The following is a 144,179-nucleotide window of genomic DNA, read 5'->3' on the forward strand; positions in this document are numbered from 1 at the left end:
TATTTGGAATACCCACCAGAGGGCAGAAGATAGATTTTCTGTGTGCCTAAATCATTGAAACAAACAAACAAACAAACATAAAATTAAAAACATATAAAGCATGTAAAGTTTTGAGAAACAGCTGTTTTGTGTTTAAACAGTTATACCGAGTCTCTTCACTATATGCGTTTAAAGTTGTGAACATGAGCAACTAACTTTATTCACTTAAGTCAATATTGTCACTTTCTGTCTGTTTGTGTTGCAAGTATTGGGAAACTCACTGGAACTGCCTGAGCTGTGACCTTATGAGGCAACTATGAGACAAAGAAAGCCTTTCATGAGCTCTCAGGGCCTCGCACAATGTCATCCACAGAGACTGTATTAAATGACAACCAGCTTTCTTTCTTGTCAAAAGTCCCACTCATAAGACTGCAGTTAATTAAATTTGGTCCAAACTAAATTGTAAAACCTAACTTCTTCAGATTACACAAATAATGTTACTGGTAAATAGATGTCATTTATGTCGTGTGTTTTTTCACTACATCAGAAGATCAAAAGCGCTTTACGCTGGCGGTCATACTCACTCAGTCATGCACACACACACACAAATCAATGGTGATGGCTGGGCAGTGGACAGGGTGAGACGAGGGATCAAACCACCAATCTTGGGTTTCGGAGGATTTGGCCCACAAATTCAGATCTTGATGGGTGGGGCGCACAGAGACTTGAAAAAGACTCACCAAAGCCAGGCGGATGAGGAGAAAGCTAACCATAAGTATAATGTACATGACAGAGCAGTTGCAGAGAGGGAAACTCATGATAGACTCATTACTTCCAAGGGAATCATTAATAACGGTGCTCTAAAGAAAACTGCCAGCTGGAAATTTAAAAATGCACTATTGTACTTACTTTACATTCATGGATGCAACCCTAGAATATAATATGCAGTTGACAGGATATGAGTCTAAAAAAATATTAAGGGGTGAGTCACAATTCAAGAGGGACAGAAGGACTGAATTTAAGGTTTATGATGGCAGTAGAGCACAATAGTCCTTGTGTCACTGAGGTGTTTTACAACTTATGGTCTGTGAGAAAGCGTCTGTTGTGCCTTTTTTAGTGGTGCAACTTGGCTGTGATCTTGTGGTAATTGAGTTGTTTCTCTGGCTGTGATGGGATGTACGGATATCATACTGTACGCAGATGACCAACATGAATGGGTGCATTCAGAGTATCACCTATACAGAGATCTGTCTCTCTGTCCACTCTTGGGTCATTCATAGAGTCAAAAGCAACCTGGTAACATAACACATTCTCCATCATCACGGGTCCGCGGAGCTCGGATAAAAAAACAACAAAAACCTCACACTATTCCCTGTTCTTTGAAAAACTTTAACTCTATGTCAGCTTTCCTAACCTCAAGACCTCAATGACAGAGATTCTTGCCACTCACACAAGAATGTGGCAGGGATGGACTTGAGGTCTTAACACACTCAAGAGCAAGTCAGACCTGATAATGAGATGTAAAGCAAGGGCCTTTCATTTAGTCTTTCTAAGGTATCGTGATAATACCTTGATCAAACACATCTGATCTCGCCTATGTGACAGCTCTACAGTATTCCTTGATTTGGATGGACCTGACCTGGGTATGGAAACCTTGCATTTTCTAATGATGGGCAGTCAGCAGTTTTAAGATAACTATGTAATTTGCTAAGTAAGTAATTTCTGAGCTGAAGACAAGCTTTAATTTCTGTTCATATGCATCAGATTGTGTGTGTTTGAATCTATATGTATGGCATTATCAAATAGTCACCAGTATTACCTGAGATGGGCTTTCAAATGATATGCATGTATTAGATTAAAATGAACATTTATGTTGATATGACAAGCAAATGAAATTAGAATTTCACATGGCCTAAAAGCTTGATGCGCCAAACAACCTTTACGTATGATGTGTTGTTGAAAATCAGTGCATTTTATTGTATATCTACACATGTCAATGACTGTAAATTCAATTATAATAATAAGTAGCTCTGCTGCAAATGGAAGCATCGTCTCAAATTGAGGACAAATAAATATGTGCACATGATTATACTGGTGTTGGATATCAGCTGAGAGAAAAGGAAAACATTCAAATCCGACAGATATTCTTTGTTTGTTGTGTACAGCACAGTTTAAATGTGTAATACTTATACTGTTATAATTTAACAAAAATAAAAATTTATATAATCTAAACACAAAAGTGGGAATATAATTGTTTGGTTACCATTAAAAATGTTAAGAACAAATATTGCGAGTAATAGTGAGTAGAGGACTTGTTTATCAGTATTTCACCAATTAAACTCGACAAGTATGTCATCTTTAAATCAATTAATGGCCTATAACTCTAATATTTTGGTTAAAGTTATACATCTAAAGTTGTTATTACACATGTAAAAGTTTAGGCATATTGCAGCATGTAGAGCAGAGCTACACTGCACTTCCTGTTTCATGGCGACATGGCACAGTTTCCGGGGGGCAGCCATACCTAGGTACCTTTAGCTAGAATTTATAAAAAATTAACCCCATTATGTGATCGATATCAGCGGTCACCTGCAAACCTGATTTACTCTTTACGGCCCTGTTCCTCTCTCTGTAAATACTGGAGAGATACTCTCCCAGTGGTTATAGGGAAGCGAATTAAACTAAACGCACTTTGTGTTTTATTTGGCGTTTCTCCTTCAGCTTCACTTCACAAGCCCCAAAAGGACCTTGTAGCCTTCACAAGTCTTTTGGCTGGACGGCTCACACTGATCACCTGGAAATTGAGTCGTCCTCCCTCTCATACTCACTGGATAAGAGACATCCTATATTTCATGGGACTGGAAAAGATTAGTCTCTAAACTCTTAGCGTATCCAATAAATTCGACATTATTTGTGGTCCTTTCCTTCAATATGTTAAACCTTCAATATGTGTGACCAAGGAGACTTGGTGCTGCAGCTCTTAACCTTCTTTCAGCTTTTCCCTTTTTTTTTTTGTTTAATTAGTTTTTAGTTTTTTATTGTTTTTTTGGAGGGGGGGTATATGTGTGTGTGCTTTGTTTGATTGTTATTCACTTTTGCAGTTTGAATATAATTGAGCGACTGTGTAGTTTTATGTAATATGCCTATGTGACTGAACGTCTATTGGAAAAAGCCAACTCTGGGATAAGTGTGAGAGGAGAAAGGAAAGAGACTCGTTGGACATCCAGGGTTTCCCACATATTAGCTACATCTGCTACAACACCTGAAGGTAAACTTGTCCTGCGCGAGTTGCTGAATAAGGTGGAAAAAAAAAGTTGTCTCATAAAACACATAAACTGTATTTACCCCCCACCCGCACTGCTTTGAGCATGTACACGTGTTAAACACAGTCATACACACACACTTAGCAATTTGAGAGACACTAATGAAATTGAAATGTTTTTTTTTGTTGCTGTTGTTTTTGATTTGTAAAGTTATTATTTTTTATTTATTTATTTATTTTGGGACCTCAACGTTCTTAAACTTCTGGAGCTCTTTGCTCGGCTCTTCTTTTTTGTGGTAGATCCGAGAGTTGTTATGACCGAGAGTCTATTTGGAAGACTCCATCTGAAGGTACTTACATTCGTCGTCTGAGCTTTTCATCGTGACTCTTCACCAACATATTTTACATTCACAACACCACATTTAAGGTTAATACGGTCAAGTAGTTAATAATACATGAAATTGTAATGCCTTGGAGAAACTTTTCTTCATGTGTAACACAAAATGGTGGACTTCCTGTTGGGTTTAGAGTATGGGTGCCTGTAACATTTTCGTGTTGTCCATGCTGCATATGTCTACCACATTTCTTTGATATAGTTGAAATGTGTTCTCTGTAGTAGATACTAATGTGTAAACAGTGTAGGTGGCGCTATGACGCCATTTTACCAAACACATGTGCAATGACCATAAAACATTAAATTCTTTGGCACTTCTAATGTGTTTGGACATTTTTATGGGTATTTGAGCATGTTCAGCTACAGCATGGACAACACGAAAATGTTACAGGTGTTATTGTGTTATTTGTAACTCAGTCATCATTTTATCATTTATTTAATTTTTTTTAGCATTTTGGTTTGATTTTTTCTTTTTTTGTCACTGTGAACCCTTCATTGGTGACCCTGGAGAGTGATCTTGTTTGGTAACTTCCACATTTATTTCCATTTCTTCTGAACCAATAATTGTTAAGTTTAAAGGAGACATATCATGCTTTTAAATCCTTCCTTTTTACATATAAATCATACAGTTGTGGTCTATACAACGCGGAACTGCAATGCTTGGGTCTAAATTCCTCATTATTATAGCTCCACAGGCCCCTTTTCTACCCCTTTTCTGATGTGCTTCTGAGAGCAACTCGTTTTGGGGCGGTCTCTTCAAATGCAAATGAGACACTTCATACCCCGCCTCCTCTCCAGGTTGCAGAGGTGACACTCGGTTCAACGTCACCCTGTTCGGCCATCTTTGTAGTTTGATAGAACAGATACAATTATCTAGCGGCGCAGAAACTTTATATTCACACATTATTTACAAAATGTCAACAACGGAAGATTTGTCCATCCAGCCATACATGTTGGAGCCAGAGTCGGACCCGGCGGAGCGAGATGAAAATGACGATGATGCACCTACAGAACAACGTCTTCATATGGATGTAACGCAATGGTGTGTTACTATATTTACACTAACTTCTCCATCCATGCCCACTACTACAATACTGCCTGTATTACAACGACTATTTAACACAGAAGTTACATTATAATCTAAAACGAGCACACAGCGCTAACATATGAAGACGGTGCAACTGCTAATGCTAACAAAACAATGACAGGGACGTCTTATCATCACACTTTTTAGCGTTATATACAGCTTACCGAAGTGCTCTGTTCGTCGTCTCCATAGATAGAAGGAACTGACCGCTCAATCAGACGAAGTCTTTCGGCAAATCCTTCTTTATACTGGCGGAGGTTGTTGAAGCAGTCGTCCTTAAAGTGATTCGCGCACACAAAAATGACCTTACCCACAGATGTGGGTACATTTCTGTGAAAAATAAAACTCAACCAGGCACTTCGAAAAGGTTCTGATGCTGGGAGACGGTGTAACGAAGCTTGTGGGTTACTACATCCAACAACCGAACATTTCGACTTATCCTCTCGTAACTTCGGTTGGACTACAAAATCGCAGCGAGAAACAAAAATGGCGGATTGCTCGAAATGTCGATGTCCTAATTTGGCAGTTCCGCTGAGAATACTGTGACGTCATTGTTCAAAAAACGTAATAGAGAATAGAAAAATCGAAACTGATCGCAAAATATGACCAAAACAGAATATAAAGATATCAACGGAGCACCTGAAGAGACTACTTTGAACTTTTCTGTACTTCTAAACACTCTAAATATACAACAAAATGCATTTAAGGGCTAAAAAAGTGGATTTAGCATGATATGTCCCCTTTAATAGCAATTTTCAGAATTTTGAATGTGGAGATGCTAAAATGTGGGTGAATTTAGTGTCAAGAGTCTTTTCTTGAGTTTCAGAGTTCTCCCGTTCTTCTGTGAGTAATTTTCCTTTGAACGGTTGAAGTTTTAAAAGAGGTAACTTCATAGAGAGTTGAATAAAGGGAGAGGGAAGTAGCAGGTAGGAGTCGATGACAGCACCTGTTCGCCCGGACTAATATGGCGGCGCATGAGCGTGAACGACCGGGCTCTCGGGGGCTTACACCTGGCGCGAGTGGTCACTCAGCAGTTCATCCCCAATATCCCTCCGCCCCAGGCGCAAATAGTCCCTCCTCCAAAGCAAACGGCAGGCGGCGCAGAGGAGGGGGAGGAGGAGGAGGAGGAGGAGGAGCCAGGTAGCTGTCGACTGACACGTAACAATCTGCGTAAAATTTAAGGAAGAAGCTGCATCTTTTCCACAAGTTGACTGGAGCTACAACTGCCGGACTTCAGGCTTGATGTCCAGCCGAGCTGCACCGGAGCGGAGGCCTGTTCGGACCACGTAGGAGCGAGCGGAGCCGCGGCGGACTGCCTGTAAGCAGAGAGCCGCCGCTGAAAATGAGACTTTCAATGTTTATTTCCTTCCTGCGGTCGTTCGGCCCGGTGGCCATCGGCATTTCTCTCGGCTTCATGCTGAGCCTGTTGAGTGTGACCTGGACGGATGAAGCGTGTTTCACGGACGGTCCCGAGGGCGAGGAGGTGTCTCTGGGTCGGGACGGAATGCTGAAAGGAGCCCGGAAGCCCAACTCCATTTCTTCTGTGAACGATGCGGAGTCCGAGGAGGACTTCGAACCCAGGATCGTCCTGTACGAAAAACCCATGCCGAGCGAGCCAAAGAAACTTTTCAGGTAAAAAAAAAACTTTTCAGGTTCCGCTCACTTGTTCCGGCGGCCACAGCCTGGAAAACAGAGTCTGAATCCAGGTCATCTTATTAGAGTCCGGCAGGCCTCCCGAGTGGCTCATCCCCTCCAGCCACCACTCATTAGACCGGCGATAAACATCATACACTGATGGAACAGGTATATCTGGTTAACGACTGTCCGTATCAACATGTGTTTAGGACTTTGTTTACTCTGGCGGATTAAATCTCTACTGGAAATCTGATCAAATCGGAAGCCTGCTTCCCTGCTGTTTTCTAACTCTGATTAGACTAGAGCTTAAATCTCAGCTTTTTATTTGACCCTGTTTCACCAGGCAAGTTGCTGGAGATCAAATGATCTCTTTTACATGCAAGTCCTGGCCAAAAGGACGGCATTGAAACAAAAGATAGGCGGACGTGCACAGATAAGGAATCATAAATAAACTTAAAGGAAGCCACAGTCCTATTGTCCTGTAAATGTAAAGTTGTGTCACATAGTTTGGACCTCTAACACACACACACACACACACACACACACACACACACACACACACACACACACACACACACACACACACACACACCGAAGAAGGTTTACACTGCACTATTGGCTATTTAAAAAGTCTGTCGCACAAGTTTTAAAATCATGAATGGTGATAATTTCCTGTAATTTTAGTCATTTTGAAAGAGTTTTCCATCCAGACAGAACAGAGTCCATGAAGGCCATCTTCCCAAACTCAGTCCGTGTTCTGGGGATGGAGGCAGATGGGAAGTCCAAAGACCGCAGATTGTATGTTGGATTGAGTGAGGTCAATGGAGAGGTATGATGGGAGCAGCCTAATAATCGCTTTATACATGAAGCTGGACCAGTGGAGAAGCATATGAATCGACAAAGACCACCATGATACCATGGCTTCCAGAGTACAGATTACCTATAGCCAGGAATGAATCTGAATAAGTGAACCATCCCGGAAGCCTGTTTATGTGGAGTTCACATTTCCCTGTGCATCTGTTTTTCCCCCCTCACAGGTCCAAAACATGTGCTTGAAGTTAACTAGTGTCTCGTATGTGTCAATGTATGCTTGTATGGTTATTTGTCTCGGTGTGTACCCTCCGACGGGCTGGAGGACTGCTCACGGTCCACATTGACATTGCTCGTTGTCGGCGGGGAATAGTTGCGGCAATGCAGAATGAGATAAAGTACATGAGATGGATAGACGTAGTTCTGGAATGCAAAGCATGGGAATGGAGGTTGTCATTAGGTGACTGAACATAGCATAGCAATGGGTTTGTTTGACGCGCCCTTTATACTACTCTATACTTAATACTGTCATGCATGACAAAAGCATCAAGTCATTTGTCCTCACGGCGGATCCGACAGTACGTTCACAGCAGCAAATTGTTTCCGGCGAGTTTTGTTCCACGCCGGATCTCTGTTATGGGTGTAATCGATAACACAAAGAGAATAAAAGATATGTTTGGCCGTGATTTTTTTAGTATGATGGAATATTCACTTTACGAGTACAATAGTTTTAATCTGTCAAATTGTTTCTTATGAATTTAATGACCAAGTCTGGAATTTGTTTGACGCAGTCAGTTTCACAGACAAAGACATTGTTGTGCTTGGATGTATTTACACATTTGTTTCACAAAGGCTGCCTATTGCACTTCCACCGTCAATGGAACATTCTTGAAAATAATATTGCTGGAGTCAATTATAAGTCACAACTGAGATTCGCAAACTTAAGTTGCTAATAGTTACAAAACTGTAAACATTTGTATAGACCAGTCAGTAGTGAGGGGAAAAATAAAGATATTTGAAATGGAGATGCTGATTTTAAGCTTTAAAAAACACACACTAGTTATTTAAACCATGTTGTGTGGGGAAAAAAAAGGAAATGTTTGGTAAATTAGCACAATTCATGCTGCTCTCCTTGAGACTCAATACGACATGAAATTCCGAGTTCTAGCGTTCCAGTTGAATGTCAAACAACTGTAAAAGTCCAGTAAAGTTATTCTTGCTCTTTATGAATATGAATATAAACCGTCTTAACTTCATACATACAGGCAACTCCGCCGCAGAGCAATATTCATCATTTCAAACACATTTAATTCCACTGAAAGAGTAAACTGGGTTAATGTGAGCCATTAGCCGTGGAAGCATTGCCTTTGACATGACAACCAAAAGAGGGTGGGTCTTTAAAAGCTTCTGGATGTCTGAGGTTTAAAGAAAGTGGAATGCAGAAACATCGATTCAAGCATCTTTCTTTTGAAGTAATCTCTTTAGAGAGTGGAGTCACTGTTTCATTCTCTGAATGTCAATTTTCATTTATGTTTGATGTCTTCTTTTTTCTTTCAAGGGCCAAATACGTCAGCACGGAGTTGGGGATCCGTGAGCGTCTGTTTGTCGGGGTTTTAACGTCCAAGACGACCATCAACAGCCTGGCCGTAGCCGTCAATCGGACCATCAGCCACCACCTGGACCCCGTGGTCTTCTTCACTGGCTCACAGAACCGCAAAGTCCCCCACGGGATGTTTGTGGTCTCTCACGGGGACGAGCGACTGATATGGAACATGTTTCAAACCATCCGGTACATTTTCGACCACTTCATCAACGATTATGATTGGTTCTACTTCGTCCAGGACGACACCTACACGGAGGCCGACAGGATCAAGGCCCTGGTGGGACACCTGAGTATGGACCGAGAGCTTTACATGGGCCATCCCGAGGAGTTCATCGGCGGGGAGATGCAAGGACAGTACTGCTTCGGAGGCTTCGGGTACCTCCTGTCCCGCACTTTGCTCCTGCGGCTTCAGCCCTTCCTGGAAAACTGCAGGAACGACATCCTGAGCGCTCGGCCCGACGAGTGGCTCGGAAGATGCATCATTGATTACACTCAAACAAACTGTGTCAGTGAATATATGGTAGGTGGAGCATTTTCTTTGTAGGGGCCCTGAACATGTCTTGTTCCAACCATACAAGGATGTGTGGCAGTTCCCGAGCTTCCAAGTGTTGAAACGATGCTGCTCGGAGTTGAAATGAATGTTGAGCCACAAAGAAAAAGTGCTTCAAGGCTGCCATTTAGAGCAGCTGTGTGACATGTTTCTCCTTTTGAGGAGAAAAACATAACTGTCATGGGCAGAAGTCATGCTTGGCATCTGGACAGCACTTAAAAATGACAGGCAACTATATAAAACTATAATTACCACGCTAGCGCAGTGATGGTATTTATATTACAGAGCAGTTTGCTAATGGCCCTCAGCCTTTCTTTCTCCTCCCTGCAGCTCCAGCGGTAACATGCAGAAGGTAAACAGGTGAGGAGAGCGCTGCTGAGAGTTCAGCTTAGGTTTAATGGCGTGAAAATCCCCTGTGGGTCAACATGCTCTGCTCCTATAATGTCATTAGCATTTAAGGTCACTCAACCTCTGTCCCAGTGCCCTTTGAGGTGATTATCTGTCATTCAGAGGGCCTTAAAGATGCTCAAGTTTCTCATTTCTTTGAAAATAGGAAGCAACTGAGAAAAAAAGACAAGCCTCACGAGACTGACTGATTATAAATCTTCCTGTATGGCTTTATCTCCGGAGAAGGAGACCATCTTGTTGTACAGCTAGAAGTCAGCAACATGCCTAACTAGAGTGCCACAACTCAAGAGCGCTTGCACTCAGATAAGGGACAAAATCATGAAGGAGCCTAAAACTCCTTGTATGGGAGCAGAAAACGGCCTGAAAACCGAGCCAGACATATTTCCTTTACGCGAGGAGACGACGCCACTGATAGTAATTAGGCACGGACATGGCTTCACTGAGTGTCGTGCTATGGGCCGTAAGCAGTTGGCAAACATTTGCAGAGTCGCTGCCTCACTGCTTGGTAAAGAAGTGTCTCTATTCTTTGTTCTTTTAATAGCTTGATCAGATTGGATTCACTTTTTAAATCACTCAAGCTCTTTAGATGGATATTCCATTTTCAGCCCGTGATAGGGATTCTGCTCCGACACCTTTTGATTCTTAACTTGTTGCAGAATCGAATTTCCTTCTTCACTAATAACTTGAGTAAAATAATTTCACTATAACAATTTAACTTTGTGGCACAAATCAAATACATCTTGAATTTGATGTCGCTGGAAGGAGCGTGATGTCTACATTTGTCCAAATCTCTGGATCATTGAATTTATAGCAGCGTAACCAGTGTGTGTTTGTAGAAAATAAAACTCCCTGTGCAATTAGAAATGTGCAAGATGCTGCCTGGACCGCATGCAATGTTTGTTTGAAATGAAGTAACGCGGCGTAACAACTGAGCTTGGAATAACATTAGGCATGTGTCCGTCATGCCCTCGGGCCTTATGAAAAGACCTCTGTGCTTCTTTTCAGGGACGTCACTACCAACATTATGAGCTGGGAAAAAACTCTGATCTAAAAAAAGAACAGAGCCAAGAGTTTAAAAACGCTCTGACCGTCCATCCAGTCTCTGACCCTGAGCTGATGTACCGGCTGCACAGACACTTCACTGAGATTGAACTGCAGAAGACTTACGATGAGATCGCTAAGCTGCAGGTAAGCTGATTTTCAAGTGTCACAAATCACCTTGGAATGAGTCGGAAATAAAAACATGTCTCTTTATGTGAGCGGTGGGCAGTCAGAAGCTGAGATTTGAAGGCTTGTTTTGTTTGTGTTTCCACAGGCAGAGATAAAAAACGTGAGCGTGGTCGCATTTGAAGGCAACCGAAGCGCCCACTGGCCGGTGGGGATCAACCCACCGTTTGAGCCCAAAAGTCGGTTCGACGTCCTGGTGTGGGAATACTTCACCGAGGAGGAGGTCTATTCCTGCGTGGATGAGTCTCCAAAGTGTAAGCTGCGTGGCATTGATCACATGGATGTGGCTGACGTCATCGGCACCGCCGTGGACGAGCTGAACAAGAAGTACATGCCAGTCCTACAGCTGAAGAAGCAGCAGCTGATTAATGGCTACCGGCGCTTTGACCCGATCCGCGGCATGGAGTACACCTTAGACCTGCAGCTGGAGGCTGTTAGTCAGAAAGGTCACAGTCGCTCCATCACCAAGAGGGTTCACCTCGTACGACCGCTGAGCTGGATCGAGATCATTCCCATGCCCTACGTGACCGAAGCAACTCGGGTCCACATCATCATCCCCCTCACTCATGATGACCAAAGTTACGTCGACCATTTTTTTGAGGGCTTTGCCTCCAACGCGTTTGAGACCAGTGAGAACGCCATCCTAACTTTCTTGTTCATTTACGATCCAAAGGAGGCACAACAGGTGAATCAGAACGACATATTTGCCAGTGTAAAGGCTCAGATCGCCAAATACGAGCACAAATACCCAACGGTGAAAATCCCGTGGATCAGTGTCAAGACGGAAAGGCCGTCACAGATCAAGTACATGGACATCATCTCAAAGAAGCACCCAGTGGACACGCTGTTCTTCCTGGCTAAAGTCAACACAAACATCAATTCTGAATTCCTCAACCGATGCCGCATGAACGCCATCAGTAACTGGCAGGTGTTTTTCCCCATCCACTTCCAGGATTACAATCCTGACGTGGCCTATCACAACCAGGAGCAACCAGCCACCATCGATCTGGTGAGGGACGCCGGTCACTTTGACCGCAATTCTTTCGAAGAGGCATGCTTTTACAACTCCGACTTCATGACAACGCGCAGTCGAATGGTGGTAGACGCCCAGGACAACGAGGAGATTCTGGAGAGCCTGGACATCTACCAGATGTTTGTCCAATACTCCAGCCTGCATGTGTTCAGGGCGGTCGAGCCGGCATTACACCAGCAATACACCTACCACGTCTGCAACTCCAGACTGAGTGAAGACCTCTATCATCAATGTGTCCGGAGCAACCTGCACGGGATCGGCTCTCGCTCTCAGCTCGCCATGCTGCTATTTGAACAAGAACAAGGAAACAGCACTTGAAAATATCCACTCCAAAAAAAAAATCTGCTCCTGTGCATTTAAAGAGATTTGCTCAGATGAGTGTGTGTTTTTAAAAGGCTCTGGATACAAGTGAGAATTGTGCTGAAGAAGATGCAGCCCATCAATGACACCGTAACACTTTTATCTAAATACATCCAATATTTGATGCTGTACTTAAACATGTGACCGAACTTGATATTTTTCATCTTATTGTACAAATCAAGGCCTATTTGGTCTGAGATCTTAGGTATTTAGGAAGTATGAATGCAGTACATTCCTAAAGAGAAATGTTTTGTGTAATACTTGTCCACCCAGATGAGTTTCTAGAACCAAATATTTTTGCTACTTTGATAAATAACATAATTGCATCGGGCAATTTTTGACCATGAGAGGGCAGAAACGGCAGACGCTATCCTATATCCTGTTAGAAGCAGTTCTTTTTTTAAAGTTTAGTTCAGAAACTCCGCTCTCTGCAGTGTTGCGTATAGTTTTCCTGTCTGAGCGAACGTACTGGCTACAGTTGCTCTTGGGGAGTGTGGGGCGTGTGCAGCAAAGCCAAATGAACATATGCAATGAGTTGCAGGCGACAAAGCTTTAGCGGGCTGTCGCTTTCCAGGGGGACGGGGCACACTCGGTGTGACACTCTGAGAATGTCACAATTTATGATAAACGGTACTTGGAATGGGAGTTTGATAGATTTACGTTGGAGCGCCACAGTTTCTGTGCCCCTTTTACAGGAGGGCATCGACACATTGCACTTTTGATATGTACTGATCAGAGTGCATCTTTCCACACGTGCCTTAACACTGACATTTTGTGTGTTGGCTGTTATTTGTTAGTCGTCTTTTTGTTGGTTCTGCAGTTCACCCCCTTTACGAAGGATGTACTTTATTTTCAAAGATTGTTACAGAAATAAGTAGAAAATGAATGGACGGGAAACGTGGCTACTCACTGCACGCATTCTGTTGCAGCTGGGATATTTAAGTGTGCTCTTGGTGAACTTCACATTAGTTCCACATGCTGCCAGCCATTTGCAGGCTGCACATGTGCCTCTGAGCAGGGGGGGTGTATATATATATATATATATATGACAAATGAAGACACATGCACAAGAAGGTCAGCTCTGTGTCTTTGAGATATTTTCTTTAGTGCAAAAAAGTTGAGATGCAGTGATCATAATTCTGAATCATAATAATAATTCTGCATATCTGGACTGACTGCCCAGGTTTGTTTTTTTTCCTTTTTTGTGATAAGTAAGCAGTACTTTGAAATTGTAGTTTTGAAGAATAGATGACAAACTTTTCAATGCCGCCAAATACAGACAGGTAATGTTCCTTTTAAAAGAAATGTGTAGCTTTTCCAAAGTGTTTAGCTTTGTATTGTACAAGATTTTATGTGTTGGTCAATACTGGCTTGTAGGAGTGGCTGCTTCCTCCAACTGCAGTGCTGCTGAAAAAGCAACAGTGGAGGTTACGCATGTTAGGCTGAGGTCAATGGTGCAGGATAATGTGCAATATTCCAGTTAACATGAGACTTGATCGATGACTGACAGAAGATGGGACTTTTGATTTTGAAGACATTTGCCTCGAGTGCAGCAGGGTGTAACGTTACAATACTGTCTTTGACCCGTTTAAGTAAATACACTGTAACTTTTTTTGACAAGATCTTATGATGTATTCTGCTGACTCCAGACACTTTTTTTTTTTTTCTCTCCATCAAATTCACTTTGTTATCCATAAAATCAAGGCGAGTCTTTATTTAACTGAAATTGGATTTAATATATATCTTGGAAACACTTCATGCATGGTGGCAGTGGGGGAAATTCCTGCCATTCAGGTCTTTTTTAAAAAATATATCTTTTTAAACGCATCTCCTCCACGAGAGCAGCCGTTCACAGTGGCAGCGCACCTGCTGACGTAGTCTGAATGTTCTTCCAGGTGGAAGTAGAACGACAGTGAACTGAATCCGAAGATGAATCTTAACCACTGTGAAACTTGGAGGGTGGAGACCCCCGTATGAAGTTATTGTTGTGGGCACGAGAAGTCTGGAATCAAGGGAGTGGGCGGATTATTCATCCAATGTCGTTAACACTACCACCGTCACTGAGCGAAGCCTCTTATGTATTTTGTCTATAATTTATTTATCTGTCGTATCTCCTGAATTATGCAGATTCTAAATACTTCTGCACTAACAGAGGCTTTCCTTCTATTCTCTGTACATGTATAACTATTTTATAGACTTTATTTTTAAACCTGTTTTAGCTTTTATTTACACAGCAGCTGATATTTCAATCTTTTTTTTGTGACAAAATTAAGCAGGTCACTCTGTCATGTCCGAAAACTGTATTTTATCGTTATTTGCCATCCATGTCAAAGCAGTAAAATGAATCGATGTTTGGGCCCGGTGGTTCACGAACAAAGCAATATGTTTTAATTTTGATGCTCAACACATATATTTGGGTGCTGTAATTCCCAGAAAACTGTGAATTATTGTAAAGTTTAATAAAGAATATTTGAATAAAACATTTGCTCTTTTTTTGTTTTTTTATTGTCTCTCTGAAACTAAAACAAAAGTGCAGTTCTTTAGTGTTGCAGCTACAGAATCCAGTTTGTCCTTTAGGTGTCAGCAGAAGAACGTGTCTGAAAGGTCTGCAGCTCAGGTCCTCGGTGTGCCGGCTGCCGAGCCGCCACTGCTCACAACAACACTCAAACTATTCTCTGCATTAGAAACGCAGTATTAATTCACTCCCGTTCCAATCCACCGGCAATACCGCCGTGGCCATTGCTGCTCAGACTTGAGGTATTCCCGATGTCTGGGTTGGGGAAAAACTGGGAAAACGTTGCAACCTTAATTACAGCTTTAGTTATTTCAAGGGTCTATATGCACTAGCCTGAGGCATGCTGCAAAACCACATAACTACAGAGCAGCTGGGAGTTAATTGTAAGTCATTATTTTGTACTTCGGTTTACATTCAATCCCAGGACTTTCTCCTCCCACGTGGGGACACGGATGTACTGCTACCAAAAAGAACAGTTTTTTTTTTTTGTTCTTTTTTAATTCTCTCCACAAGAACTGGGTTCACCTAAAGAGTATTTTGAGAAGTATTTAGATGATGGTTAGAAGAAAAGCTTGAAAGTTCCAACTTGGAAACATACGTTACTCTGAGTTTCTCCACCTTGTTTTCCTGAAGTCATCCGTTCAGGATGAGGTCAAAGTCTCATAACCTGCAACTTTGTCTCATTCTGGAATTGCTTTCAAATGGTTGTCATCCGCCTCGGAGTCATCCTGCTGCAAAAAAAAAAAAAAAGAACAAAAAACCCAGAAAAGATAAAGTGAACCGGGCTCTGCATTTAAGAGGCACAGTTTTTTTTTTTTTATTATCTAAACTTTAATAGTCATATTTACCATATTTAACATATATAAAATGTGTTCTAACAGAGGAAATAATCACAAGGTCACATTTATGTACAAAATGTAAGTGTTACTGCAGGGATGGTCCATTCCCATTGCTGCCAGTTATGGGATGAAGTTCTCCTTATGAATTCCTGACAACTGCTTGCATCACCACACACTTATGTTTTTCTCTCAGGCCTCCGCTCCAAAATATACAGCTGCAAGAAAAAAAAAGAAAAAAGGCTCATATTCAAAAGTGGACATCTGTAGTGGGTTGGGTTTACATTAATTCTAAAGCAATAAGCACAAAGGGAGTAGATGTCACAGAGCTATCAAAAAAGAGGAAGGAGTAGCGTCCCCGGGCGTCGTTGCAGGAAAAGAGCAGAGAGTAGCAGGTCGAGGAATCCCAGGAATGTGAGCTACATGTTGTACAAGTGGGGAAGTCGTCCCCATCTGCTACGGCGCAGACCTGTGGCACCTCACGCAGACTGTTGTTGTAAAAATCAGCTCGTTGTAATTAAGTTTCCCTTGTTGTTAAATGCCCCTCCATCCTGGATTAACTCGGCTGTGTTTTACAGTGCGGGTAAAGCCTACATCTTGGGGGTATAAAGGTCTTTCCACTGTGACCAGCAGGCTGAAGCAGTCGAAGAAAATGTCTACGGTTACATCGCAGCCCTGTATTCATCTGAACACGCCAGGCCCCCGTGTGACTTCGCCGAAGATAGCTACAATTATTGATGACAGAGGAGAAGATTGTTATGCATAGCCTGTACAGGATGCCATCAGAGACTGTGATTGGGAACCTTTTGAAAATGTCAAAGTGACACATGATTATGAATATTAAACAGCCATGTATGGCCCATGATTACTTGAAAGGAGGAGGGGATTTGACAGATGGGGACTGTGGAATCTCATTGTGAGCCAAAGTGATGTATGGCAATCCTGTCCGAACAGAATGCACCGATCAAATTAACAGAAAAATTTATGTTGTTGTTGTTAACATGAAATCTCGTAATGTGTCAGCACTTTGTACACTTCTCATGCCCGTGTTCAAGGTGCCTTTTGTGCAGTAACTTTAGAATCTATTTCACAAACTTCACACTTGTGTATTGTCTAATTTGACACATGCGAGTCCAAACTGCAGCATCTGCCAGTGTGATGCCAAAGGACTCGGGTAAATATCTATTATATTTGCGCACAGCATCCTAAGTTACATATCAAAGTTACACCAGTTATGCTGCTCTTCCCCGGACACCGTCCAGTGTTTAACAAAAAACATGCTTTTAGCTTAGGTTGAAGAAAGAAAACAATTTAAAGTAGTGTTTAATTGACCTTAGGAACCAACAGCTAGGCTTAATAAAAGCTTGTGTAAGACTTCTTGGTATGTTGAGAAAATAAATTGCTGACTTGCAATGTAATGGGGGGCTCTGCCCCATTTCATAATGACTATGAGCAATGTTGGGAGGCAGAAGAGAAAATATATTATCTCGCACAATCGCCATGAATGTCACCAACCACCTTAGTCGGTTCAGTTGGGCGTCACTACCCAATATACATGATGCTGTGACTTACTAGGACCTCCTCACAGAGATAGACGAAGAAGAGAAGTCAGCGGTATGAGATTTGCTCATGGTGTCAAAAACTGACAGAACCTTTGTGGATTTACCAAAACGCTCAATCATGACTGACCAAGCTGATTTGTTGTATCCCAGCAGAGGTGAAGGTGACTACTGGAAAATGTTAACGTCCGAGCTGTAATCTGGCAATCAAAGGTAGAACAATTAGAAATGTGGGACCAAATGCATTTACATAAGACCAAACACTGCGGGGAGCTAATGAATTAGACCAAATAATGAACTATGAAATGATTGAATTTGCAGGATCACTTTACATTTCGTGCTGGTCCCACTAGTTCCATAAAGCTAAAACAAATTTTTTTTTAAAAATCCAAGAGCTCCTCTTTAATAAAAACAGTGTAGTTTTGAGTTGTACGGCCTGGTGCAGTGGGTAGCATGGTTAAGTCCAAATGTCTTGTTGTGGAAACACATAAAAAGAAGTAAATCCTCAGAGTTCCTCTCCTGCAGGAACTTACTGACACCTACATTTAAAGTTTAAAGTCCTAACGGAGTGTTAGCTGACCTTGTACGATCATACAAATGTGATTATGAGCGAATCTGAGTGCGAGTCATTGTTTTTTTATTCTGTACTCCCACTTTGCTCGCTTGTGCTCTTAAATACAGATGGCACCATTGTCCCGCGCTGTTTAGTTTAAGTAAACCGACGAGAATTTATCAGCCGCCGGAACAATGTGTGTTTACATTGCAGCCTTCTCTGCATCTCCAGAGCTGGATTTGTGAGATAAAAACTTCACTGCTGCAATATAAAGATTCTCTAAGCCTTCTTGCGAACTGTTCTGATAAGAATCCTCCCCTTCCTTTCATGGATCAGCTCAACCGAGCTGCGCCGGTCTCATGTGCTCAGTCATGTGTGCAAAATGTAAGTGCACGTGCAAAGATGTGAGCGCGCGCACACGCCGATGCCAGGTTTACACTGTAAATAGCTGCTGCACTTTTACAGTAGTCCCGGCCCACAACTGAAGATGATGAGTTGGCAAAAAAAAAAAAAAAAAAAAGAGTCAGTAAATAAATAAATAAATAGAATTCCGTCTGTTATTGCTTATGTCAGCGTAAAGTTATGATGCCAAACAAACTAAAGAGTCGATGGTGGGCAGAAATGAGTTGAATGGGAGGAATAATTCAAGTACAACCATGTCATGACTACAAATAGATTCTATATGCTAAGGATTTGTGTGTTGCCCTGCAAAAGAAAAAGCACGTGAGAGGAAACGCCGATCGTCACAATCCACACAGTCCATTCCTGTCTCGGTGGTTGGCAGTACATCACATCTGCAAATCGGAAAGTGTACAGCAACTGCTACAATCGTGATCGCTATTTTCATATAAAAACCTCCTCTAAAATTTATAAATAACTAAACGAAATCTTGGATAAAGTTATATATTAACTAAATATAAACAACAACCATTGAAACAGAACTTTTAGAACTTTCTCATTTTTAAGTTGATCTTTATGTACAAGTACAATGCTACTTTCTAACACCTTAACCACAAACCAGACAGAGTGTATCATGTGGAAAGATGCTGCTAGATCCTCTAAGCCAAGGTCATACGGATCAAGGTAAATAATTCCCCTTGTACTTTGGATGGTGTAACACAAGTTAAGGTTGGCTTACCAAAGTATCCTGTATACAATATAGAACATATAGATATTAGTATCTCTTTAAATAATTACATAATTTATCTGGAGTGATGTATTTAAATGGTACAGTGTTTTGTTGTTTTATGAAGCAGGTAGAATAGTGTGAGGAAGGATGAAGACAGGAGAAAAATCTGAGATGCGAGCTGAACAATAAAAAAAAAGAAAAAAGAAGATTTTTCCTTATACTGGAGTTGGAAGGGATCAAGGTGACATGCAGTCCTCTTCTTGTTCCATTGGAGTGATCACGAACCCAAAGTTGGTCCTGAAATCACAGAGTGCCTGGAGTCACAGGGTGAAGCAGGGCTGAGTTGAGCAATGTCCCATCCGAGAGAGAGAGAGAGAGAGAGAGAGAGAGAGAGAGAGAGAGAGAGAGAGAGAGAGAATGGAGAAAAGAAAAGAGGAAGCTGTGTCCGAGTTGTGCCTACAGACTGTACGTACATGTGGTTTTTGTAGCAGCACAAGTTTGGTGTTTTGACTTTGGCTGTAGCTTTTCACTGGTGACAGCAAAGGAATGACGGAAATGCCGGGGGCCTGTTATTGATCTCAGCACAGACAGCTCTTATCTTTTGTTGTCACCAGGACTGGAAACAATGTTTCGGAGCTTTTAGCAAGCGAAGTCCTCAAACACGCCGTGGTGTCCGGCGCGATGGTGGTGAGGCGGGTGGGGGTGAGGGTGGGGGTGGGGAATGTGGTGGTTGGGGAGGATCGTGTTGGCGTACGCCCCCTCGGGGTGACTCCGTGGCATGTCGTTGGGCTCCTGCGGGAAGCGCAGAAAACAAGGCTCATGTATGATGTCACACATTATGCATGGCATAGCTTGAAAATATTAGCCTGTAAAAACAACAGAATTTGAAAACGCGAGTAATTGCATTGTTAAATAAAAGTATTCGATGTGACAGGTGTGAGTGGGAACACAATTTACCAAATGTGCTCAGTCATTGAAAAGAAAAAGTTATTCACAAAACAATAAGGTTTGTTCAGCGACTTTCAAATGTCCAAACAAATTGAGATGAACAGAAATAAAAGACATCAGTTTCCTCCCATTTCAGATGGTTATCTATCACCGTCCGAGCATCTTCACTTGCGTGAAAAAGTATTGGCAGCGAGGGTGGACTTTTAAAAACAGTCCGTGTTGAGCTGAGAGTAATTCTGATTTCATGACATCTGTCTGCTAATTCTTCAGGTTATTTTAAATCAAGTTTCAATATATTTACTATCACATTAAATAGTCTGCCTGTGGCCAGAGGGTCATTTTATTGTCACGCTTTAGACGTATTACACTGAAGGCTTCCATTCATGAGGCGGCGACTCCAGTCCTGTATGACGTTCTCAAAAAGATGTAGAGTTTTTAAAAGTAAATCCATGCCATGTATTTGTTTATTGTGGTGAATGAACCTTCCTGGAGAAGTGTCTATTTAGCTGCTCTCTTTTTACCGAGGTCACCACAGCAAGTCTGTAGACCTGGAGAGTTTTTAAGCACCTGATGCCCTTCCTGCTGCAACCGGGATTCAAATGTGGGATCCACACACTGAAAAGACTTACTCTGTGGGGGGGGGGACACGACTCTGTGTCAGTTTTCATTTATTCAACGTTCCTTTTTTTTTTGCTGATCAACCTTTTTCTTCACCAGCATTTGATGTGCATTTGCGATGGCCACATCGATGCATTACCGTCAAATTGACTGTTACTGTAAAATCTACAAAATGAAGCTTATCTGTCTTCATACCATCAATGATGACTTCCTACGTTCATGTGCTGAGTGGAAGTTGGCGGTATATATTCATAGCACAATGCTAAAAGACTGACACAAACCAACAGCATCCACTGAGGCTGATAAAATTAAAAATACATTTTCAATGAAGACAGAAGACGTTTAATACTGAAGTTTGTGCCTGAGATGAAGTGACCTTAACAGCGAAACCTGATCAAATCACCTGTCACAGTTTTATCACGCCGCAGAGAATATGGACACAGATATGCTCTTATGAAAGATAAGACGTTTATTATTTAAAACTTTAAAATGAAGTCTGGTAATAACATAACTCAGCTCAAGGGGTGCGTGTGTTTTGCACTGGGGTTAAGACTAATTAGAAACATTATACTCTTCATCATTTTAGAAGCAGGAAATATTAACGCGCTCCTCATACTTTTCCCTTTGTTGTTTTCTAACGCGGTTACAGTGCTCCAGGGTGGGTTTTACACTCGGCATGAAAACAGAGTAAGTATCATTTGTTACGGTGCGGTTTGTGCTCTACCTTTGCTTTCATTTCCTCGAGACCCACGGTTGCAACTGTGCTGGTCTGCTGCTTGCTCTTCTTTTCCTCTTTCTGCGGCCTCAGCAGCCGCTGTAGCCGGTGCTTGATCATCTGGTTTCAGCAGCAGGGGCGAGCGAACGAAAGAGCGAAGATGAGGGAGGGAGACAAGAGATGTGGCAGTGTGAAAAGTTCATTCAACACCACGTCTGCATTGTGCAGTCCCTCCCTCTGATTTTTGCTTTATTCATGCATGCTTGGCAGTCGGCAGGCAGCCGGCTGCAAAGCCGAGAGGGGATACAAATGAGGCGGGAGTTCATTACATGACGGACGTTAGTCTCGTGTCCTCAACACAGACCTGAGCGGATATTAGTTTCTCCTGCCAGGGAATCAAATAAAATGCTTCACATGCATAATAAGTGATAACATTTGTGCTGCCAGTCCTGTAGAAGATTCTATCTGGTAAGAACAGCGAGGCGCGCCGACATGCTCAGCGGTGAAAAAGCTAACAAAGAAGCACACTTTTGTGATTTCTAAAATAGGGATTTTTAATTTTTTTTTGTCACACTTGACTCAACAGAGGGGTAGGATGAGGTCTGATCGTTCGTATACCAAAATATCTTATGTATAACATAAAACATTAAAGCTGTGGAGATCCATAGGTAATAAAAGTTAACATTGAAATTAACAGTTTTGCTCTTCTCATTTCATTTAAGACATCTCCATCACCCCCCCCCCCCCCCCCCCCCCCCCCCCAGAGCTCTCTGACAGACTCCAGGAGAGGCCTGAAATACACAGACAACCTCTGCACTACAAAAGTACTTGTCAAAATATTTTCACTGCCAGTGTGACTCGCTGAGGTGTGTGTGGGCTTGCACGGACACAGTACCTCATAGATATAATCCAGTATTTCTAAGACTGTCAGGATACTGGCACCAATGAAAAGGCCCATCTGTCCACCAATGTCACCTGAAAAGAAAACACTTCAGAAAAGGCACAATGGAAACACAAGCTGTGTGTATTTACTGCTAATAGTCACCCAACACTGAGTATCACGGCGGTAAAAACACATTTCACAGTGCTTCAAAACTCAGAACATATGAAAAACCAAGGGGGGAACTCTTACCTAATAAACCTGCAACATCATAGGCTTTCTTCTGCTCGATTGTTTCATAGTTCAAAGCTTCAAAGAAGATATCCAACACCAAGAAGTTGTCTCTGAAAGGAGAAAAAAAAAAAAATAGATCCAAAAACTTTAATACACTGCACTATAGACATAATGCCATTTGAAAAAGAAAAGAAAGTCTTAGTTATGCTTAGTGTGTTAACACATGATAGGATGTCCAGGCCTACTTCTCTTTCGATAGATCTAACCAGCGAATGTGTGATAATGAGATGTCTTTTAGGGCTGAACTGAGATGAGCATAACGTGGATTGACTGTACGCTTAGTCACTGCCACATCTCCAACCTTTCTGCCTTTTATAAGGTCTGCTCTGCTGATATTAGATAATGAGGCATCGTGTGCTCTCTGGTTGATATATGTTTACCCTCCACCACATGCCTGATGATCGCGGACAGAGAGCAAACATTGTTCGATGCACATGGATTTATCGGGCAGATATTAGTAAGTATTCGGTGGAATGCCCTACTGGGCAGTGAGATTAGTATTAAAAGCTTCACAACCTGCAATTTCACAAGCGAGTAATAATAGTAGCAGTAATTTGTTGTCAAAATGTGCAATGTTGCGCTTCATTTCACCTCAGAAAAATTAACAGACGTCACGAAGAGAGGATCTCAATGAAAGCAAAGTTATAAAACAAAAGTGTCTGACATTGTAGGATGAAGTTCTAAATTAATCACCGACAGTATAGCCAGGTAGGAGGAAGCTGCTTGTGTCAGGAGTCAGGCTACTGTTTGTGTGTAAATATAAGCTGAAGCTTGCATGAAATTGATTTTTGTTTATATTTACGGCGGTACGCCTGTAGGTGATCACAGACTGAAGGTCATAGTTTATGGCCCTTTTACTGAGCACCACAGCACCACTCATAAGCGGCGTCTGTCTCGCTGAAGGCTCCCTGTCGTACCTGATGTAGTCCTCCGTCTTGTCGTATTTCCTGGAGAGATAGCGAGCCGAACCCTTGCTGGGGATTTTGACCATGGAGAGCTCTTTACCGTAGCGGGTGAGATTACAGGGCGTCTCGCATGGACACGCATCCCCGCTGTTCTTCTGTAACTGCGCTGCAACACAGAGACGGCACGGTGGGCTTTAATAGATGGGGTCACTTTAATCATGATATGGCGGCACCGCAGCCAGGTCATACTCATCATTGTGAATTTCACATCACTTTGATGTTCCGCTAATGAGAAGCGAAATATTGACGCAGGCGGTTGAATGCATGTTGAATAGGCTACTCCACGACAGAGGAAGTGAGGTACTGACAACATAACCTCCAGAGCTTTTTACAACAGTGACACAAAAGCCATTTATCGATTGGGCAATCAATGGCAACATTGATTGCCATTCTTAAATCAATGGCAACATTATTGGTTATTTATTCATACATTATTGTGTATTGTGACTGATTTGGCTTTGAAACTCTGTAGTAGGATTATTTTTAAGGGGTAACATTCCCAGTTCCCAGTTTCTAGAATGCACCTTCTAACCATATTCACACACTCATTGGCTGAATGTTTAATAGAATGTCTTCTTGTGTGTGGTTCATCCAGTATAGTTTCTGATTGACATATTAAAAGTTTGATGTAACAAACTCATGTCAGTATTTAAAAACTACACCTGGAAATACCAGAGTATAAATTATGTTTTTAATTTTTTAATTAAAATCATCACATTTTAGGAACTTCTCTCTTTATGCCACATGAAGAAAAAATGTGACATGAACAGACAAATATCGCTGTGACCATCTCATCAAGACAACAATTTAAATATTGTAATCGTGCTTAAAGTGATTCTGGGACAATATTTGCTCCGAGAATAAATGATAAAGTACAGGAAGGGCGACTGAGGACTTTTCACATTTCACATTACACCCAATTAACATGCAGACCTGAAATGTTTACACTTTACCGAATACATATTTATAATCCTCCAACTCTAAAACAACAAAACACACACCAGAGAGTAAATAGCTTTTCCCAGTCTCTCTTTTCAAATTCTAAATGCATTCAGTCCAGACAAAAACAGGCTGGAGGAGCACTGAAAGCAGTAATTATAATTTGATGATTGATGTATTTTATAACTCTAACAATTAGGTTATTTGTATGCAGGAGCACGATGGCACATATTCCTTGTCTGATGTGAGGGCAGAAACACCTCAACGATATAAGTATAAAAATTATTTTTTAATGGATTATCTTTCACGAAGGGTGACTCTATTCACATGGCTGGAGTCGGGAATATGACCCACATGAATGTGTCCTATTCTGATATATCAGAGATTTCATTCAACCATATTCAAACATGGTCTGAATTCAGTGAGGAGAGACATAATTAAATTTCTGGCTTATTTGGGTGAGGAATGATAATTGGAATTATACATTCACCATGACAATGAAAAAAAGAAAAAGAAAAATTCTTTATTTTTTTTTTTTAAACAAAAAAAAAAGACATCTTAGAAACCAGGGGTTCGTTGACGATATCTGCTGGGAAAGGAGCAGGAGGTCAGGGGATGAGGGTGGGGGGGGGGGGGGGGGGGGGGGGGGGGGGCAGATATGCAGAAATGAAGCGTAGGTTTAATATTAGCAGTTCAATAATGGAGGCAGCGCAGCTATCACACTATAAAGTGACTAAATCACAATGAGGAAAAGTCATTTCAAAATATCCAGTCTACCTCCAGGTATTTGTATAACAGGAAAATAAAAAAATCCTTATCATATTTACTGATTGTGTTTCCATTTCCCCTTTGGGGGAGCCTATTGTAATGAGAAAAGAAATGAAGGGAGATTGTTTCTTACCAAGTGCTTTGTCAACACAGTTGATTTTACTGGGAGGGCAGATAGCTTCAGTTCCTGAAAAGGAGAACAGAAAATGAGTCTGATCAATCAGAAACAAAATGATCAGTGACCCGTGTCTGCTGCAATGAGGAGCCGTGGCTGTGAACAACACTCCACAGCTTATCACTCATCTGCAAATGAAGGCAGGCACGCAGAGGATGGCTGCCATCCGCAGAGCCGCGGCCCTTCTCGGATGCCCGTCCCTGATTGCACGGAGAAATGGAGCATGCTGGCTCCGCCCGCGGGGCATATTTAGGAGGTCTTTAAAAACCAATCAATGAGTCGGTTCTTTGTGGACAAACATACTGCCTGGGCCATTAATGACAGGTATTCATCAGCAGCAGTATTAATTGGGCGAGAGTTGTGTTTGTCTGTGTGTGAAATGTTCATCATGTTAATGTTTTTGTGCAAGCCCATGAGAAAAAAACATTCATTAATACACAGCGAAGTAATGTCTGATGATCTGAGGAACCGTGTCTAACTTCTGTCAAGGAGCAGAACTGGCTGTGATTTGGGAGAAGTGGCCACTAAACATGATTCATTATTTAACATTATTCTCCAAAATACCCTGTCTCTTTTATTTTTAGATATTTTGAGTGTGGAGGCAAGAGCTGTCCGGTGTCTCTTTGTGTGCTGTCCACACATCAAGAACAAGAACAACTTAATAGCTTTTCTGGGTGGTCATCCAAATATAGAAATAGACTGAAACACTTAAATATTTATTCCGGACCAAGCAAATCCCGAACCAAACACAATTTTTTACTTCTGTGCCTGATAGTTCAGACATTACAGGCTTTATAAATCAACACATGGAGTCCAGCTCCAAAACCAGACACTTTTTCCAACTGAAATACCTTCGTGCAATAATCTAAAACTACTTTGGGGGATAACTTAAGATCCACAACAACATGAACACTGACATAAATCTGTGAACGATCTGAGTAAAGCTCACCAACTTGTATAATTGTCTTGGAGACAAAAGTACAATGAATAAGTCCCAACAACACACATTGTTTCCAACAAACTGCTTTAAGGGAGTGCTTGAGAAAAAACACTAGATCCTGTAATAATGAGCACAGGACTCCTACTTGGTATTGGTACAGTGCTGTTGGAGTCACATATTCCCTTTTGGTTTGTTTTTCAGCCGATACCTTTCTGTAAACGTATGGTAGAATTTCACTTGATTCTCAGCAATGCATCTTAGTTACGATTGATATGTGCAGCGGTCTAATGTGATGCGAATGCTACCTGAACAAAGCTTCCTTCTGGCTGCCACATTTATTACAGCAGACTCAATAACTATCATATCTGAAGTGATGCATCATAACAGAAAAGTAATCTGACTGTTGTAGCGGCTCAGCTCTGTCCTTCCTGTCTATTCATCTAAATCTTCTGCATTATGCCAACAGTTTTTTTTTTTTCTATCTTTGGAGGAAAAAATAACTTTCAGTGATAGTTTCCTTCAAAGTGGAGAACATTGTATCGACCACAATCAACTAAACTACATACAAAAAGAAAGGACACGCCTCTTAGGTAGGGGAAATTATTTCTTTGTTGTGACAACACTTCTTGGAAATAAATGTTATACTAGTGAAAACGTCCTTTTGAATGGTTAGTATAAGGTACATTTCTGCAAAACAGCTTTTTGTTACTTTTGGCTGTTGATTGGTGTTAATAAGTAAGACACACTAGCAATTTAAGAATTTAGCCAATTACAAACTTAGACTCAAGTTTGTGTGTGTATGTGTGTGTGTGTGTGTGTGTGTGTGTGTGTGTGTGTGTGTGTGTGTGTGTGTGTGTGTGTGTGTGTGTGTGTGTGTGTGTGTGTGTGTGTGTGTGTGTGTGTGTACGAACCATATACAACCATAACAGCCTGGCACCTTGTTATGAAGGTCACCAACTGGACCCTCGGACACAGCGCTGCTGCTCATCCTACAAATGTATATTCCTTACACATGCAGCATGATTTAAATGTGAAAATGTTTAACTAAGAAACATAATCGCCAAGCCCAAGTTTATACAGGAATAGTCACTTCAGCAAACTTCAAAAAGTTTGATCTGAAAAAGTGATTTTCCAGGTGTAAAGTATGCAGTTATGCAAATATAAAAACACAGCACAGGTCTGATTCTCGTGGATAGTATTGCAGGAAGTGACACAGTTGAGACTGAAAATATTACAATGAACTTACAATTTACCAAAGAGCACATTGGTCAAGACAAACATCTTTAGTTGGAATATTGTGGTCCCGACAGGTGAGCGCAAGTAAGAGCTATTTGACCACAGTTGTCTGTACAGGCATGGCGGCAGAAATGTTCTGGTTTGAGGTTCCTTCACCGCCTCAGGGACTGAACAGCTGGCAGTCACTCACTGGAAATGGCATCATATCAAAGTGAGCTCAAAGATAATGTGAGGGCATCTGTCTGAAAGATGAAGATGAACTTGAAGTGGCCCTCTCAAAAAGCTAATGATCCTAAGCATCAAGCGAATCCACCAAGGAGTGGCTCGAAAAGGAGAAGTGCAGGGTTATGGAATGGCCAAGTCAGGGGGGAAGAAAAGACGAGATTTGAATCCGAGGTTGTTGGAGGATTTGATATGGAAAGTACATGAAAGAAAACCTTAAGACATATTGCAGCTGAAGGAATTTTGTATGGAAGACAGAATAAGGTGTGAGAGAGTGGTGGATAATCGTGCCTACGGAAACTTATTTCTGTGGAACGCTGCCAAACTAGCTGCTCAGGTCAAAGGTGCAAGTACTTTCCCCGCAAATGCTCATTAAAGCTAATGGTAATTGTTTTTAGAATACATTCTTGAAGAAAGTCATTTTACACGTGTTGTTAGATTACCTTTGCAAAACAGAACACATTCAAGTTCAAGCATGACATGGAAGCTGTACATTTGTCCGGACGAGGTTTTCAGGTCAATAATGCAGGGCACAATAGGTTTTTATGCAATTTACTATCAATCTCAAAGGGGGGATATTATGGAAAATCTTTTTTTGACTGATTCAACATGTATAATATAGTATTTGCCTTGCTGCCTGGCTCCTTCACTCTCCAGATAGCACAATCATAGATTTTTTTCAGCTGCTTAAGAAGAAATTCCTGTCGTCTTTTTTACGCCGTTCTGAAAACTGCCTGACTGTTACATTATAGTTGGGGCAATTTGTAATACACACATCCCTCTCCTGATTATCTTCACACAAGTCTGAAACTGAAATCCAAAAGTGACACTCGAGAACTGCGCATATTCATTTATTAGTATGATACCGGGATCCCTTTCATCAACTGTAATACATGGCTCTAGTTCAACAGTATGTGGTTAAATTAATGTTGGACGTTTTCTTCTTCATGTATACCATACCGGTTCAAATATATGCCTATAATTGGAAATGAAAAACATGCGAGGTTCTTGCTCTAAGTTTAAATCTGTCCTCTCTCGACATGCCCTCTTGTAGGAGACATCACTCAAAACGCGTGCATTCAGTGAGTCAGCTCCTTGATTTCCTGCACTCCTGCCATGATGACGCACGCAGCAGATCCAGACAGCTCACTTCCTATTTGTCCAACACACCACTGCAACACACTGCATCTCCACTGTAGGTTAGAAGATCCGTACTGCAGTAATCGAGCTTTCAACAGTGTGTCCAGAGATTTTAAATCAACAGAGAGAAATTCAAGACTCAAAGGACTTCTGATAATTCAGTGCAAACAGTTGCTGTGTTCACGAATGTAAGCATCAGTCTTATAAGGTCTTATGATTAGAATATCAGTATTTGGAGTTAGACAAAGCATGCTCCTATGAAAGTCAAGAGAGCTGGGGTGTCACACTATGGTTTAAGCTCTGTGAAGGGGGGCTCATCCTCTCACACTTTAGGAGTTACAATTATAGTTTGGAGATGATATACTGTGTTACTTTGTTAGGGGTGCCTTAAAACAATTACAATTATATATCTAAATATATATATATATATATTTTTTTTCTTTCTTTCGAGAAGGTTACCTCAAATACTCATATAACCAGTAATACAATAATAATAATAATAATAATAATAATAATAGTTCTTTTGGTACAAAAAGATTAATTCCTGAATGGTTTTCTTTTCTTCCCAGTCTGACTCGAAACAAACCTCCACATAATAATATTGACAAATCTCCATCGGTTTGGTTAAAGTTGAGGCTGGGTTTAAATGAGATATTGTGTTCGAGGCAATATGTCATTATATAAGTAAATTCCAAAATAATCCAATAGCGTCGCCTGCAAGCCATTGAGCAATGAAAACCACATGCACAAGTTCCAGAGAGCAGTGATATCAAATCACGGTAATTAATGAAGGCCACTGAAGGACAGCAGAGCAGTTCCCATACAGATGGAGATAAATGAGCAGAAAAGATCCCAGACTCATTGAGGTTTTATTCTGATGTGTCACTGGCCAGAGAGCTGGCAGCGATGCCGACGAGCATCAAGGTCAGGCATGTGGAAGGCTCGCAAGTGGGCCGGAAACTATTATTGTTATTGTTTTGTACATGGGGTCATAAACTAACAAATACTGAGCCGATGAGCATTACTCCCCCCCCCAAATTTTAAAAGGCTAATTAGTTCTGAAAAGTCAGGGAAACGCTAGAAAACTTACTGCTTTGTAAAATTCACAATGAAAATGTTGCTGTAATAATGAGAAGGGATGTCGCTCAACTATATACTGTGTTTACTTTCATAGTGATTAAAGCATCTTCACTAACATGCCAAGAAAATAAGTCACACGATGTAAATGCAGCATAGTAACTCAATTTCATGTATTCATTGTAAAAGTTATCTCATTAACTATTACATTTACATATTTTGTCATTACGTTCACTAATTTCTGGCCATAATCATTATAAAAGACTTATATTGACCACTAGCTATTGATTACAAGTAAAAGTACTGCTTTAAAAAAAAGGACTTAAGTATAGGTATCAAAAACTATTTAAATAACTAGTTACATTTTAACCTTTGTACTGCATACAGTTTAATTTGCCAGGAGAACATATGTACATTCAAAGATATAAAATAAATGACACAGAAATGGCACGACAGCACTTGTAGTTACATTACTATATTGTTTTGTGACCTACTATGGATATAATGCAGGGATTAAAAAAAATACTTTGACAATAATTGAAGTTGTACTCAGCAGAATCCATTATTTCAAAAGTGACGAATGACCTGGCATAGTGTGAATTGTTTTTAACCTTTGAAAGGAAACTCTCTCAAATACTTGGAAACTCACTTACGTGCGTTTTGAACGATACATCTGAGAATACAGTGTACTAAAGTGATTACATGTAATTTATTTATAATATAATTCATGGGGGGAAATCACAGTCACATGACCACAGTCATGCACATTTCATGATCTACGGCCTTGTTTTAAATATGATCTATTTCTCACAGAATGATCAATATGGTCATATTGACGATGTCAGTATCTGGAATTCATTACTGTATTCTCACTCCCTAGTCATTGTAGTTTATTTATATATAGAAAGATATGTGGGCTTATGTAAATCGAAACATGTACAGATGTATTTGTTTTTTCAAATGCTCTAAATACTACTAATAAAATATGATCTGCATTTATAATTCTGCTGGGGGGCAGGGATTATTACTTAATTTCATGACTTTCACATGTAACACTACTCTTAAGAAGACCTCCCTAATTATCTGTTCAGCTCCATTTCTCACACACGAGCTTTCCTCCTGACATCTGCTGAGCTCTGTAAATCTAATGCAGCTGTTCTTCTTACCAGGCATGTGCACCATTCTGCACTTGCACACTCGCAGGACCTCGTTGGTCTCACAGAGCAGTCGACAGGCGCTGATGCTGTATGTGTCATATCCCGGGAACTTCTCTCTGCTGGTGGAGCGGCAGTTCCCCCAGGGCTGGGGCAGGTAGGTCAGCTGAGTACATAGAGATTTATTAGACCCCGGCCTGAGCCACCAGAAGAGGGAGGATGCAGGGAGAACAGTGACCTGCTGGTGAGGTTCAGGTCGGAGGAGGGGGTGGGGGAGGGGGTGGGTTGCGGTGATGAAGAAGACCTACCCTCTGCTCCTGACATGAAACAAAGGTCTGGAAACCCGGAGAGACGCCGAAGCCCAGCTGGTGGATGTAGGGAGGCTCGTCCTGACTGTGGATCTGAACACGAATACCGGCCTCCAGAGATGTCTCATCTTCTCATCAAGATGAAACGGAGCAGGAACACGGAACGATTGCAAAGGGAGAGTACAAGGGAATTTCAGATGACTGCCTCTTCTGACAGCTCGAACTCTGTTTGACACTAACTGCAAACCATATTTCTGTCATGTTTGAAAAATAGGCCAACGGAGATTAATAATATGTGACAACTATAATGCAAGGACAAATCTCTGGCTGTGCATGTTGCATTAGGAATTTCCTTGCACAAATTACATTTTTTCAGGTGCAGCACAGCAATCAGAAAATACATTATTTACAGTACATGATCCAGAGAAATGCACATTGACCGGTTTTGATTCACACAGCAGCAGGGGAAAGTCACACTGGAGCAAGGGACAGGAATACAATGGGCAAATAGTTTCCAGGCTTACTTGTCTCTCTCCAGATGGGCAGATACTCATCCTGCTGAATATCCAACATAATCTCCAGCCCATTTCCCATTCCGCCTTGCTTGGATTTCCTGGATGTTGTCTTGTTGCCATTAAATGTGTAGCATTTCCCATATCTGGTGTAAACCTGCACAAGAGAATAGATTCATATCATGAACATCACCATAAACATGACAAAGCCCACATGCTGGATGTGACAAACTCCCAGTAGTACGGCATTGGAACGGAGACAGACATATGGAGCAAATAAATAAATAAATAAACCACCAGAGTATCTGCCCGGACCAGTAACTGAATATTACCCACAAACCTCTGGGTGTCGTTTGCTGCCTCAGTCCCTCATGGTCTTTGATAAACTGCATTTGAATCAATTTCCAACACCCACCACGCAAACCCTGCACAATACTGCTCAATAGCGCGACCATCCCACTGAAATATCAAATGGCAGAAGAGATTCTTTAATCATTCTTCAAAAGAAAACAAAAGACAATAAAAGAGGAGCCGCTTTAAATAAGCTATCGCGCCAACACCTATCAGAGGAGCTGTCTCCGAGGGGGACATATCATCTCTTTGTTTTTCCCTCTCATCTAAACCAATGCACTGTGAAGTGAAAAAAAAAAAAAGAAAAATCCACCGTACAAGTCATTTAACCGTTATCTCCTCTGAGTTTAAAAAGGCACAATCCGTGATCCACATGTAAACAAAGGGGAACTGTGGCTCCAACGCCACAATCCAGAATATAAAAAGGGGACAATGCACAACCAATTTCAAGTCTTTTCATGCACTCCAAAACAGCCAAATCTAAGTTATTAAGATTCTATGATCCTTATTAAGATTTAATTAAATCCCTCCACCACACAGCCATTGCACACAATCGTAGCTCTGCAGCCATAACCTGGTGTGGCAGATGCCCAGCTTAGGATTTCTCTGCACGTCGAAGCCGTGTGCTTCAGGCTTCAACAAAGCAACGGTCTGTATTTAAAAAGAGAGGTAAGATAGGGGGATTTTCAGTGCAGTCTTTTCAAAGATAAAAACTTTTGCTATAGCAGGAATTAAATTAGTTTACTTGTGCTATTTGTCTGCTACAGGCGTTACATGGCTGAGCGTTATGACTACCAAACAAAGTCAAATCTTTCCCATTTGTTGCGTGTCCTTGTACACGAGGTTGTGAGGATGTCAACATTTTGCCTGGAAACTTTAGGTCGAATCTCTTTCCCCACAGTAAATATATCGGAGTTATCAAACTCACTTTCAATGGCATAACTCAAACTGAAGAGCTGATTGGGTCGCTGGGCCCACCTCCACCTTCTTGTACTTGCTGTTGGACGGTGGACTGATTCGTCACTCTCATGGCAATTAGTATGAAATGTAAATCTGTTATTAAAAGTTTTCTGAGGACAATGCACCAAAACAACTTCTTTGAATTTACAAAAGCCTCATACGTTACATTTTTTTTGCGTATGCGTCTATTTTGTTTTGCGACAGCTATTTTACATTTTTGGAAACTTGAAAAAAACGTTTGGTTTCAGAGGTTTCAAACAACCTTGAACCCATTTTCCTCACAAACTTGCCTTTTGACCCACAATTTAGCCTTCTTAGCATTCATAGTCATTTCTGCCACGCGGGAGCTTGATCATTGTGAGAGACGCACACGTTTCATCTTCAGTGCTCGGTTGTGACTCAAAACATTTACCACAAGGACTTATGGGAATTATGCAGCTAATTGAAACGTAGGACGAAGTGTATACCTCTACTTGCATGCATTTGATATTTTGGAGTCATTTCAGCAGAAATCTTTTTCAAATGTGCTTAAAATGACTTTACTCAATGAGTAAAACAACGATTTCTTCATTTGTTTGAAAGCTGGCTCCTTACAGTCTGAGAAGAGTGTGCATGTGGACCCCAGTTTTCTCCAACTGATCTAAACATTTTATACTGTTCATAATTCAGAATAAGAGTTTAGCTGTTTTCTCTAAATCTGGGTTTTCTCTGTACCTTCCTGTACCTACCTTCCTCTCACTGTGGAACTGGATGTTTCTAATCTGTGCCTCTCATGCTGATCAAGTAAATGAATTGGCTCGCTGTCTAATGTCAACTTATTAGTTTTTAAAGTGCCATAAGATGGTTATCTTGTAATTGCAGTTATAAAAATAAAACCAAATTGAATTGAAACATTAAAGTCACACTTTTGCAATTGACTTCATGAAGATAATTATATCTGATAACAGAAAGTTAACAGCTGAGAAGCACCAACCTAATGAAGGGCGTCTGCTGGTGTGAACTTGAGGGATGAATTCAAACAGCGGCTCACGTCTCCAACAAAGACTCTGGCAGTACAGTTTTCCCCTCTCAATGACACACATTCATAATGCATTATTGTCATGGAGAACAGTAATGTACTGGATTCATTTTGTCAAAACATCAAATAAAAGAGAACAGGGAAGGAAGTATTAAGGCTGAGGAAATCACAAGGCAGGGGAGGTCAGCAGAGGAGGCGCTGGGAGATGACAGCGAAATAACAATTGAGCTGAATAGACGGCAGACATACCATTAAAGGGACGATGTGATGGTCCCTGCATTCTGGGAAACATCGACGGCTGTGTTCCGACTTTGATATCAGCTTAATCCACCTAATGAGTGCTGTGATGTCTAAATAAGGGATGCTGGCGGAACAACACAAGCTCTCATTTACAGACCACAGGGTGTATCCACATGTGAGATGGCTGAACAACAAATCAAAGCCTCGGCTGTGGGGTTCAGTGAAGTAATTCCCTGCAACCGAGAGTGATTCTGCAATGTCCACAACGGTGATTAAAGCAAGAAATGAGTAGCATTTACAAAAGCTGCTGTTTAGGAGGACAGTTGTATTTTATGCAGTAATAGACCTCTGGGGCCTTTGATCTGGGAGTTTTGTACAGTTTGCACAGAGCGAGTGTTTTTGACAATAACACAGATGAAATACCTTCAAAGTGAGTCTTGGTCGCGGATTCAAAGACAAGGCTGACAATTACAGATCTGAGCTCAGGCTCTGATGTGGCACGCAGGGTTTTCCAGTTAGTGTCTAGTCGCCGTGTCTTCATGTAGATTGCAGCATTTTCTCAGCCGGTGTGATTACAAGATGGGAGGGGGCAACGTGTGGGCGAAGGCCTGGGGAGAGAGGGCTCAAGTATTCAAGTGTGACTTTTGACTGACATGTTATTAGGCTGAAATGGTTTAATCTCTATTTGGCTGGTGCGAGGCAGTAGAGGAGGTAAGCTGCACTTATCATTGATTCCCCACCCCCACCCGGGTTCATTGACACACTTAAGCCTCGACTGGCAGTCTTTATCTGATGGAGCAAGCAACAGAAGCAAAGGAGGATTTCACCTCAGAGAGACTCAAAACACCACGACCAAGTGCCTGGGTTTCGCTCCAAAACTTTCTGCTCTGGAGGATGCCAGTGTGTTCACAAATGATATCCCCAGAGAGCACGGGGAAACTTTTCCCATCATCTCACCCAGGAAATGGTTGTTGGCAGAGCTCTCCCTGCTTTATTTCTCATCCTCTGAACCCCCTCCCTCCAACTCCACTTTCTGCATCTCCGGCGTGATTGATGGAGCATTTTTCTCTTGTTACATCTTGCACCAAATTTAGCAAAGGTAACAGGACTGACTTGGGCAAATCCCAAGTTGGGTCTTGGCACCGCTGTTGACAAGCTGAAGCAGAGCGCAAGCATGGTAGTGACAGAGCAAATGAAAAGAAGTATTGTAATCCTCCGAGTAACTGTAGAGCTAATTATTGCATTGCATTGTTCACATTGTTGTCATTGAGCCCAAAGCAATATTGTTCTGCGTAACAATTAGTTTTTCACAGATGTGATGCACATAAAATGAATGTGGTGAGTACACAGTACCAATCTAATTCTATATCAAATTCTATATCTGTTTTCAATTTCAGACCTATGTTCTACATGTGCCTCAGAAGGAGTTCTTCATCCCACAATAACAAAGACATGGTTGTTAAGACTAATTTGTGACTAATTAGGCCATACATATATGATTACATGTCTGTTATTGTGTCCGTCTCTGTGGCTGTACTCATCTCTACCGAGCCTGGTCTGGATGAAGCAGGTATGAACAGATGTATGCAAGGATTTTCATTCAGATCAATCCACAATGTATGCTCCATTTAGAATGTGCTCTATATGACCAATCTATATTCACATCTAATTGACAAATCAGATAATTTCACCATTAAAAAGACCCATGGAATGTGTCCAACCCCCAAAAAACTGTTCTGATTTGGTAAGATTTAAGAACCAATACAACTTCAAGTTGCATATTATCCCTAAAATTAACCGTCACTTTTCTATCTAAACTGAAACACCGCTTTGTATTTGATCTATTAAATCATCTCAGTCTTCCTGTTGCTGACTATCTCGATATAATAACAATTCAGACCACCTCTGCACGTCAAAATATACAGTATATAATCTGAGGTCCTATCTACTGCTAGCAAATACAGAAATAAAGACAAGCTGTAGACATACAGTCTACTGTGTCAATAGACAATCTTCTTTTTTGATTCAGAGCCTACAGACTGCACAAGATATTTGATGTGAGGTGTAAAATGGCTTTCACAGATAAAATTTGTCAATTTTTTTTATTGGTGATCATTTGGGAAAGCCGAGATTTCCCAAATTGTGTTAAATCGGTTTATTACCTTTTATTTAATCACATGAGCAAATTTCACAATAAACCTGGTGATAGCGAGCTTTCCCAAGCAGTGGGACTGCCTGGTTTCTGGATATCTGTGTGAAGCATAATAAAGCTGCCATGTACAGTCTGCTCAGTGTACTGTACATGACAGACAGAATACATAGAGTACATGGTGAAGGGCCCTATGTCCATGCTTTACCCTGGAGATCTACCCTTTCTGCTTCTGTCAACATCTATTGAATGTTTGTCCATCCTGGAGGAAGGAAGCTTCTTGTTCAAAAGGTTTCTCCCTTTTCTCTGTAGAAGGAGATTTCTTGTATCTTATTCACACTGATAGGTTTGTTTCAAAGCCTTCACAGTGTGAACATGAGACACACTCCATCTTCAGACTATCTGAGGGTCTGGGCTACATAAATGAACCTGACTCAACTGGCCAGACTGGAACTTAAAAGATTAGCGCAAACCGATGGAGCCTCCAGCTGTGGTGCAGCACAGAGTGGAGGCGTTGCCTGACTTATTCGTTTTGCATATACTGTATCTCACTGATTATATTGTAATTGCCTGAAATTTCAATTCCGTGTGTGACTTTCACCAGTGTTTTTCCTCCTCGATTGCCTTGTTTCATTCTCTGTCTCTCCGTGCTAAATGCATTAAGAAACCAACCTCTTACCATGTAATTCATAAGCCCTGGTGGGCTAAACCCTTAAACACCCTCTTTATGACCATGATCCCACAGTCCCAACTTTTCCCTTTTAAATAAACCTGCAGGAGTCACTTCAGTGCTTCTCCAGAGGACATCCATTTCCAGGCAGGCTGCGTGTCATCGGGTGGCTCTTGGAGTACAAGGAAGGAGGATTTGAATTCATTTACACAGGGTGGTAGAATCTGCCAGAGCACTGATTGGCAGCTGAAAACCATTAAGGCCGGCTCATGAAGGTTTAACGTTGAGACAGAGCGTTCCTTGATTTAATGGCTTCATTACAAACCCCACAGTGGAAAGACTTCAATCACAATGTGACATAAACTGAATATTTACATGATAATTTAAAGTGTTTTCTCAAGACCAACACTATACAGGGCTGCCAGTCAAAGTACTGCAAAGCAAAAATCTCTCTCTGACCCGAATACTTAAGAGATTAGCAAACGTCAACGATTAGTCCAAGACAAGGAATATTATCCACTTGTCAATCATTCTAGGAGGAAACTCGATATAATAATAATATTAATTTCCGGACGAGGTGATGGATTCACTTTAGGTTTGATACCATACTGTACTGCATATATTGAGCCATATTTTATCTGTATATTTCTTTATGATCGACCTGGTTTTCAATAGGTGGGTTGGGCCTCTGCTGGGGGGGTGGACAGATGTCAGGAGGGGTTGTAGGACCAGAAAAAGATGTTTTCCTGCAAAACCACAAGTGAAGCAGTTCTAAAAAGTTGCAGACTATGTTTAATGATTTCTCAATTATTTTGAATTAAAAGTATCAATGTGGCACAAGAAAGGTTCTGGCTGTATCCCAGGAGCCATTAACTTTATAATGAATCTTGTAATGTCAAAACCACTGAGAGATTATTACTTAGAATGAGAAAAAAAGCATGTGAGAGGAGAGGAGGGCACTTTGAAAAGCCCCGGTCTTCGGTGTGGTTTAAGAAAAAAGATAATAAGTGATGAGTTAAAACAGGATGGGTGTCATAAATGGCCAAAGAATTCCTTTTTTTTCTTTCACTAACACAAACCCCAAAAGTGTGTGGGAGCTTTGTGATTTGAAAAACAGTTTGCTTTTCATCCCCTTCACACAATCCCTTTGATGTTTTTATAATGGTCAAAGGGTAAAGCCACATATCTGACTTGAAAAGCCCCCAGGGGGACTACTCTGTTCTCTCAAGACAGTTCTTGTAAACAGGCATCAGAAGGAAAGCTGAAAATGTGACGTCTTACTCTCAGAGTTCCCTCTGAACGCAGGAGAGCAAAAATATAAAAACAAAAAAAAAAAAGGGAGGAATAAGTTATCAAATAATAAAACACAGCTCAGGGAGCGTATCAAGCCTTATAGTGCAGGGCACAAAGCAAGCTGAAACATTTCTGCTGCATTCCATTATTTCCTTTTTCGCTTTGCTTTTGAAACTTACTCCAGTGGTCCTGCACAAAACTTTGCTCTATGAAGTGAATCAGTGCCGACAGAATCCTCACATTGCAAACGCCTCATGTAAAACAGTAATATTGTGATCCACTATGAAGATCGCTTTGTCGCTTGTATTCAAGCGTCTCTGTAAGACAAGACAAGAGGGCCACGATCCACAGGTCAGCAACAGCAGAAGAATCACCTTGTTTACTTTGCGTGTTGGGGTCTAGGTTAATTTATTTTGCAGTCAATACGCTGAATACTTAGTCTCTTGCTTGCCACCATTTTTCCTGACTTAATTTCAGGGAACTGCTGACTGTTCTCTTGTTTTATTTTATTTATTTATTTTCACACAGAGCAGGAGAGGCACACCCATTTGTTTTTTCTTCTTTAAAGGGAGTAGACCTGTACTAGTAAACAGTCTAGTAAATCAACGTAGTAGTCCCAAAAATACCTTTCATTACAGTGCAGCCAGCTACAAAACCATTACTCATATTACCACAGCGCTAAATACACACTTGACACTGCGCTGACACAAACTGATTTATATACATTCTCCATTCAGACCAAGGCTGATCAAGCGAGGAAGGACACACACAAATAATATTAAACCTTATATCCAAACAAAACACTTCTTTTCAGGTCTGCCAAAAGCTCACGTGATGAGACGAAGGTGTCATAGCTTCAAAGCTTTAAAATAACTTGAGAAGTGCCGAGCGAGGCTAATAGCAAGATTGCTGAGATTTTCAACATTTTTCAGCTCGAGATCAGGACAGAAAAAAAAACGAGAGCGATTTATTAACTCAGCAAACATGTTAGAAATGCCAACATGAAGAGATAAGAACTCATTGCTCAGCCTCTCTTCTCCTCAAATGATATGGTTAAGCCCTGTAATTCATAAATAATCCTCAAACAAATGTCAGATCACTTTCATCATGGGTCAAAGCGTGGAGATCTTTACATATATACAGATGAGGGAGTAAATATGAATCCTGGCGCTGCTGTAAGCCTGGCTTTCAGAGCGAATGGTGTACATATATGAGGGAACACTGAAAAGCGAAGACGAGCAGTGGTATGTGAGGCACACAAGGTTTGCGCCATTAACCTTCATCTCAATGCCGGTTTCCAAACATGGTATCCAGGACAGGGCTTGAGATTGCGGTTCAAAATGTTACACGTATTGTGTATCAATTCCAGCCTTCATTACACTACTGAGTGCTGAGAGCTCAATGGAAGTTTGATACGCTCATTGGAGTGAGGTAAATACTGTGCAATCAATGGACGCTCAGTGGTCAGGTACAATAATGAGTGTTACGTGATAATATGCACAAAGAAATGTGAAAGAAGGCTTTTTATGAGCATGGATTGGAACTTAAATTAGAAAGAATAGACAAAAGAGGCTTTACACTGACCCGCTGAGATTATGATCAACACTGGAGCAGATTTACTTGATGTGCCAAGACTACTTGATCTTTTCAAGTTGCATCGCTGAGTGTTTTGCTGTCCTGTCTGCCTAACCACCACACGTTGAAATGATGAACTCGGATACAGACCTGCAGGGTTTGTTTCAGTTATTAGTGTAGGAGTTCTGACTAATCTCCGCTCTCTCTTCGCTACCCTTTTTTTTCTGGCTCCCTCTGACAGAGCATCAAAAATAAGTTGAGCACCTAAGCCAGAACAGTGCATTCAGTGCCCCCCCCCCATTCCACCCACCCCCCGACTCACCCCTCCGCTCACCCTTCTCTACCCTTTTATACTATTCCCTACATGTCCAAGCACACTCAGCTAATGGAGCGGTGAGGGATGCTCTTGAAAAAGGACAGGCTCTCCAGCACAATACAGCAAACTCCCAAACAGAATAGTCCACTACATTCAGCACTCTCAGAGACGTGAAAGCTTCCTGTGAGCATTACCATCACAGCCACAGGTCCATAAAGGCGCCGTTTCAAAAATGTGATTAGAAATCACTGTCATAATGGGGATAATTTATTTGAATCACCGCAGTGAGGCAGGTCCCTAATCAGTCTTTATGTGTAATTGAGATGAATCATTTCCTGCAGCGAGAGGTTGTGCCTGGGTCCAACCAAAACAGGTAAGTGATTCTTGACCTTAAAAGTCGAACAGCACCTATTAATTACGCTCCCAAGTGAACAATAGTTGCCATTACCAATTTATCTAGATTAAAATGAGTCCACCTACATGGTGATGTTGAAGTCAAAGCACCTTTAGGCCTTGAAATAAATCAAACAACTCTAAAGAAAAGAGCATGTTTAATTTGAGACTTTTTTGTGGAGTCCAGTCACATTCTAGGTCATCTGAGTCAGCCGGCATCCTCCATGTCAAACCAGAACAACATCTGTGGCTAAGCTTTGTTTATTTTTTCACCTTTTGGGTGATTTAGGAATTTCAGGCTATTTATTCCAGTGCAGTGCTCGAGGTCATGGCTCAGAAGAGAGGAGTGCAGTGCAGTTGTGTCAATTGTGAGGGGTAATGCTGCTGTCAAGATAGCAAAGGAGCACATTGCTGGCTATACGTGAGCCAAGTGTGCTTTAGTTTTCCTCTTTGCCTTGTCTTGGCCACAGTTCTGATCAGTCATTCCATACGTTATTCTCTGATATGGCCGAGGAGGAATCTGCCCTGGGCGCTGCACCAGCAAACAGTCCAGCCTTAGGCATTTGTCTTACTGTCGACTTTGTTTTTCTGCAGTCATTTAGATATTCAGGTTTAATTAAGGTACCCCTGTCATTAACACAGGATTTCATTTTCTAAGCTCTCAATCTCGCACCACTCCCTTCCTATTTTAGACTCTGGCGTCGCCTCCAAATACACAAACACTCCCACCCAACCGCCACTGAAGAAACACCACCTCTATTCCACGGCCAACCTTTTATTTAGTATTCATCATAACCAAGACACCTGCTTGGTTGTTTTTCTTTTCCAGAAACTCGGAGGAAATGATTGGATTGGAGCCCCACGTTGTGGTTGATGAAAGTTGTGGAAAGTAAAAGCAGGATCTGCTATATGTCTCGACATGAATCATCAATCTGAAATATGGTCACCCTTCAGGGATATGAAGGTGATGCAGATGCAAATAAATATCAGCTGGTATCTCCTGTCATTTTGTGACAAGGTATTCATAACCAGGCACATGTATCAGCACAAGGAAATATTCTGGATTGCAAGTGTTTCATAAAATGTGACTTGTGCAAGAGATGCTTTGGCTCCCTCCTGTGCAACACTGACTATTGTCCCAGGACTCCTAATGACATGCAACACTTGCTTTATTCACAAGATGGTGCAATACGTGCAGTTACTTACTTACCTACTTACTGACTCACTTATCCAAACCTTTCTGTTTTGTGAGCGCAACAGTGGAACAATATTTGCCTCTCAACCGTGTAACCTTTCTTAGCACAGGGATTCGGGTTTTTCACGCTACATAAATCATTCAAGTAAACAAGTCTGATTAGTGTTTTTGCTCAGGTGAAATAGGCTGTTTCGAGTCAAAAGCAGATCTCACAGTCCATTAGACTAAGCTGGATCTGAAGTCAGAGCCTGAGGAACTCTGGCAGACACAGAGGCTCAAACTGCACACCCAAACACACCCGGTTTAATTTGGCCTCTCAAATGGCTCAGTTAAGGGAGCAGATAATGCAGCGATGGAACAAAGGACAGGCATGATCAAACGGGAAGTGGAAACCTTGGACCACTGATCCTGTCCTTGACTGCATCTGATCAAAAGAACAGAGGGAAGAAAAAAAAAATTATAGGACAAAAGGAGCACATTTCTGCACAGTGGACCTGCAGGGGACTGATAGAGTTGATGATTAATTTCACTGAATAATGATTACAATTGAGGTGGTGACATTTGTGGCATTATAAACTCACTTTCTGGTGCTTATTCTATTCTGGACTAAGAACTCCACAAGCCCATTTAACCGCCCACCCACACAGCCAGACAGGGCAGCATTGTTGTACAAATGAGCGACCGACATCACTTTTCAGCCCTGAATACTGAACACTCTCAGGAAAAAAAATCACTTATATTACTCAACACTATAATTATTCCAGTTTGTATCACTCCTGCCATACACATTTTTCTTCGAGCTCACATGGTTTGGCTTCTCTTCTCCTTTATGTCCTATGTGACAAAGCTGATCCATCGATGTTGCAACGTTTACTTTTAACCAATGGAGCTCTATTTAGATCCTACAGCAGAAAATCTGCGCCCTTCATATGGGGTTATTGAGAGCGAGGGCAACTGTAATCCCTGTCTGCACATCAAAGACATGCGAGGTATCTGGCCCACTATTAGCTGGTGGCGGGATGCCACCTGCCCAGATGTTTGGCTTGTGGACACCAGCTCTGCCAAATAGGGATCATGAGACCACAGGAAGCTTTCCAGGAAGCATCTGAAAATCCCAAAAGTCAAGGACAAGCCTGCTGTTAAATTTTCCAAAAGATTTCCCAAAAAACTGCAGGCTTCATACGATGTGTCAGTTATTTAATATTTCTCATAAACGGCATGCTCGCTGCTTGATGAGCCTCGCTCGGATTGATAAAACATTTTTCAAAGCATCAGCGTCGCACCTTGCAAACAGGGTGATTGAGAGAGTGCCAGGCGCCTTTAAAGGTTGATGACACAGCTGCCTCACTTCTATATTTTAATTTTCTGGGAACATTACAGGAACTTTTGATACCGTGCATCAGAGGCCACAAAGCTCAGCGTGGATTAGAAGGAGTTGATGTTGGGCACTGTATATCCCCACAGTCGTGAGGCTCTCAGGCCTGCAGCATGGGCTCTGACTGTCAGTTAAGGAACTTGCTTGTGATAGGGCCTCAGAATATTGGAAGGCTTCCTGTGGTTACAGCCCTGACTGTCAATGTGCATTTGATCTAGCTGCAGTTTATTCACAGTGAAGTTGTTTGTTGTTATTTACAGCCAAAGCCCCAGAGTAGGTCTGTGCCACTGTACTCTTGGCTAAGCTATGCTGGAGGTGGAGGGGATTGTTACAGCTACTGTATTTGGTGCACAACTAGAGATGATTACTTACAGTCTCATTTAACATTCAATTTCTATTCTAATTCAAACACAAAATGTGCAGAGGTTACAAAGGTTGATTGCTATTAAAAGTTCCAAAACAACCAAAGTTTGTATGTATTGTAACTATCAGTGGTTATAGATATAAAAATAGTGCCATGAGAAAGACGAATGATGCAGGAGACAATAAAGAATGGCAGTGTTCGTGTAGAGAGGAAATAATTTTTCCTGAAGCACAAGAAAACACCAAACTTTTTAAATAAAGTCATAACTATAGGTTAGGTTAATTGGTGACTCTACATTGCTTCGAGGTGTGAACGTCACTAACATTAGTTTACAAGTGTTTGGCTTATATGGGTGATGACAATGTTATTTGCCTTTTAATTTGCAGATTTCCTTGGACTGAGTTTGTTGGCCATTTATTGTTGTTGTGCGAATGCTCCCAACTGGGAGTCTTTCCCACTGGTAACTTGACAAGTTCCCACCAGCACAGATGCACCATTAGTATCCATTGTTTTAATCTCACACAATTTAGTGCTTTGGCGTATCGATTTTCCTCAAGTGCCATCGTGAAGCAACTATTCAGGGTTTCAGATAAAAATGTTTCATGGGATATTGAATGAACAATGTTGAATGTCGTCCATACAATAGTGCTGCTTGAAGAATAAATCAAAATGACTCTAGAGATACCTTACCCAATGGTGACATTTGCGCCATCTTTAATGTGTGCTGATTAGCGATTCTTCACATGCTATGAGGTCACCAAAAAAAAAAGAAGGAACAATTCCTTCTTCAAATCAACCAACTGACACAAAATCTCCCCCTTTTATGTTTTATCACCTGCTTTCATACATTGTCTTTGACATATTTATCACGGCCACCGGAGGACACCATAAATCTTACCTTCACATCTAAATGTCTCCCTACCTAGACACATGGATTTTTTTTCCCAAGGAGTGCTGGTGAGAGCCACATTTTTAGCTTTTGTTTCATAAATGAGTCATAATGTGCTGATGATGAACAATAGAAACACCAGCAAAAAACATTACAGGTCTGATATCTACAGTTTGGCACAGTTATTGACTTCATTATTAAACATTTTCAATCGGCACGCTGCTGTCATTACATTAACGAGCAGAAGAGCAATGCAGCGAGCCATCACTGTCTTTCATTAATTCAAAAGACAACAGATAAACTGTTATTCGCCAGTATATGCACACAGACCATTTGTGATGCAAATAGAGGTATGTTTGTCATATTTTTATCTCCGCGGCTGGAGCAAGATGTATTTTCCCTCTGTGTCACAGGTGAGTATGGCTTCGACATTTATAATATAAAATATCAAGAGGCATGCATTTTTTAACACACATTTGCTCCATGCGAATGAATCTGTGTCAAATCAATTTCAAAGGTGGTGGGCTCGACTCTGACCTCGTCCCGGGCTGCTCAAATTGTGACTCACTTCCATTAATACAACTCGGAGCAATTTCATTGCATTTAACGGACACAAAGCCCACGCGGATGCTCCCAGTGACGAGCTCTTACGCCGACACAACCAAGATGATGGGGTATGATTGCTTTACATAGCAATCACATCTAGGACTCCGTGCATCTTTAATAATTAGAAAACTATTTGAATGCGATGTGCGGGAAGGTTCACAATTAATTTATCTTTCATGGAGAGGGGTTTGAGCGAGGTCAACAAGTACGCAGGGATGTTTCCGTAGCTTCAAGGTCATTTGTGCCCTTTGATCGTGCATGTACGCACACAATCAGCTTCCTCACCTGAAGGGAGGGAAGCAGCTGTGTGTGTGTTTTCCTCTCGTATTTTGCCTCTGGAGCACGTGCTATCAGTCAGATTCTAGTCGGGCGCTAAAAACGTCTGACTTTTCATAAACAACAAAGCCGTACACCAAGAATAAGAATTGTGACTTTTGCAACTCCTCCCGAGATCTATAATTCAACCTGACACATGTCAGGAAGAGAGCATGTTTATTTTAGCTGCTCTGTGACAACAAGCCGCAGAATATACCTCTGAAAGCATCAAACGACGCAACATCCCACAGTGTGTGAATCCTGCGGTTTCATCATTAGTGAGCAATGACATTGAGATGAGTACATAATGTCTACAAATTCCCACAAATCAGAGCCTATTTGCAGTGACGAGGGAGGGGAAGGCTCAACCCGACCCGACTCCGCACAGTGTTTGTTCTGCCTTTGAGTCGTTGCCCTTCAGAGAGTTTATGGATGTTTTAAACACGAGCAGCTAATTTCAAGTGAATGACACTAAGTGCAACACAGAGGAGCAGGCATTTCTGCTTGTGCTGAGCTGCCCTCAACATAATCACATTGGTTGTCATCATAGCTTCAAGAGTGAGTCTTCGTTTCTGAACTGAATGTGGCAACATTTCACCGACAAACAAAACTGTGAAAGAGTAGTGCTTCACAATGAAAACAAAGACAGTGCTGCCGTGAAATGAAATAAATCCAACCTCTGATGAAATTCTTTTTCCTTTCTTCCAGCTGGCAAACACAAAGTCTCTAACTGATCAACACGGCAGTCGATACATCAGCATGTGCATTGGGATGAAGAAATCAATGTCAGCCCACTCCCCCGGCGCCTCCATCTCTGCCAGAGAGTCTCATACACGGATGGAAGGCCATCAGCTGAACCTACCCAGAGGGGATAGCACGCAGCTGATATTGATGTTTGAGGGGTTGCCTTGGTGCCAAGAAAGGCCCTTGTAAAAGCCATGGTAAAGGATTACCCAAGCAAGCATGTCCTCCTTCAGTGCAGCCGAGAACACTAGTTTCCACCCTTCGTATCGTTTTGAAGGGTCATTTTTAAACACAGCGAGGGATGAAACAAACAACAAGGGAAGCGAGGAGGGACCATCCATCACTCCTACTTGGCTCTGCCCTGCTGTTTCTTGAGCGGGAGATAAAGTTGGCCTTATCTTCAATTAAGCTTGATCAAACACTGTTACGGCCCAATCTGAAATGCTAAACAAAGCAAACACAAAGCTTGCCCTGGGAAACAGGACTTCTCTTATTGTGCAATTGATTCATAGAAAATTGCCACTTTTATTATGCTACAACGATGGCTACAGGAGCAATCGCACAAAATAGCAGCGCCGCACCATTAACACCGACCGTAAGTGTGGCTAGAATTATCACAGCTGTTGCACTGTACTCACAGCGTCAGTGTTATTGACACAGTGTTATTTCTATAGCAAGCTCAAAACTGTACATCTAGCATTCTCTTTCATCTAAATTTGTCTTCCACTGATAAGCAATCTAAATCTAAAAAAAGAATGCTCTGATATGAATTCTGATCAGGATCTACTTTGTTTCTCACATTTGTTGCAACACTGGAAGCTCGGATCTTCAACAGTTTCAGACACGAGTGAGACAAGAGTTGAAACACTAAAGTCATTCACTTTGAAATGACAAGACAACAACAAGAAAGCAGACTATGTGTTGTACTTCTGTGGGCCCTGTGGCAGCTGAGAGGGTTTTGTTGAGGTTTGGGATTGCTGCTCACAGCTGAGCAGATAAGATTGATGTGCCGCTGCTCTGCCAAACAGACAATGTAATTAAAGTCACGCAACCATGGGCTGAACCATAACTAAGGCACATGTAGCCACATCCTTCTTCTTCTTCTTGTCTGGTTGTTTCTTTGAGTGCACTGACAAATATTCTGAAGTTTTTCTGTTCTCACCAGAAGACACAGTCCAGAAAGGATTTTTTTTATATCGGTTAAGAAACTTTTAAATCATCCGAACTGCCACAACCATAGATTTTTCTTTTCAACAAGGAAATGATAAGAACAAACGTTTAAAGATTTTCCTTAGTTCAACTCAACTAATTTCAAACTTTATTATCAGGAGTTTACTAAGTCAAAGTAAAGACTTCTGTCAACATCACCACATTGGTTGATTTGTAATTTCCAGGAGCGACCCATGTCATTGGATTTTAGGACCTGGATTGGCCACAAGGTTTATAACAGCAGAAATAGGAAACCATGTGAGGCGTATCATGAACCGCCATGTTTGGAAGAGCACTGGGCGAACAGATGGTTTATATGCAGCAGTTTCAGCCAAGAGGCTCAGAAATCGAGCTCAACAAAGTGATATAAGTCATCATTCATTTACAAGAAAGGCACACGTCACCGTCATTGTAATTATTCGTTTAGGAATTTCTCGTCCCGCTGCTGCTGTTTTTCATCACCTCGTTTGTATTTTGAGTGTCACGACATGTTGGTCCTACAGAATAGCATTGTTTCAAATATGATGTCATGTTGAAGTTTTGAAAAACACAAAAGAAACCCTGCAAACCCTGCAAACCCTGCAAGACTCAATAAAAATTGAAGTTGCTCTAACTGTCAGAATGTTGTACCGTATAATTCATCCCAGACTCGGACCCCTCCATTAATTGATGATGCAAAATCACACTGTCACACTGAATGATCACAGATGTAATGAACTCCGTCTGACTTTTTGTCTCTTGTCCTGAGTGTCCATTTAGACCAACAGATATGTTCCAGTTATTACATTTGTCCAAATATATATTGAATTAGTTTCAGCCTGCATCTGGTTTTAATGAATTAGTTTTAATATTGACAGTGGGACCCAAACACACTGGGCTTGACGATGCAATTTTGTAGAACTTCTCAGATGTTTCCTCATTACATACAGTATTTTTTTACAGACTCCTTTGTCCTCAACCTATTCTCTGCAGAGATCTCCTGCTTGCTGATTTCTACTTATTGTTGCCGTCATGTTCTGGCTCCACCTGCTCCTCCCATAGTGCATCATGCTCACTAATATCCAAAGCTTCTCAGCTGCAGCTTTTTAAAGCTTTTGAACTCCTTGTTACCAACAGCCTTTAGCACCTGAGTCTGACGTCTCCTTCTCAGTATGAATCACCACATCCTGGCCCCCCCGATGATTGACTGACTCAGTCAGATAACTACCGACTACATCCAACACTCGAATTTACTTCTGCTGTTGCCATGTGGAACCCAATTTATATTCAAACCCATACTGTAACAGTTGAAATATAAAAATCCTTGAAACAAAGGTTGAGCTACAAACATGCTAATGGTTTTTAAAAAAAAAAAAAAGAGGGAAAAAAAGGCACAATGTTAACAAGGTTAGCGTGCTACTGTCGATTCGAACATCCAGCTGCTAAAGAGCGTCAGCAATTATTTGGTATTGTGTTTCTTGCCACCTGGTAAAATCTTTTTTACTTTGCTTTCCACCATCTTGTCAAATAAATTATAACTTCCCTTTAGCTTTTTTCCTTCTCATTATAGATTATGTTTTGTTATTTGGTGATTATTAGGCTGTTTTTTTTAATTTTATTTATATAACCCGCTCAGACCTCGGGCAGGTTTTTGTCGCTTTATGATTGTTTGCGGTGTTTGTTCGCCTCTCCATTTGGAGCCGGAGGCTACTAGTTTTCACTTTTCTCCCTCCCATGTGTATTTCTGAAGATTACCTTGCATTTAATTGGCCACAGATTTCTAAAATTATGATGCACATTGCGCCTGGCTATAAATGCGAGTTTTGAGGTTGAGCGACTCCAGGTTGAAACGGGTGGGGGAAAAAAAAAGAAGAAGGAAGAGAAGTTGCTCCTGTTGCTGAAAATAAGGTAGATCAGAGCACAGAGAATCAAGTTGTGGAGAATCAAAGTAAAACACTCCCCCGGAGCTGAGGCGGCAGTCAACAGTTGAAAATAGTCTTTTTGTCACCACAAATGTCACATTTCGCTCGACAGAAATGTATTTGTTCTATTGTTAATGTGAAAGTACTGATTAGAGCAGATTTAAAAATGTCACAGAATGGAAATCAGGGTTTTGCAGAAATGTCCACTATCGATGCTCTCCGTGGCATTATGGCTGCAAATAAACGCAGGGAGAAATGAAAGAGTAAGCGATGTACACTGTTAACTGTGGGAAAGGTCAGTGAAACGCCACATGTGCTATGATTCATCCCCTGAAGACTAATGATTTTCTCAGCCCCGGGCTTTAGTTTCAGGAGTCGAAAGAAATTTGGATCCGAGCGCGGAGAATTGCCAAAGTTATTCAGTGCTATTCTGTGTGTACATGAATGACCAGACCAATCTTTATCTGATTGCCTTCACTTCATCAAAGCTCAGCTTCAACAATATGGCCGAAACTGCCCCGTTGTGTTTTCCACCACCCACTTAAAAACTGACGCTTGCAGCTATGTGTATCAGTGCTTTTGATGGATGCACAAAAAAAACGTAGCATCCAACGTTGGTTCTGCATTGCCTGCCAACCGAGCTGGAATTCTGTCAGTCAGGTCAAGGCTGCAAACAACATCAGCCCCGGGTTTAGCATGAGAATAGAAAACGAGTCACCACAGCGTGCTGCGTTATTACAGTAAATTATTGGTGCTTTTAGTCTTGGGGAAACTGCAGGTAGTTGGGGAGAGAGATCTTTAGCACAGCAGAAATAATGGCAGATTCGCTCTGACGCTTCTTGCAGGTCTTGTTAAAACCACTTTTGCTGCACACCCTCGAGAAAGGTTAATCTGACAAATGAGGTGATGACATTAAAACCACATAATTACAGAGCAGAGAACACTTTGAAAAAGCTCTTTGACAAAATTTCAAATAAAGAAGGGAAAAATATAACAGAAAAGCAAACTTTGTCAGGTTCGTCTGGCCAGTTCAGAACATAGTTTTTTTTAATTTTATGTTTTTTTTTTTAATCACCTGGTGGTTTTGCTTTATTGTAAGAGATAAATCATCCCAGTATCATACGAGAGGACATTCACATGTTTGTTTTACCCATGTGTGGTGACCTCAATACACCAAACAGTCTTCACAGAGCACCAAAGCATTGGTATAAACAGATAAATATAAGAAGTTGACCCTACTGAAATCCCCAGTTTAATTAATGCCTGGTCCCCTCTCTGTAATTTGAAGTCTCCTTTATTAGAAATTTTAAAAGTACTCTCCCAAGGGATGCTCAGAGTCACAGGGAAATTGTGGCACAATATGCTTTTAATTTCCCAGGAGGTCCTTGCACAGCAACTATTTAACGATGGTGCGGGTCGGCCGAATGAAACTAAAAGGTATGCTTTTTCGCTTTTGTCATTATGACAGCCCCTTACGTGAGACATTCTGCCCATTTGCATGGTCCTCACTTGGTCTTCTTCAAAGCAGCGCGCTATTTCGTTTTGCTGGCCTTTCACAAGGATGTGCAGCAAAGCGCTGCTCGGTGGAGACACAAATACACCTTTTTCTCTCCTCTTTCATTCCGGTAGCAGTTCAGTATTTATGATCTTTTAATTATACCATAAGTTTTTCTCTTTCAACAACACAGCCGAGAAGCCTCCATCTCGCTGCTCATGGTTGAAAGACTTGTCCTTCATATGAGTAGTATAAGTGGTTCCTCTGAGTAATTGGACTTAGATTCTGTCCTACGTCAATTCAATTCTTTCTGAGGAGGATTTAATGCTATATTAATAGTTTTTTGAATACATCTTTAGGTTTTGGTATAAAACTGTATGTTGGGTTTGTTTGTTTGCTTGTTGTGTCGATGCGGTTTTGGTCCTCATGTTAGAGGCTTTTGATATGTGATGATGTGGCTCATAAAAATAAAGAAAATGGGTGACATGTTGTCCTGTGGTTGTAATTATGTATGGTTGATACAATAAAAAATTTAATATGAAAACAGCCAACAATCAACACATTTTGTTCACTCTTTGTTTACATGTCCGGAAACGCAGAACTGCCATAATAAAGAAATAGGTTTCTGAGCTGTTTCTTGTTATTACGAGATAGATTCCTCGTTATTATGAGATAGGTTGCTCGTTATTACAACACTGTTTTCTTAACGTTGGGAAGCAATCACTTCCTCTGCTCCTCGAGGAAACACACTGCGGCTGTGATTGTGAAGATGGAGAGCCACAGGGAGGCTCTGCACACATTCCTAAGGAGCCCAAATCTTCTGGAGGAATGCATTTCTAAGCTAAGACGTGACAAAGGAAGTAATACTTTATCATAAATCAATACAGTCTCTTTACCTGTTAAAGTTGGCCTGGCACTAGCAGAAGTGCACAACAGCCTGCATGTCACTTTGTGTAAGCAACCAGTTACAGTGTCGTGACTTATTAAACCAAACAAATTACTCCTTTATCAAATCAAAACTTAAGCTCTGCACCTAAGTGTCGCGCCTTTTGAAAGTTTCTTTAACACCTGCTGTTACTACCAGCCACGAAAGACGCTAAAGTTGGTCACCAGTCAACTATGGAGCACTAATTGTGAAAAGATTAACTAAATACACCATTCAATAATTACTTAAATGTGTCACTGATTAATTAAAATTTTAATTAAATACATAAATGTGTCATTAAATGTGTCAATCATTCATTAATACCAGTTCATTTGATGTAAAGCACTTTACCATTAAAAAGATCATTTCACTATTTAATTGATTGTTTCATGGTCTTTCATCAACAGTGTCAAGTAAGAGACAATGCAGTTCACTGTGAGTACCTGGATGGCGTGCACAGAAATGTGTAAAATGTTGGACGCTGCTGTGAACAACGCAAAACTGAACACAGAAATATAAAAACTAAACGAAGCTGAGGACGACCTGTTGGTACAGATAAAGATGTCTTTTAAAAACTGAACAACACAACAATTTTGAGTCAAATTAAGTCAATGCGTCTTATGAAAGCTGGTGGATATTAATTATGGTCATGATTGTGATTACTAATGAGTGCTCAAAGGCTGCCCTTGATTTTAGATAACAGCAATTACTATACGAGCAGGTTCAATCATTTTCAGTGAAACACAATTGGGCTCACTAATAAAACAACAACAAAAAAAACTGTTAAAGTGAGAAGTTGTTACCCTGCCAATTCATGTCTGTAATTTATATTCATTTTTTTTGTAATCTCTACACATGAGGTGGTGTTATTTATTTATTAAATTTTTTAAAATTTATATTCATTTTTAAGTAACCAATTAATCCCTATTCAACTTACTCTAAAAATTTAATGATGAGCAGTTTCCAGATCTTAACGCAATTTGAAACTTGGAAAGTTACCAGCTGGGAATGTTCCATTTGTCAGTTTACCCAAATAAAGCAATACATTGTACTTGTCTATATTGTATATTCAAATAACCATTTCATGGAATCACTGCTGTTCTGTTCCAGTTATCCACTATCTATTCTACTTTTACCTGCAATACAGTTTGTTTGATATTGTGCATTACACGTGTAATTTCACAAGTGGTGTCCTGTGGACAATTTGCTCTTCTAAACGCGCTACAATTTCCCACATCCTCAGCAGGAAGCTCCCATTTTGACCTTGAGATTTCTTCCCACTTCCTACCAACACATAAACACACCGTTACACACAAGCAGATGAAATACAAAGAATCGACAGAAATGGTGTTAAGCAGCCAGAAACTAAATACATTTCCATGTTTCCGATAAATCATTTTTGGGTCTTTGCTTTTTTATGTAGTGTTTCTATAGACAAAATTCTCAGATTTAACAAAGTGAACTAAACAGAGAATACATCAAAAGCACATTTTGATGACGCACATTTACAATTTGGCAATACTTCAGTAAATGTAGTCTGCTGCAGTGAGTTGCAGATTATTGTTATGAATATTATGTTCACAGTGCAAGTTTACAATCATAACTTTTCAAACTGTTCAAACTAGTATTTGCCAACTCCGGCTCTTGGGTTCACACCCATCACTAACTTTGACCAGCATGTTCTGTGTAATCGGAGTGTACTTCCCAGACCTTCAAACCAGGAACAGACAGAGTACTCAGTTTGACTCCAAGCTGCAAAATTCTACTGAAATATTTTCTACCCAAAAGCTTAAAAAAAAAAGAAAAAAAAGATGTTGAGTATTCTGTAATATCTGTTCAAGCTAAATTAAGTGGCTCTAAGAGATTTAAGGTGAGTAAGATCAGTGATTTCCAGTCAATCTGGGACTTTTTCATGAGCAGCAAGTGTAATTTTGGCAAAAAAATGTCTCAAGAATTTCCACCCAAAACTTGTTATATGTTACAAAAGTCTGATGACAAATATCAAATGAAAGTAGATATAGTGGTTAGTTCGATCATTTTAATTGGTTATTGTTGTTGATATTACTGAAGCATGACATTCACATTCACGAGCTCCGGTTTGTTCTTCGGCTTGTTTTTTTAAAGGCTTTAACAGGACTGTGATGAGAGCGATGTAATGTGATCAGGCTCTGACTTGGTTGCCTCGACTTGATTTGGGTTACAGCCGGGAAAGTCATTCAAACATGAAGTTAGATCCGCGGGATAAGGGTTCATTAAGGTCTGGACTCTGTGACAGTTTCTTGTCTGTGAGTTTCATCTCCAGCCTGCAGTCAGTGGAGGCATCCATCATCTGCTCCTGCGGTCCGATGGGAAGCCTGCTGCTGCTTCTGCTCCGGCTCAGTCCTACTAAAAGGGATTCTCACCCCGTCCGGTTTAACAGATGTCCCATCAGCTTGGCTCAAACGTGACTTCCACTCATGCATTTGCACCACAGAAAGTCCGTCTTTCTGGACCCACTGACGTCTACCAATAAAGAAAAGCTAACATTTCCAGCATCACATCTCCTCCTCTACATCTGACCTTGTTAATAAAACGATTAACCTCAAAGGATTTCTTTACCTTTTTATCGATGTACTTGGTTTCCTCAGTTTAGTGATAGCATCAGCTCCTGTCATGCAGCCATAATGTGGGCGGTGATCTCCATGAGGACAACATGGTTCCTGTGTTGCTTTAAAAGAGCAAATATGTGAGGGTGAAATCCATGTGATGAAGAGAGAAGCTGATGAGTCGCACTGATCAAAAGACTTGCAATCACTCACGGCCTTGGACCAGATTTCACCGCATTGTTCACTTGTTCACAAGAGAAACCCAATGACTAATAACAGTGTTCTCTCTGCATCTTCTGAATATCCCCCCAGAAGGTCATGTACTATTCTCATCATCAGGGCTGCTCAGCCTGCTGAGTTTGTGTGCTTTTTCTAATCCAAGGACCGCGGTCTGTGGAAAACAGCTTTTTTTTTTTAAATGCGAAAACATGCTCGCTCATAATTGTACTTTCAACATTATAAAAAAACAAAAAAGTGAATAACACACAATGCATCATGTCATTGTGTTGTCCTGTCGCGTGTCATGTCTGTTTAGAGCCACTGGTGTTATACAACATACAACAAAGCTGCTAACTCTCTGTGGTACATGAGCTGTGTGTTAGAGTCTGTTACAGAAAACAAGCCCAGGATTAATGCCCGACATTGCAGTTATGTGTGTGTGTGTTTGCGCTGTGGTGCTGCTCATTAAAGAGGGTTTTCTAGCTGTGGACACTGCTGGGTAAAGGACAGAAACGATTTAACTTTGCTGGACATGGACGATACTCCGCTCCGCTATATTTGCTTCACTTCAGCATCCACGCTGGTGTGACACGCTGGACAGTGTCGACACACTGCAGCGTCAACACACTGTAAGACCTTGCAGTTTTTTTTTTTTACCTGTTTTGCTCCCCAGTGGGAGACTTTAAGCAGACAAAGCACCAAGGACTGCTCAGGTAGAGCAGTGGGCCAGTTTCTTCCTCCTGTGTGCTGGTTTAAAGTTACAACATACTTTGTGATCTAGAGCTTTATGAGGTTTCTCCCCGAGTGCAGAAGTCCCCTGCCCTTGCCAGTAGATGAGATGTTTTTTTTGTTTTTTTTTCTTCTGTCTTTGGGGCTTTGATGTTGGACTTCTAATGAGAATATATAACTGCATACCTGTTGGGAAGAAACACACTCAGCAAATCAGTAAGCTGGCAAGCGGCTGTTTGAAGTGCCCTGCCGCCTCCATTCGCCTCACATTTTAATGTGGAGAGATACTGTCTTCTAATGTGCTTGTAATATACTGCGTGTTCCCTATGATGACACAAATCAATAGATATACTAATCCCGCTGTATCCAGTGGGGCATTCTCTTATCCTGCTGGATTTTCACACACTAACTTAAAAATCCGTTGAGTGGTCTTTAGGGCAAGTTTCTTATTCCTGTCAGAAGCAGAAGGGATTATGTACGATACTTGAAGCTTCACCCACTTAGAGTTTAACTTTTTCCACACGAGTCAAAAAGAGAAACTAAGGAAAAGAAATAAGAAGACTAGTTTCCTTTTTTTCCGACATTGTGGGACATGATAAAAAAAAAAAAAAAAGGTTATGTAACAATTGACCAGTCACAAGCAGATACAATGGCTGTCAGTATTTTCCAGCAGTGAAAGTAGAAGACGTTTCTGAACTGATTTCACAACAGCTCAATCGTGACAAAGAACAGAAAAACCAAGTGGGGCAATGTGGGGTGAGACCGGGCCAGAATGAACACAGCGGTTGAGGCTGTACTCAAACTATCCAACCCCACAGTGAGACATTATTCACTGTAGGACCTGATTTAATCAACATCTGCAGCTCTGACAGCAGCGGACCACTGTGTGCTGCAGTCAGAATCATATTTCAGCGGTTTATTAGTGAGCAGTCTTGGCACACCTGGGCAGCGGCACACTGCAGACCGTCACTGTGCCCAAATTGGTTTAGAAGTCTGTCTCTATTAGCCGTTTGATTACTGTGTGAAAAGTATAATGTGTCAACTAATATGTGGGTGAGTTCAAATTACAACTTTGACACGCCACTATTTGTGTCACTGTGAGCAATGAGTGTTAATTTCCCTGTCCACATGGCAAAAGTGTGATGTACAGTTACCCACACTACTATTCCTGTGTTCAGAGTGAGCAGTGATTATACTTACAACAGAATATATTTGACTTTAATCCACTCCTGTGTTTGCTTCAGTGAGCCTCTTAGCAGAACTTATTCCACATTAAGGGTGTTTAGAGTTGACGTATTCCTGCCTGTTACCTCCTTCCACCAATCTGCAACTCCTACGTTGCTATTTGTAGCTATTTTAAGAGAATTCAAAGAGGATAGAATGACTACCTGACTGGTGGTAAATCACCCCCCCCCCCCCTCCAAAATCCCTGCACCGAGCGTCAAAGCCTCAGATTTATGACTCAACTCACATCTAAGAGCGCTTGAGATCTGACATTGTCACGGAGTAAAGAGTTGGCGTGTAATTGAATTGAAAAGCACAAAGCCAGTGGTAGATCGCGCTGGAAATTCCCAAAGCCTGCAGATTTGAAACCAAGTCACGACCCCGGTAGCCATAAGTGCCATCCAAGTCAAATCCCACTTGCTTGCATGTGTCTCTGTCTGTCACACGGAATCCAAATTCCCCCATCAGTGGCGGCGGTGGGCGACACGATCCCTGACAACTTTTCACATCAGTCTGGGGATTAGAGGCATGAGGTTTACGCTGGCCCTGCCAGAATCCAGGATAACATTTTTGATTCAGCAATTTAAACTAATTTCAAGGCTGGCTCTGCAGCAATTTTCTGGATCAATGGAATGTCATAGCTCACTTGGTCAGTAGCCCTCTTATCGCAGGTACCTAACACAGGGGGGATGCTATGCTAATTGCCTGGTTTGGAGAGCTGCGGATCTACATTTCCCTCCATCTAAGCCTGAGCCCGTACATAAGATTTGAGCGGGCTGAAAACAGGTCTCTACAAAAGCTTCTAAAGGCAAACTGCTAACATAACGTATTGTGATAATTACATGTATTTATATTTTCTATGAATAGTTGTAGATTATTTCTGCTTTGCCTCCAAAACTACTCAGAGAAAATTACTCAGAGGCTAACCTGGGAAAATGGATACAATACATAAATGTGTGGGGCCTCTACAAATCTAGGGCAAGAATAGCAAAACAATTGTAGTTCAATGTATTTTTTTGTACAATTGCATCATAAGCCTTGGGCAAAGATAGTTGAAATGCATTAACTTCTGAGTGGATACCAAGCCAAGCAATGACAGTGTGCCATAGAACTTATGTAAATATGAGCCATTCTATTTCAGGGGCCTGGTTAAACATATACACTTTTTGATTGCTATCCAATAACCATGAAACCTGAGAACTGGACATGTATTGTTGCAAGTGTGACCGGAGCCATGAACATCGAAGCATGGAATAAATATCTGGAATCACTTCTGTAGTGTGGCTGCAGGGGGGCACAGCTCAGGACATTATCAGTCGGACTCTTTATTGGTGCTTCCGGGTTCCCGTATTCCTTTGAACATGAATAACTGGAATGTCGCAACTGAAGCTTCAAGTTATTAAACCTGGTGCAAAGAAAAGATGTAGAGCAGCCGTGAAAATGGCCAAAATTGCTGTAATCTGTGGCATTTTCAGCACGGTTTCCCTTTTCCTCAAGATTTTTACAGACATACTATTTCAAGTCTGGCTTGGCATGAGCGAGGAACGCCTTTCAAGGTGAAACTGTTATATTTTTCTTTTTCACATTTTTTTTGTCGGGGGAACCTGGCAGGGCCTGTTCTATTTTCTTGTGTTTCAATTGCCAAGCACAGAGCAAAGCCGCATAGGGTTAAAAAGCAATTTCCCACATCATGACAACTGTACAAATGTATGGTGGCAAATGTTGGAGGAGAAAAGGAGGAGGTGGGGTTAGATAAGAGGGGTGAAAGACACCGTGGTGGCAGTGGTGGAGTAGAGAGGTTAATCCTGCTGTTTAATCTGTGGAGGTATGGGGGGCCTTATCTCTGCAGCCTGCTGCCGTTGCGCTCTCCTGCAGCATCCAGCATCCCTGACTGTCTGACATCACTCAGGGCTGGGTGGTGGTGGTGGCAGCAGCGCTGGGGGGATTTGCTGGGGTGAACTCAGGGGAGGGGGGAAAGACAAGCTGGCTGCAGCTACATTAAGTGCCAGTGCTACCCCAGGCGTGCACAGCTCTTCACTGTGTGGCTTTGTGACGACCGTGAAGAGTCAGACGCAGCCGATTCTGCTCAGTACCCTATGGGAATGAGCCCTGACAACCTCTGTTTCCATGTTTGTTTTGGTACGACCGTGATGAGGGAAGAGACCAGCAACCCCCCCCCCCCCCCCCCCCCCAAAAAAAAACAAACAACAACAACAAAAAAGCCCACCACAACTTATTGGCCTGCTATCTGACAGCAATACTGGCAAACCAAACAGCTGTCAACAACCCTCGGGTAGCAGAGAAACCGGAAAAATCCCTCACGGTCATAAATTTTAGCAAACAAGCACATTTGGAAAAACTGATCCATGAATATTCTAATTAGCTAAAAAGCCACACCACGATTGAGCTGGTGGGTAGATGACAGTGTAATATGCAAAGGGGTGGCTAGTGGGCTCCAGTGAGTCTGCCACAAGCTCATTTCAACATTTCAACAGCAACACACCAAACGCACACAACCACTGACCTGCTTCAGGAATGAGCGGAAAAGAAACAAAGACGTGTGGTATTTCTGGAGGGCTGGAAGTGATATCAGAGAACTTATCAGTCAAAATAAAAAGGGTTTCTAATATTAAACATTCTAGAGGGGCTTTTCATCATGAAAACCTCATTGGACAGAACCTACTTATCCTGGTTCAGTTTGCAGGGATCATGATTTGCTCTGGGTGATACGCAGAGACCAACAGGGCATCACACAAAGACATAAACAACCGCCCACAGACATTCAGGTCTCATTTACATGGCAATGTTTCAAGTGAAAACACATACTTTTTGTGTTTCGTTTCAGAAAATTATTGCGTTTACACAGTTTTGATTAAACAGTTGTGTGGGTAAAGAGTAAATGTTTTGAAAACAATGTCCATTTGCACGGAAAACTGCAGAAATGCTTTTGGTGGTTGATTGATTGATTGAATCGGAACCTTGGCCAGTCAATGCTAGTACAACTCGTCATGTTTAGGTTCAGCACGTGTAAAAACTAAAATGGTATAGGGAAACGGGTTTCCATGCAATCTGTGAGTAGAGTCAACTAATTCGGGTTAAGACTATAGGATCTTCTTGCTGTGAGCTAAGAAGGCTCACCAATGTTTCGCCATGTCACCTTACATGTTCTGCTTCCTACTAAGAAGATTTGATTTAAAGCCAAAGCTCCACTGTGCAGTTCTGGGAATAGGGGTCTTCCTGTGTAGAGTTGGGATGTTCTCTCTGTCCGTACCGTATTTGAACTGTGATGGAGTGGCGACCGGTCCACCAGTCAGACTGACTCCTGGGCTGTTACCATTGATTCAATTAAAGTGGTATAGAAGATGTATGGCTTTTATATCATTTAAGACACAGAAGCTTATGTTACATTTAAAAACTATCCTGTTGTTTCTTTTTTTTGTTCATTGGTGATTGAGTTTGAAAATGTCAAATGCAGAGACTAAAACCTTAACACTGCTAGAAGCACCCCCAGTTGCATACATATCTTCCTTTTTAGCATATTTGCATTTTTTATCTATTTTTTTAGGTCTTTGTAAATTAAAGGTATATAACTCAGTATCACAGAGTTTGGTTTCAAAGTGAGCTAACTAAATTAGCAGATGGGCTTTTGACTCTTCCTTTAACTTTTCCACTCTTCCAAATAAATGCAAACAAGATGGCCTGTTTTTGGACATTTGAACCTAATTTAAATAACAATCACCCCATTCATGGTAGAAATGGTCAACCTTAAGCTATGATACTGACAGAAATAAACAGGCCAACAAAAGAAGTCCACATACCAAGCCCGGGGCTACAAAAACAATTACCAGAAAATCCATTAACACAGATGGCTTCCTATTCTTTTAATGACTCTATTAATGATAACATTGCATTGACTGGCCAAGGTCCCAACACAATTCTCCATTTGGTTGATTTTTTTCTCTCTCTCTTTTTGTTAAATTTTTAGCTAAATGAAAGACCACATTGTTTTGACAGAAATTATCAGTTTTGTTGCCGTTGCATGAAAAAAAAGAACGTTAATCAGAGGTTCTAAAAGGCTCATGTCAGTGCTTGTTTTTGTTTGTATAGATGACTTGTCAGTGTAATCTCCACGCTTCAGTTGAAAGTTATCCGCACTTATTAAACAAATATTCGGGAGATAATTCACTTTCAATGTTTCGGATGATTCTGCTGTAATAGAGTGACTCTGGCTTTTGATTAAGAAATAATAATACATAAACAAGGCTGATTTGAAGATATGAAAATGTCCACAGTTTTAACCCCCGTGCCTGCTCCTCTCTAACATTAACCGTCCACAAATCACCAATTTCAACCAAGGAGTTTCTCTAGTAAACACATTTTTCTCCTTTTTTGTGCAAATGAGTCTCCTGTCAGATTAAAAAGCAACGGGAACGGACAGTTTGAGGAGCAATTTTTTTGAATGTGACGTGACAACAACAAATACAGAGTCATCAAGATGCTCTCTGGACAGGAGAATTGCCAAGCTGCAGGGAAAGATTAGAAAAATCAACAAACCCAGACGGTGGAAAACTTCAGAGTGGCGGCCATTCAAGCATTTCATTATAACAAAAGAGGGAGAGATCATGAACAGTCAATGCATATTTGGGACAGTGGGAGGGACCCGGGTCATCCAATAAACCTATACACGCAGAGGGAGAACATGCAGACTCCACACAAAAAGCCCAATCAGGATTCAAACATGAGACGCTTTTTGCCAGGCAAGAGGACCAACCACTACACTACTCTGCAGCCAGTGAGAATACAAATAGTAATTACAAAGGGAACAAAAGAAGGACTGAAGACATGTAATATTAAACGTCCAGAAAGTCTGTTCACAAAAGAGCTGGTGATTGGATAAATGGAATGACCACCATTCGAGGGCAGATTAGAAGCCAAATCCAGTCACAGTGTGAACACTGAGTTTAGTATTGTTGTTACCATGACAACCAAGGTCAGATACCTCCCCCTCTAAAGGGCAAATTTATAAATGTGGGAGGGAGGCACGTTCAAATGTATCATAAAGATATTATAGCAGGGTAGTTTACGTGAATATGTTCAATGGGCCAAACAACAAAACATTACTCTATCAAAATCAAGAAAAGGATTTGAAAGAGTTAAAAATCTCTGGGAAACATCAAAACTAAATTAAGCAAGAGTTGAAAGGGTCACCGCAATAGAAAACTTGTTTTGGTTTTCTGGATAGACCAGGAAGAAAGTTAATATGATCACACTTTTTTTTCAAATGTTGCGACAATCTGTTTCTCATTGGGACACTGACAGTTTATAATACAAAGAAATGATGATGAAAAGTTCCATTTGATGAAACTTCAAAGTCATTTTGGAATAGCTTATTATAAAAACACACTCAACACTAATAGGGCAAGTCATGTCAGTAACCCCGCCCCATAAAAAGTTTCTGAATACGTGTGTAAGACATTTTTTCTAACATTTGATGTATTTGCTGTGTGGAGGCAGTGAAGGATGACTTGATGCGAGGAAGAAGGATCCAGGAGGCAACAAGAAAAATCTTTTAAAAGTGACGTCAGTTTCCAAATGTTAAGATAGAACAGAAAAGATTGCATGTCTTTCACGTGTTGAATTTCATTGTCACTGATGGAGGAGGCCCTTCATGCACAAATTGAATTTATTTTTCCGAGAGCACTTAACATACCACAATAATAACCAGACAAACTGACGAATTGTAGGACAGGTTTTTTTTTTTTTGGGGGGGGGGGCTTTTTAATTGAGGCAAGACTATTTTTTTTCCACTGCAGTGAGACCTGGGTAGCAGTGTTAATACACAGCTGATGGCTAATGACAGGTGTATTAAGTGATCATGGGATTTTAATGGCCACTTATCCCTGGCTGTCAAAGACAGCGTCTACAGAAGGCTGCTGGGAGCTGCTGCTGCAGCTGTCAGTATGCCAAATGGGCAGCTTTCTCCTCCGACTTTCCTTTTGACTTTGTTCCCTTCATCCCATAAAACAACGTTCTCATTTGACTACAAAGAGTATCTAAAGAACACGACGCCCCTCTGTAATTTCTCTGTCAAAGCGTTTTTCAACTAGCCCGACGTCCATTCTTTCATGAACTGTCAATGAGAGCGCAATAGGGGATTGATGTTGACACATTTATAACACGCAGTCAAGCACAATGGACTTTAGCGTAATGAAATCTATGCATCCCTTCTTTTAGTTGTTATCAACCGTTATCTGATTCATGGTCTGGAATTTTCCGATAAGAGCAGTTTTTTTATTGTTTTTTTTTACTTCTAAGATTATGAGTGATTGCAAATAAACTGGACTGCTCTCGTATTTACATTTAAATAACTGACGGGGCATGCGAGCAAATGTGGAACAAAAGCGGTTTCATGAAACCGTCTCACCACTTTCATTTTATTTTTCTTGTATTTCTAACTGAGAGTTCAAACAGAAACTGATGCAAGCATGCCTTTAGGAAATGTACATTTGAAAAATAAATGTCTGGAAATGTGCAAGAAAGTCTGCAGTGGGTCTCAGTTGGTGTGGCGTCATGTATTTGCAGAGAAAGAGCAATCAAGTGTTTTGTGCTGCATGTGAGGATATCAGTGGTTTTTATTCTCTGCAGCCATAAAGGAAGCAAAGCAGTAAGATGTTTTGTTTTTTTTGGTGTTTTTCACATGGCGAGAATGCTGTTTGTTCTAAAATAATGAGAAGGTGAGATGAGGGGGCTAGCGGTTCACCTTTGAACTGTGCATACTCGAGGCAGGAATACGTTTTCTCGCTCTCTTTCCTTCGGCAAAGAACATTTCTTACCGCGATTCTCCCGGGGAAACCTTCTAAAACACCTCCAACACCCACATAACTACGATTTAAGATCTGTACCTCAGCTCGTAATATCACAGGCAAACATTTCACAGTATCCTGCCCTGATGTTTTGCCTTTTGTTCCTGGCGGTGTTATTTACCTGCAATTGCCCCTGGGGCATCAAGCCTCTGCAAGCTGTAATTCTTTCCAGTGGATATCTAACACTGGATCTGTACATATTGGTGATTGGACAGCTACAGGTCAGTCTGCCTTGGTCACTCGGAGAGAAACGTCACAGGATACCTGCGAGCGACATCTCATCAAGGTATTCACAGGATCAATGTATCTCTTTTCTCTCAGTTATTTCACACATCTCATCATGCCGCATTTGAAATGTCACTGGTTTCATTGATTTCCATTAGCTCAGTTCATGTCCCATGGGTGAGGCCACAGCCGTGCTGGTGAGGATATTTGAATGTTACACACACACACACACACACACACACACACACACACACACACACACACACACACACACACACACACACACACACACACACACACACACACACACACACACACACACACACCACTGCTTCAGAAAATGACTATGACCACATTGTGCGTTTGTGGTGCACTTCAGTGCTCCTTTCTTCAAGGAATTGTGATATACATATATATATACACACACACACACGCTTTATCCGATATGGAGGGGGGGGGAATCCATGACATGTGATTGTTCCCCTCTGTGACATTCATTCGCACCTCTCTACCTGACACCCCAAGGTGCTGCTCTATAGTGGTGTCTTGCTGCTTCAGTGCAAAAACCGAAGGTCCATTTGGAAAACAAGAGCTGATCGGTTGACTCCGGGTAGTATAAAGGAGGGAATCACAGTGCTGGGGCCACTCCTGAAGGCACACAGCACTAAGAGCCATTCGGTGGTCCAGGGGACACACTCGAATGTCATGTTGGATCACATCACACAGACTGGGAGTGAGGTCAGCACTGAGAAGTGTGGAGGACCTGAATGGCTGCAAGGACAAAACCAAATCCAGATAAGACAACAACAGCTCCAAGGAAAGATACTTAAAAAGGAAATCTTTCTGTTCTCCTGGGTGTGTACTCATTAGAGTACGTACAAGAAAAAAAAGGGGGGTAAACACACGAACAAAATTACCAACACCAAAAATCTGTACAAGCACAAAGCTGTTAAATCTGCAGTCAAATGTGTCTCTTCTCCGTGATTATCTGGATGGAGAACAGCAAACAGGCCTCCCTTATCAATTCTGCTTTGGGTTTAAAACTGGATCAATACAATCGCTGGATAGCGTGGTGTTTATTTTAAGCCAAGAGATAAAACTCTACAGTGAAGTAAGCAAGAAAATATCTACAAGGATTAAAAATGAAAAATAAGGATTTTTTTATTTTTTACGTTTGGTTTAGGCAACATCTCATTTTGTGGATTGACGCTTCTTGGCTCATAAACAGCAACATATTTGTAATTGGTGCGATTGCAACAATAATAGCAACCACTAACAATGTACCATCCCTTAAATCAAATTTATTATCTCAGTTAAAGGACTTTTGAAAAATAATTAATCAAAGCAGAACTTTATTGAGTAACTTATCATATCATAGAGTGAGTATTTTATTGGCAAAATAAATAAGACAGAATGCACACAAAAATAAATTAACTTAGCTATACCATAATTAACACAATACAGGTGATATTAGGAGACTGCGGACAAGAGTCTTCTGAGTAAAGCCAGAAAATGTGTATAACTGGAGGAATGACGCACTAACCCTGGTACATTTCCGTTAATTTATGCAATCTAACACACATGCATACCATTAATTCCTCTATACGACAGCAGTGACGTTAAAATTCAAGGTGACCACACTAAAACGGAATGCAACGATATTAATTACATGCATTAAAAACGGTGATTACCGCGCGGTTTGCAATGTCATGTCTTTAACCACGGAGCGCACCCATTAAAGTAAATCAGAAATTTGCTTAAACCAACAAAAAACTTCTGCGTCACCTGGTTCGTTCTGACTTGCCCGTGTGATGTTCATGCCTCTGAGGCGTCAGGATCAAACAAAGAGCTATACGTGCCTCACCTAGCAAGAGCATTGCTGGGAATGCTTTTGTCAGCAACACCGCGCGCCTTCACTAAATGTCAGTTAACAAGGCTAAAGGAAAAAGAAGTGTGTGCACACACAAGCTCATTAAGACGTACTGTGATCTCCCCGGCCTCCAGCTGTATCACTAGGTAGTTGTAAAGAAAATTTAGCAGGGGAGAAAGTCAATGAAGTGATGATGAAAATGAGCCCCCCTGATGCCGCTGATTGATTTTTCCGGTGAAAAATGGCAGGTGCGTGGGGAGCACTTGTCGGCACTACACAAATCGCAGAAGGTATGGGGAATCGTTTTCGCCGGGTATTCTCATGATACCTGAATCTATCACGGGGAACGTGGAGAAGCTGTGACCCTTGGAGATTTAGTGGAGATGCGCTTTGACCTTGTGTGAAAAATTCAAACGAATGTGAAGGACTAATAATAATGATTAAAAATGCAGAAGTCACAAAAAATGTTGGAAGACCTCTTTGGTGAGCTATAAAACATGCTCAAAGTGAAAAGTGCTGCAGTTTACAGTTTCGGAGATGAGAAGACGAGTGCATATCGATAGTCCAGCCCACGTAGGGGTTGAGAGATGACTGAGTAAAGTCCACACACAAAGCTGCACCGAGATGAGCTCATCAAGGACTACTTTATTTTGAGAAATCACAACCTCAACATTCATTGGTATCAAGAGAAAAGTGGTGTTTCCGGCACTGTGTGGATGAATACAGCATTTGTGGCATCAAGGACACAAAACTTCAGACGAGAGAGAGAAATAAAAAAAATAAAAAGACGACACCACATTTATTGATTTTGCATTGGGCTTGTTTTGGCTCCACTATATTCAAAATGCAAAGACCCATGGGGGAAATACTACTTTTAAAGTATTTCTGGCAGGTTGAGCTTTCACCGAGTTTCAGGAGCCATAAGTGTTGGATGCATTGCATATTGTTGCTTCATTTCACATTTGAATGCCACACATCAAACACGTCGTAGGAGAAATAAGAAAAATGCTATAATCTGTTCGGTATTACTCTGCCATGAAGTCAACAAGAAACAGGTTTCAGAAAAGACGACAAAGGCAGAGAATCAAAAACCCTTAAAGAAAACCCATGAACTCCAAAAATACAATTCCCCTTTCTCTGTCGTCTGTCTGTAGAATAACAGTTATGTATTTATCTCATGCTATGTGTCAAACAATTATCAAAAAACCTAGTAGGACAGTTTTTATATCAAAGTCCTCCCTTTTCCTGACATGCAGAAAATTGTCAAATGTTTAATGACTCATCCTGCAGTCGAGCACATTATCCTAATTCTGCATCCAGAAGACATTGTAGAGTCAATTTCGGTGCCCTTTCTCTTCTATGTTGCATGTGCAAGTTCATGTAGTGTCTCCTCCGCCTGCAGATCTGAGCTCGAACTGACGGGAGTGTGCAGCGCACATACTGCGATAGGGGTAACTGAAAATGTCAATCACGTCTGGAACACACCCTTCTACTTTGAAGCATTTTAATAGAACTACGCGAATATCAAACATCTTCTCACTCGATCTCGACATTTCCTCCAGGTAGTGATTTTTTTTTTGGACGAGACAACTTTTATGTTCCCACACCTCTATTTTAGAGAGCTTGTCTATTAAAACCTTCACTTCCAAGCTGAGATTTGCCATGATAACATGAGTATTACATCATTCAAGCTACTTCATGAACTTAGCAAAGTGTTTTTTGAAAAGCATGTGCAGTAAGAATGTGCTAATCCTTTCATGATGGTCTCATGTTACAGTTTTGTCTTTCTTGTCTGGTCAAATATCGAATGTTGATGTTCCCCACTGAAACTATTGCAGATCCAGCTTAGGAAGGCCTTCTGTAACAAAGACATTTCGCTCCTAAGCTCAGTTGATTCAAATCACCTATTTGCTTCTTCGTGAATTGACTCAACTTTTTGGACTTGACATGAGAAAGGCGTTAAGTGTTTCAGAAACCTGTTCAAGGACGGCTGCTTGGACTCTTTTAATAAACTATCTGACGAGTTCTTCCAGAATCTATAACATTTTTTAAAGAAAACCCAGGATCCTGAGCCTGTTGTGGTCCTGCTTGGTGTTCCCGCTGGAGGCGGCCTGGAGAAGTTAGGTGCTTCATTCATGGCTCTTCAGACAACTTTTATAGAATTTTGGGAGCCTTTCCTTTCCTACTTTCACAACACTCAAAATGCGTCCTGATTTGACCCTTGACCTATAATACAGCATTGGGCGATGTGCCCCACTGCTTACTAAATCATAAATATGGTGCCTCAGTTTAGTTCTGAAAAGTCGGGGCGGGAGGAGGGGAGGGCAAGTGCACCTTTACCAACCAGGCCACCATAGTTTGTTTGTTAATGCTCACTGTACATATTGCAATTTTCCTCTGTCACTAGGTGCATTGACATGTACCTGCCTGACCCTGCTATTTAATTTATTTTATTCTTTGTTTATTATGTGTGTGATGTTTATAAAACCAATAAAAACATTTGAAATATAAATATTGACTGTTGTTTATTCAACCACCAAGGAGCTGAGATTCAGCTCTACCTGTTGCTTGATTCCACCTTTTCCTCTCTTGCTATAGCTTCTCTGTCGACTCTGATGCTGCATGACTTTGTTCCTCTGACTGGCCAGATAATAAACCCTTACGAGCACCTGGTGTTGGATCTTAGTTAAAAGAAAAAAAGAATAGAACACAAGAGAAGCTCCCGCCAACAGAAGTGCAGATGTCATGCTTCTGTTTTCATAGGTTAACTGCTGCTTCCTGTGATGAGTGAACTGAACATCTTTTAGGGTTTTCCAGTCTGGGAGACTGTGTGTTTCATTCCCATACGGAACAGAAGTAACATATCCACTCACGTACAAGGATAACCCACCCTCAATAAGACCAGAATATCTTTTAACCCACTGGTTGCCAGGAGATTCGTCTAAATAGTTTCACACATATCCGAGAAAAGCACAATGAGACATGTTGTAGATTCCACAGCAGATCTGGGAAACCACCTTTTGTCAGACTGTTTTAGCAACTCAGAGACCATGAAGGGACCACTGTCCATTGTCTGTGAAAAAAATGTGCCCTAACCTAACCCACACAATGGTTCAGTGGTCGCCAATCCTAGGCCTTGATGGAGGCTGTCTGCCATCTTTTAGACGTCTCCTTCTTCCTACAAACCGAAATCTAATGAATGTGACATTGTCAAACCTGTAGAGAGCCAGATTATTTACTCAATTATTGTAATCATGAATGTTGGAGCAGAGAAACGTCCAAAACACTATGGCCTCCCAGGACAAGGGTTCAACCTAATTGCTACAGATGGCATGACTCTCAGAAGGTGACGGCAACAGATCTTTTTTTTTTTTTTTCTTTTCCCTTGTCCTGTTCGGCAGCTTGGGCCAACAATATGATGTGATTGAGAGCCTTCGGAGTCAGAACAGTTTTTGGTCTTGCAACAGGGAGAGACCTGGAGTCTCCTCCTGTTGCCTTCTCCGTCAGAAGTTGGCATGGCTGCCGTACACGACCGGGGGGGAACGCACAAAGAGAGAGAGAAGAGAAGAGAGAGAAGAAAGTTTGAGGGGGGGGGAGGGGGAGGGGGATAACATACAAAATCCTTGTTGTGCTACATATATTATTTGCAGTTATCACACTGATCCAAATACTTTCCAACTGTTTTTTGATTAACAACAGATCTTTAGTGTAACACAAATAAACACATTTTTAGTTTTTTCAAGTACAGGCACCAAAATCAGTCAATTGACTGAAGGTGAAATGGTTCAGTTTGTTATTATTTACCAGACGTTTCTGATCATCTGAGCATCATAAAATTGATTATTTTTTAATAATTTAATACAGTTCAACATGAAACAATAGTGCAAAAATGTCTCTTAAAACTGAGCGTTTTGCATTAATGTAAAAAACTATTCGACTGGATCACATTTTATTGTATAATTGTGTATCCCATTAAATGAATTGTGATTGGTTATGTAAATGTGCCTCCACAAAGTACACAAGCTTAATTCTTCATGGACAAAAGTCATATTGGATACCCATTCAGCCAAAGTTGGGCTCCACTCAATGTGTCTCTTTTGCTCTTAATGGCCGACTAGAAAAATTGCTATCGACACTAAGAGTCACAGTGCATGCAGGACAGGCTAGTTTCTATGCCGTGAAACACTTGCTAAGAACATCTTAATGATTACTTTCCAGACAATAACATTTACATTAAATGCCCTGTCCTAATTATGTAGTGGCCATTAACTTTTCGTATTCACCATCACTATGGCAAAAGCATCACAACCACCAGCAGATAATTCCCTTCTACTGCACTTACATAAAATCGCCTGCTCCCGCCGAGTCTATTAGTGCCTTTTATGAGTCAATAGTTTGATGGAAAACCATAACTATGACATGAAACAATTAAATGCAGGCAGAACAAATGTCTAATAGCAGCAAATATGTGCATCTCTCCAGCTGGTTTTCCTTTTTTCTTTTGAGTGGGAGACTGAAAGGAGGCAGGTGGTGTGTGTGTGTGTGTGTGTGTGTGGGGGGGGGGGGGGGGGGTTGGATGATGAACTGATGGCCTTTTGCTGTGTTTTACAAAATGACGGCCGAGCCAGGATTGTTCTCTGCTTCCCAGAAGACAGCAGTCAGCTTCTGGAGGCTAATGTTAATTAGAGCCTGTCAGACGAGCAGCCCTTTTGGTAAAAAAAAAAAAAAAAAAAAAAAGGGTCAGAGAAAAGGTCAGTGTGCTATATTATAATTATTTTACATGTTTAAACTAGAGCCTCCTTTTCTTTCCTCTGCAATCTGACACCAGTATGATCCGTTATAAATGAGGCGTCACTGTTGTTAATACTATATGATTCAGTATATAAAACACTGTGCAACTGTGCAGTTGTTGGGCACAAAGACTATGATGGATGGCTTTTAAAATACTGAATTATCAGATGTTACAAATAAGAGGATCGAACAGCCACTGTTTTTCAGATGAAAACTGTTGTTGACAACATTGTACTTTAAGAAAACAACAACAATGCTGATCATTTGCTTGAAGGCTGAATATGATAAAGCACATTTACGTTAACCCGTCAATGACCTTCAGCCGCCATAACAGACCTCTTCAGTTCACAGTAAGGACATATTTAAAGGGGCGCAAATCATTGTCAAGTTTAAGGCAAAATGCTAAATCCTGAAGAGGGTCATCGCTGTTCAAAGAAACTAAAATACTGAAAGTGTGGGAGTGTGAGGAAAAAATAAAAACAAGAAAATAAAAACCTAATATTACCAGAAATGTCTGAGCTTATACAAGTCTTTTAGAGAAAACCAGATACATTATGGTTTGGAGTTATAAATGTTGAGACAACGTTGGAAAATGACAACTGCTGGTGGAACTCAAACAGCAGCCCTCTGAATCCAAGTTACACATTATACTGACGTAATGTTTCGTATTTCCAGGAATTATGTTCATATAGGATCATTCCAGCCAGCACCACTGTTCTGTGCCAACAGGCATTAGTGAGCCTTATGTTCTGAAGCATAACAGAGAGGGAGGCTTTCTTGCAGGAACTCAGAGTTTCTGCTTTTTCACTGATATGCAATAACTCTGCTTCTTTATGTAACTTTAAACTTGATGTTTTTGTGCCTATAGGACTAAACAAAACCTTCAACTATAGATAAAAAAAAGACTGATGTGTTGGTTTAAGGGTAGAAAACGAAAAACTGTATTGTGTGGTTTCTTTTGAAGGGGTTTTTGGGTTCACCAATCACATTATGTCACAATAACTGTAACGGTTTCCTTATTGTCATCATTTTGGAGTACATCTAATTTGGATTTAAGAACGATTCAGTTCTGAAAGATCAGAAGCGCTTACAGACAAGGGAGGAATTGAGCTTTGTTTCAGAGACGTCTCTGTTGTGGGCGAAGCCGGTAGCAACATCATTCCAAAGCTGTTAACCCACAATGCATCAGCTGACACCTGCCTGTCCTGTGCCGACCTTCCTATTTTGTCCCCGACCCGCTCCTGTCTCTCCTCCCCGACGGTGTCAGGCAGAAATCTCCCAGGGCCAAAGCGTGCCATGTCCACTCGCTGCTTCCACCCTGTCAACCAGCAAACATCTTCACATTGGATTGCCTGACCCAACCCCCACCCCCTCCCGGCTAAATAGATTTTTCCCTCCCCCTCCACTCTCCCCGGTCTCTGCAGACGGGTGGAGACAGGTAGAAATGTGTGTCTGTCTCAGCTGGACATTCATCACACCTGCTTCCGCCCTCTTGTATCCACTAAACAACGTAGCAGAGATAATACAGCATTAGAGTCCTCACCTTCATCATGCTGACATTTGTTCCGCCTCGGCAGAGCCGCTGTTTGATCCAGCACATGTTTCAACATCACATCTTTAATCTGTGTAAACAAGTCAAAGGCCAGCGCGGCTTAGGCGGCCGAGGATGGGGAAACATTATTCAGACTGAAGCACGTAGTGCGCCGGGTGAACCCTAACGGAGATTAGAGTGTATAGTCGTGTCACCAGGAGTCAAGGCGGTCACGTCCAGCGTGTGCGCACGCAAATGAATGTGGCTCCAGCAGGTGTTTTCTCTGTGACATTCAAGGAAGATTCTCCGTTCGAATTCCTGCGTGCGTTCCCAAGCCCGGGCTGTATATCAACGAGCAGAGGGTCACGTTTGAAATTGACATTTTTAATCTGCAGTGCTTCTCCCTGCGAAGTGATCTACTACACAGACGACAAGGACTGAGAGGCGGGGCACACATTAATCTCAGCAGCACACTTATTTTAAAGAAAACATCATAAATGTTTCTTTATATTGTTGGTGTGGGGGCTTTGGGTGGGGCAAAGGGTATTTATCTGACAAAAAAAAGTTTGAGTGTCGCAGATCAAAAACAATACATTTCTCTAAGTCTAGAAGACAAGTCATATCACAGTTTTCCTGAGGAAGTCGTCGTGGAAATTAAAGTATAAATGGTTTAATTGAGTGAAGAAATTGTAACAAATCACCAGGAGGTTTGATTTGCATGAGAAATATGGGCAATACATTTGTCATCACACTGCTGTCTTCCATCTCTCTAATGTCTATTGCCAGGAGAAGTGAGCATTTGTCTGTGATGACTAATGTCCACAATGCTGATAACAACCATCATAACAATCCATGATGCATGAGGACTATTTAGCTCTATTATTACATTTGTTCTCTGGGCAATTTAATGTTTTGCAAGGCATTTTTCAAAAAAATTCCTTTAAATGATGATGCAAGGCTCATGGTGTTTCTCAAAATCTGAAGTCGATGCTGAGATTAACCACAAAGCTTTTCTATTAGTAGATCTTTTGCAAACAATACATTATTCATCCTGTTTGTTCATCATTGGGCTTCTTTTGAGACACAATATACCTCCTGGCACTTAATGTTTCAAGCCCAATGAATGTGGACAACGTGGCTGCTTCTCCCTAGTAAAGGAAACAGTTCAGCGGGAATGAAAATAAAATACATAAAACCTCGTAGCTCCAGCAGATCACTCTGAGCCCTGCTGAGATTTGACAGTGCATACAAGTTGGCATATCTGCGCGAAAGCACTTCACAATTTTTCACTGACCAGAGATAGAGTGTGTATCTTTCACTGAGTGGCATGGCGAGATGAGAACATCAGTCAGAGGGGTTTCTATTTGAGGTTGTCAATTTGGACAAAGTAAATAACAGGCTCACGCTGCCTGTTCCTGCATTTAATGTTCTGTGGTTCCAGCGCGAGCTGGCTCTTTGTGTCTGCACTGGACATGTTTTCAATGAACGTTAAGGTACACAAAAGAAATAAAATTAAAGATACACATGGAAAACACAGGTGAGATGCTGAAATCCAGAAAACTACTATGCTATTGTAAAAGTAAATAAATATTTTTTTCCTCCTAAATTCAGTTATAGCTGAAATTCAATGGATTTTCTGGGAAAATGTCAGATCTTGGTGTGGTCTATAAATCTTCCTCAGTTTCTGCTGAAATGCAATTCAAAACAGTGATTACATCACAGTAAAGATGATAGCTGTAGCTTTATATGCGTTTTCTGTACCACTTTATTTAGCTTAGAGTCGTGGCTCTGATTCCAGAAGGCTGAGGGACAAAGCAGGATGGAGGGACAGACAACCACACACACAATCATAGAAACCTGCAGGAAATTAATTGTGGGAGGAAACCAGAGCACTGCTACAACCCACACATGTGCAGGGAGAACATGCAAACCTTCACACAGCAACGAGCCTGGACTACACCAGGTATATATTGCCGCTGTATAGCACAAAGATAGCACAAAAAAATTCCTGTCATTTTTTTTTTTCATAAGGAAGACAATCGCTGTAAGTTTGAATTTCTCTTGTATCCATGATTGACACGGGATAGAAAAGATGGGTCTGTTGCATTAAAAGTCCAATAAATCCATTTGAAAATGTCAACTTTTTTCCTCTCTTTCCATATAATCAACATATTAACTTTTAACATAAAACAAGCAAAAAATAAAAAATAAAAAATAGATCTTTGGGAAGGTTGTGCTCATTAAGAAAGAGACAGAAGCAAAATCTATCTGAAAACTATCACTTGATCTGAAGGCTTTTTACAATACAGCCCTGAGCAGATGAACATCAAACCAGCACAGGACGTTTTTATGCTTTGTTAGTAAAGGTCAAGCTGGCACATTGATGATGTGCCTATTATCTGTCTCAGCGGCAATCTGTTTAAAATTACCTCATTATGTTGATGACCAAATCAAGTGCACCCCTGGGCCCCATGCACTCTTCCTTAGATACTGCTTATGCCAAGTCACGGGCTGCGGCTGCCGCCATGTCGGGCTTGATTGCAGGCTGCAGGGCATTTAATACTACATGTATGCCAGCTAAGCCATGACATGTTATTAATTAAGTTAAAGCCCTTCTTGTCAGCCTGCCTGATCTCCTTATTAGGAACGTAAACAGGTGAGGCTTCTGGCCCCCTCACCCCATCTGAACGTGACGAGTGCGCTGAGAAATGAGTGCAACATGTTGAGCTTGGTGAAAACGATAGCGACGGGAAAAGGATCCATTAAATAAATTGTAAAAATGCTAAAGTAAATAACTGAATTTTTGGCTTTGTTTTCTGTGTTGCCATGATTAAACCTGCATCCGGATTTGTGTTTGCATATTTGAGGCATGTAATTATTGTTTTTATTGCGTTTAAAAACCAGGTCAACACTTAGAGCTGCGCACCGCTGACAAAACTGACAAAAAAGTATACGCAATATGACTGGTGTAAACAAACATGAAGGGTAATGGCATTCCCATTGAAATTCAATTTCACGCCGCACCTGATAGCATCCAAGTGCTGCCTGTGACTTTAGACTCACAGTTTAAAAGATGAATCCCTCCTTGATGACAAAACTCAACGGCAAATGTGTTTCCTATGAGTTAATGCAAAATGCAGTCTTTCCTAAATGTTTAATGAGGTTTTTTTGGGACAATAATTACATACAGTGTGTTAAAGTGAACCGGGCTGCAAACATTTTCAGTCAGAAAATCCCATTTGTGACTTTATGAAACTGCTTTCTGGAGAACTATTTGGACCTGTCTGCATTGTAGCCTATAATAATTAGTGCATGTCTTTTTAAGCCAGCACCGTCCCAGCATATTAAAATGCCGAACAGAGGGAGGAATGAAAACTTCACCATTATCATCAGCTTTATGTCTTGTGCTAATTTGACCAACATGCAGAAATGTCTCCCCCACAAGTCTGATCCTGAGAACAAAAGACAAACAGCTGCTTTATCAGACAACTGCATGTGAGATCTGCTTCAATTATACATAGTAATCTTACACAGGGAGCGCTTTATGTCCCTTTATACCACCCAGTAGTACTTGATGGGGTATGATGCAGTATGGGGTATAAGCTTAAAGGAAAAAGTCACAACACAATCACATCAAAGGGCTTTCAAGATGAATTGAATCAGTATTTGTATTATTTTCACCTATAGCACAGCAACTGAGTGCTTGGAAAAAATTTCGCTCAATTTCCTTACTGCTTTGTTTTCAAGAAACTGCAGTGGAGCGAACGCTTTCATGCAGAATATGTAAGTGGCCACCCAAGTCCTTATTGATCAGGTCGCGCACACTGAAAGATCAGACGCCTGCAATCTTTTGACAAAAATCAAAAGTGGTCAAACCCTGACACACACCCACTGGGATCTGTGCTGTTAAACAGCGCTGTGTGATGGGCTTTTTGTTAATAACATTTGACAAACACACAAAAATAAAAGTCAAATAACAGAACCGTTTGGCAGTAGGACCAAACACACACATGATTTTTCCAACAAAGAAAAGGTTACAGTTAGTCCCACAACCACAGACATAAAAAACAAACAAAAAAAAAAAACATCATTGGGGGAAAAAAAAGTGAGTCCACATGCTATAATGACCCAGCAGCTGTATTAAGAGCTGCTTTTTGCCAACACTCTGCTGAGAACCACCCAGGTAATTCTGACAATCATTAACCTCTGGCTGACCCTAATTCAGCTTCACAATCCCCGGGATTCAGAGGATTAATGCTACATTTAAATAATTAAGGTCAGCAATGGACAAACAGCACATATATAAAACCTGAGCTGACATGACCGCTATTGAATTTAATAAGACTGTGCCACCACAATGAGCTGTCATCCTATATGGGAGCGGCAGATAGAAGTATGCCAGGAAATGACACGCTGATTAGCCTCTTTTATGTAGGAAGCATCAATCCGCACAAATGAATGCAGAAATGACCCCAGTCTAAAAAGAATGCGGTTGGTTATTCTAAAGCCATAATTCTTGTTTATCAGACAATTATGTTGCCGCAAAACTATAATGAAAAAAATAAATAAACGAAGAAAAAAACGATTTAAATATTTTATCACGTTTGCTTTGTGAAACCTGCCGTTGATCAGCTGACATTCAAGAAACACTAGAATATATGAATAAACCGCATAAGAAATAGCCCACTGTTCACATTTGAATGGCTTAAAAATGTACCTCATATAACAAGTCATTCTTAAGCTTTCAACTTCTACACTGACTTTAAAACATTTCACCACCAATGCAATAACTGTTTAATTAGCAAAAAACAAGCCCACAAAATAAAGCAACATCAATATTGCAATAATTTCATGTTAAAAATGTATCATTATAAAGCAATAACTCCAGAAAGCCTCTGTTATTTCAACTTCTATTTTCTTTTCTGTAAGGATTACTGGCGGCATAAGTTAGTAATTAAACACGGATAGTGAATGTAAAATGTGCTTTGTTAAAATATTATCTACATGCTTTATTGAATGTGTTATATTTTATTTCTATATCATGGAACATGAATACTTCTATGTTCATGTTATACATGCACAATAGATAAGAAGTGACAGGAGTGGATCAAACCAAACCAAATTACCTTTGGTTTGGTTTGATCCACTCCTGTCACTACTAGGGGTGTTTTCACACTTGCCATTGTAGAGTTGTACCAGTTGAGTATTAGTGTGGCAGGTAGGTGTGAACATAACATTTAAACAAATTGCATTGAAGCAGCTTGGCCTATGTGCTGATCCAGTTGCACTTAGGTGCATCGCAAGCGTGGTGTAAAAGCAACTGCATCGGGTATTTGCACATTTTAGAAAATTGGTTGTCTGTTACAGCATAACACATCAGATCAGGACAATAAAAAAGAAAGGGACTTGTTCAGCAATGGTTCTACAAGCTTGACAAAGTGTTATACAGAACACCACCAACTGTTGCCTCGTGAACATGACGTGGTGCCCAGTAGTCATGGAAACAATGACGCTCCATCCAGAAAACACCCACATTTCATGATGTTATACGTGGTAGAAAAGGCGATCCTGCACTGTTTTAATCTTTCAGCTTCTTGTTTGCTTGTGTAACTCGAGGCATGCTTTCACACTGTCCCTTGGCTCCAATGGGCGGGGAATGCAAACCAAACCGCTGCAGCACAGCAGTTAGAACAGGTGCTGATTTGGGGTGTTCTTATCCAAAATAATCTTATTTTTCTTGTCCAAAATAAAACTGACTAGGAATTAAAGAAGGACAAGGAAGAAGAGCACCAAAAACAGAAATCCAGTTTGTTCCGTTTGCTTTCACGTCCCCAAAAACCTAAGGTCCAATAAACAATGGCGCAAATTAAAAACATCAGTTACTGAGCTTGGCACATGGACCTGTGATATATATTCATCTGATCAAGTATCAATAAGTGAACACACCTTGTCATGTGTGTGTTTTCCTCAGCCTCTTCAGAAAGGCTGTTTTATGCTTGACGCATGCAGGAGCTCTGCACGGCTCCGTGTGGCCGAATTACGTCATTGTAGCTGCCTTGCCCCTCCGTGCGGCCATTTTCAAGAGGAATATCACCGCTTCGTGCGCCTCAGAATTTTTCTGACTGCAAGGACGGAGACGTGCGGAAACAAAGGCGGAGCTGAAGGGGAGGAGGACTGAAAATGGTTTCAAAGACAGTGAAAAGCACAAGAATTTACTGATTTATATTTTTGGATGATGTGCTTCAATGTCAGACTTCGATGAAGGGAAAATTTTATTTGAGGCGAAAGTTTCATGGAAAAGATCAGTGATTTCATGTCAAAAATTACTGCTGATACATCATGCAGTGACTGTAGTCTGGTGGTTTAATTTGCAGCTGGCATGTCAGTAGGTCCCAGTTTGATTCTGGATGAAGGTGATTTTTTAAAAATTCATTCAAATGTTATTTTATTTAATTGGCTATCTCCCATTGGATTGTCAACCTTTTCAGTGGGTGCACCAGCGTGATTTGACTGTTGTTGCTGGAAAATATCCAGACCAACCAAAGGGAGAAGTTGCTTTATGAGGCTGTTTGGCCAGATGTATTGGAGTTGATGTTTCATTTATAAACGAAACACAGATACAAGGTATTTTTCTATTGTTTTCTTGATATTTGATTTTCTTTGTCACAGTCTCTGACAAACAAAAAAAAACGGTCACTTGTTCAAGAATGTTACCTGTATTAAAAACAGTGTTGAATTGCAAATTTAATAAAGCCCTGCATTTTCATCAGCCCTCTTCAGCAGACCTTTTCTTAGCACATTCTCCCGCCAGAGGAAAAGTCCCCATGGTGTCTGAAATTGCAGCCCGAGTGACGTCCAACGTCCAACAAGTTGTGTTCTGCTCCGCTCTGCTCTCCACTCATGGGATCACCCGTCAGTGTCGAGGAGAAGAAGTCAATTTTTTCTACACAAATTTAGGACTGCCATTGAAGTGTGTTTGTGATGCACTGACCCCTACAGTTTAGGAGCAGGAGCCGCGTGTAGTAGTTGTCTTATTCTGATTGGGCACGTCTAATTTCCGCACGTAACGCCCGTGCGGGAAGCATAACTCAGCTTTTAGGCTTTTAGCTTTGTTTTTTCAATTCAAGATGCACCATGCACTCTATGCCACCATCTTTCACCTGATGTTTTTGTCTTTCCCATTGTTAATGAACTGCACCAGAGTTCACTGGGACTCACATTATCAAGTGGCCCAGATTTCGCCGGTTGGGTTCATACCAGAGTGTATATGGGTGTTCCCACTAGCACAAATGAAGATAACTCATTTGAAATCAATCTAATAGTGTTGTTACATGGTAGCTGATCTTGTCTATTCACAGCCAGATCTCCCTTTCTTTCATTTTTTCCCCCCCATGCAACAAGAACAATCTTAAAGAAGGACTGTAAAATAAGTCAAACAGTCAAACAGCACACAGAAGTTGGGATTAAAAACGGAGGAGCCATTGTGGAGCAAAAAGGAGCACGGATACTGCTTGTTCCACCTCAGTGTATGATGCAGTCGTTGAGTTCGTGGCCGTCACAAAGATCGTAACGCAGGAGTTCAGCAGAAACATTTGTGAACATGCATGTTCTCTGACTATTTGCTTTACTCTGTGTTTTAATATTCTACAGGCTTGCAAATTGATTCCAGTTCACTATAATTACTGATGAGTCAGTTCCTATTTCAGTGTAAATAAAAAAGCTGTCCAGTGGTGGTTCAGATAAACCTTTCACCATACTTGTGCAAATTCTGAGAAACGTTACAACCTCCATCATTGCATGCATTTATAACGTATCTCGATAAATGCAAAAGGAAGAAATGATGGTTACAATGTTGTTTATACTGTTTCGGTGATTGAGCAGTGAATTTATGAACTCTGGTTTGGCAGATTGGGTCTTATTATTAATAAAGATTATATATATGTAAAATGCACATGCAGATGGTCCCTCAATGGTTTACGGAAGCAAAAAAGCAGACATATTTCACATTCATTTTGGTTATGTTGAAGGAAGTCATTACACTGCTGTGTTTGCTGCCTGCAAGCCGTGCACAGTCATTATTATTTGGAAAGTAAATTACGTTATCTGTGCAAATACAAATTCAAAGGCATGGGGAGCAGTTAACACCTGCAGACAGACAGCTGATCCAGCTGAGCTGCCGTTATCAGAAACACAGCAGCTCATTTTGAGGAGGTGAGCTGGGTCATCAGCAGCCAGAGGTATGCTGGCTTTGAAGAAGTATACGAGCTTTCCATGCGGCTGTGAGCCGGGAAAGGAACTTCTGCCGGGATTTCACCAATAATCACACTGAGATTTTATTGGTTGAATGAGTAATATGTCAATAAAACCTCTGATTACGATAACAGATACATGTGAATTTTTCTTTCATAATGCTCCTACAGACTGTTATTTTAGCATTCTTACTGTATATGTATATTAAATGATACACAGTGCCAAATACATATTATATATAAATATAAATATATATTTTTGAACCCGGTTACAACATGCGACTTGCACCCTGCTTTAGTCTATAGTCAACTGGGATCAGATCCAACAGCCTGAATTGGATACAGATGGATGTTGAAAGCAGAGAATTTGACTGCAAGACGCCAACCTCAACAGAATTGGACAACCGCAACTGTGTGCATTATTGCAACGTACATAACATCATCACATATGTCAAACAAATACATAGCCAGAGGTAGCTGACGCTAACTGAGAATCACAACCATAGCTCTTGAATAAGAATTTATTTGTAAAGAAAAAGGTCATGATGAAAGTACGTACATCATGGGTGAAAGTGGTTTGATTATGATTTGTTTTCATGGTGTGCACTGTACATTTTAGATACAATAGTCTTGAAACACTTAATTGTAGATTTGCTGTCATGATTGGCCTTGGTCTGGGGTCTATATTTTCACAGTTTGAAATGTGCATGTGTGCTTTGCTTTCTTATTCACCTCTGGAGGAGTTCTCAATTAGTCCTTCTGTTGGATGTTGAATACTTTCTTTCTTTATTTGTAATTGTACCTGTCAAACTTGAATTTCCCTGTGGGCACAATAAAGGGTATTGTATTATAAGTAAACAGAGGACGTGGGTCTGGTTCAGTGTTGTGCCCTCCAAAAGAAAACTATGGCCTGGCTGTAGTGCCAGTGTAGAGTTGATTGTTGTTACTTTCTGCTGCAGATGTACAGTAAATGATGGAAGAGGCAGTCACATTGTGAGGCGAAGCAGGACAGCGATGGAGATCTGGGTTATAATGCCGTTGGCAGCATAAAAACAATTTGGTCTAAAAACTCTCCAAATCTACAGTGCAAGTTGCAATGGCTTGTAGTTAAATAATAGAATAGACAAGAAATACTATAATAATTATAGAGGGAAATTCTTGTAGAATAGCTTCACAGCGAAGAACACAGAATAAATATTGTTTTATGATGTGTTTTTCAGTTAAGCAGAGATCACATAATCACTGAGCGCACAGCAACGAGCTTGTTTGAATTTCTCCTTTCAATTTATATCACATGCATAATGTACTGTCTGCTTTTAGGAAATACCAGAATGCTAAAGGCACAGACTATCTGACAATAATTAATATAAAATAAGCTCCTGCACAACACAATTCCCGTCACTCCTCAGCCCGCCATCATTCCTCACACTGAATATCATTTACCAGCTGTGACGGGATTTGGATTGGCCTGGTGTACAGAATTAAAAGCCATTTTAAATGCATCTAATCAACATTACACAATGTGAGGTGTGTGCTCCAGGGCTAAGCCACACATTCCTGCTCCTCAAGTAACTGTAAATTACTTTTTAGAAGACGCCGATTCACAGGGTGAGAAAAGCTGCAATATGTGAGTGAGATGCCACTTGAAATAGTGAATCGATCCACTCATTGAAGAAAAACAAATAAAATAAAAAGCAGAAAATCTGACAAGCACTTTGGGGTGTTTTAGAAGTGCTAATTAGAAATATTGATCCTGTATAATAATGCCTGAAAAAAAAACCCACAAAAAAAAACCCAGAAGGCCAGGATCTTACCATGTAATTTACCGTGAAAGTGTGCCAGCTCACCACTTTTGTGGAGGACATCTCTCCCCGAGAGGCCTGATGATCTAATGCCTGCTTTGTTTGTGTGTGCGCGTGTTCGGGGGGATGATCAGGGAGAGTGGAGAGGGTCTGTAAACATTTCTCTTCTTCTTTCCTCCTCCTCTGACCACTGCTAATGTCTTTCCAACTATTTGAGGTTAAAAACGGTGTTGCCTCCGGCACTAATAGCCCGGTGAGTGACAGGTCAGTGACAGGAAACAAATGTGAGCCTTCATCACACCAGGCATCCACATAAACACTCGGCAACCTCCAGGGTCACGCTCTGAATTGCTAATTCGTTTGTGATGAGGCCAACAAGGAATGCGTTCTGAAAGGAAGGGGGATGCACAGGTGTCGTACCAAGTCTACCCCAGCCCCCATTTACACAGCCATCAATTCTGTGTGTTTTTCTCTTCATACGCTGCTCCGAGACAGAATGGACAGCGTTCTGTTTTCACCAACATTGATCAGCCTCTGAGCTGCAGGGACTGGGGATATTAGAGGGAAAATGATCAGCTAGGCTTGGAGAAATAGCGCACTGCTGTGAGGCTTTGATTGACTTCCCTGGGGGAAGACAGTGCCTTAGAACTACTGCAAGGTCTATGCTGATGCACTAGTCCAAAAGCAGCCTGTGTGTGCTCAAGTGTGTGAAATGTTGGAGAACTGGAGAAAGAAAATGCCAACAGAGGAGAAGGTGGAGCGTCTGGCCCACTCTGTGTGGGATGTAAACGAGTATGTTTTCTATTCTGGGTGGAGTGGAAAGCTGCTTTGTGATGTATGTTTGAGCTGGGGTCAAGAGAATACAAAATAAAAAAATAAAAAAACCCATCAAAATGCTAAATCCAGAGTGATTTGACACCTTCAAATCAAGTGAGCAAATTCACAAAAGAAATCCACAGTGGTATTTACTCAAATGACTGCAGCTTAGTTGTGGTGTTTCAATAAAGGAACTGCTCGCCTCCATCTCACTGGGCTACAACAACTGGTTATTAGTTAAAGACACAACAATGTGAAGGGAAAAAAACACTGCATTACAGACAGTTTCACAATGAGTTTGTACTTTGCTTATGACAAATGAACAATATCCTAAATAGTGAATATTTTCTGAATGTTGAGCAAGTGTCCACAAGGACTTTGGATCTTGCCTGGACTGGCATCTATCAGGTAATAACTTGTAGCTACAGCCAGTTGTGTGAGATTTTTCGACCATATTTCCAGGGTCTCTTCTCAGTCCGGCAGTCATTTTATTAAACAAGGAAGACAAATGGAGCTCATGAATGAAGTGCACATTCTGCTGGATCAGGACAACAACCTGGGTGAGTTGGAGGCTTGTCTTTCACTCGACACTTCTAATTTGTGTAAAACTGAGAAAAGTTCAAGGCAATTTTGGGACATATGCAACAACTATGAGACTATTTTGCGACAGACATCGGGGTTTAAAGGACTAGAGGAGATTTGAATAAAGGATAGTGAATGAGGTGAGAAAGGGGGACAAAAAAAAAAAGAGCTTTCCTGTGAGCTGAAAACACTGGGGAGTTGGTCATTGTAGTTTGCCCTGTTGATTTAGCCTGCTTATCAGCACAGTCAGCACTTAGAGCTGCATCAGTGGCAGTGACACACAGCTCTTGGCTTGTGTAAACCCGAGGCGTTCGACTCCCAACACACTCAGACAAGATGCTCGCTGCTTAAAATTCAGCCCAACTGACTCAGGGTATCGTTTATCTCACACGTCCGTTGCATATAAAACTTCAGAAATCACAACATAAAGATGGATTTTAAAGTTTCCTTAGCATCCAAGTAATTCCGCATTCAGTGCTGTAAATCACTTTACTCACATCCACCAATTACGCGTGCGGTGAGAAGCAGACTTTGAAGCCACTCGCTCTGAGGCAAAGAGTGCCATTGTGCTTTCTGTATGAAGAAGTATTAGTGGCTCTTGATTTAAGCACCAGACCAGAACTCAGCTCAATTAAAGAGAGAAATTACTCCATGTATTTTTCTGCTACCAGTTCTGAAAAATGACTGCCTATTTCAGCTCCTTTCTATAATTAACAGTCCTCTGACTCACAATAAGGCAACTCACGTATCATGTCCAGGCTAACCTCTGTTACAACTGCTTTAATAACTCTCAGCAGTCTCCCGTTCAACACTTATGTAGGTACTTCCCATACAGCCCGTGCTTACAGTCACACGCTGCAGTACAGTTCTATCAAGCAGCAATTGCGTTTATTGAAAATTAACTCCCTGTGATCTCGGTGAATTATGTTGGAGGATGATTTTACTCAGTGCCACTGAAGACTTGGTTTTTTAAAGATTAACTACTCTGTGAGATTGACTGTTTTCTCCCTCATTAGTACATGTGATAATTTTTTTTTTAACAATTATCATGCTTCTTATTAATATGTATAAGCATGTTGTAGCGGTGGGACTCATTTAAAATGTTTTATTTTTGTTCATTTTGTTTAAATGTCAAAAGCAATGTATTTATATGCAACAGTGGGTATAACCGTGCTCATGTTTAGTATTGAGGTGATCCCAAAGACGTGAATTGATTCAGTAAAATGTAAATTCTGTTTCAATTTTATCTTATCCAAACTTCCATTCCACAGTTTCCCAAAAATAAACCTTTCTTTCAGAAAGTGAAGTAACGCCTGCCATCAGTTTCATGCAACACATCTGTTATTTTGCAACTGTTAGTTGTGTTTCACTGCCTTCCACATGGGGGTTTGTTGCCTGATGGCTCCAGTGCATCAGTATGATAAGTGTGTCTGGAACTGACAGGAACGTTCTCAGTGTAAAAATAAAGTACAATCTTTTTTCTGTATAACTGATTAATTGAAATGAATAGTTTCTCAACACATGTATACTTTATTGAGTAACTACTGCACTTATTCTATACAGTGTAACTAATATTTCTTGGTTATGTTTTTGGTTTCCACCGCTTCTTAAAGTACACACCAACCAACTAAACAATACATTATTTAGCTCTTTCTTTAAAATGTGGCCAGTCGTTGTTTTTTTTTGCAGTTTTATATTGTTAATATGGCAATAAACCCCTCAGCAGTTTAACAAATAAACTGTTGGTTGAATGTCCCGTCAAACATTTAATTTGATATTAAAATAGGCCGTAATGAATAGATAATTGTAGAGAATTATTTAGGCTGCCAGACTTCACGCAGTGGAAACAAATTTCCTCCCATTTGAAAGATTTGGACCTCTTGCTTGTTATGGCGTTTAACATACTGAATAACCGCCATTTAAGATAGACGGCTGAATCGAATCAAAAAACTCCCCCTAAATTTCTAATGAATAAACATAGAAATGTTGACCTATTTGGTAGCGTGTTTCTTAGGAAGCAGAAAGAGCTTTAAAATCTAAACTTGGTAGTCCAGTCAGGAGTGGCAATGAAAGTAAAAGCAGCTTAATGTGTGTCGACAGAATCACAAGAGGTTAATAATGGTACGGCTGTAACTGAACCCAGTGCCATTTGTGGAACACTGAGCAAAATAAATTAAGCAGTAAAAGCACAGGTGTATTTCCAAACTTTTTTTTTTTTTCTGTATCCATAAAATATGCCAATCCTCTCCTGTAAAGGCATTTATTTATGTAGAATCTGAACATCGATGGGCTTATGGGTTTTCTTAAAGGTCACAAGAAATACAAATATTGAATTAATGATATTAGATTGTTTTGGGGAAACTAATCCTGCATTACTATGTAACCAAGACGCTTTGTTCCAAATCTGTATTTTTGCTTCCGTTTCAAATGTCAACCATGAATGAGTTTTGTTTTTGCTTTTTAACTTGCTGTAACCAAAAACTGCAGCTTGCTCTCTGCATCCACAGAAATGCCTGCATCTGAACCTAACATGTGTCCAAACCAAACCGAAGTGACAGATGAACTCTGGGAGGAGCACATCTGAAGTGTCACGACACCAAGAGCACTTAACTCCAGAGTTAATTCATTATAAATGACCCGAGTCATGATGCTTATGTTTATGGCATAGAAAAAAAAAATTATTAGGACAGGTGAGGGAAATTAATTGCTTGATCTATCAAGGCCACTGCACGGGTATCTGGGTTAGTTTATGTTCCTGTCCAACCTCAGATCGCCTGAAATGACACTGCTGGACGCGGGAGCGAGTCGAGACACAGAGAGGCAATCAGTGTCTTTGGTCTGCCAGGGCTCGGCGAGTACTTCACTTGCAACGTGGCACGACCTAACAAAGCAAAAATAGATTTTGCAGGCTTTTTCAGACGTAAACCTTTTTTCAGGATAATTTTGATTTAAGATTGTTGAAAGTGTGCTGTTTGTGCTTGGCCTTAAAAATGCTGTCTTGGAGTGATTTCAAGCAGCAGTTCAAGCCACCAAACTACCTCGGATAACCCATAAACTAGTTAGAGCTGAAAGCAAAGAGACAGCAACGCAATAAGATGTGAACTTGTGTGTCCTTTGCACCAAGTATGTAATGTGACTTAAATCAGTGTTACGACCAATGGTCACATTTACATCAGGAATGAATTATTAATTATTGTTCCTACATATAAAGCACAGCATTACATTTTAAATCACTGATTGATGCCCACAATTTTTTAATAGCAGCTTTTTGTTGGTGTGTTCGTGCATGTGTTTAGAATCGTTTATGACGGGGGTACAAACAAACCAGGAGAACACAAGAAGTGTGTGTCGTTATCACTTCATTAGTCCCTAAATGTATCACAAATCTTTCCCAGAAGAGAGGATACTGACGCATCGCGCCAGAAATAAGTTAAAAATAGGCATGTAATTGTTTATCTAAATTGTTACCCTTATTTGTACTAATAACACGATATAAGTCAGCGGTGCATTTATTCCCAGCACCAGTCCTGACAATCACATCACCCTCACAGGAGAACGTGCAGCTGACAACAAACAATTCTTCTGATGTCTGATTAACTACAATCAACACAACAGTTACTTCACCAAGTAACTAGTTACCACAACAAGCTAACGAATGATGCAGAAAAGAGGATTGCTCTTATTATTGTGGACACTGCTGCACCTTATTTATTGTTGGTGTTGTTTATTTATATTGTTTATATTGCAGTACCTTTAGAACACTACGATACATGACACACTACTTTTCAAAAATATTTATAGAAGTTTGCACAAATTAAAAATTAACAATGCAGAAAATCATAATTAATCCTGATTAAAAATTGTGATCGTTGCTAAGCACTGTTCTTATGTTGGTAAAGCAGATCTGAATTATCTGTGCGGAAAAGTATGGCTGTTTACATTCAGTCAGCTATTATTTTATCCATCAGACACTTAGTTTGGATGTCACCTGATCTGAATGAACAGAAACACTATAGAAGGCCTGTTTGCAAAGGTTATCAAAGTCAAGGCCGGTCTCGTGTAAATCAGGGACACACCACTGACATTGTTGTTCAGATGCTCTGTTGGTTGGTTTTCTAAGTGGATGTGAACCATAGGTGCACCGGGGTTCGATTTCTGCGGAAATGAATCAGAACCTTTTGTCTGCCACGTGCTGGTTGTTGTCAAACAAGGTTGCTAGATGTTTTATCGGTTACAGGATTGTCTGTAAATAGTGCGGTTTTGTTAGATCCACACCACTGTTTGTCTGTCAAACAGTATTAAGCGTCTGCTTACTTTCTTGACGCTCGGTCAAAAGTAAACACCGGATGCACCGGTTTTGTTGTCGAACATTTGCATACACCTCGAGAGCATCATATATCTGACAAATCTCGAGGCACTAGATAGTAAAAAATGCAGCCCTAAATCAAAGTGAACTCATTCCAAGTGAGGTTTGGAGGGCTGTGGCCAGAATTCGTATCAGCTCACGAATTGCAGGTAATACCACATTCAAGTGTTTCCAAAAAGGTATTTTCAGTATCCTCATGCAGCCGCTGACATGTTGCGGGGAGCCAAACAGAATGCAAAAATAATCAAGCATCCTCTCCCTCTCGCTCTAATCTCCATGACTTTCTGCACTATGGCTGATAAAGTCCATTAGAGTGAAGTTAATATATCGAGACTTGACACGTTTGGCCTCTGAAGTTAAGGCACTGCGTTTCACCCCACACATCATCTGCGGGCTGACGGCAAGAATAATGCGCAGCACATATGGGAGCGGTCCAGTACACGACACAGTAAACAGGCTCAGCGCTGCCTGATTGTGAACGAGACAGTCTGTGAGGGGTATAGTGCAGTCTGAGTGGCGTGTGAATAACTGAGATGTGTTGTAGTGTTACTAGCTCAGACGCGACACAATGACAGGGTGCACAGGAATACTCTGCTCCGCAACGCAGACTAGCGGGAGGTTTACGTTAATTTACCATGAAAACTCAAGTCAGAGAAGCCCGGATCCTGTCGAATTCAAAAGAAGCTTCCTCCCTCTAGACTGCACCTCACATCAAGTAAAAACCCTGGTTAACATTCAAATCATGAGCCTCTTGGCTAGTTTAGAAAAAAAATGAAAAGAAATGTCAGGTCATTATAGATCGCAATTTTTGCCCGGGTAAAACGAATACATGAAACCTTTATTACCCAACAGGCAGAGCAGCAACAGAGAAAAGACACCTTCAGAATAATTCCTTTCTTCTCCTGGTTTACTGGTCAGATCAGACGCGCTGCCCCCCCACCCCCCTACCCCCCACCCTCCTTCACATGCTCCTTTCACAAGTTCCTGAGCCAGTCATGTCAGGGTCACTGCCTAATCACATTAGGGCTTGATCAAAGTTGCAAGAGCAGAAAAGAGCGAGCGAGAGAAACCTATTTCTGCCATTGTGGGGATTAAACCTCAAGCAGCATCTGGGCATGGTCGGCGTCAGGCCGCGTCCCACAGGCCCCACAGAAGGCTTTGGCTGCTTCAACCAGGTCCTACTCTCGAAGACAGAATACGGATGGCAAACCCAGGCTGAGCCAAGACAGATGACAGGCTGGATAAAATAAAAAATGAAATACAGGGAGTAAATCACTGCCGCGGATGTCTCTGAGGTGGGTGATCAAATGATCTTAACTTTCCAGCATGTGCGGCTGTTGGGGGAGCAGCTCCCAGACACACCTATCAATATTTCAGAGTGGAAGCAAGCGGCTTTGAGATTGTTTGAACCACATCGTACATTGATCGCTCCAAACCCGATACTCACATCTACCTGCATCTCCTTATATGCATTTCACCTGATTACTTTATGGAACAGGGAGTTCAGCCGTGTAATGCTGTTGATTGAAAATGTTTTAAGATTGAATTCAAGGTGCAAGCTCTGAATTGACAGGGAATACAAACACATTATACTGAAGAGCAGTAATTCATTAGAGATACAGATGTTTGAATTAAAAAAAAATATATTTAGAAAAGAACAAGTAATACAACTATTGCCTGTCAGGATCCTCCAAACTGCTGGATCTATTACTGAGACCAGCATCTGAATGACTCTGTCCCGCCACTTTGTCCCTGTTTGCCTCTAAACACTGTCTCCGAGTTACATCAAAGCAAAACAGGGACTCTGAGTAGCTTTCCATTATTCAGACTGCACAAAGATGTAACATTTAAACTCCTGGTTTTTTATTTTTTTGCCTGGTGGCTGGTGGCAACTGGAGCCTTTTGGTTTCAGTTCTGTTCTGTTTCATTATGTCCTCTCTCTGCCTGTGAATCTAAAAAAGAAATTACATGACCGGCCTCCAGAGAGGGTGACAGTGCCTCCCACCATATTTCCATCATACGATCATGCACTGTCTCTCTCCTTTTCACATTACTACCAATCATACGTTTCCCACTTCACATGATCTTTACCGAACAAGCAAGCACACAACTCCACCATCGTCTCCATTTGTTGGGTGATAAAATACACGCTTTAGCAGCATAGTCAGAAGTAAAAGGCTGGATTCATGCCTGTATCCTATCTGTGATGACCGATATGTTTAGATTATGATGTAATTTTGCCATTTTGATGCTTTTAGAGCGATCTTCAAGAAGCACGATTTCCATGCCGCCATTATCCCACCATTATGAATGAAGTGCACCTTTGCATGATTGCTTTAAACGAATCACTGAAAACATTTGAGTTGCAAGGAAAATGGGATGTATACTTAAAGCACAATTCACTTTTTAGTTGGGCATTCATCACTTCATCAGCCCTGACAAGCAGCCAGAACACCAGAGAAATCATACTGATGATGACAAGTCAACAATGAGGAGAATCATTAAGAGAAATGGCAAAGCGACTAAATTAGACTTCCTGTTAAATGATTAAGTGGTACACAGTATATTTCTATGTAGATATTTACCTATTTTTGGAAACTGACCTGAAGTTTGTATTTTTCAAATGTGGAAAAGAAAATTAAACCTGAGGCTGCAGATCACTTTGCATTCACACAGTTTGTTCTGATCTATAAATGTGTAATGAAAGGAAATTTATCTTTAAACCTTTCAAGGCAGCCTATAGGAGGTTTTTTAAAATCGGTCCCCTCACAAATGAATATCACAAATCTGTGTGTTTTCCCATTGATTTTGAAACTACTACTACTAAAGCTCGTTGAGTGTCAGGAAGTAACATTTTTTTTTTTTATAAACTGTTGGAGGGAAGCTGAATTCATTCTTATTCCAGACACGTTACATCCAGTTTTGACAGCCATTAGTAATGCCGATGACCCAAAATTTCTTTTGTGAGCTCCACGGTGACCACAGCAGAAGATGAATAAAGCCACGGAGCGCAGACTTGCTGTCAGTCACTGAAGCAAAGTGCGTTTTGATCTTCTCCCACATGTCCGTGTACATGTCCATGTGCAGCGCAAACAGGGCCACAAGTCACCAAAACTGTCAAACAGTTACCTGTCACTTCATGTGACTTCATGTTTAACTCATTTAGTGGACCTATGACTCCAAAACGGACCTGAACTGTACAGAATATATTGTTTAGCTCTTCTTTTTCTTCCAGCGTACAGGAGGCGGGTCAAAGTCACACAAGACATCTGCAGCGCTGGCGGTGGCCTGACGTCTTTCGATATGGATGTCCCATAAAACCAATGCAAGACGCAGTGGTGATTATGTCCTGTACTTTTCTATATTCCAATCGGAGTTTTGTCGGTTTGTTTTGATTGTAAAGCACTCTATAACCTTGGATAAAAGTTAGTAATCTACATTTGTGATGCCATGTGACTTATTCGAAAATGATTGTTGAAATCACACCTTGCTATTGAATGAATGCCCATCTACCCCATTTTCCTCTTTATACTTTATACATTTTTGCAGTTTGATTAATGGTTTACCCTTCGCTATCAGCTTCAAAAATATTCAACGGACTGTTCTTTATGTGGCTGAACTGAACCCCTCGCCAACCTGTCTGCAGACGCGACTCAGTGAAATCAACATGTGAGGCACTTTTAGTGAAGCAAAACAGCTGAAGGCCAACTGTTCAGTGAACCGTCACGCACACATGTCACTTTATTAAATCAATGTCTTAACTTAACACAGTTGCACTGTGGTTGCTATACGGTACAAACGGGCTCTGACAGGCTGAATGTTGAATTTAAAATAAGTATGAAAAACGAATGATGAACTGTGTGCAAAAACCGTGTTGGATCAAATAATGCTAAGAACTTGCCGGGTGGTGTGCTGGAATAAAAAAAAAAATAGTTGGCTGATAAGAGGTGGTATTCTTGGCAGGTAATTTTTTAGTTTACAGCCTTTGGCAGCGAGCTAAAAAGTTAATTTCAGTCTGCCTACATGATGACAAGGGAAGGCAGTTTAACTTCAGTAAAATTCACAGTGCCATTTCTTACACTGCTCACAGTGACATGAAGATTTTATGATAGTGGCACACACTAACGAGGAACAGAGTTGGAAAGAGATTACAGTCCTATCAACAGCCAAAGGTGCCACACATGTCTGCCATTTCAATCAGAGGAAATGCGGCAACCTCCATTGACGGCATACACAGCTGAGCTCTGGGGATCGGATATCACCTCAGGTACGGAAATATATGTTTCACAATCCAAAGGGGAATAAAAACTCTCAAGTTTAAGCTGCAACACGGCACACCTGGGAGTTACATTACCGTACCGACATTAACCTTCTTCTTAAACTTTGTCAGAGAGTCTGCAACATTAAGGCAGCCGTCTAATGCTGCTCAGAGATGTTTGCCCGGCTAAATTGAGGGCGGTGGTGAGGTTTGTCCGAGCCTCCAGGCTATTTGATTCATATCAGTCAGGTGAAGCGTCTAAAAAAATCCATAGTGATAAAAAGCAGTTTTACCTTTACATTTCAATGTTAGAGAAAAAACAACTAACAAGACAAATCTCATCTGTAAAAAATTAATCCACCAACACCAACAACAACAAAAAAGGACAGGGTTTATAGCAGGCCGATTATGTGTGCATATCTAACAGCTTCTGAATCCCTGAATAAGGGTTTGAATTTGGCTCTTTGGGCAGATTACTACAACTGTCTTTTGGGTGCATGTCTTTTGTAGTTTACTGCTCAGCTCAATGTGTTTACGTATCCATGGGGAGCACAATCAAGGGGAAATTGCATGTTCACGGCACAGATAACACAGACCGGCCACCAGCGGGAGACACTTTTAGCGAGCCCAATTTATTTCCCAAGCAAACTGTCACCAAGTTTTTCAGTGCGAGTCTCACCGGCCACACAGATTTTACGGGCAATCTTGCAATTTTAGAGAATGACAAAAGGGAGTTTTGATTCTGTTTGAAACGGTTTGAGCTCAAACCAACATCTCTGCGGCAGTATTTTGTTGTGATACAGCCCGTGTATTGAAACAGGTGATCAGGTGCCTAACAAGCAAACTTTTTTCTCCCCTTGAACATACAGGCACGGAACCTCAAACAGCTTCTCTCTCTCACTCCTTTGTCCACACACACCGCAAGTGCAAGTACTTCCTAATGAGATGCTAATCCTGACATCTTACACTGGTGTTTGGAGGGGTGAGGGTTTTATTTATTCAGTGCCATCTACTCGGTACACAGGCGATGTCTGGTAAGATCAGACCGTGTTTCTGCAGAAACTGCATGAGAAAGAGGCACGGTTAAAGGTGACCTCTTCCGAGTATCATCATAAGCTCGGGAAAGAGCCGCTCCAATTCATTTTTTACACCGGAGCTGATATCCAGGAGAAGTCTGCTCAATTATTGAGATGCATATGGATGAAAACAGGCTCTGCTGTGGTGTTATAGAAAAATGCATTTAAAGTTCATGACTTTCTGCTTGTGTTGCTGCGCTGTTAAAAATGTAATCTAAATTACTTGAAACAAATTGCTCTGATAAATCCTTCCTCTCAGTCGCCATTAGACTTCCAGGCTACAGATTGATCTAAGCAGCAAGATGTCATGCTAAAGGGGCGAGTAGCTGACTTATTTGTACGCTGAGTCAGACAGCAAGGAAATGAAGCAAAGAATGGCTTGATTCGGAACACTTGAGCGGCATACGGCAGGTGGAAACAAGGGGGGAGGCTCTAATTCTGCTCTCAGGCCAGCTGGTCCTGAAGCAGGGCTGCAGCCAAGCTCGCTGACCGCTCCGTTTCCCACAGAGCTTTTTCACCCGGAGGAGCTGTGCCAAGAGGTGTGGTACCTCTCTTCAAATCACCTTCCTCTCTCTCCCGCCTGCTCTCCAGTGTATAATCGTAACATAATCATGCCCACTACATCTATTGATCTGTTCACAGTACACTTCCACTAGAGCAGCCAAATAGTATCCTTAGGCGAAGCTCTTGCCAAGAGAGATATGATGACACCAATTAGATTACACTGATATTCAAATGGACAATAGATTTATGTGGCGTGGACTCATTTGCCAGGCTTATTTAGTCTGGGTTACAACTTGGTAATTTATCCAGTTGTCGTACTGTCCCAGAAGTCCCTCAATGTCATGCTAATTAATTATTTATCATTACCTAAATGCACTAATTAATTGTCAGTTTAAGGGCATGCTATTATGCGAGACATATTGAGTCTGTCTCTGGGGATCTCTTTCATCATAGTATACATACCGATTACTTATTAATATCCTGTTAATTCTCTTTAGAGTATACATTGTGAAGGTCAGGGAGGAAGGGAGGAAGCATAGTGATTTCTCTGTGAGGCCCACTGACATTTATCCCTTCCAGTGGACTTTAAAGATGTTTTTAGAAGGATGCCGTTGCCCCCTTTCCCTCCCTCGACTCAAAGAGAATGTCAAGGACATGCATAAACAGAGTTGCCATAGCTCATTATCGGTCATATTCATTCTTAGGAGATGCCCTTATCACGGTGTTTATGACTAAATGGATGAGACCACAGTTTAAAAGAAGGAGAAGGAGAAGAAAGAAAACAAAGATCTGTCATTTCCTTTCTTCCAGCTCCTGCGGTTGGCTAATGGACGAGCTATTAGTCACTTTCAGCTAGAATGCATGTTACATACGTTTCATCGCGTTGTAAGATCAGACAATCACATTTCGAGTGGGTGTAATTACAGCGTCCTCCCTTGAGTTGGCATTAAACTGCGGCAGCACCCAGGCATCTGGTATTCAAATAATTGGCACACTTAGAAAGGGTCCCTGGCATTTTACAGATGTTCGCTCACAGTGTATAAATGTGTCGAGACACCCATTAGCTGCGTCTGAGATCATTCTCAAACACGAAGAAACTGTGAGCAGAAGATTCAAGCCTTCCCATGTTCAAATGCTCAGTCTGGTGTTAAGGGCACCTTAAATGCCAAATCTTCAAATATCTTGAAACACGGCCGAGAAAGGAGGGGATTGGAGTCGGCTTTCAACAACAGTGTTTGAAAATACTAATTATTAAGCTTCTGAAAGACAAAGATTGAAAAAAACAATACAAAAGAAAGCCTCAAAAAGTTCTTGTAATTTCTATTTCTACAAAAAAAAAATACACTTGAGATATATTCTTAAAATTTGCAATCTTGAAATAAATTATAAGCTGTTGTTCCACAGGGAGCAGGGGGTCTTCTTTATCCCCTGGCATTTTGCGAACTTACAGATGGTATGAACAGATTTCACACTCATGGTTTCTCATCTCTCAACACTGTGAGTGTACTCAAAATTTGTGCCACCTTGGCGATTGGATCTTTTTAGGCACAAGGATACATGGACTTCAATCATAAAGCGCATTACTTGATCACTTCAGCATTACCAAAGGGCTTCACACAACCAATAATTGTTTTAACAATTCGTCTTTGTTTCGCAGTCCAGTAGACAGAGCTGCTCGGCACCGTTGGGAGCAATTTGGGGTTTGATGTCTTGTCCAAGCACCTTTGGCACGCGGACAGGCGGAGGTGGGGATTGTACCGCCAACCTTGGGTTTGGACAAGTCCTCCGCTTCGCCACCTGAGCCCTTCAGCCCGAATCCTTTACTGAACAGGAAGAGCACTGGTGATAAAGGAGTGAATTAGCAAACACCTGCTGTAACTGCGCTATACTGCTCCCAGGGCTCAGCTGGACGGCCAGGCCACCTGACACTGACCCATCAACAGCAGAGGTCCACACTTTGTCCTCGCCTGTGTGAACGCATCGCCATTAGGCTCACAGGCTCAGGTTTCCACGGCAACACACCTAAACTATCACCGTCAATTTTGCTAATGAACCGAGCATTTCATCTGCAATATCTGACCAAAGATGGTAAGAAAGGACAATTGGTTGTTTTTAAATGGATAGTTTTAGACTTTGAAACGATGAAATGTAAAATTCCTATACACACAGATGGATTTTCAGAAGATTTGTTTTGAAAACAGTTGTCAACTTACATAAACAAACAAATAAACCAAAAAAAACTAATTCACTTCTATGTCAAAAAAAGTTGCATCTGAATTTTTTAAAGAAGCAAAATTAAAGGGAAAAGGGAAGAGGAAGAAGACGATAGCATCAAGGCAAAACTACACTAAAACGTCAACAGAAAGTAGAAAACAAAACAAATGTTAATGTAACACGTCCCAGGACACTTTATGGTAAAGTACCATTAATTCATAAATTAGAGAGGCTAACTTTAAAAAAATATGTCATTAAAAGTGATTCTGTGCCCAATCTAATCTTCTGAGTAAAGGTATTTTCAGAGATAAAAAGGACTTAATCTCTTGTAATTCTTGTAGGGGTTATTTATTTATTTATTTGCCAAGACGTGCAAAAATAAAAACAAGCAAACAAGAGAAACAAACAGAATGAATAAAAACAAAAAAGAGACACTCATCCTAATGAGTAATCGAGAGATCTCTTGACTCACACTCCAATTTGACAATCCGTGCTTTACATGATAGAAACGGGGGTAAGACGAAGTATAACATTTTTACGTTATTTATTACCTGTTTAAAACAATTTAAATTCCTGACTTTATTTAAAAAAAAGATTTGGTCAGTAAAACCTTTTCGAACTATGAACCACATTAAATGAGGAGGTCGACTTTTAATCAGCATCTTCTTGTATTCAGACCAATACGGTAATCTTAAAATTTATTTTGAAAATTCAGTAGAAATCCAGAGAAAACTGCTTAAACACGAGTAATATATTCCTTGTTTCGTAGTTCGTGTCTGTAATTTATGTATACCTTAGTGATCTGTTCTGTACATGTAAATAGTGGATTGCAGTAGTCCACACTGTGCATGAAAAATGGAGGAACCCCACTGTGATAAGTCTATGAAGGCATAAAGAACAGGTTTTGACTACTAAGTTAACATACCATGGGATTTGGTGCAGGAACCCGTTCATGGTTTGCGTTAAATTAGGAATGTAATATTAATACACCCATATAGTGCAGGTTTTACTGCTTCACTTGTCTCAACGCTATTCACTTGCTCAGTCACGTGCAAGCACACACGAACACACCAAAGGCAATGCAGCTCCAGGGCAAGATACTCTCCCACCACTGGGAGCGACTCGAGGTACAGTGTCATGCCCAAAGACCCTTTGGCACATGGATAAGCAGAGAGGGGGATTGCACCTGACCTTGGGATCCACCACAGGGGGCCTCCCACATCTACATAATGAACAATCCAAACATCTAAACGACTTCTTAGCATGGACGTTTCTACATTAAAATCATCCTATGATGTATAAAACATCTTGACACTTAATGTTGGTATAACATCCATCCTACATAATATTAGTTTATCCTACATAATATTACAGTATACTCAGGTTCTTCAAAGAAATCAGTAATAGTTGAATTCTGCCTGAAAAAGTTTTTTTTACTTTTTTCAACTAATGCTTAAATCAAACAGTTTTCACACAAGTTACCTTTATATTCATTATGTGAACACGAATATCAGTTTCTTTTATTGCAATCACATACATTTTTGTCCATGTATGTGTAACCCTGTGGGCAGCACATTGAGGTCATCTCCCAACTATGAGAACAGACTTCTCAGCATCTTCAAATGTCTCCCAGTGCAACAGTGGCTGCTTTAATAACACCAAGGTTGAGATTTATATATGTACTGCAGAATAATCTTTAAGATATTGCACAAACAGCAAATAAGTTATGCTAGCAGATAAGAAAAAAAGTCAGGGTATTACCTGAAAATGAAACAGGCTGTGATCAACAACACAGCTCCCAGGGAGGGGAGCTCCATGTCCACGATGCTTTGCCAGTATGTGTCTCATAAATAAAAGCATTTTATATGGTCTAAGTAAAATCTAGGACAGTGGGCTATTAATGGCCAAGGGACTCCTCTCCTGGGGCAACAGTGTTAATCGGAGCAATAGGTCTCCTTCCTGCTGGATCAATGTCAGCACAAATTTCAGATTGCTTTCCTGATGCGCGCCAAGTTATCTGTGATTCAGCTTTAATAGGATATTGAACGGAGCCAGCATTTAGGGAGCAGAGCCGTATTTCACGTTATTGACAATCAAATGCACACAACTTTCTCATTAGCATGCATTAGGAAAACACTGAATTAATCTTGACAACACCGTTGGAGAACATGACTACAGTTACATGCTTGTTCAAGCAAACATGCCTGACAGTGACTTAGCAATCGAGTGAGGAGGGGCCATGAAAACCTGGAAGTGAATATAGCTCCACAGACATTTCCCCACACAAAAGCCTACTCTGAAGGCGGAGCATACGGCTATGTTGTAAACTCAAATCTATGGATGTATGCATGACATCCTAAATGGCTTTTAAAGTGAATTGAGGGCTTTTAATTTTAAATGCTTACAGGAAAGCATGCCATATGGTCGGCCAATGGCGCAACTTCATTTGTGTTCCACGGATTGGACAAGGTAGTCAAACCAATAAGGAAGGAGCACAGACAATTGTGTGTTTTCTAAAAGCGAAGGAAACATTTCATTATTCTTGTATGATGATAGAGTAATCCACCATATTGTCTTTAATGTTTCACGACTTCAGTGCACCATGGCTTCACTTTCTGTCATTCTGGATTAAATCACAGTTTTCAGCATGAATGCCACTTGAAAGATTTGTAGTGTATAAATGTGGGTGTTTCTGTCATGCAGGGCAAAGGAGGTCATGATGTTTCACATCTATGTGACTTCCGAATGATCAAAGCCCTGAAACGCCATGTAATAAACATCCATCACTTTTCATCTCCTTCATAATTACACTGGAGCAGACACACATAAATATACAGCTATGCAAATGATGGATCGGAATTATATTAGAAAGCTCCATGTGTGTGATTGTCCTCTTTCAAAACAAGCTCTCTACTGTCATTTTACTGTCACTGTAATGCATTTGCTTTGACTTCTGCAAACCAAAAATGTAATGCATGGATGACAAAATGAGGGGTGGCAATTCAAACTGGGCGTGCTGAATCAGATGACATTTCGCTCCACCTGAAGGTCAAGTATTTTGTCAACAAGGACAGAGCCAGACGATGACGCTGCTAACAACAGGTGAACGATTTAATGGCCCTGCAGTACCCGAACAGGACATGAACATATTGTGTCTAAGAGCGAGGGGAGTCCTGTGAGATAGGCGGTCGCAGTATAATACACGGAAAAGCTTGTTTTTATTACAGAGAAAGACTGTCTTGGGAATGTAATAAAATGCACTTCTCCATACTTTGTTTCATATATAATGTTCCTAAAGGAGATGCTCCTATTTTTTTTGACAAAAGACAAGCTTTATTTATTTATTTATTTATTTGCAATGTCATTACTATGTAAACACTGTGCATGTTGTCTGTGTATCTTAGATTACGCCTTATTTATATTACTTTTCCACCCCCATTTTACCTTTTACTTTTATTTTATTCATTTACATTTTTTACCAATTGTGATCTGGAACTTCAAACTATTGTGAATGTGCTTTGATGGCACACAATAGGTGGGTTGTTTTTGGTGAAAATGATGTAGAGTCCATCCATCTTCTCCACCACTTTATTCAGTTTAGTTTGGCGGGGCACCGCAGCTGATCCCAGCTGACTAATGGTGGAGGCGGGTTACACCCTGGACAGTTTTTAACAGGACGACACACAAACAAACGAAAAACACACACAGTCACATTCTCATTTGGCAGGCTTCAGGACCCGTTCTATGCAAAGTTTCCATGTTCTTTCTGTACATGCTGTCACGTTCTTAGGGTTCTCCACAAACTGAGAAAAACTGGTGACTTTAGATGCGAACGTGTGTGTGTGTGTGTGTGTGTGTGTGTGTGTGTGTGTGTGTGTATGTGTTTATATTCGCGTGAGAATGAACAGGTGTGGAAGAACAGTGAAGATGGATGAATGAAAATAATATGTAGGACGAAATAGATTGTTAAACACCGTGGCTCTCTTCTGAAGAGGACTTTACTGATTTGACCTTAAAACAGATTATGACATTTACCTTGATAACCTTCCTTTGATTTAACATGTTAATACCTTTAAGAGTCCATACATTTTGTGAAATTTAACCTCAGTTTGCTTAAAAAATGAAATCATCACAGATCATAGCTGAGTGCAATAATATGAACATTTTGCTAAAGATGAACCTAATCTTAACAAACCCAGGGTTGTGTGTTTTTGCTGCTTCGCAGACCTCTCCAATACAGAAACGATGATATTGACATTGATTTGAGTGAAGATCCACGACTTCCAGCTGTCAAGTGTAAGTGACAGCAGGGAGTTGTTGGAATCTCCCACTTCAACTTTTTAAGAGCATCACTTTGCTGTTTCATCACAACAGAAGTTTTCAATCGGGACTTCCAGGAGCTGTGAAATAGCTTCTCCTGTCAGCGCAGCGCTAACGTTAGCTCAGGCAGCGACAGAGAAGAGCTGTCAACAATGTGTCGTCAGCCCAAAATCAAAACATTGTCAGACGTGACTTTACAGCGGTTTGTCATATGGTCGCCAGTCCAAAAAGTTTCTGTGAGTGACTTAAGAGAAACTTCTATGAATCCCAAAATTACACCGGGCATGTTTGAGCAAATTCTGTTCATGCAACAAATTTTGATTTAACTCAAATGTATACTACAAATAGAGATCAGCTCAGAACATACTGTATTGCAGTTGTACTGTATTATACATACGCTACATAGCTCTGGCTAAAATGTCCACGTACTTCCCATACTATAAAGACTGAAGATACCTGAACAACCAAAATGATCAGCATAAACATTTTTTATTTATTTGTCTCGTGAACAAAGTAGCTAACAGCGCCGAATCTTTTAAATAGTAATGAGTTCACGCAGTGGTCATATTAACTCCTGTAGGAACTACTGACATGATGAAAGCATTAGCCTGAATTATTCAACATCCCCATCACAGCGTATAGTTCCATAAGCATGGTGTACAATATTAAATAACACAATATAAGGTAAGAACATTGCACAGCAGGGAAAAAAAAAAAAAAAAGATTGGGGAGGGAAAAAGCATTTAGTGCTTTTGCTGGTGAGCCAGCCCTGAAGCTATTTGACAAATCATTGCATGTAGGTCCCAAGAGGAAGCTACAAGGCACGCCAAACATCATCATAGATGAAGGCCTGCTCAGGTGCTTTACACCACAAAGTCGTGTCGATTCAGACAAAATATCACACCTGTCATGGCAACTCAGTGTTTATGTACAAGACTTCCAACCTGGTTTGCATTAACTGTAGCCCACAGTGGAGAGAGGACAAAGCACAACGTACAGGAAGAGGATGTTGAAAACCAAGTTCGCGCTGACAACGTTGTGTACGTGATAATAAACTACCAAACAGCAGCGCAGGGCACAGCCAAGTGTGTGACATTAGACATAATTCAGAATAAGGGCCAAGTGTCCAGCCAAGCGGACAGACGAGGCCCTCATGTTCAGACTGTGCCAGGGGTAAATATTCACCATGACATTTGTGCTGTATGCGATTTCCATCGGCCGAATTGTAGCTGACTGACATTTTCATGCAAGTCACAATGGTTTTAATTTCTTTTCAAATCTATTTGGGGTATCAGCAACACAGGATCTGCAAACACTGAGCGAACCCACAGAACAATGCATCGCCCCGTGTTTGTCATGTTCCTGCACCGCAAACACAGCCTCAGAAATGCCTCCACAAAGGTAATCTAACCGACAGTCTCACCCTAGCAGTTGTGCTTTTTTTGCAGTTTCAACCACATCGATCTTGCATCTTTGTTTTCCTGTTTTATATAGAAATGTGTTTGACCTCAGTTTTACCTCAAACTGAAGGAAGCACTATACCGGCGCAGCACTGGGCATCATAAATTTTTGGGTTGAGCTTTGCTCAGAAATCCTCTTGAAGGCCAGCATTTTACATAATCTGCCAGACAGCTTTGATTTACCATAAAGCCGCCACAGGTAATGCTCCATTATACACAGTGCACTCTGCTCTGACCAGAGCAGCCTTTCTGAAGCACAGGGATCCACCTTTATCTCCCATGTGCTATAGATCTGACATTGCTTGGATGTCAGGATTCAGTATTTTTTCACTAACTTGTACTTACCACGTAGGTTGTGAGTTGTTTACAGATTTTTTTCCCCAAGTTTTCTTTCTATTCAAATCCATAAAGAACTTCCAAATCAAATTAAGCTTTTAACTTTGATAGTTTTTTTGGTCTGAGTTCAAAATTTTCCTTCACACTTCTCTCCTATTTGAAGCTGCTAATTTTGTTGAGTAAGTCCGTGATTGCAAACTCCTTCAGTGAGTGACATTTACATGTGTGAATGGATTAGCACATTTTGCCAGTTGCTTAAAGGAAAGACAACTACAGAGAAAAAAAAGTCATGGCTGCCCAGTTTGAAAACAAAAAAAAACCCCAAATAAAAACAAAACAGAAACACATGCACTGAAAATGTAGTTTAGTTTTCAACTGTGAAAAAAACACTGTTGTATGGACTACTCTGTAAGGTGTCTCTATTTTTTTGTCCACCCACTTGTGCTATCTCTCACAAAGTAATTAAACCTTACGAGTGAGGGGAATGAAGAAGCACGAACCCATTATGTGGCAGCCTAAAAGCAAGTCTGGTTAATTTTTCAGAGGAATTTGCACTAATGTATTCAGAGCCCGGGAAAGATGACAAAATAAAAAGCTCACATTGGCAGCTAAGAAGACAAGTGTATATTTAAAGTGTGCGCGGCCACAGACTTTCATAATCACAGTGATCTGCACAGTGAGTGCTGTTCATCATCACAGTGAAGTGTTAAGGAAAATGTTTTATTGCGACAGAAGTCCAAGAACACTTCAGAAATTGAAATTGAATTTGAGTGAACTATATGTTTAAGAAGAAAATGTATTTGTTCACTAATAAAATCTTTCTCTAAATATGCTGGGTAATGAGTCCTTTTTTAATAAAATCCTGGGGAATAATAGTAATACTGTGGCTTGAGTTGAGATGTATTTGTTTGACGGGGTCCCTGAAGAAGAATAGCAGCAAATGAAGTCTTTCAGACTGCTAATATGGAGATACTGCACTTGAAATTGCAACGGTTAGTACAAAGCATGGTTAATATGGAGAACATCTGTGATGGGGAAGTGAGCAGATAGAAATAAGAAAAAAAAGCTACTTAAACGTGCCATTACACACCCGACATGTCACACACATGGCTTCATTTGCAGGAACTAATAGAAGTTTTACTCGATCCGAAGATTTCTATTTAATTTGATCAAGCCTGAAGATACAATTTCACCAAGTCTCCTTTTCATTAGGTGGTACCTTTCTTTTTTCAGAGGGCATGCAAAAAAGAAAAAAGAAAAATGCATTTGACTTCCCATTTTGTAACTAAACCATGTCTGCGCAATACAGACGGTGAGTCATTTAATATTGCCCGATAATTTCAGTACCCTTCAGGGAAAAGGTAGACACTGTACATTGATTGGCTGGGAGCGAGATCTACACTAAAACAAATAGATATCTTGTGCTAAAGATCAAATTCTTCACCAGCTATGCCAGCATTAAACAAATGCAACTGAGACTGAAACCCAAAACACAGACACAAGATAATTAGTCACACCAGGCTTGGAGTAGGAAGGGCAGGGAAGCAATCTGACTGAAGGATGTATTGATCCTTCAGAGAAGGGAGGGGCCCCCAGTCAGGAGTCATGATCAATCTCACCAGCCAACTCTCTCAATCGGTGATGAGACCTGTGTGTGTTTGTGTGGGGAAGCATTCTATCTACACGACACGCGGTCTAAATGTGTGTGTGTGTGTGTGTGTGTGTGTGTGTGTGTGTGTGTGTGTGTGTGTGTGTGCCTGTGTGCGCAGCCACATTAACACTACCAACAGCTTGGTGTATGACTTGTCAGAAAGAGACAAATGTCCGTGTGAGGAAAAGACTCTCAGGGGTTGGAGAAAGGGTTAGGGGTGGGGTGGGGGGCTTCGCGGCACCACAACATCGGAAGCCTTTATCGTGGAGTTAAAAGCCATCCCCGAGCCGCAGATTCTCCTCATCAAACTGAGCGCACGCTGAAAGGTTTTAAAACTGGCTCAGCGAGTGATGGAGAAGGTAAATCTTCCCAAATATAAACTGTTTGCATATTGGTGTGATCCAGTGGCTGGTCACAGGTGGGTTTCATCTGATTAGACAGTGGTGATGCATATCAGGGGGAGTAGTCGACCAATTGCACTGTAATTCATCTTCCTCGGATGCCCTGGATGACGAGGAGGAGGAAGCGGAGGGGAGGCTGGGGAGAGAGTGCAGTGCAACTGATGTGGGCTGCAAAAGAAGCAGTCATCCCCTTTAGCCTCACAAGACATGGGATTGCTACTATTTCTCTCTCTCTTTTTTTTTTTTTGGCATTTAGCAAGCGGGGTAGAATAAAGAAAGAGACAAGAAAAGCTTACTTGTTTTTGTTTGTTTATGTGTTGCGGGGCAGTGTAATACCACTCAGCACTGGCCTCCAGGGTGGAATGTGTGGATCTGATATCAGACAGCATGTTAAGCTGCAGGGACTCCCACAGCAGTGGAACTGTAGATGGCTAATTGACAGGCTGTTGGAGATGAAGCCAGTCCAGATAGCCAGTCACTTTCACGCTCCCACACTCCTTACTCTCCACCAGGGGGAATGCGGGTGGCACGAAGGAGGGGAGGGAGCCGTCGCGTGTGTTGTTAAGGGGCGCACAGACTTTGGGCCCACAAGGGAAGTGAATGTCACTCTCACAGTCATCTGCACATGTAGACATGTTCTCACACACACACACACACACACACACACACACACACACACACACACACACACACACACACACACACACACACACACACACACACACACACACACACACACACACACACACACACACACACACACACACACACAGAGCTGAAAATGAAATCCTGCTTTATTTCATTCGCACGGACAGACAATGTTGAATATAGGGGATGGATTTCTTGCGGCACACAGTCGGTCACGTTCATATATCTTTCTGAAGATACATTGGCTCAAAAAGCTGTACGTCACACAGTGCATTGAGCCTGAGAAAGATTGGCAAGCAGTCTAAGAGTGACCTATTGTTTGAAAGGAAAAACAAAAAAAGAAAACTAAAATAAGCCTCCAGATACTTACCACTACTTTTACCACACAGGACCAGTTTCACCAGCACCAGCTATCCAGTGATTGGTGACTCATCTGTGTGTGATCGCACCTCTGAGGTTTGAGCTGTACATTACTGGTGTGAACTCTGGGTTTTGCTGATTCCGTGGCTCATTACATCAAGACTTTCTATTTGCTTTTCCCCATTAGCACAGTAATTATAGCTTTCTTTTCCTCATCCTTTTGATTGTGTATTTACCAAAATCACCTTACAATAATGTCTCCTATTGTGCGACCTCTCCATGGTATTGATTGATTTACATTCATGTGGTTCAAGATTTCATCCTGCTATGAAGGACAGGGTGGGGTGATGGGGAGGGGGTGTCATCATCTGTGGCTTACACCATTAAACATTCAATTATCTATAAAACACACAATAGAGGCTTCAGTCAGTGAAATGACAAATTACAGCCGGAGAGCTCTTCAGTGTTGTCCCCGTTAACCCAGGTTTTTATAGATCACCTCGCATGCCACCCTATAGCTGTTTAGTTATCTCCATGAATATATGCATAAGAGATCTGTCCTTGCTGAGAGCAAAATCTGATAATGCAGCAGCAAACACAGCTGAGAGTCAGAGCAAACCAATTCAGAGCTCTGTTTAAAAAAAGCCAAAGGGCTCGCTGCTCATCTCTGCGACAGCACCACACAATAGAAGAACAATTCTTCGGAGTTAGACTGGAAGAAAAATATTAATCTACTTATTCACGGCCTGTTGAATCAGCTTTATCCTGTGTGATTAATCCAAGTCAACAATGTAATCTTTAATTATAAAGAATGTCCTTATTACCTATGTCAAATAATCACGCCGGTCCATGACGCTGAAGAAAAGAAAACAAATTTCTCCTCAACACGATTGTGTGTTGTTGTTTTTTGTTTTGTTTTATTTATCTGAAATAAATTAGAGCAGCCAGACAATTTTGTGCTGGCCTTGAGTCTTATATTTATTTGACTGTTTTTAACAGTAAACACAAAGGCCAAATCATGCTTTCCAGAATTTAACTAACTTATAAAATAAAGGAAAAATAAATATTTGTATTTCACTACATACAATTGAGACACTAAATGTACCATTCAAATGTAATAATTAAATAAGGCCACTAATTGAAAAGCTCAAATAAAAACTTTGAATGGAATAAGAGAGAAAAAGCAGCGGAGGTCTATCAAACAGAGCGTGGTCTGTTTAAAGAAAAGCTAAAATGTCAGGAAAAAACAAAAATCACAATTATATTTCATCATGCAATTTTCCCAGGAGCCACGGCATCCATGAGGCTATTACCAAAATAAAACATCTGCAGCTCCGCGAATGATCAATCGAAAGAAAATATATTACGTGAGGCCGTTCCTGAAGGAGGGCCCCGTGAGAGGAAGAATAATGACCATTTCTTGTAGGACTCCTTTGTATGTGCACATATGTGGGTCGTTACACGCTTGCATGTGATTAATTGTACATCACCTTTAATGATGGATTTCCCGCTGTAACAAACGATATGCGATTTGTAGTTACAAAAATCCACGTGTACGCAGAGGCGCGAGTGTGACTGAGCATCTGGTGCTTGTCGCATTCTGTTCTCAGGCCGGTTCCCACAACTCCCAGTCGTTCCTCCCCAAGCACTTCCAGTGGCGTTCCCCACCAGGACTCAGTAAGTGATTTGTCATGCAAGGAAGGGAGGAGGGAGCAAGTAGCCTGTAACAAATCTAACTGACAGCCCCCCACCACCCCCCGAAAATGCAGATCACATAGCTGACAGAGAGGAAACAGCAGCTTAGGGAACTTTCAACAGGATCTTAATCTGTGATGAAGTCAGCCGGCGTCCAAAGAGCTACAGGACGCTGCATCTACTGACACGGGACAGACATTTCCTGGATGTCAGAATTGTCTGCTAATTAATGTACTCGGGGAGGAGTGAGTGTCAAAATGTCAGGTGGTGTTGTCATCAAGCACGCTGGAAGCACGTTCTAAACTTTCAGAATAGTGTTGCTGCTTCAAACTGAATTTAGTCAAAGTTTTCAGCTCCCCCGAGGATCATGACATTTTCCTCTCGCTTGACTGAACAACTGAGAAAATTTTCTTGGAGGGGGATCCCTCTTCATGTCACAGGTAATTTTACATCTACGTGTGGAAGCCTGCCCTGCCAACAGAAAAACAAACACCTCGGTCGGCCGCTGAGAGCAAATCAAACAGGAAGCAGTGGAAAGAGTCATTATTTCTTTCGTGTAATCTGACAGATCAAACGTAACAGTGCTTTTTGTGATCAGACAGAAGCTTTGGGTCTCAGGAAGGTGAACATATCAATGTTCAACATGCCCTATTAAGACTTGACACCCACACTTTATCATCACTAAAGCAATTGCATATTCCTATTCCTGCAGGAGAGATGGGGAAATCCATCTCCTGCAAGGACAGTGGCTTTAATAAATAGTGCACAGAACGCAGGCACAAACTCTCCCTCTTTCACCTGATCCCTTCTCTCTTCTCTCCACACACACACTCACGCACTTTCCCTCTCATGGAAATTGTTTCATTCCTTTTAGTCAATCTGGCTAATGCAAAAATCATGTATGTCTGTCTTTAAATATTTAATCCTAACAGCAGCAGGATTGAAATACAACGTTGAAGAAGCATTACTCCTTCCCTCCTGAAAGGTACAAGAGCTCAGAGAGAGAGAGAGAGAGAGAGAGAGAGAGAGAGAGAGAGAGAGAGAGAGAGAGAGAGGGAGAGAGAGAGAGGGGCAGCTGCTCTGCAATGTCAGTACAAGAGAGTGGGAGCGACAGGGAGCGATAGAAAAGAGAGGAAGACGAGACCGGGCTATTTTCGATGACAATTTTGTTGCCATGCACTCTCGGCTTCTGGGGCTGGAGGCAGCATTAAAGCACAGTTTGCCTTGGAAAAGTACACAACCACATACGACAGCTCTCTGTTTTTCTTCTCTTGGAGCAGTCTTTGTTCTTTGACATAATAGATTCTGGTACAGGCACGGCTGAAGAGAAACACTGTTGCTGCTTAGAACTTTGTGAGGAGAGACGCAGTTCAATGACTGAGCAAAGAGCATGAATCTTGCATGCAGAAGTGCATCGTGGGAACCGCACGGACCTTGGAGATGACTACCAACACAAAGAGAATTTCAATTCACGCTCGCCTTTAAGTGCTCGTTTTGGTTCACACTTGTCAGTAGTTTTGTATGAACAAGCGGGACTTTGTGAAGTTAAGATTTCCTAGATTCTTGGTAAAGTGAAGAAATGAAATTATTCAACCAAATTATGTCTTATGAATTTAAAATAGTTTTAATGAACCCGGTGAATCATAGCTGAGAAGTGTAAGCTTAAAAGTGACATGCAAAGCAAAACTTTGGGAAACTTTTACACACTCACCACAGAGAAGTCCTCGGCCGAGCAGTTCTGCCCACTGAAATTGCAGCTCATAAGCATCTCTTCTAACTGATGTCCTGTCCTGTTGAAGATGTCCTGCATGTCGGGGGCAGGATACATTAAATCAGTGGGTTTGTGCCCGTCCCTGTTTTTGGGGGGTAGCCCTGTCAAGTTAGCCAGGTGGTAGATGTCAGCGTCGGTGAGAGCGGAGAAGCGAAAGCGATTGATGTTGCAGATGGTCACAGCGGGGAAAACCATCTCGGGGGTCGCCTCTTCATTGAGAGCTGTGACATGAGGGTGCTCCAGGTAAGAGATGGCACATTTAGCCGCGTGGTACAGAAACAGTGCCAGTGAAGTCAAAAAGGCGAGAGCCCAAAGAGTCTGCCGGATGCCCAGGCGGCCAGAGACAAAGATGTGGTTAATTCCATGGAGAGAGCAGGAGTTAGCGAACCCGGCCAAGTCCTTGGCCGGAGGTGTGCAGCTCTCCTCGATCAGGCTCTCCTTGTCCCCATCCTGCTTGCTTTTCTGCTTCTCATCCTCCTCTGCAAATTTGATTTTGCAAACAAATTCGATAGGCATGGGGGCAGCCAGGTCTGCGATTAGGTTTTGTTTTTGATGGCAGCTATCAGCCTCTGATCACTTCCCTCCTACTTCCTTGGCGTTTGTAATCTGAGCGGGAAGGAACTCCGGAAAGAAGAGAAAAAGACAGGAGAGAGTTTGTTGCTGCTGCTGCTCTCGCTGCTGCCTGCGCTGTGACTGATAGTGCTGCTGCTGCTTCTGCCGCCACAGCTCCTAGTGACTACAGCGCTGCTGCTGCTGTGCTGCTACTGCTCTGAATGCTTGTCTCACTACTTGATCAGCTCACACAGTCTCGCTTATCAGCAGTAATACAGCTGTCAAAAAAAAAGGGGGGGGAGAGAAAAGAAAAATCCTTGCACACAGCCTCAGAACCAACCACAGATGAAATGCAGCATTTTTAGTCGGGGCTAAAATAGAAACACGGCACTTAATAATTCATGAGAAGGTAACATTGTGATTATTTCCTCCTCACTGGCGCGAGTCGCAACTTCCCCCGGTCATCCCCACGCTTCCCGCAGACAGACCTCCTCCTGCTTAATCCACTTGTTTTGGATGGAGCTTTCGCTCCTTGACCTGAATAAAGTTGGTGTCAGAGGTTGTCCTGCCAAACATCTGCTGTTTGATGTAAATCGCAGGAGGTCATCGCATTTTAAAACCATCCCAAAAAGAAGTCCCTGGAGGATGCCTAATTGAAACAATAATGAGGAGCGCGAGAGAAGCGCAATTGAGGATAAGGCAGTTCCGGGCAATCAATCTTGTCTTAGGAACAAAAAAGTAAAAGACTATCGATCGCATGAATGTGTCTGTCAGAGATTAAGAGGGGCAGTACAACGATGTTTCCTTATCGGGAACTAATGGTAGTATCACAGGACTCCTGGACGAATTTGAATTGGTGAATATATCCTGATCTGGATCCCAATAAGATGTTGAAATCAGGTATTGATCCGCCTCTGTCCCTACCCTTTACAGTGCGTGTCTCAGTGCTGTTAATAGCCCTTTTCCAAGTTGCCAAACAAAATTATGCAAATGGAAGGCAGAAAAGTGAGAGCCCTAATGCATGTTATTCCCCTTTAAATGGAATTAGTCATGCGGGTCACATCACAAGAGGCTGGGACCTCTGGAGAAAAAGGCATATTTAAAAGTGAATTCAACCGCTTTAAACACACGTGCCAAGTCAAGTCTGCGAGAGGATCAGAAATTTTTAATTACTGCAAACTGGGTAAAAAAAAAAAAAAAGTCAACAAAGGAAACCTATTTTTTTAAAATGTCCAAACACTTCTACTGATGCAGATGACCACTGAAACTTATTTGCATTGTATATCTAGACCTATTACTGAGAAAACTAAAGATATGAATCACTGCCTCACTGATATGTTTGGCTGGTTAAACAAACACATTCAGTGACAAAACAAGGTAAAGACTAACACCCTTTGCCCTTCTTTCTTTTATGTAATTTTTATACTGCAGTCCCTGAGACATTTACTCTATGGGTTATATATTTATTTTTTGGGAAGCCGGATTGTCTTTTGATGGTGTGTTCTTCGGCTAGATAAACACAGATATGTAGGATATTGCTTTTACTTGATAGAAGTGAAGCGTCCGTGGTTTAGCTATGCCTCTGGCAGGCACTGAGGTCTCCTAACCGCAGAGTGTTTTATGTAGTCACTCCCAGAGGATGCTGGGCTTATTTACAGTCTCACTGAGGGAATGAAAGCTCACAGTCCAGTGCCATGACTAAATACCAAATGTGAATAAAAAACATGCAGACACATCTGGCACATGAAAACCATTCAAGGAGTTGACGGCATTATATTTGTTTGTCAGAGCCAATCACGCTCCAAAGCCCAGGCCTGCTTTGTGTTTGATGTCCTAAAAATGAGATACAGTGGATTAAATGTCACTGACCTTCAAGTTGTTTTTGACTCTCTGAATAATGTCTCATTTTGCTAAACCATTAGAAGGGGCTTTTTGCGTTGCATATGTGAGGAAAATAATGAATGAGTACTTTTCTTCTTTTTTTTTCCAAGTGCTGACGTCACAATGGAACTTAGAATAATTTGTGTGTGACTGGAGTGCATTGGGGACCTCGAGATTAAAATGTTTACTGACATTTAAGAGCTGGGAAGTTCTCGCTGTGACTTTGTTTTTTGTCAAGTCCTCTTTGCCAGGGACGTGTAGACGTTACTGTAGCATGACCATTTCTGGAAAACAGTTGAGGAACATAAGTGTTCTGTTAAGAGGGGTCTGACATATTAATTACCAAAAATACAAAGCTCGTTCTGGCTCTGGGCCGACACCAGAGTCGTTCGTTTTGGATTTCCACGGAGGACTGCAGTGGCTGTTACTTTTAGGTTGGTTGGTAATCCTGGTCCCTCTGAGCAGGCAAGTATTGGCGCCACTCGTGAACCAGTTCTCATTGTTGCTGGGAACCAGAGACATGGTTCAAGGTTAGCTCAGAAATGTGCAAAAAAGATAGGATAAGCTTTATTTGTTATGGTATCCAATAATTTCCTTATGGTTTTATGGTAAATAAGAGACATTCATGGCTGTACTGGACTAAACACAAGTATGGTTTGTAATTATACTCCAGGTACTTATACGATCTGGACATCATTTTCTACCTCATGGTCATGTCTCACACAAACAAAGGTGAGTATTCATCTCCCTCTCAAACACAAGGCTCAGTGGACAAATCTGTACTTGTTCTGCTGGTTCAGAATTAAATTTAAATTGTTTTGAGAAGTGGAAGATATGAAGAGAAGATGTCGTCCCTGAGTAAAAAAATTTTTTTTTAAAAAGCCTGACAGTTTTAGCACCTCATCTATTGGATGTCTCTGTGGTAAATTTGAAATGGGATGAACTGGCTGATCAAAATCTAAGTCAGATCGTATAAAGTTGCCATCCCAATCAAAAAAGCTTTGATTGTTTTTGTTGAAGAAATATGCACATGAAAACTGAAAATGTTTGAAACTGAGTTTTAGGTCATTTCATTACAGAGGAAAAACGCCATGGGGTGGACAATAGCTTTTTAAGTCTGAATTTAAAAACCTATTGGGGGGGGGGGGGGAAACAGAGAGCTTAAGAAATAAAACATTTATTTGGTTTTACTAAAGTTGTTTTTGGCTTTTTGGTAAATTTACATGAATATTTGCAGGTACCAAATCAAGAGCAAGATCAGGAACCAGGAGTCCAGCAGGATGTGTGGTTCCCTGCGTGTACTGCAACAGTCAGTAATAGATTAAAAAGTGATGGCATTATGCAACATGCGATTTTCATAGTCAACTAAATGACTTTAGAGAGTTTTGTCTGTAATCATTCAGTACATCTCCTATTTGTTCTCTTTTTCTATCTTTCCTCAGTTTGCTCCAGACCGAAATGTAAAATATTATATAAAATATAAAATGTCAACCTCACTCCTACATCAATCTTCGAGCCACTGTGTGTGTGTGTGTGTGTGTGTGTGTGTGTGTGTGTGTGTGTATGTGTGTGTGTGTGTGTGTGTGTGTGTGTGTGTGTGTGTGTGTGTGTGTGTGTGTGTGTGTGTGTGCAAAGGGAGGAGATTTCAGAAAATAAACTAAACTAAGCAGAAAGGTTGGTTTTATGGCAAAAGGCTACATCTTTATGAGTTAAACCAATCAACATGCACTGCAGCTGAATTGTGGTCTAAACACAGACTTTACGTTTTATCTGATAGATGCACTCAACTGACAGAACTACAGGCTTTGGACAAACCTGCAATTTCCCGAAGAGAAATTTAGCAAACGCTATACACCCAAGTGAGCGGATAGACTTGTGTTTTCAAAAAAAGAAAACTAAACAAAAAAAAAAAAACAGAGGACTTACTGACTGAATTTCTTATAATGCTTCTTTGATCTTTTGAGGGAGACAATGTAGACATAATATGTATAAAGTGAATGAAACAGTATATGATTCATGGAAGAGTGATTCTGAAGCACGTTTATGAATGTGGAAGGTGGAAGTCTGAAATCACTGGTATTCCAGTAAATGCAGCTTCTCACTTCATGAATAATCTCACTAATTCATCATCACTAACTCATTTTTCAAGCCCTAAACTTGCCTCACCAACCTCCCCTGAAGCTTACAATGTTCATTAAACCCATAAAGAGGTCTTTAAATTCAAATGTATTTATCCTCTTGAGAGCATGAATGTTTCATGGCTTTAATGAAAATGTACAGTAATGTACTTAATGCTTGGTTGGGTTTTCTGTGAAAATCAGCCGGCGTTTTTATGGAAGCCCAGGTTGCTGTCTCTGCACACTTCAGGTCATTTGTATTGTCCATCTATCATCTTTGATTTTCCTTTACACAACAGCCTGTAGGTTTTCCTCTAGGATTAAGGTCAGGTCAGTGAATATACCGAATCTGAGGAGGTTTTAGCACTGCGGAAAGGTGAAGGTCCTGCAGGAAAACAGAAATCACCATCTCCATAAAATGTGCTGCTAGAAGCTGCACTGACCTTTGACTTGATAAGAAAACAAAGTAAAACATGGAAACCAAAACGAACCAACTGACTTTTGACACTTGTGATCAGTGTTGCAGCTGCTTGGAGTTGAAGCATTTCCATTGAAGGGAGGACTTCAAACAACGCAGCAATGGTCCAATTGCTCTTCTTCTGACATCAGGTAAAACACTGTTGATGCTGCATGTGGTTAACACGTGGTTTCACACTGTGAATCAAACACTTCAAGTCCACTTCCTGGACATGCATATAAGTGCTTCTTGCTAAAACTGGAGCCTCAGTCCACTCCTTGTGCCGTTCTCCAAAGTTAAACAGGGTTTGCTTGACAATCTTCTGCAAGCAGCTGATGGGCCAGTAGTTTGGACATGTTTTGCAACCATGTTTAATCCCAATTTTCCATCAAGATGTTTTTATCCAGCACTTCTTTTTTTTTTAAACAATCTACTTTTGTGGTTTCAAATCCTTGTTGAGGCTGTCTGAGTTTCTTCTGGACAAACTGGTTCAGCAGTCTCCTCCATGATTGAATCTGACTTTAAAGAACCTGCCCCACTAAAAAAAAAAAAAAAAAAAAAAAAACAGCTAAAGAATTTTTATTTTCTAAGATGCGTTTCTTAAATGTACATGAAAGAATAATGTATACTATAATGATATAATCAATTGCAGCTGGTTGGTGTTTAGGGTGAAACAATAAAGAAAAATATTGCATGTTGTTATCCACCCCAAATTAAATCACTGAAAATCATTAGGACCAGTTAAAGAATTTAGTAAAATGTATCTTGGATCACGTGAATATATAACAAAAAATGAGCATATTCACTTTGTCCTGGTGTCAGCTGGAAGCTTTGAAGAGAGCCACTATGATTACAATTTAAGAAAATGCTGCACTTGAATGTCATACAAATGGAATCATGTTTTAGCTGCTCTGGTCAGACCATCCTTGGTGTATATACTCTACACAAAGCTTTGGCTAGTTTGTTCAGCTGAATTAAGAAATGTGAACACAAAATGTTGAATTGTGAGTCCCTTGTAGGACGATCAGAGTGTGTTTCAGTTTGAGGGCTGGTGCGTTGCCATTATATTGACTGACCTCTGGTGGTTACTGTTGGGGCATCTGGGCATCGCTGCATCACTCCAAAACACACATAAAATCATTTACTATAGTGAACTATAAGACATGCACAGATCGTTTTTTCTATTTTGCTTTCCTGAAGATGTCCTTCAAGAGACTATTGTTATGGACTGTTAACATCACAACTGTCTGAACATTCTAATTATCTCCACTGAATTGTAAGTAGCCAGTAAATACAAACTTTTATTCATATTTTTGCAAGTATGCTACTGCTCACAATTAAAAAAAGAGAAAAGGCTCTGAATTCAACATACTTAACTGTTTTAATAGATTTTACTGTAAATGTATCTAACTGCTAAAGATGTGGCTAGACATATGTCTGAGACACGTTTGCATTTCAGAATTACCACACAAGCACCTTAACATTCAGACTTGCCTCCGTGTCATTTCTTTTCGACATAATGTGTTGATATCAAATAATGACGACTCTGTTCGACAGAGGCTGCTGCCAGCTCAGCAGTAATGCAGGCAGGTATCTGTGGTCAACAGAAAACCTGGCTCGCTGGAACCAGCAGGGGAAATGTCAGATTTGCATAAAAGCCACGAAATATTGTATTTCTTGTTTCTTTCCATGTTTCATATTTGAAGGTGGGGGAGTGCAGAGGCTGCAGACGGCGGGCTGATATTTGTTCTTTTGTTCCTGGAGCAAACAGCAGAGCCCTCTGCTCAATGAGAGGAATATTTAGATTCAACTGTTACAATCTGAGGTGGAAAGCAACTGAAGGGTACTTCAGTATCCAACATCAGTGTTTAACCAAGGCTCCTATGATTCATTTTCGGTATCCCAATGTGAAATCTGCTGTTACAGTCGTGCCTGGAGTGTTTGATTTATTTATTTTTATCTATAAACTCTTTGTTTAAACTATTCTCTCTATTATGCACACCTTATTTCATTATCAAAGCTGATGATATATACTTCTTTGAAATTAGTTTCTTTGCTTTTTCCAATGATGCATATTTTCAGTCCATTTCTATGCTGAGGTCTAATATAATTATGCTTTGATGGAAGTTCCTGTTGCGTCTGAGCCTTGAGGGCTTCGTCGACAAGCAAAGACTTGTCTTGTTCGGGGGGGAAAAAAATGCTCCCTCCACGATGTGCATAAGCAAGTTGTGACGAAGAGCAGGGCGCATGCAAATAGTCATCTTCATCACAAATGTGAGCAGGAATATAAATTCACCAACAACAGTATCGTGTGAAGCCTGTAAACTTCAAACCCAGCAAACAGCACAAATCCATTTCAAAATGAAGTGCATGGCCAGGCTGGCAAGACAAGTTCATGTCTAAATAGTGAAAGTTGAAGAGCAATGCAGACGATTACACTGACAAGAACCACACGATGCAGCTAATACGGAGAAAACCAACGCGACGTGTCTTGTTTTACATTTGACATTAATTAAACAACCTACAACCAGAAATCCTGGACAACCAGCGCTTCAAGGTGAACTTAAAAATGCAGTCAGTACAACGTCAGTAATGCCACTTTATTGCATTTGGTGGCAGTAATGAGTCAACGCAGTACAGACTGTCATCAGTTTGGCTTTAAAAAACTTTCAGTCTTATGGAGTTATATTTATTTAGATTAGACAGACATGTTGGGGCTCGCTTGCTAACTTCTGTCATTTAACCACACTACTGAAAATACATCATCACTCTTTTAGTTTTATAAGTGTTACATTTTTAATAGGACTTGTTGTAAATTTAAATCATTTCATTTTCAGAAGTCCTGTGCATTTTTTGGACCAGTTTACTTTTGTCAAACAAGGTCATTGCGTGCAGTATTAAACACACTATAAAGAATGGTGTGCCAACAAACACAAAACGATGAGAAGGCTTGTTTTGTTTTTATTGTCGGCGCAAGAAACAATTTCTATGTTGACTAAGTGTACGACATCACATTGTATTGATTTAGTTTAGTTTAATTCCAACAGATTCCAGCTGATCCCAGAAGTCTGTGCTGTGCTTCCGTGTTATTAGGTGCCACACAGAATATATAGTTGAGCTTCCAGATAAAAATGCTTGCTCACTTTCCAGGGTGCTACAGCATGATGCAACGTTGCCCCTCTGACTCATTTCGTCAGAGGTTATATCAGATTTGTTTGGTGTTTACCATCCACATGGTGATTAAGGCTACAAAACTGAGACTGTGGTGCATCTTGACATTTGTTTTTTGTGCTATTTATATCTACGTATTGGTTTTGTGAAGCGATGGACCCATGTGGGGTTGAATCTGGGTCCAGTTTTCTCTTTTCCTTTTTATTCCCCTTAAACAACAAATATCTGGACAAATGTAAAAATGTAATGTATTACAAAAAAAATACATGCAATGATGATTTGTATTGGTTATTCTTACAGATACAACATGATGATCACTGATGGTAAAGTTGGAAACAATGATTATCTTTTCATCAGTAGTGCTTTAAAAGGAGAGATTTGTGTGGGCTACCAAACGGGGGCAGAGCATCTTGTGGGGTCCAGTCTGCAAGGGTCAGTTTGTTTTTTGTTTTGTTAATCAAAAGGAGATTATTGTGCACAGCCAGGGCTCACTGACACTTGTGCAGACTGAAGGCTGGCATGTGTGGTCTGATCCAACAGACAAGCTCCTGTAGCTCAAACTGCTGCAGAAGTAAATGACAGAAAGGTTTCATTATACAAAGTGCACCTCTGTGTGTTGAACGGGAGACTGCACAGGCACAGGCCACTCATTATAACAATTATAATGTTGTGGCTGATCGATCTGAACTCTATCATAGTTGTTCAACTCTTTTATAACTGACTACATGTTCTTTATACCCTTTATACACATAGATCATTGTGTGGATGTTTCACTAGCAATTGAGGCCAAGAGCAAATTTGCACGCAGCTTCTTGGTGGAAGAAGTAGTCGGGATCAGGAAGACGAAAAGCTTCAAGAAAGTGAAACAAAAAGTTATGGAAGTTTTATGTTACATGATGAATCCTGGTACTACCGCACACACACACACACGCACACACACACACACACACACACACACACAAAGTGTTGTTATGCTCTTTAGTGACACACAGTGGAAAGCTCATTGGTGATTTTGCCAATTCTGCTGTAAATCTGCAGCAGGGATTTTGGGGGGATTCACCCTACGCTTCATTGCAAATTCAGAACACTTGAGCTTTCATCTTTATGAAAATGCTGAAATGACTGGTGTAGCTTGCAAGGTAACATATCATCCTGCATTAATGCTGAGATTGGACATGGTGTGGTTCAGTAGCTTAGTTCAGCCTTCGCGAGCACAAATTTTGCTACCATGTTATAATAGCAGATGAAAGTCAGAGGTTCCACTGCCTAATGAGAGCTCTCATTATTAAGGTTGTACTATCTTCTGATGGACCATATGGGTACTCATTTTTCTGTGTATGTAAGAGCACACTGCCCAAAGGGAAGAAAAAAATATGGGAAGCTTGTGCAGTGGACTGAGGAATTGCCATGCTTTGCACATGGGCGCAAAGAGCAGGGTTCAGTGATTTTTTTATAGCCCTGAGGATCACTTTTCTTCAGCCACACACACACACGCACGCACGCACGCACGCACGCACGCACGCACGCACGCACGCACGCACGCACGCACGCACGCACACACACAGCTGAAAATAAAACCCTGCTGAGACACACGTCCTTATTATTTAAATACAAAACAGAGAAGGAAACTTTATTAATATTCCATTTGTGATAAATTGAGGTAATAAGTGTCTTCCTAATCGCAACATGGACATGAAACGTCCCCACTCAGAGACTTTGCAGTACTTCGACAAAGGGCAGCAAATAATCGACTTGCAAATAGCGGGAACCTGCTTTTATGGCTGAAGGTCACAGGAGCAAAGCAGGTAACAGAAACAAGCCTTTGAATCCTCCTTCTAGAATGCATTTCTGGTTCTCAAAATTTACCCTGGTATACAACATGAAAGAAATCCTCTCTCCAATAAGCAAGAGGAACAAAAGCTAAATGTCAGCCAGTTGAATCTTTACTGAAGAAAAAAAACAAATAAATCATCTGAGCAAAACATCTACAGTATATGTACTTTACTGTAAATAATAAATGAACTTGCTTTTCAATAGCCTCTTTAAAAAAAACAACCTCTCAAAGACAGTTTTCTGAGTTCACTGTGTGAGAGTTTTTAAATGCAATGTGGCAAAAGCCCACAGACAGAGCCGACACACAGAGATCAGCTAAAGTCAACGAGACATTTTGCAGTCTGAGTGGGGGTCTGAAAAGAACACTAACTCTGGCCTGTTGGTGAAAAGAAGAGCTGTGTTGCTTAGTGTACAGAGGCATGTCGGCAAAAATATGTCAGTGCATATTCATATCTGCAGACTGGATTCAGTCATTAGTCTTGGAAGACATTTTGCTGCTTTTCCAAGTGGCTTCATGATCCAGTTTCAAAGGGTCATGGTCAATCACAAGTGAGTTATTTTGACCCTCATGAGACCTCATGTGACTCCAACGACCACGATGAAGGTGGTTAAAACACAATAGAGTATTGATGAGCCAAGCCCAGGGCCAAATACTTCATTACCATCGTAAAACCTTAGCCCACTATGATATGAACCCTTGAGTGACATATCCAAAGAGTTTAAATACCTGATTGTCAGTCTAGTCCAGGGAACAGTGTGAACAGATGAAGGCACCTGGATGAATACAGAAATGTCCTTCAAGATGAGATGGTTGAGATGCTTTCTTTCAGTTCCCAGAATTCCAATCACACCATAGCACCATTGTCATCTGACAACAAATCCCTATGTGAATAGCAAGTAAGAAAAGTAGCAGGCTAATGGATGTCATGCACAAAACAGATGAGAGTGCATTACCTGATCCGGTGGAGGGAAAGTTCAACTCTAATGAAAGGTTGGAGACTATGTTGAAAATAATTTACGATGAACTGAAGCAATTCAAGTCTTTGGTTTCAGCTCAGTGCTAATCCGAAATATAAATAAACATGATTTTGTTGTTTAAACATGAATAAGTATTGACTCATTTATTTAACAAAATGTAAAATACATGTGAACAAATGTGATTACTTGATTACAAAGCCTCTATATAATTTTTAATCAGGTTCTATCATTAATATATTCATACATGGTTGGGATTTGCGAGGTCGGGAAGGGAAGGGACAGAACAAAAGTTAAATACATTAAATAGCAATGATATTTGTTGTTGGATTGTCTTCCATATTATTTTGTCAGCCTTAGATAGCCTTCTTCCATTTATACATTTGTGTTTGAGTATTTGTCCTGTTAAGCTTAGAAATGACCTAGTTAATTCATTTCAGTGTTCATTTCTTTTTGTTCAGAGAGTGAGATGACAAAACTTTCCTTCTGACAAGCAAGTTGTTATGGCAAGGCAATATGAAATAAAGAGTGGTAAATGGATTTCACTCATAAAGCACTTTTCCGCACGCACACAAAAAAAACAAAATTTGAGAGAAATGCTCAACTTAACCAGTCCATCCTTGAAAATTTAGACCAAGAGATATTTCTCATTAGAAGATCCTGCTTCCAAGATTAAGCTTCAGGTTTTAAGAAGCTATCAACCAGTTGTATTCATTACTTGTGTGTGTGAACGGCCTGGTGGGCAAAATGAAAGAGAAAAAAAAAGCCTGACTGAAAGAATGTTTGGCCAAACAAAACAACAGGCTGTGTTGATGCACCGCCAGGGATTGGCAGGCAAGTGATGGCACTTTTGGACAGTGTAGTCTCTTCCCAGCATGCCATGTTCATTCATTCATCTGTCCGAGAGGGAATTTGAGTGCATAAGAAAGCAAAGTTTGTCGATAAAGTCACATTTCTCCACGTGTCTAAGCTCATTTGGCTCACTTTGATGTCCTTTGACCGTTGTTTGTCCATGTTATATTATCAATACTGAAATGATCACACAATTGCAAGTCATCTACAAAAAAAAAAAAGTCTAAAATCTGAAATTTAAGCTTTACACAACCACTTGTTCAGTAAAGTCGTCGTTTCGAGGATTTCGGCTGCTTTGTTGGCTTAAAGCAGAAAGAAAGCCTGGGTTTACTCATCATGCCTGTAAATATGCAAGGACGTTACAAATAAGTAGGTCGGAGAAAATCCTTCCTTTCACACCAGTTGAACTTCTTGTCACAACCATCAGTGGAGTTAAGCGACAGTCCAATTCAAAGCCTGACCATCCAGTTAAAAGCTTTTTCTTCCAGACCCCATTTACACTTGATTTCACGTGAAATGGGCAACTTTTTGAAAATGCTTCACCTCTGTGTCAACGGAAGGAAATGAAGCTTTTCTGAAAGACTGCTACTGTGCATGCGCACCACAGCCGTAGTGAACAGTTCTTCTGCACATGTGTGTGTAGATGGACCATAACAACAATGTCAGCCTCCAGAGTGTTATGACACCCGGTCCATATTCTCCTGTGTCTTGGTAGTTTTATATTTGACAGTCAACGTAACAACAAATCAACTTTTGTTGTCTGTCCATATGTAAATGTCCATGTACTCGTCATTGTTAATGTTTATAGTGTATTGTTCTCTGCATGCATGAGCGTGTGGTTTCATTACAAAAACAACAAAGAACACAAACTCATTGCCTGACAATAACTCCATCATTTTCAGCAACTCTGCTTGACCTGCACGTTTTGCAAAAAATTTTGTTCATTTAAAAACAAAAGAATAAAAGAGAAAAACAAGGACATCAGCTTTAATCATGTCGCAGCTTTTAATATGACGTGTTTGCGGCGACTAAACTGATGAGTCTACATTGTTATCGTAATCTACCTGTTAGCACTTGATATCTTGTTGCTGAGCCGAGAGCCTCATTACCGGACAGATGCTGACTTGTTATTCCACACACAGCCAGTCCGTGCAGGACAGATGGGATGGTGGGGAACAGGATGGGCAGCCTGGGAGGTACCGCTGACTACCCCCTCTTCTCCCACTTCCTCGTCAGCTGCTCCATCAACGTGCAGCACGCATCATGGGTGCGACCCATCCTCTGCTCTGACAGGAGCTCACCTGCCCTCTAGCTTCTTAGAACAACAGGGTGCGCTCCCCCCACCACCTGTGTGGAAGACCCTGAGCCACCGACCCGCTCTGCAGCCTGAGTCAATTCTCCACTCGCCACTGGGAGACTTCTTCATTAGGGATGTGACATTTTATTAAAAATGGCATAAATATCTCTTGTTACACAAATTTCTCACAAGAAGACAAGAAAACAATGTCAGTGCTTAAAATGAATTTAGATTTTGTATGCAAGTGATGTTTTCTTTTCTTTTTGAGCATTGATGTCTTTTGAGAATGACGTTTTATGAAAAGTAACTGATAATTCATGCGTGTATGAAACATGAGATAACATTGACATGCACAGTCATCATAATCACATATTTTGCAGCCTCTGGAGTCTCTGACCTGCCTCTCTCTCCCTCCATTTCTCTCTGCCTATCCCTATATTAGCATTTAGCGCACATATAATCACTAAATGTTGTGTATCTCAGACTCGGGGGGGGGGGGGGGGGGGGGGGCTCGGGGACGACCTTTGTGAGCATGGCTCACATTAATTCAAACGCAGTCATACTTGTGAAGAAAAAATAGTCAAAAGAGAAATGAATCATTTCTTTGTAGTTAAAATTGTTGTGCGGTAGTGAATGAGCTGTGTGAGTTTATTGAAGGTTTCTGCTGATAAGACTAATGAAGGTCACAGACCAGAATGATTAGACCTCAGTTGCTCTTCAAAGAGCCCCTTGCATCACATGGTCATATTTTTGTTTCCCAGTTCATGTGCAAACCTGAAGCAATTCCCATCAGTTTAGCAAAGCAGCCTGCAAACACTGACCTGCTGGAGCCTGATAAAATGCACTGCCTGCCACCCGGAGACACTTTGACAGCAATTTTGTGTTCATTAAGAGTTGGAAATTTTGTAAACAAATGGCATAAGTATTTTAAGTAAAGCATCCACATGTACTGGGTATGTCTAATGCATCGCAAATTAGTTTTCCCAACTGATGAATACTAATCTTTTTGGTTTTTTTAAGAGTAGATTGTCTTATTTGCCGGGTCTTGTTTTTGAGAGATGGAAAAGTACGATTGTTTTAAATGTTCCTGTCTGCAGAATGCAAATCACTGTAGTACGCTGAGGTACAGTAAGCAAACACAGTCCATTATGAAAAACATAATGAACAGAATGTTCATAATTTCAAATATATTTATTATTTCTATGTGGCCTGGCACAAAAGGATTTCCAGTCTGTTCATGATGGGTTAGGTCTGCTGCACTAAGAATGTGGCGGATCGGACAAAAAAGAAAAAGAAAAAAAAGAAGCCCTGTCAAATACGTGGGATGCTACATACATACACAAAAACACAGCAGGATTGCTGCAAAGTTACTGAAAAATATCTGAAAAGCTGGTGATTTTACAAATTCTAAAATATCAATAAGAAACTGGAGCTCAAAATCCTAAGCTTAAACTGCCGGTGTCTCTGGTCTCGGGGAAAGTGAAGCTGTAGCACGTGAAGAGAGAGGAGGGGGGAGGAGGGAGGAGGAGGGAGGGGGCGATACTTGGACAGAAGATGAAAGTACACCGAGCCTCGACAACCATTCCCCCGAGGGCAGCCCTGACGCAAGATATTAGAGCCTGAATAAATCATGTAATGTTGCTGTATCATCCCTGCCCTGATCAATCTCTGCCGATCGATATATCAGTCTTCAGGCATGATATCTGAGGGACAGTAGAGCTCGCACCTGGTCATTAGCATCAGGTGAATAATTGGCTGCCAAAAAGCTTAGTGGGGGCCGAGACAGGGGGAAGGGCTATTATTGCAAAGGGCAATGAGGGGTGAAAGCATAAATATTGCAAAACGGTCAGACCAATACTGGGAGTCTTGTGATTGCAAATAGTGACAAATCAATTGTACACTACAGTATTTGGTGAGATTATACATCAGCTATCTGCTCTGTGGAAAGTCTGGAGATTGGATACAGTACAATATTTGTCTGCTTAACAGCCAACTCCATGTCAGGAGTTTGTGACAGAATCTGCCAATTAATTGCATGATGTTCACTTATCTGTTGTTGACTCAGGTTTATGAATGCACATCAATCATTATTTTGCGAAGATGCAAAGATAAACAGTTTTGATTTAAAAGCAATGCCATGGCTCCTTTAGTTGGTCGAAACACTCTGTGAAATAACAACAAACTGCTCCTAGTTTCTGATTAATTCATATTACATGAGTTCACAGAAGGAACAAACTGTCTAACGTGACTGTATTTTCTTATTTTCCTAATTAAAGGAGACTTGAAATTCACTGTCCATCATTTGGCCTCAACATGATTTTAATTTGATATTTTTCAGCTGAGCTGTCATTTAAGAGTGACACAGGTGTTTCTCATAAAGCTACTCATAGCTCAATAAAAAACCTAATTACACAATAACATCATTAGTGATATCTTGTGTACATATATCTCTGTGCAAAACAGGCAATGCAATATATTTGGGGTGAAAAGTGTCGAGCAGGCTTTAAATTTGGATTTTAACAGTAAGAAATTCCTCTGAATGTGTGTGTGCGTGTGTGTGTTTGTGCGGTTTGTGGATGGGGCAAGGGGTATATCATGGTTGGAGAATGCCAAAACGGCGTAGATAATGGACTTTAGGCATGGCTGAATGAGTCTGACACTTGACTACTGAATAGGGCACATAACAAATATACAACTCTGGAATAAATGTTTCCATTATCCATATAAATGTTGGCTACTGAGCCTGAAAGCATAAATATGCTTCCAAGTTGAAGTCAACTCCCTTGGCTGGCATGGGAATGATCCAAATGTTTAATTTAGAACAGAGCGCTGATGTTCTTTCGTGCAAGTAAAAAGGTAATGAACAGCACAATGGCGGTTAAAGACTGTACTTTAAAGTCAGGCTGTCTACAGGGAGTTTTGCACAAAAACAATTGCGCTTGCGTCACTATGTGTTCGGGTAAGATCCTTTTACTATTTCTCATGACATCTAAAAATCCACAAGATCATTATATGGCCGGTAATACTACTACTTTTGCAGTAGTAACTGATCGATATTGTAAAGTTATGAGACAGTTACAATTGTGACCAGTGCAACTCATTTCTTCAGTCACAGAATGAAGCCAGTCATGGAGCTGGCCACTGTTTGCTTCAGCCTTAACATTATCTAAAGAGTTTACCTCCAGTGAACGTCCTGTCGCTGTTTCACTGAACTCTGCTTTACTTGAGGAGCCCATTGACTCATTATTCTGCCATTAATGCAATTTCGCATACCTTTATTATTAAATTTGTATATATGTCGGGAGACGAATTAAAATCTGAACAGTTTCTGCATCAGGCATAAAGAGTTACCAAATATTTCAAAAATAAAGCCTCCAAGCAGTACATGAACACTTGTGTTTTTTCTTTGCCTATGGAGCCGTGAACATTAATATTTTATAATGTAAGAAAGATGAAGAAATTTGGCATTCAACTTCCTAACTCATGCAAAGGGAGAGGTGGGTGGGCTTGAAGGGGGTCTCGATGTAGTTTAAGCTCTGTTAGGGGGTTTATCCTTCTACACTTTGAGACACCCTCCATTGACATTAGGCTGTAACAACAGCGCCTGTGATATAATAGCAGCACTACCCGAACACTCACATGCTGCCTCAGTTTCTAACCTATTGCAGCTGTTTGTTGCTCTCTTTACCATAGTTATCAATTAATACATCCGTTATATCATTAAGGATTATCTTCCTCTGACCAAGCAATGAATCTCAGCTGAAATGAAGTCGATCAGTCATCAGAGTGATCCACATACAGCTATTTGTACACTATTAAGACACGCTCAGTTACACAAGAGTTACTATTAACAATAGCTGGCTCTCCTATTTTTGGTAGTTCAAGACATTCAGTATCCCAACTACCTTGTAAAGAAGACATATGAAATAGGATTTATGAAATTTCTTTAGAAACACTGGACATTGAAAAATATTTCTGTTCACCATTTAAACCAGGGGTGTTGAAAAAGGGTCCCTATCCTTCATGTTGAGATGTTTCCCTGCTGCAATACACCGTACTGGGCTTTCTTGGGGATTATGGTGATTACATAACCATTAGATTGTGTTAAAACAGTGAGACATCTAAAACATGCAGGACAGGCCCCTCCGGGACCAAGTTTCATCTGAAATGTCTCATTAAAGCCGTCATATCTTATTTGAATTAGATGATTAGATGTGGACCTTCGACTCACATTTCATGTAAAGATCTATTTGTAGGTCAACTAAATGAGAACTCTACTTATAACACATTAATACATTTATTATCAGAGGCATTCAGAAGAACTGGAGCGCGTCATGAGGAAGAATGGGTAGCTGAAAATTTCCCTTTGATGATGCATTGATCAAAATTCTACAACACTCACAATATTCATTTTGTGGTTTTCGGTCAAATGGGGTCAATAAAAAAAGATTATGTATGACTTATTTGGCCTACCCTCAGCTTCCTGTCTGCAGCGATATCAGAGTTTTAGGTTACAGATAATGCAAATAGAACGACAAATACTGGTTGAAGGCTTTGCTCCGTCTATCACCCTGATCTACACATCAAGATTATTCAGACAGAAAGCAAAACGCATTTGAGAGACAGACGGATTTTATCACTGTGATGGGGCAAGGACAAGTTTGTTTCAACTTGAGCAAAACGGTTGTCGCAAATTCATCACACTGCTTTAAAATTGAAGCTTCTGAATGTATGGGGGAACAGAAAAGCACAGCAGTGAGAGAAAAAAGAAAAAGAAAAAGTGGAGTCAGCTGAGTTTGAGCGGTCATAGCAAACAGTCTAAAGCGTCACACAGCTTCCAGCTTAATCCCAACGTAAACACTGATCATTATAAGCTGTTAATGACTAATGCGGTTTGTTTCTGGGGGAGGGGGGTCTCATGATCTTACAATAATTCACTGTGAGTTTTTCATCGCAGCACTTCAAACTATTTTGACAAAATGCTAATATTTAAAAACTAGTGAAGAAATGATGGAGTTTGATTATACGATTTTTGCTCAGTTGTTTGGCTGGACTACAGATTGTGTGCTTTGCTTTGCTTTGCTTTGCAGACATTTGTCACAAGAAGATTTTGACACACAGCTGGACTGGAAGCAGCCGTTCTAGCATGAAAATTAAATTAAATAAACAGCTGCAGGCTCACAAGTTGAGCCATATTTTCTATTCAGAGGTTTTGTAATCCAGTCTTGGAACACTGTACACCAAGATTATCTCAAAAACCAACCTTTACTTCACCCTGCTAATTCAACCAAACATTATTGATCTCCTTGTTGTGAGAAATGACAAAATAATTCAGAGTAGGGCTGTTTTGGCTCTTTCTTAGTGCACTGGCAGAATAAAGATAGCTAATAAGCATAGTGTCTGATTTCACTGATTTAAAAAAGTAATTTGTTGTTAGTGTTGTTGGAAAGGAGAGTCTATTCTAAGCACACCGAGGCTCATTGTTGGTGACACATGCTACAGTAGATAATGCCACCTTGTGTCATCAAAACAGCTCTGACCTTCTGAAGCACCAAGCCCGAAAGTGTCTCTGGGAATCAGACACCAAGTTAGCAGCAGATCCTTTAAGTCCTGGAAGTTGTGGGGAGCGGCCTTTGTGGATCAGGCTTGATTTATCGGCACAGAACACAGATGCTCCGTAGGACTGAGATTTGGGAGGAGAGGAGGTCAAACAGCACACTGGAGCCATTGCCATGTTTCTCAAATCATTCCACAACAATTGCACTCAAAAAAGCAGCTGACAGCAAGTCATGTCTTGCTTTGTGTGTAGGTGTTTGATTGTTCTTACACCACTGAATGCGACACCAGAGAGATCGGTGTAGGAGAGTTGAGGTGTCACACTGCAACCCAGGACCACCTTCGTAAAGTATGTCTGTCACAGAAAATGGTGCTACTGTAGCTCTTCTGTGCCACTGGATGACACAAGGCCACCCGGTGTTCCCCACACCGACCAGCTGAGCCTTTTGAACCCATCACTCATCTTTGATTTGCCTGGTGTGCTTCCTTGGACCACTTTTGGTCTACGAGACCGAACTCGATGTGTTATACTTCATTGGTTCAGCGGTTTTACCCCACTTAAATAAATGAATGAATAGAAGCGCCTGAGTTTGGACTGTATGTTTGGATTTTATGATTGTGGAATTGTCAAAAAGAAAAGTGCAATGAGTGAGAGCTTCTGCCCTTTTTCCCTGAGGGGTATTGGAGAATCTCGCCGGTGATTGAAAGGTTGTACTACAGAATCTGTGTGAGCAAGATCTCTCTTTTTTTAAAACAATCTCTGGAAACTACACCTTTTGGAAAGGTTTCTAAATGGTCTCTATGTGAACACGGAGAAGGCAACATTTCTAAAAGGCTGTGTACAGTACATGCCCACTGCCATCGCACAGCAGAGCACAAATGCAACTACATACACAACAATTGTGGATCACAAAGTAGCGCATGAGCTGCAAACTCTTGAATTTCAAAGTGCTTCTCGAACATGTGTACACCAACATCTGGGTCAGCCGAGACACTTTTCTTGCATACAAACAAAAGAGCTTATGCGATGAGGAAACACTGCTAAAAGGCACATCATTATTCACATTGTCTTGTCTGCTGCGTGTATGCATATGTGGTTACATTACAAAACCACAGAACCAACTATCGGACTGGTATAACAACTACAGTGTTTCTGTCATATCCATGTATGGAGCAATTGTTTTCTAAATGGGGCGTTTTGGACCTGTAACTGTTTAGAGACAAAAGTGGAAAAGCAATGCTTTTTACCGTTTATCACTGTCATGTAAAAAGAGGCTTAAGATTCACCGGTATGAGAACAATGCAACCCAAGTCCTGTGACCTTGACAGGACAGTAATAAAAGGGTTAATGTATTTACTGACCAGCATATGCTTTATAAATTGAGAGATTACTCATGTAAAGTATATTCTCTTTACTTTACACACCTTGGTATTTACAGTACAAAAGAGAACCTCCTTACCAGGTAAGTGGGAGTAAAAAGGCAAATTGAAAAGGAATTCTCTCTTTGACAAACAGGTCAGAAATCACAAAGAAGAAGAAGAAGAAAAAAACCTAATTTGCAGTCCTAAACAGGATGGGCTTTAAATCAAAGGAAAGGGTATATTTTTAATCTGGAGAGAATTTTGCAGATGAATTAATGGCAGTTCTTTTGACAGACTGTGGCACTAATAAGATCAGCACAATGCACAATGGCATGTGACCTTTAGCGGTGCTTTTGGCTTCACCTCCAGATTGGAACATTTAGCTGTCGCTGCGGCCAATTATTTCTCAGGTACCTCCTGTTGTGCAGGATAATAACACTTAATTAGCCTGAGAATGCAGGGTGGGCTCTCTCTTTTTCCCCCTTTCATCTCCCATTACCTCTATCTGTCTGTCTTTCCCTGCTGAAACGCAGCTCTCCAACAGGGTTTGCGGTGAGTCAATCACTTCCACTCTACTGCCTCAACACTCCCCCGCACAGTGAGGGGTCATGGGTCTGTACAGTCCGGCCGGGGCCATAATCAGGGTATTCACAGGTATCGTGCTTTCAAGGGACGGAGAGGTCAGGCCAGCGACGGGCGGGTGGGAGAACGAGGGGCCCATCTGCCGCTACAGCCTCAAGCCCACTCTCATCATCATCCTCATCATCATCACGCTCGCCAGGAAGAAAGATTAGCCCCCACTCACTGAAAAGCTATATGAACCCCTGTAGTTCCTGAAAACTGTATTGACTCTAAGGACACAGTCAAGAACTGGAACTAACAAAAAATCTGTTAAAATTAGGTTTTGAGAGGTGACAAAAGGGTCACGCATTAACAGCAGAAGCTTATAGATTAGAACGTCCATTGTTTGCCCAATGATATGGCAATGGTGATGCAGGAAAAAGAAGATCGGTAATCAATCGGTCATTTCATTAATAATTAATCTGAAGCTTTCCAATCGTGTTACATCAAGACATTGAGTCATTTGTATGTACAGCAGCTGCCTATATGCAAATTGAACATGCACCTTAAAACCTGCAGTATAGGAATGAATTCCCAGATAAATTTCCTCTTGGAAAATGTATGCATATCCTCCTTGATCGTATCAGCAGGGGGTCTGTAATTGTGGTTCACCCTTGAGTACATCAGGGACAAAGAGACGGCGAAGGCCCCATTTACACAACAACGAATACGAGTGCATCCACAAAACTTTCTTCACTTTTAGGGAGTCCGTTTACATACACCAGTGTGCAGATGCACTGTATCCGCAAAGTTTTTATCCCGGCCAACAAGGTGGAAAGATTCTTTCACGATCACTATTCCCTCCTGCAGAGATTGCTGGAGGCTATGAGCACTCTTACTGCGCATGCGTACATCTCTCCCCCTCCCTCCCCTTCCTTCTGCTCATCCACTTGTAAACAAACATGGTGGACCCGTAGTGGTATGACTCGCATCGTATTCTGGTTTGAGCATCCATATCACTAGTTTTATATTTGAGACTCACCCATGATACGGATGTTGGGTGCTCTCCATTTTCTTCACGTTTATAGAGTATTGTTCTCTGCACAAATGTCTGTGTGCTTTCATTACAAAATCAAGCAACAGCGCCCTCCCGTGGCCCGGCAAACTCACTACATCATTGTCCGTGTGTCCGCTGCTGCAGTCTAAACACACTCCTTTTTTTAAATGGATTAGGTGCTGTCTCAAAGACTAAATACATAACAGCAGTTTTCCATCTGGTCAGGAATCATCGTCTTCATTGCTTTCTTTATGGTCTCCTCCCCAACAACATCCAAATTCAATCAATACTTTCAATTACCATTTGATCTGTGTTTCCCCACTTCCATTTAATCATTTTATAAAAATTTTCCTCCTGTTTAGCATTTTAAACTACCAGATCAGCAGATTAAATCAAAACACATCGAATAAATGACTTTAAAATGTAAGTAAATCTGAGTAAAACTCATGCAATTAGTGTTAAACTCATTGTCACATTGCACACAGTTTGCCTCACACCAAGTAGCAAATTACGTTTGAATTAATTAAATGATAAATTACATTTGTTGACAGGTGCCGATGCAGTGGTTAGCACACTCGCCTTACATAAAGAAAAGTCTTGTTCAAGCCTGAGCTTAGAGGACTTTGGGTTGACATGGTTTCCTTGTGCATGCATGGGTTTTCTCCAAGTTGTTTCCTCTCACAGTCCAAACTTGTGTGTTTGACGTTAACTGGAGACTGAAGATGTGACTGGTGACCTGTCTAGGATGTAGCCTCCCTTCACAAGTAGCTGGGATCAGATCTAGCACACCTCAACTATTAGTTGAATAAATCTATATCTAAGCTGGATCGATCGGTGGGTGCTCGGTAAGCACTCTTACTAGAATTGATGCACCTGAGAAATCTGCCGTTCTTCCAGCATTCTTGCATTTTATTCATGTCTGCATAGCACAATTACATCTAATTATTAAATGTTCACTAAAACATAAAATCATAAAACTAGTTTTTCATAAGTTATTCATATATTTTAGAATTTAGCACTCATTGCACCTTGATCTGATGTCCTTTCATTTACACCATCTCTCCCACTTTTAATCCACTGTGCTCCCTACATGTCACACAATCGAGATAGTACAAAAGACCACCCGATCAATGGCCTTTTACAGCTTAGACATGAAGCCACAGTGTGAATACACAACTATGATTTCACAAGCAGACAGGAAACCAGCAAACTCCAACTTTTCTCACAGTAATCTCAGAGAAAAACAATCTAAAAATTAATGAACCAGAAAGACACTTGAGCATGACAGAATTGCACCTGAGAAAATGCACAGCGAACAGAAGGCCCTTGAGTTTATGTTGACATAAACACAACATTTCTGAAAGATTGAAGTTCTGATTCTGTCCTTCTGAAAAAAGAGAATTAAATCCATAGACGGTCAGGAAAATATATTCTTAATAAAACAAAATGTTTGCATTTTTGTTTTGATTTCGGTATATTACAGTACATTGAATACTTCATTGTGAAATTACAGAGATACATAATGTGTCGCTTTACAAAAAAAAAAAAAATTTTTTTTTAGTTACCTTGTTTTAATGCCATGCAGCTGCTACACCCAGCACATTTAGAATGAGGGTTAATCTAATTGGCCCCTCTGAAGGAAAGCTGCTTTGATTTTGACATCTGATGGGTAAAATGGCCCAGACAAACCTCCAGCTTTATTATGTGAATGTGATTACAATTCTCCTGTGTAAAGAACAGCTTTACATCATTACGATTTAATTTAGTACTTGAATAATTTCAGTTTAAAACATGGCCAAATGCTGGAACTGTGTCAACTTCTCCAACAACTACCACAAATAAGGGTTTTTTAAACAGCAGTGTTTCATTTCACACAGCAGCAGAAATTTCTCAGAGGAAACTTCAAAACTAAAAATAATACGAAAACTATTTTCAGAAGCAAGTCTCTAGAGTTTGTAGTATTCCATTTTCCTGTTGGATTTGTTAACTTCTTGTGCTTCTAATTCCACTATTTGTGCCGGTAAATTTGATTGCATGCCTGAACACCCCCAGCCTAATGTAAGCCCGAAACAAAAGCAAGTTACAAGCTCCCCTTGGCCAACAAGATCCCTATACCTGTACTACTTCTTACAACAAAGAGTAACCAGTTACTCAACAAAATAACTCTGGCATTCTTTTTATCACTGTCCCTGTGTGTCAGGGATACATGGCTTTTCTTCCTCGTAGCTGAACAGTCCACACTGTGTGGGTGACTGTGACGACTGATTCTCTCATAGACTTCTTTATAACTCTAGACCGCTCATCCAAAGCAACTAGCTGACTCCACCATGGCAAATGGTTGTGGCTAAGAGCCAATTGCCAGCACCATTACAATAAGTGAAAGTACAGCTAAACTGAGTCTTTACAACCCATCTGGCTCTTGACAGTTCTGGTATTAATCAAAAATGAGCCGTGAGCTCAGGCTTAGGGTGCAGGCAGAGGTGCGAGTGTTCGCCAAGGGCATAAAACAAGCCGGGTCTGCGACTGGGTGAGCTCATACCCTCATCATTATTTCTGCTACTGATTCTTAAATAGAATCGTCTTTTTCAAAGCCTTTCTCACCGATATACCCTCCAGAGAGAGATAAGTAAGATTCACAGGGTGAAATCTCCTCAAGCGAAGACATTTCTCACACATCGTGTCATTCTCCTTGATATTGTTTTGCCACTACCGGAAGTCAGAGCTCACTGACCGCCTCAAACAGGCCAATGCGCAGTCTATTAATTTAGGTCTATGGATTCACTCATTAAGCTCAGCAGAAGTTTCATTCAGTCAAATGTTGATTCACACAGGTTAGTTTAGATTGTTTGAATTAATACCTATCAACACTCTATTAATCATGACTAAAATTTGATGTTATCAAGTACACATTCTCCTGGTGGGAGGAAGGCTAATTATTGACTAATAACGTTTGCAGCTGCAAATGAGTGCAGTAAGCAGTCATTACAGACAAATAAAGTCAACAACTTTTCGACAAAACCTTTACATGTTTATTTTTAACAATACTATTTTGGACGTTTCTCTCTGTATTCCTCAGGACACCGTTTTTGTCACCATGTCCTCACTTGTGCATGTGTGCTTCGCTTGCTGTTCTTTGGAAATGTCATCGTCAAGCCATATTTGATCCTCAAGGGCACATGACAAGTTATTGAGACATTTCTTTTGTTGTGGTATCCCTACCACTGTTGCTTTTTCTTACAGTGATTCTTTTCAGGTGAGGAAAACGGCATCACATGCTTTTATTTATTTCACAATATAATATCACCATCACCCAAAAGACAAATACACCTGGCTTTTTGTGAGTAGTGTATGTCAGAAGGTCATTTAACAAAAGAAAAAGTAACTCTCAGGGAATGCGCTAACGCAATATTAATGCCATAACTTGTCCAGCTCTGGTGATGTATTTTTTTTAACATTGATAGTAACATGGCATACCTCCTGCTTCCACAGCTAATATTTCAGTTAAAAAAAAAAAAAAGCCACCAGAATCTGATCAATCAACTATAATTTAAAAGGTCAAGCATACCCAAACACACCGTACAGAAATTCAATGTTGCGTTCCACTTTTCTCTGTCAGTATTTGATGATTTCTTTTCACGAACAGAAAATTTCACAATTCATCTTTCCAGCCTACCCTGAGAGACCATAGAGATACCATAAATTGCTAAACGGGACACACGATTTCCCTATTGAAGTGGTCACAGAGAAAGTCAAAATCTGAGAGTAGCTGATGTCTGTGGTTGTGGTCAATCATCGTGACAGTGGCAGACAGCAGGGCTGTGATCTGAACAAAGGCATAGAAAAGTCAGTAAAAGACTTCAGTCAGTCATCAATTACCCAGAAGACTATGTGGGAAGTACAAAGCCACCTAATTACGTTTAATCTCAACTCCAGATGTAAAACAGGAGGTTAACATAATATCACTTAACCATCTTCATGGTTCAGTGGCGCCAAATGACGAAGCTAATGAAAGCCAGTGTGCCTCACTAACACCCTCTGACTGGTCATTTTTTGCGAGACAAGGCACTCCTGAAAATCCAATTTTCTATGTGCTTGGTTTCTTTTTTATGTCTATTCACTTGTCATGTCTTACGTCAAAGAGATTATTATTTTTGTGCAGTTTTTCTGCCGCTCTCTAAATCTATCATTTACAGCAGGTACAATGCTTGGATAGGGCAAATCCTTTCTGCATGAGCTCCCCTTCAGTGGCAAGGACTTGAAAGAGGATGGAAGCTGTTGAGCAGAAGGAATGAGTTCTGGGGTTTTGAATATGTCATTGGCTTTATAATCTCAGGAGGTAAGAGCACAGTACAGTGGAAGGAAAAAAAAACAACTCACTGACATTAGGAATTTAGGTTATTTGGGGACCAACTAAAAAAAAAAAACACAACTGAACTTCCGAAGAAGAAATAAAGCTTTATAAACCGTCTCAGGAATATGTACGAGGGCACAATGCTCACACTCACACATGTGCTGGGCTGAGGTGTCTCGCTGGTTGTCACATCTCAGTCATAGATCAAGAAGAGTTATTACACCTGGAGGTTGTAATGGATCTGTACAGGTAATGGGAGAATAGGCTGAATGTGACAGACAAATGGCCAATTTTCTTTCAAACCTCAGAGGGCCTCTAATACTCTCCCATATGGTTTGTACTCTCATAAGACACATTGCAGGACTTTGGAGCTCAATTTAGACAGCACCGATCTCGTAAAATGTTCTATATAGAGGAAGACCTATCAGGAAAATGACATGTGGCGTAAAAAAGAAAAGGACAGAAAGAGGGACCCGCTCAGGCTTTGCGAGAAAAGAATAAACCAATATCAAAAAATATGAGTGCTGTCATATTCAGACAATTACACTGACTGTGTTTACAAAATGACCCTCCGAACAAACTGAGGCAAACTCTTCAATAACCAACGGGCATTCAACGCTGAACGATACGGTTCAACATGACTTACTGTAAACATGTTCTCGTGGATCTTTTGCCCCTCAGACTGACATTGCCAGCAGTCAGTGTACAGGTTCAAATGAACCTCAATTATGTTTGGAGGGCAACATCAGGCTGGGTTTGACCCTTTCAAAGGCAACAATGTGTAATCACTGAGAGCAGCGCCATTATCATTAACATGAGCAACACAACATTACAACCTTCTCGTCTCATTACTGTTGGCATACTGTCATTTATTTTAAACATCTTTAATTACTCTTTGTATGAGCAAGAGCTTTACTGAGACAAGTTTTCATTGAGAGGTAATCACTGCTTATTAAATGAGTTGTAACACGTGCCAGCACTGCTCACACCCTGATGCCGTGGATTTAAAATCTGCATGTCAAATAATCGTCTGTTTTACCTTTTGACAGTTCAATAGATAAGCAGTAGCACAGCGCAGCTGCACTCACGGGAGGGAGAATAGTGGAGGAGTGAGGAGCTGCAGCCGTTATGAAGGGAGGCAGAGGATGAACGTAAGCAAGGGGATGAAGTGGTTCACAGCAAGAGCGGCCAGGTTTGATTCTGGACTGTGGCCTTTCTGTACCAATGTTCTCCTTCAGGCAAGCACTTTATTTTCCTGACACACTTCAAATTTCAACTACATGTTTTTGTAAGCTAATGGATGTTTAGAAATTGTCCTTGAGCGAGTGTGTGTGTGTGTGTGTGTGTGTGTGTGTGTGTGTGTGTGTGTGTGTGTGTGTGTGTGTGTGTGTGTGTGTGTGTGTGTGTGTGTGTGTGTGTGTGTCATTGTCTCTTTGAGTGGAATTGTAGAAAACTAACAATGCACTGAAATATTGCAATATTTTTATGTTACAGTACTGTATGGATTTTTTTAAGTGTTGTGTAGATGTTTTATTAATATTTTGTGCGGCGAAAGCAGTTTTGTGTTTCTCTAAGAATCCTGCCTCTGTTTGGCAAAAGGATGGTGAGCCAGTCGATTCTCCATTGATGTGCAGTCTTCGAGCTCACAATAGCCAGATGGACAAACTAATGGCTGTATCTCAGCAGGTAAGCCCGGCCCACGTAACATACAAGGCTGATGTGTAGACTTTTGCTTTTTTTGGTTTCCAAAAAAGAAGGCAGTGCCACAGCAGCACATGCAGCAAGGCACCATTTCTTTTTTTGTCTTGTTATGCTTTATTGATCCCGTCTAGGAGAATTATTTTTCCACATTTAACCGATCTCATAGTTAAATTTAACTACACATATTAGGAAGGCAAGAGCTGACCTTTCAGCTAAGGGATTTGAACCTACAAACCTCAGACTGCACGTCCATTAATCTAACCTCTGGACTGCCACTACCCAACCATACCAATGTACAGCTAACTCACAAGTTTGCACACTGAAGTGAGCGCAGACCTCGACTTATGTAACCTAAATATTATTCAAAAGTGCAATTTATATCAAAGACTCCTCTAAAGTTTACCTTGGCCTTATTGTTCTCTCATTTCAGTTGTCTGCTGAGTCAAGCAGATGTTCACTAATTTGTTCAAACGTATCACATATATTTTCTGAAAGTAGGCATTGCAAACTACAAATGCCAATCAAACTGCCTGAATTATTAAAACATTCTGCGTGTATTGTTTTTTGCTTTTGTTTTTACTTTGCAATATCGTGCAGTTGTGATATATATATTGCAATGCATTGTCGTTTTTGTATTTGGACTGTATTGTATCACAAGATATTTTCTAAAATAGCTCTATTCTGACCTGTGATAGACCGTCAACGGCAGGGTAGGCTATGGATAAAACAAGATCTTGTTAGAGTGTAAATCCTTAATCAAACAACCCATTTAACATAATTATAATCATGATGTAAGTGGTCTAGACAAGCCTCCAGAAACTTTAACTAAAATCATTTTGTTATCTATTGGGTGTCTCAAGTAAATGAAGAAACAATGTGTTTTAGTTATTATGATGAACATCTGGTATCACTGAAAGCCAACTAGACTTTCTGTTTTATGGCGAACAACAGGAAGTAAACAGCCATGCATCTGGGCTGATCCGACATCATGGTGAAGTCAAAAGCTTAAAACAAAAACTGGAAGAAAGAATATGCTAAACTAAAACTAATTTCCTGGCAATTTTTTTTAAATACCAAAGTGTCATTAAAACCCTGCAACCACATCCAAAAATTACAAAAACGGCTGAGGGGTCAAGCACCATCCTTACGAGTGGAAAGAATTAAATCATGTCAATTAATGATTACACATTACAACATATATTATTTAAAGCTTTCCGTTGCCATCACATTTTTTTTTGTTGTTTTAAAAGTTGAAGGACTGTGTCCACCCCTCATATCTCTCAGAGTGGTTTAATCCAATGCCGTCCTCAAACTAGTACACCATAGAGCGGTCACTGAAAGAGCACTAGATATGACTGACCTCCAGTAAATGGTTGCTCTGAAAAGGTTACCTCTATAGAATGCGTCACACAATTTACTTCTAGGTATGGTTGAATTGCATGAAACTAATCTCATCTCAACAAGCTGTTTTAAAAATTCTTAAATGATTGGCAAACAAAACAATTCTACTTGACACTTCAAATTGCACCCATCACAGATAATGCAACTTCAAATGTAGAATCTTTCAAAGAATGACAAATGTGTCTTTAAATTGGACACTGTATGTCTCAATCAGTGTGGAGATGTCAGGAAGATATCTGAGTTACTATAATTAACCTCATTGTGGCATAAAACTGTCTATATCCTTAAGCCTCTGTCTGTTTTTCCTTCTGATAACTTGAGTATCAAGTGACCTTTTCTGAAAAATCCCTCTTTCTGCCAATTCAGATTCAACCAGAAAGAACAAGATAGAGATGGAAGGAGGTGTCCCTGTGGACACCTTGTTTCAATACTCTACACCGGCTGCAGGGTAGTTTAAGCCTCCAGGGTTAATCTGCTATTTAGTAGCAAACAAGAACACATTAAGTGGATTTCCACTCAACACAGGTCCCTGCAACAAATGTTCTACAGGACTGTGATTATGCTCAAGGGCTTACATTACGCCTGAACAAAAGGCCGCCTTGTGCCAGGACTGCACTGATTTTCACTCACAGAATTATGCCATCTCTGGCATTGGGGCAAGTGTTCATGTCCTTTGTGCTCCCGGTGCCAAAGTGGCAATTTTTAAAAGTCTTTACTCAGCTAGCATATGCCCTCGCAAGACACTTTTAATGCTTAGTAGTTCACCCTGTCGCGCACACACACCCACCCACCCACCCACACACCCACACACACACACACACACACACACACACACACACACACACACACACACACACACACACACACACACACACACACGACATATGGGCGACTGAACACAGTTGAACACTGTTCAGTGCCTGAATGTCTTCACTGTAATCTGTAATCTGCTATCTCATCTGATAAAGAAGGACATAATCATTTGTGAAAAGTGGACCTACGGCTGCAAAAACATATCGACTGTCCCTCCCAAAAAAAAAATCAAAGCCTCTTTTCTAAAAGAGAAAAAAAAAAACAGCATGCATTTCTACAGGGCTTTATTTGTTTTGTCTGGCAATAACAGTAACCTGAGCCCACAAATGATTCCACCGACACAGTTTTGTGGTCTTGTTGGGGTTGTTCCGTTATATACTGCACATGTTGTGTTCGCTGTTGTTCAATCTTTCTCTCATCATCAGCTGTGCCACATTATCGACAGAAAATAAAAGATGAATGTATTCTGAGGCCATACCTTCAGCATAAACCTCTCCTCTAATTCAATGTCCATTGCTTACAGGCTATTGTACATGTGAGCAGAATACTAATGCCTCACCAGAGAACTGATAGCTTTGAAGGGTGCAAGGAGGTGAAGGGAAGTGCAAAATGTTGGATGGTCTGAATACACTAAAAATAATTGTGATTAATATCTGATCTACTATTTGTCCTTAACCCATTTTTCAAAATGTTGCTTTTATACTGATTATTTCCCTCGAATATTTTTACACTGTGGGTTATAACTATAATCATTGAGATTTGCAGACAATCATACTGCTGGTAAAAAAAATATTTGGATAAATAATAGTTGTATTGGTCCATGTTAGTATTTTAGTGAGTGATTCCAGATCCTGTCAGACCTCAGTGGTTTGAAAAAGGCGAAACAGATTGTGATCCGTTGTGTGCTTGTGATAGCATTGTTGGAAAAGCTGATTAACGTACCATTAACTGAACCACTCAAGAGTCTGTGCTATGACTGGAATATAATGAGATCATATCTAATGCAGGTGATGGGAGAGACAGCTGGCTGCCATATAGAACTGCAGGATCAAGAGCTCACTGCCACAGTGACCTGAGAGCTGCAGGCTATGATGGCTGAAGGTTTTTTTTCTATATATACTGCACTGTTTGTAATATCACACGGCGTGATTCCATGGCTCATCTCAAAAAAAGACAGGTAAAAGGACATCCTAGAGAGTGTACAGAATATAGCAAATAAATTAACCACATTATTAGGGACACTTTACTAGAACTGGAAACACGTATTTTCTTGCTTTCATTATACTTCATAGCATACATTATAAGGTTTCTGTTGATATTGGCCTGTAGATTTGTTGAGAATAGTCAGGAGCAATACTCAAGTAGGGTCTGGTACTTAAACAATGCTCAGGTAGCACTAAAGCAGGGACTGTTTCTAATTTTAATCGGTGGGAATTGCAGTGTAGCAGACATAACGCGATGCCTAAACCAGAGGTGATGGATAAGTGATGCAAAGCTACAATAGCTACCAAAAGAAGTTGCATTTGCATCACAGCCATATGGTCTGGGTAAATTTGTAAAAACATGCATCCTGACAAATTGTGCAAAAGGAAAAGCTTTGTTAAAGATAGAATCAAGTTGAAATGGCACAAATGTGTTCAGGTTTTCTAAAATGGCATTTGATTTAAATTATTATGGAATCGTAATCACTAGAAAAGTTCATGGACAACATACGTCCATTCCCTAGGCAGAGATCACATATGGTCAACTTGGGTTGTATATGAGCCCTGAATTGAGTTTGACACCCATGTATAAAGGGGTTAAAAGCAGGGCAAGGAAATATCTCTCATAGAATTACACCACCGGCAGCATGCTGGTTTATTCAAAAAGCTAGGATTTGGTTCAACCAAATTGTAACCTGACATCTGAATATTCTGGTGGAAATTGAGACTCATCAGACGAACATTTTCCCAATATTCTCTCGTCAGATTTTGGTGAGGATGTATGAATTATAGCCTCAGTGTGTTGTTTCCAGCTGACAGGTGCAGTAGTCTACTGCTGTGCTTCAACTGTGCTGTGTGTTGAGGGTAGTTTTTCCTTTTTCTTTTTTTTTACTGTTGTCATTCTCTCAATGAAAACCGTCTGATCATTCTTCTCTGACCTCTGAGATGGAGAAGGAGTCTTTGTTCAAAAAATGCTGCCCATTATATACTGTATATACAGTATATATCTTTGAAATTTGAAGTGTTCTCTGTAAACCCTGCCAATGGTTGTGGGTGAAAAACACCAATCAGACCAGCTCATTTAGCACCAATAAAGACTTCAAGTTTAAAGTCAGTTGAATTATCTTTTTTTTCTCCTCATTTTTACCTTCAGCAGGTTGTCTTGACAATGTTTCAGGCTACTGCCATATCTGCTTACCATGAAAAGACGTCACCTATATTGACAGTTTTACTCCCGGAATCCCAACAAACCTGCCCCCACACCATTGGAAGCATCTTGTAGGTTTAGTGTCTTGTCCAAGGACACGATGACACATGGCAGGACAAGAGGGAGGACCCCTCCAATACTAAACCCTTTTTAAAAATGGAGCCACAGCTTAAAAAAAAAAAAAAAAAAACACAACAGTCAGGAAGGGCAGGGCAGCTGCAATCAGTCATGATCCAATCCTCTTTCCTACATCAGTGATTTTTAACCTTTGCAGGTGTGCCACCCACCTTTGAGGAAGGAAATGTGTCGTGAGCAACACACCCACCTGCCAGCTCCCGCCCAGGGCAGCAAAGTTTAGAGTGCGTAAAGCCCTTGTCACTGATTGGAAAATTCAATTTGAGAAGGGTGTGCACATTCTCATTAAAGTGACTAACAGTGTGTGGCATTACCCCCTTTCACAGTCCTCCTCCCTCCAGAGGTTCATTGGTAGAGAGATGCTGCAGCATCAACGGGAAGAATTCAGCTTGTTGAATACACACATTGCAGCGAAAAGCAACACCAGTTGATTTTCATTTTGAAGGGTCACAACAATTTGCTGAAATTAGTTCAACAAGTGTGCTTGGGGTGTTTAAAATATAGTTTAGTTCAGATTTTCTTCCAGACACAGCGTCATCATGAGATTTTTTTTTAATTAATTCAGCTGCATGCTCCTGTTTTGGGGATGCGTAAAAACACATTAGATCAAATAAAAATGGAGAGTTGTATGTGTTACGAAAACCATTAGAAGGCTTATTCTTTTTTTCTTTTTTTCTTTTTTAAATCAAAAGCAGACATGACAAACTGTACACTAGTTTTATTCCTTAGAGTCTTGTTTTTGTATGTTAGTGAGCATGGGTGTTTGGCTTCTCTTTGAGGTTTTGGCACATCAGAGATCTGAGACGGGATCTGCAGCATTTCCTAGGGGCAATCTGAGAGTGCTCCAAGGGAAAATGCTTAGGAGCCCATGGTTGGTTGATAAAACCTTCACAAACTGTGAAAACAGTTCTTTTACATTTCTCATATCCTATTAGTGACATTTTATACATTGAATGTAGTTGTTTTGATTGGCCCATTAAATAATAATTTATCGATGCCCAGATATTTTCTAGGGTCCGAGCACCGATAGTGCAAGGACACTCTAGTATCTGAAGGAATTATCAATTATTATTATTATTATTAATGTTATTATATGGTGTGGGATGAATTGCCTTTTCGTGGGCCTGAATATGTTTAAAAACTCAACAAATTTGGCACAAAAGTCAGGTCTGGCGAAAATGTATGTATTTCATTGGTTTTAAATAGTGAGGCATCATGGATAACATTATTGACAGGGTGTCTGCGGACCTCCACGGGGGCAAGGCCCACTGCTCGGGGAGCAGTGGAAACTGAGAAGATCAAGAGCCCAGCAGTAAGATGTTAGACAGCACAGATGACCCAAACATCTTCAGGAGACATCAGGAGAGAAAGAGTTCACCCCAGATTTGGGTGATCTGGTTAAAAGCTCATCCTCGAGCTCATCCCACTGTGATACGCTAGGCCAGAGGGGGGGGAAGAGGTCTACATATCACGTTCTTGCAATAACAGGAACACTAAGATGCAATCCTTCACGATCCTTCAGAGCCTGTGGTGACCAGTCAGCTCGGTACCATCAACAATCTGATCCGGGTGAAGCAGTCTGACTTTGAGGTGTCTGACGCCCTGCAGTCGACTCTCTGGAGTGCTCCGACATGAGACCTGGCGGTGCTGATGAAGTGGTGAATTGAAGCCAGATTCATCTCATACAGTTAATGCCATCACATAATAGACTTATTGATCCACGTAATCATAAACAGTTGAGCTGCAATGTTCTAGATATTTCTTTAGTGAGCCATCATTACTGAATTAGCAGCACAAAGTTCATATGTCAAATGATACATTTCGGTGGATAGCACTGATTGATTATTAATGATATAGAGCCATACATACAACTGATTATCAATTGTGACAAGGTGTGTAACAATCAGTCTAATTTCGGAGTAAGCATGTAAGTAGCATGGTGACAGCGGTGCGCAATGCTGCACCATGGATGCGCTCCAGCACCAGTGCCTCTCAAACGCATGGCTCATCTGAGCCCCGCCCATCATCCACTTCACCGGCTTTAAGTCATTCTCAATGAGGACGCCAACATATCTTGTTACCCCACCCTGCTGCCTGAACCCAACCACTTCATGTTGAACCACCTCTATGCTCTTTCAATAAAGGATGGAGTGATGGTGCTGAGTGCAACCCACTGATACAAGAAGCAATATGTCACCTCTCTGCTTTACTAACTGATTTAAGCCTGGCAGCATGTTTTTCTCCTCTGTGTGTGCAAGTGGACACATTTTGCACAGAAACGTGTTTACAGCTGGGCTGAGGGCCGGTGGCTGCTGAACAAAAGTGGAAGAGGGTGTCGGAGAAAAGAACCACGCAGCTTTTACAGAACAGAGACAGACTGAAGCACTGGAGTGTTTGCTTCACTTTGTGCTTACATGCATTGACGTGTCAAAAGAGATTTCTCTTACGTGCCCTCATCAGGGAGATGACCTGGAAGTAGATGATAGTTTTTCCTCCCTGACGAGGCTGATATTGGAGCAAAGGGACTTTTGCATGCATGTGGAGATGTTGTGTTACATGCGCAAAATGTGTGTGTGCACATCTATTGGGATCTGTTAGCATCTGTCATCACCGACAGCTCAGCCTTCTCTTTTTTTTGCCCTCAGATTTGACTGGCAGGCTCAGTCTTGTCAGATTGCATGTCTTTTGGTCAGCACCGTGTCCATCTTTTTATTCTTTACATCGATTTAGCCAACTTAGGTTAAAAGGGTGTTGGAGCTACATGTAGTGAAGTGTAAAGGCTGAGATGTGAGGGTGACGATGGAGACATTTACACATCTCAGATAACTTTACACATGCACAAATCTAATTACGTACTCTCAAACAAATCTAAGTACGTATAGACACATATACACATGAATCGAGATAAACACACATTTTACTCTTTATATTTATTAAGCGTGGTCCTCTCTCAGCTCATTTGAGTACATTTCTATTTGTCGCCTCTCGTCAGTGTTGAGGTGCAGAAGGAGCACCACACTGCTTGAACTTTGAAGTGCAATAATCTGCTGTAAAGGAAAAAAAAGCACTAAATATGAACTGTTCTAGACATAGAAAGATGATGTCACATCATCATTTCATTAGAACTAAAAGAAAAAGCTATAATGTGCACAGTATGTGTTACATGGATGGGTTTCTCTGAGTTCGGTTCACTAATCTGACATGCAGGAGTTCAGATGTAGAAAGAGATTACATGAGAAGCTCAGTGTTTTGCTCTGCTGTTGCCTTCATCTAGACGTCAGTTTGCAGCACTTTATCGAGTGTCGATGTGAAAAAAGCTTAGTGTTCGTGTGTATTTA

The 144,179-nt window shown here is 40.9% G+C and overlaps 2 protein-coding genes across 3 annotated transcripts; one reads left to right on the forward strand and one right to left on the reverse strand.

The window, feature by feature from the left end:
• Window positions 1–5,864: 5,864 nt before the first annotated feature.
• On the forward strand, window positions 5,865–14,821 carry chpfa (chondroitin polymerizing factor a). 2 transcript variants are annotated; one of them, XM_080478702.1, is made up of 5 exons: window positions 6,044–6,188; window positions 6,248–6,354; window positions 8,726–9,290; window positions 10,734–10,916; window positions 11,044–12,439. In XM_080478702.1, the coding sequence occupies exons 1-5, from the start codon at window positions 6,168–6,170 to the stop codon at window positions 12,304–12,306; spliced, it is 2,139 nt and encodes a 712-aa protein (XP_080334828.1). In that variant the 5' UTR covers window positions 6,044–6,167; the 3' UTR covers window positions 12,307–12,439. The 2 variants fall into 2 exon arrangements, with proteins under 2 accessions (XP_080334827.1, XP_080334828.1); XM_080478701.1 differs by having other exon boundaries at window positions 5,865–6,354; window positions 11,044–14,821.
• Window positions 14,822–18,757: 3,936 nt separating this feature from the next.
• On the reverse strand, window positions 18,758–109,259 carry asic4a (acid-sensing (proton-gated) ion channel family member 4a). Its single transcript, XM_080478704.1, has 10 exons — window positions 108,301–109,259; window positions 31,844–31,988; window positions 31,320–31,447; window positions 31,024–31,177; window positions 25,201–25,254; window positions 23,313–23,466; window positions 22,354–22,445; window positions 22,117–22,196; window positions 21,231–21,341; window positions 18,758–19,732 (listed from the first exon to the last, which is right to left on the reverse strand). The coding sequence occupies exons 1-10, from the start codon at window positions 108,874–108,876 to the stop codon at window positions 19,580–19,582; spliced, it is 1,647 nt and encodes a 548-aa protein (XP_080334830.1). The 5' UTR covers window positions 108,877–109,259; the 3' UTR covers window positions 18,758–19,579.
• Window positions 109,260–144,179: the final 34,920 nt, after the last annotated feature.

This window comes from Lipophrys pholis, assembly GCF_963383615.2.
Source record: "Lipophrys pholis genome assembly, chromosome: 13".
NCBI classification, from domain to species: domain Eukaryota; kingdom Metazoa; phylum Chordata; class Actinopteri; order Blenniiformes; family Blenniidae; genus Lipophrys; species Lipophrys pholis.

What these genes read in the sequence shown, in the direction of transcription:
- chpfa (XM_080478701.1), top strand. Translation starts at nt 6,065, where the DNA reads ATGAGACTTTCAATGTTTATTTCCTTCCTGCGGTCGTTCGGCCCGGTG. An exon ending in GAGCCAAAGAAACTTTTCAG is followed by an intron (nt 6,355 to 8,725) that starts GTAAAAAAAAAA and finishes TTTTCTTTCAAG; the next exon opens with GGCCAAATACGTCAGCACGG. An exon ending in ATGAGATCGCTAAGCTGCAG is followed by an intron (nt 10,917 to 11,043) that starts GTAAGCTGATTT and finishes GTGTTTCCACAG; the next exon opens with GCAGAGATAAAAAACGTGAG.
- asic4a (XM_080478704.1), bottom strand. Translation starts at nt 108,876, where the DNA reads ATGCCTATCGAATTTGTTTGCAAAATCAAATTTGCAGAGGAGGATGAG. An exon ending in TTTCATGTCAGGAGCAGAGG is followed by an intron (nt 31,178 to 31,319) that starts GTAGGTCTTCTT and finishes CTATGTACTCAG; the next exon opens with CTGACCTACCTGCCCCAGCC. An exon ending in CAGAATGGTGCACATGCCTG is followed by an intron (nt 25,255 to 31,023) that starts GTAAGAAGAACA and finishes TCTCCTTTTCAG; the next exon opens with GAACTGAAGCTATCTGCCCT.